Genomic DNA, 107331 nt, shown 5'->3' on the forward strand with positions numbered 1-107331 from the left:
GTGTGTGTGTGTGTGTGTGTGTGTGTGTGTGTGTGTGTGTGTGTGCACATATAACTGACCAAAGAGACTCTGTCTTGACTCCTATGCATAAAAGATACCAGTTTCCTGGGGTTTGAACTCAGGGCCTCACACTTGCTAGGCAGGTGCTGTTTCACGGGGCCATACCTCCAACCCTTTCTGTTCTAGTTTTTAGGATAGGGTCTCATGGATTTTTTTTTTTCCTGGAGACCAGGCTTAGACCACGATTCTACTATGCCTCTTGCATATAGCTTGGATTACAGATGTCGGGATTACAGATGTCTTGAATTACAGATCAGGCGTGTTGGGCTTACTGGTTGAACAATGATCCTCTAGATCTTCATCTCTGATCCAAGTAGTTGGGATTACAGGCGTGAGCCACCATACCCAACCCAAAATAAACCTCCACAAAGTTGATGCTAAGAAAGATTTGCCTTCAGTTTTTTTTCCTGGCTAAACAGCACTTATTCTTTCCCCCCACCCAGGGAGTTCTACTTTTATTATATTTTTATTGAAAGGGTGATGTACAGAGGAGTTACAGTTATATAAGCCAGGTAATGAGTACATTTCATTTTGAACAGTGTCACCCCCTCCCTCATTTTCTCCCTGTTTTCCCCTCCCGACCCCCTCTTCTTCCCACATTGTATAGCTCATTTCCAACATAGTGTCTAGTGAGTATCACTGCTGAATTGATTTGCCCCTTGTCCCACTGTTTCTGTCCTTCCCTCCCCAAATCAGATAAACTTACATACAAGACAAAGGGTACAGAAAATTAAAAGGTACAGAAGTTTAAAAAAATAATGACAAAAGAAAAAAAAGGGGAAAAAACTGCAAACAGTTCAATAAAAAAAACCCTCCTGTTTCCATTTCTTGGAATTCATTTCAGTAAGCATCATTTTATATGATCATATGCACATAGCGATTAAGCCTTTGCGATCCTCTCCTAAGAATATCCTGCTTTGTTCCCACTGTGTGAATGTTTAGACTGCTGTTTAATTAGTCGTAGCCAGGTGTCATTATTTGTCTGTTACTATCCATTGGGTTTAGAGGCACATTCTAATTATTACAAATGAGGGAGAGCATCCAGCCTATGGGTTTGGGTTACTTCGCTTAATTTTTTTCCCCCCAAGTCTTTCCATTTCCTTGGGAATGGGGTGATACCATTCCTTCTGATGGAGGCATAGAATTCCATTCTGTATATATACATTTTCTTGATCCATTCATCCACTGAGGGGCATCTGGGTTGATTCCATACTTTAGCTGTGATAAACAATGAAATTACTTATTCTGTTGAGGTTTTTATCAACTTTTTGTTGTTGTTGTTGCTGCTGAGTAGAGGAATAAAAACATGAAGCAGGAGTTCCACAGAGTGAAGTGAAAACCGGATTGTATCCAGTTTATTCCCGTAACAACTCAACAATCCTAAAGCAATTTAATCTCAAAGCCCATAAAATGCAAAACATGATAAAAAAAAAAAAACCAGAAACACAAATGTCTGATTACCTCTCAGTGTGGTATCTTGCCTGTGACCACAGGAGAATTTCAAGTCACATTACAACACAGCAGGATCAACAAAGCCCAGAGTCCTTGAAGAAGATTAGCACATCATCCACAATCAGAGCTCGGCAAACCATCTTTTCATTAATATTGTGAGATAGAAAAATAAGTACATTGAATCAGCCATGTAGCTCATGGCAGGTATCTACCTAGAGCCCAGATTCCATCCCCAATGCCACAGGAGAAAAAAAAAAAAAAAACACCACAAAACAACAACAACAAAAATCCCAACTCTGTTATCATAATTGGTGAGCTAAATTTTCAGCACAAAAGAAAAAAAGAAACCTGAAAGAAAATTAGTATCTATGCTGTCTAAAGCTCTACAAGGAAGTTCTAAAGAACTTTAAAAAGTTAGCTGGGTGCTGGTGGTTTATGTCTGTGATCCTAACTACTCAGAAAGCTGAGATCTAAAGGCTCATTGCTTTGTTTTTTCCTACCAGTCCTGGGGCTTGAACTCAGGGCCTAGGCACAATCCTTGAGCTTTTGTGCTCAACACTAGCAATCAACCACTTGAGCCACACAGCTCCAGAGATAAGAGTCTCATGGACTTTCTTGCCCGGGCTGGCTTTGAACAGGACTAGCAGGCAACCAGGCCTTCGACACAGGGCTGTTTCCAGGGGACAGTTAAACTGATCTCAACCACAGCAGTGTTGTAAGTCTTGTGGTCCAGCATTCGAACACTGACACCAAAGAAGACAAGCACACCAGGACCCCTTCTTTGCAACGGATTACAACGTCATCATGATGATGACTGTGGTTACGATTTGCTTACCATGAATACTAGAACTATCAGGATTCCCATACTCCAACACACCACTCCCAAAGAACCCATCTCAGTGTTAATTCTCAAACTGCCAGACCAAGCCCATGCCCCATCTGGTCCTGTTCAGCCAAGATGGCGCTTTGGGAGACATGCCAGACCTCTCTCAAGGAGGTCAGAAGGAGCTGTGCCTTTCAGCCATGAATGGCAGGAAGGTGACATTCAGGTTTCCTCCTGGGTGGCTGGGCACAACTGCCCACATCTGACAAAAGCAGGTGCAACCCTCCACAGGGGCCCCAGAGCTGGGGCCAGGCCTTGGGGGATGGGCTGCCACGGGGCTGCATCCACAGGGGCCTGGACAGGCCCTTCCTCGGGTCCCACGTCCTCCCTGTCCTCTCGCGATGCTATCAGAACCTGCAGCTCTAATGGGTAGGATTTGCCCTTAATGAGTCTGCCCAGAATCACATTGTCTTTTTGCATTGAAAACTTTATCCCTTCATAAAAGTTGCATGACTCAATTTAGTGAGGGGGCAACAATGTCAGCGCAGCCCTGTCTGGCAGCCTCTTGTGGCTAGCCTCTGAGCCCTGGGTCCAGGAATATAAACACTTGCTGTCAGGGTTTCACCTACCCACCCAGGGTGGCATGTAGTCCTGGGCCCTGGGTCCACCTGGGAAAAGACCTGGCTGCCCCTGACTCCTTGTGTCCTAGCTGTACACATCTGCCCTGGTTACCTGATTGTTTGAGGTCAATTCCATCTAACCCTCCCAGTCCAATAGAAGGGTACTCGTAGTAGCCATCTGGGAAGAGGCCCTTCCAGCCCTCCAATCCCCCCTCTCTCCTCTCCCCATGAGACAGATCCTCACAGCCCCACTTCTGGAATGCCTCAGAAGAGATTCAGAACCAGAAACTCTCTTCTAGGCCCTGAATCAGGAAAGTTGCTGTTTTCAGCTATGGCATTTGGAGTGTTTGTTACGCAGCGGTAACTGATAAAAACACACCAGGAGGGAGAAGCCCATACTTTGCCTTCTTCTGGGCTTTCCCACCCTCAGTGGGAACCCCCGAGCCAACATCATGTAGCAGTCATCACACCTTAGGGCTGATGGAAAGACGTTCACGTATGGCTCCTACAGGCTTCTTAACAGCCCCGGTGAAGCAAAGACTATTATCCCCATTTGACAGATGAAGAAACTGAGGTTCAGAGAGAGAAAATAGCCAAGGTTACATATTACCAAGAGTAGAACTAGGATTCACACTCAGATGATCTGCTTAGACCACAGCCTTACTGCCTTGCTGCTTACTGAGGGGGACCCAAGGTCTACTGTGACAACTGCTCTCCTTGCAGATGGGTTTACTAAGGCCACTGGGACCCAAGGTGGCGAGTGGACCCAAGGCTGACCCAAGAATACGACGAAAACTAAAACAGCTAGCACTCAGACTCAGCCACAGAAAACACAGACCTTTGTTCTTCCATCTACAGCACTTACAGGTAGTTCAGGAATGGACGTTTAGGCTCAGAAGGGCATCCTGCCCCCTCCCTCCCTTCCCAGGGGTTCCCTCCCCAAGCCTACCAGACAGCAGTCATCACCTGCCTGTTTTTATTTATTTTATTCATTTATTTTTACCAGTCCTGGGGTTTGAACTCAGGGCCTGGCCACTGTCCCTGAGCTTCTTTTGCTCCAGGTTAGCACTCTACCACTTGAGCCACAGCGCTGTCGCTTCCATCTTTTTCTGTGTATGTGGTATTCAGGAATGGAACCCAGGGCTTTGTACATGCTAGGCAAGCACTCTACCACGGAGTCACCTTCCCAGCCCCTTATTTATGTATTTATTTATTTATGCCAGCCCTGGGACTTGAACTCAGGGCCTGGGCACTATCCCTGGAGCCTCTTTGTGCTCATAGTGCTTTACCACTTGAGCCACAGTGCCACTTCCGGCTTTTCCTGAGTCGTTTATTAGAGAGAAGTCTCTCAGGCTTTCCTGCCTGGGCTGGCTTTGCTCAGTCCTCAGATCTCAGCCTCCTGAGCAGCTAGGATGACAGGCCTGAGCCACAGGCACTGCCTGGTGACTGCATGGATTTTAATGACACCTAATTCTATTTGAGCACATTTCTTTCCATGTCATAAGGACACAAACGAAGCTGACCACTCAGAAGGGGTCAGGTCCTGACCCCTTCTACACGATGGTGGCTAGGTAAAGACTTCCACCGAAGTCCCTGGAGCCCTGGATCTGCAGCCTAGCCCCGAGTGTCCCCTAACTCCTTGCAGCCTGTTCCCTCTTCCACCCCTGCCTTAGAAGGTGGCTGCCAGGAGCTTGCGTCTCTGCTCTTGGCCCCTAGGGGGCAGCAGAGGGACGCAAACCACAGCTTTGCAAACTTCCAGAAATGGGGAGAAGGAAGGGGCTTTGCCCTTCCTGAAGTCACCAAAGTCAGCCCCTCTTCCTCCTTCCCTCACGCCCCTTCTCAGGACACCGATCCTGAGGACTAAGAAAAGCCCCCACTGGTTGAGAGAGAACAAGAAGCAAAAGCCAGTGATCCCCCCAAAGACCATTTTGAACGGTGTGTGTGTGGGGAACCTGAACACTGTGGCTAATCTGCCAGAAATGGGCTCTAAAAGGTCAAGGGAACTCAGGATGGCTCTGGGCTCTGACCTTTGCCCTTGCTTCTCCCCAAGCCTCAGTTTCCCCAGCTGAGATTTTTAGAACGCTGGAGTTTGGCGGGGAAGAATCACACAGAGGTTCAGATCCAATTTGCTGGCCACCTGCGTCTGATGCTCAGGCAGGGTCAAATTGACGTCCATCCCAGACCCCGCCTCTCCTCCATCCCAGACCCCGCCTCCAACATCCACCAGGTCGCTGGCCGCTGCAGCTGGTTTTCTGAGCAGCTGTGCAGAGTGCGCATGTGTGGCTGAGCTCTGTTCTCTCTGAAGTCAGCTGGGTTTGGAGTCTGAGGTTCTTTCTCTTCCCTAAGAGCAGGCTTCAGTCCTTGGCTGTGGCCTGAGGCATGAGCCTCACGTTCCCCCCTCCCCAGCCCGGCCTGGCCGGCCCCCAGAGCCCTGAGCAGGGGTCACCGGCTCCCTGTGGCATGCAGGGCCATTGGAGTCAACTCAAAGCCCCTTGGCCTGTTTTCCAGGCTCTGCATTCCCAGCCGTGTCTCTTTATGTGACCCATCCTTCTGGCCGACAGGCTTGCTGCCGCCAGCCACATTTGCTCATCTGCCAGTAAACCCCTGAGGGTCAAGAGAGACAGAATGGGGGCAGAATGTGGAAAACTCAGTGCGTGGCCACATTCTCTGCCCTATGCCTATTTTATAGCCGGAAAAACTGAGGCGGAGAGGGGGAGATAAGGAAGAGAGATTCATCCAGGGGGGGTCGCCCCATGTAGCAGCGGCAGGTTGACACTTCCTGGGGAAGTGTGCTGGGGATTGAACGCAGGGCCTGGGTGCTATCCTTTGTTTCTGGCTTTTTTGTTTCTCTCAAGGCTGGGGCTCTACCATTTGAGCCACACCTCCACTTCTGACTATTTGGTGGTTCCTTGGAGATAAGAGTCTCATGGACTTTCCTGCCTAGGCTGGCTTTGAACTGAACTGCCATCCTCAGATCTCAGCCTCCTGAGTAGCTAGGGTTGCAGGCCTGAGCTCAGCTAGCACTGACATTTTCACTCTTAACCTTGGGATATCCTTTACTTCCCCCCAGTTCCAGCATTGCTCCTCACTCCCTCCTGCAGCGCCCCCCCTTCCCCCCATAGAACTCATCTTTAAAGATTCTGGGGCTGGGAAGGTGGCATCATGGTAGAGTGCTTGCCTAGCATGCATGAAGCCCTGGGTTCCATTCCTCAGTACCACAGACACAGACAAAGCCAGAAATGGTGCTGTGGCTCAAGTGGTAGAATGTCAGCCTTGAGCCAAAGGAGTTCAGGGACAGTGCCCAGGCCCTGAGTTCAAGCCCCAGGACAAGGCAAAAAAAAAATAAATAAATAAAAGATTCTGTTTCTTCCCTCTCTTCTCATATATTACCATCTTCCCAGGAGAACAGAAGTCCATGGAGATGCAGCCCTGGGCTGGATTCTCCATGACATTCTGGCACAGGCCAGGGGTCTACCTGGAGGAGGTGGAGCTTGGTGGCAGAGCGCCTGCCTGGCATGCACAAGGCCCTGGGCTCCACCCGGACCTGTAACAAGCAAAGGGGCAGGAAAGTTCCAGCTGTTCACTGTCTACCGAAGCTGCTTCTCCTCCCCAGAGCCTCAGCCCTCCCACCCGCCTCCCTCTGGGACAACAGCTCCTACTGCTCAGAGCTTCCCCCTACCGGCCCTCCCCAAGTCCCTGGAAACTGGGACTTATTCAAAGAAGGGAAATGGGCATGAGGTTTAGCTACCTTGGGAGCCGTTGCCTAAAAAGCCTCCTTGATAATTGGAAATTGCTAATCTCTTGCTATAATGAGGAGGGCCTAGGGGCTGGGAAAGCTCTGTTGAGACGCATCAGGAAACTGGAAGTGGCTTGGGAAGAGCAGAAAGCAGGGGGTGTGTTTGTAGGGCCGACTCTGAAGAGAAATGCAGAGTGCAATGCATTGGGGACCTGTCGCTGCGGAGCCCGCTCATATTTCCTGGAAAGCACCAAAGTCATTATTAATAGCAACAGTTTTCCTGGCAAACGTGTCCAATGTTAAAAAAGAAAAGTGCACTTCCCAACTATATTGCTCTAATAGATTTCATGAACTGAACACCTCTGTGGGAGCAGCACCCCAAAAAAGTCTCCCTCCAGCCACTCTTCTCAGGTGAGACCGCCTTGAGTTTAGCATCGACGATGGTGCATTTTTGTCTTTTGTGTTTGGTGGGACTGGGGTTTGAACTCAAGGGCTTCATGCCTGGCTAGGTAGCGCTCTACCATTTGAGCCACACCTGAGCCCATTTTGCCTTTGGGGTCTTTTCATTGATGTCTGACTGGCCTGGACCCTCAATCCAATCTCTGCCTACTAAGATTACAGGTGTGAGCCACCGATGCCTGGCTAGGCTCCTAGACTGCTTTTATCAAAAGCATTTTGGACCTTGGTACCCAGTTCTGAATTCGAATCCCCCCAGTAGTAGCCTGACAATTGTTCTTAATATCAGAAAGGCGCAGTGACACCGTGGCTGTTTGTGCCCCTGTAAACAGGGACATTAGTCCATGTTTGTAGGTAAAAATGCAGGCCCAGGGATTGGCGGGAATTTGATCTTGTAAGAGAAACCAAAATCAAGATGTTTATGTCCCATCTCATGATGGTTGAATGCCGGCTTCTCATGAAAATTTAACATTCTAGAGTCAAACTCCAGCCAGGCTACACAAACGTAAGGTTGAACCCAACATGACCGGCAGGCTAGCCTCAGGGCTGACGGAGATTGCGGGTAGGGGTGGGGGGGACACCTATGGGAGACTCAGGTGTGGAAACAGACATCATGGTTCAGAGTTGTTTGGGGAGAAGGCCTACATCTGTCAGACCAACGTGTGTGTGTTGTGTGTGTGTGTGTGTGTGTGTGTGTGTGTGTGTGTGTGTGTGTGTGTGCGCGCGTAGGAGCCAGGAGTTCTGGACCAGAGTGATCAGTTTGGACTTTGTCCTCCAGAAAGGCAATGGAAGTGCTTGCCAGGTGATTGGGCAGAGGTGAGCCGTGCAGGCCAGGGATCCTGGCAGGGAAAACTGGGGGCAGCGGGGTGGTTAAAAAGGCCTTTGACAGGCCTTGGCCAATAGCAGGGGGCTAGGAGGAGGGGCCTTGAGCCCTAATTTCCTGTTTCCTAAACCAATCCCATTTTGTTCGCACCCATTGCAAAGTCAAGGTCAATCCCATGCCCAAGGTCACTACAACTGGGATCACTCAGGATCAATACACCAGCCCCATGCAAAGGCGCTTGCTGGTGTGTTTGGATGCATTTCAAGGACCGAAAAAGGGGTGTGACGTGGCGCCCCCTGGTGGTGAAGTCTTCACCACTGCCTCCTCCTCAGCTCGGGGTCAGGCACAGAATCAGTCCGTTTGAATTTCCCCTGCACCCTGTAGATCTGCAGTCACCCTAGTAAACATCACCTCTGTCCTTGCAGGAGCTCCAGCCCCCCCCCAACGCCCCTGCACCCCTCGCTCCGTCCTTGGACAAATCAAGTCGTTGGTAGTGAGGGTACAGCTCGGTGGGAGAGCGCTTGCCTTAGTTGTTCAGGCTCGGGTTTCCATCCCCAGCACCACAAAGACCAATGGAACATAACCAAGGCCACCTCTGCTGCCCTAATCTAAGTCTCCTACTCAGATCGCTCTGCTTCTAGCCCTCTGCACACAGCGCCCCCGGAGTGCTCCCTTCCACTGGAAGGTAGACTTGGTTTCCTTCTGCCCAGACCCTCTGCTCGCTCCTGCTTTTTTCTGGAAGCACCAGCAGCATCCTTGCAGCGGCCTGGTGATCTGTTCTTCATCTCCCTGACCTCTTTAGCTCTGCCCCTTGCTCACATTGTGGCTTTGCTTTCCCACAGACGGCCACATAGACTCTGGCCTCAGGACCTTTGCACAGGCTGTCCCTCGGCCTGGATCTTCTCCTCAGATACAAGGACTCACGGTCCCTCCTAGAGCTCCTTCAAATCTTTGCTCCAGTGTCACCTTGCCGTTGTGTTAGGAGCTTCCTCCACCTTCTCCATCTTGTTCCCTTTCACACCCAGCCCCTGCATGATCTACTCCGCTCTTTTCTGTGTGTGCATGTGCAATTCCTGGGGCTTGAACTCAGGGCCTGAGTGCTGTCTTTCAGCATTTGTGCCCAAGGTAAGTACTCTACCACTTGAGCCACAGCTTCCCTTTTGGCTTTTTGGTGGTTGATTGGAGATAAGAGTTTCCTGGACTTTTCCTGCCTAGGCTGGATTCGAACCTCCATTCTCAGATCTCAGCATCCTGAGTAATGAGGAGTGAGCCACCAGCACCCAGCTCTGCCCTGTTCTGATGAAAGTCGTTGGTGTTTTCTCCTGGGAGCTGAACGCACAGTGGCAGGTCAGAGACGTTGTGAGTGCTTTTGATGTCAGACCCCTGGGCCCGGTGTGCTCCCTGAGATCTGTTTTGCTTGGTCCTGACTTTGAACCCTCCGATTCAGAACTCTGAGGCTTGAAGGGCTCTGGGTCCTGCAAGAAGAGGGACATGAAACTCACTGCCAAGGGACCCGTTGGCAATGTGTCCAGACACTGGAAGGATAAATATTGCGTGCTTGTTAAAAGCGCTGGTGGCTCTTTGGCCATGATAGATCTACTCTGTCAACCAGTATCCTCTGATGCTACCATCACCACACACATTCTCCTCGAGATAGTTGGACAGCGGGAGCCAGCAAAGGGCTCTAATAAGCAAGTGTAGGGACCCCTGGCCATTCTTCATGCCAGTTCCAGCCCATCCTACCTCGTGACAGCAGCTGACAACGTGAGCCTGGCCACCCCCACAGGGGGAAGGCAATTCGTTAACCTTGAATTCTGCCAAGCCTACTGCGCGGCGAGCTGGGGGTGGCTGGAGACTGTGCTCAGCTTGGGCAGAATTCAAATTAGCTCTTGCAATCAACGTGCAATTAATGGTTACACACACCCCGGGGCTGGGAGCTCAGAGAAGGAGGTGGGGGTGAGGGCGGGTGCCCGCAGGTGGGCAATCCTGGTTTGCACGAGGGGCCCCTGAAAAGGTTGGTTCTGAATGGCTTCAACGACCTGGTCCAGATGTTATCCCTAGTGGCTGGTGCTTATTGAGCACCTACTGTGCGCCAAATGCTTTGGACAGGCATGGTGACCAGCGCCAAGGTGATGTGGCTCTGAGAGAGAGAATGACTCCCTCCGACCCCTACAGCTAGTGAAGACACCCCCCATTTCCCTGATCTTCTAAGACACCCTGTGTGCGGGCTCTTTCCCCCCACTGGCAACCTTATAGATTCCAGGTGGGCCGGCTCTGTGGGGCGCCCCTGTGTCTGGTTTGAGATCTGGGGTGCTGCTGTCGGGGATCTCATGGGGGCCGGCCTGTGTGTGTGTGTGGGGGGGGGTCCAGGCCCTAGGGCTCAGGCTTGGGTGGGGTGCAGGAGTGTGTGTGTGTGTGTGTGTTCTGGGGGTGACCCAGAGTCTGGGCCCGCCTTCCAGCCTCTGTGACCCCGCATCTCTGTGGGGGTCTTCCACTCCTGGCCAGTGACCCCCCCCTCCCCAAGCCAAGGTCCTTCTCGGGTGTGTGTGGGGGTCCTGGGCAGCTGTCCCTGGGGCGGGGACCTGGGGGTGGGGTGGGGACAGTCCTGGGTGGGGGGGTCCGGCTCTATCCCTGGCTCTGGGATCCTGTGGGGCGGAGGGGGGGTGCGCTCCGGGTTCCTCCCCGGGGGTGGGGGGGCGTCGCTTCCCTCCGGACCCCCCCCTCCGCCCGCCCGCGCCGGCGCGGGGTTGGCGTCCTCTCCCCGTGCGGGCGGGCGCCGCGGTGTCGCGGGCCGCCGGCAGGTGTCTCCCCGCCGCGGGGCGCGCGTCTCCCCGCCGCGGCCGGGCGCACTCGCGCGCTCTCCTCTCCTCGCTCGCTCTCCTCGCTCTCTCGCTCGCTCGGGGTTCCGGGCGCGCGGGGTCCCCTCGGCCGCCCTGCGCCCCCTCGCCGGGGCCGGGGGAGGGGGCGTGGGCCCGCGCCGCGCGCGCCGATCGCCGGGGCGCCCCCTCCCGAGGAGCCCCGCGGGGCGCGGCGGGCGCCGGCCGCCAACTTCGCGCGCCGGGCTCCCCCCAGCCCCCCCGGGCGGCCGGCATGAGGACGAGCCGCCGCGGCCGGGCGCTCCTGGCCGTGGCCCTGAACCTGCTGGCGCTGCTCTTCGCCACCACCGCCTTCCTCACCACGCACTGGTGCCAGGGCGCGCGCCGGGTGCCCAAGCCCGGCTGCGGCCAGGGCGGCGGCGGCGGCGTCCGCTGCCCGGACCCGGGCGCCAACGCCACGGCCCACGGCGCCAACGGCACGGCCGCCTCCGCCGCCCCCGCCGACGCCGCGGGGCCCGGGCCCCCGGGGGCGCCGTACAGCTGGGAGACCGGCGACGACCGCTTCCTGCTGCGCCGCTTCCACGCCGGCATCTGGTTCTCGTGCGAGGAGGAGCCCGGCGGGCTGGGTGAGTGCGGGGCCGGGCGCGGGGAGCGGACGGGGGGCGGGCGGCGGCGGCCCCGCGCGCCCCGCAGCGATCGCCGATCCTGGATGAGATGGAGGTGGTGGTGACGGGGTGGGGGCGTCCCGGGATCCCCAGCCCACCCCGAGAACGCCGGCCGGGGGAGGGCTCGGGGACGGGAACGCACCCCCCCCCCCCGCCCCGCACCGGCGGCCCGCGCAAGTCCGCCCGCGCCGTCGCGCCTCCGGCCGGGGTGGCGGTGGGGACGGGGGGTGTGTGTCACTCGGCGCTCCATCCCGGCTCGGGACCCTCCCCCGTGATCACCCCTTAAACCAGGGGAGCCCTGGGCTCCTGGCAGCCTCCGGGGAGGGAACCCAGGCGGCGGGAACATGGGGCGTCTCCAAAGTGGGGCGGGGGTGGCCGCTCCCCAGGCCGGGCTCACCCCCTCCGCTGCCGGCTCCACGCGCGCCCAGGGGCCCCAAGGCCCAGGGGCGAGGTGCTGGCGTGGGGCTCGGGGTGCGGGGGATTGGGGGGCGCGGCCCTCGGACTGGCGGGGTCCCCAGTGCGTGGAGGGGCGCGCGCCCCTCTCCTCACCATTAGAACTCCGGTGCCCGTGGATACCCCACGCGCGCACTTGGAGGGAACCGAGTGGGGGGAGCGCGCCCCGCGGGGTCCTGGAGGGAGAGCCTGCGGCTACCTGCCACCAACCCCCTTCTTGGGGGGCTGAGGTCTCCTTACCTTGGGGTCTCAGCCCCGGCTCTCCAAGCTTCGTGGCTGGCACAGCCCGGTGTTTCCTGGGGTCCGACACCCCCACCCTGGCTGCATGGGGTCGAGCACCTAGTAGGTCCTCCATGAATAGTTATAGTACGAGAATGATAATATGCAAAGGAAATGGGGTCCTGGGGGGCGGGCTTGGGGCGGGGGGGGGTCTCGTGTGGCCACAGGTCCCCCCCACTCTGTGTCTCTCTGTCCCTTCTTTCCTGTGATGTTCTCCTAGCCATGGTGGCCGTTTGTGGAAGACACAGGGATCTGAGCAGGTCCCGCCCTGATCGTTTTTGGTTTTCTTAACCTCCCCCTCCATCAAATTCATTTCTGGGGTGAACCAATGCCTTGGGTCTAATCAAAAGAAAGGAAAAAGAAAGTTAGCCGCTGCCTTTTTGGCTATAACCCAGCCGGGCCTCTTCTCCCACAAGGAGGCCTCAGGACACCGTGTGGTGGGGTACAGCTGCACCCCAACACTTCAACGTGAGCTTTATGTGGCCCTGGAGACCCGCCTCCTTCCACCCGGGCCGGCCTGCGTCCTCAACGCCAGCCGGCCTCCCCCACACGAGAAAACACTTGAGACCATGGAGTGGAGCCCTGGCCCTGGCAGCCACAGCTGCCCCGGGTGTCCAGGCCCAGGCTCCCCTCTGAGGCTCCACCCAGTCCCCCACGCCTCCGGTCAGCTATAGCTTAGACAGTGCTCTGCGCAGGCACTGCATTCTAAACAAACTGTTGATGGATGCAGAGTTAAGAACCATGCAGACCGACATCAGTTTTCAGCTCTTTACAAGCACCAGATTCTGAACTTCTCACTTGAAAGCATCTTCTCTTTCCTGGGTGTGCCGGCACTGGGCGCTTGAACTCAGGACCTCTGATTGCCAGGCAGGTGCTCTACCACCTGAGCCACACCTCCAGCCCCTTCTGGCATTGGTTATTTCTGAGGTAGAACCTCCCTCGGTGCCCTCCCACTTGCCCTGTCTGTTGTCATGGGGTGGCAGGTGGATACCAGTGCCCCAGCCATTGTGCTGTGTCCCTGTAGGCTGAGATTACAGGCTGCAGCCACCATACCCAACCATGGATTGAGAGGGAGTCTCACAAACTTCTTTTATACCCAGGGCTGGCTTCAAACCCTATCCCTCACTCTGGACTTTCTAAGTAGCTAGGTGACTGTCCTCTACCATCTTGTTAGATTCAGGCCCTCAACCGGGCCCATGTGTGGAAAGCCCACTTTTCAGGTGAGGAAACTGAGGGTTTTTTGTGTTTTATTTTTTTGGGTGAGGAAGCCCGAAGTATCTTCTTGGGGGACAGAAAGGAATCAAAGAGATGTGGTGGGAAGCAGATCTAAGCCTCTGGGAACTGGAGAAAGCATTTTTGAGGGGAGGCGGTTGTTGAGCAGAGATGGTCACCCCAGGCCTGGGGTAGACCAAACATGGCTAGTGAATTTACTGGGGGGGCATGACACCCCCTTCCCTTCCCTATCTTTCGGTCACTGTTGGCTGGAGCTCGTCCTTCTGAGAAAAAGGAGGAAAAAAAAAAAAACAAAACCCAACCCGATTTTCCTCCTTGGAGCTCGGGGACGAGTTATCAGCCTGTCGCGGTTGCTGAGAAATTTTTTTGGGGGGGAGGTCTGAGGTGGCGTGGGCGTTTCACTCGGCTGACTGCACCACACCCCAGATCCCTGTCTCCACCACTGCACCCCGAAAAGGGTGTCAGAAAGTACCTGGCCTCAAACTTTCGTTGCCATGGCAACCGCACTTCTGGGTTCTGTGTCCATTTTATTCTTTTTTTTTTTTTTCTCCAAAAGAGGAGGGGGGAAAAAAATCAACAACAATAACAACAATATCCCAGCAACATGCAATCCTGCCCGCTGCATATGGGATGACAAGCCTGCTCCCTTTCTTTGTGATTTAAAGATACCCCCAATTTGTGGACCCCCCCCCACACCTCCCTCCACCATCCATGTGTATTTCTTCTCTCCTGTCTGAGTCCCACCAGGGTTGCAGGAACAAAAATCTCCTGACTCCTCTTTTCCTACGACAGAGGAAGCCTCGGCTTGTCCTGAGCAGCCCGGGCACAAAGAAACCTTTGTCACCAAATCCTCCCTGCAGAGTGGATTTCCCTGTGGGCTTAGAGGCGTGGCAGGGTCCTGGGGTGGTGGTTGGGGGGGGGCAAGGAGGTGGGCGTGGCCTCAGGAGGGGGCAGGCCATTGGCTAGCTGGAGGATGTGCCGGGCTTGGGAAACATTGAGGTGGGGGTCGGGGAGATCAGGGTCTTGGGGTGCTTGTGAGGCTGGCTGAGTGGGACTGGGGACAAGAAGGGGCAGGTGAGTCATGGATGGGTGCTGGTGGGGAAATCAGTGGCGAAGCCACAAGAGCAGCTTGGGATCTGAGGCCGGGTGGCTGTGGGCCGGGCATCATGGGGCTCCACCACCCTCTCAGAGGCTTTGGGGGAAGGGGTAGGGCTGGGGTGTGGGGCACAGGCGTGGAATGGGTGCACGGGTGTCCCGGGGCTGGGCTCTGCCCCTTCCTCACAGCTCGAAAGCCTTCTCCTCCTGCCAGCCAGCTGAGCAGCCTCAGGGAAGCCGGCCTCAGCCTCCCTGCCTCTGCTTCTGGCCTCCTCCGGCCCCCAGGTGGTTTTGAGGCATCCTCAGATCCCTGACCTGCCCCCCACTCCCCCCCCAGCCACCTGCTGCAGCTTTGCTGGCGAGGCTGGCACGTAGTAGGGACACCGCAAGGCTGGTGGCTTGGGTCATGGTGACCGTCAGTACTGTTGCTTTGAGTTGCTGCTTCTCCTCCTCCTCCTCCTCCTTCACATCCTCTCCTCCCCTCTTCTTTCTCCTTTTTTTTTTTTTGTGCCGGTGTTGGGGCTTGAACTGGGAACCTCCTGCTCTTCTTGATTGGCTTCTTTTGTTTGAGGCGGGTGCTCTACCACTTGAACCACAGCTCCATTGGCAGCTTCATGAGTTCATTGCAGAGAAGAGGCTCATGGCTGCTCTGGTCCCAGCTGGCTCTGAACTACGATCCTCCTGGTTCAGCTTCGTGGGTAGCTGGGATGACAGGTGTGGCGCCCAGCCGGGAAAGCAGCTCTTCAAACCACTCCTGGACTATGCGCAGAGCTCGGGCTGCAGCCGGTGTCCTGTCTTAGCCCAGTCAACCCAGACAGGCCTGCGGAGTCTCCATCTTCATTTTGGGATCTTATGTCCGGCTGGTTGGAAGAGACTCTTATGTAAAACAAGTCCCCGGCTCTTCCAAAATGCCCAACTTCCTGGGGCCCAGGGGAGACGCTTCAGATACTGGAAGGCAAGAGCTCAGGGTCCCCACATTCCTCCATCCAAAGATACAACCCCCCCCACCTCGTGTGCCAGATTTTTACCAGGCATCGGGGGCAGAGCAGGAAAGCAGACAGCACTGATTTATCCAGAGAGAGAAGATGGGGGACCAGATGCCTCCTGCCTGTGTTCCCTGAGCCCCAGCTACGGCCACAGCCCCCCGGGAGTGGGAAGAGCTGCCCCTGGACGGCGGGGGGGGCCAGCGGCCTCCAGACCCCAATCCCTCACCTGCACATCTGGGCACTGAGTGGTTCAGCTCCTAGAGTGAGGGCCTGTCATTTCCACCTGCAAAGACTTTTGTAGTAGGAAGTTTGGAGTGATTTGGTCCCTCCCTCCCTCCCTCCCTTCCTTCCTCCCTCCCTCCCTCCCTCCCTCCCTTCCTTCCTTCCTTCCTTCCTTTCTTCCTTCCTTCCTTCCTTCCTTCCTTCCTTCCTTCCTTCCTCCCTCCCTTCCTTCCTTCCTTTCTTCCTTCCTTTTGCCTTGTGTTTACTAGTAACTATTCTAGTACACACTAGTCCCTGCCTGAGGGAGTTTACCTCCCGTGGAGAGAGAATGAATGTGTGAAAACAGACCAACAGGTGATTTGCTCTACACCTCTGTGCTAGGAGAGGAAGTGGATCTGTGGAGGGTGGAGCTTGGGGTAGAACATTGGGAGATGTCTTGATGGCTGGCATTGGATTCAAGACCTAAATGACCAGAAAAGCAGGGCAGGGGGCACCACATCAAATTCTGGGGGGAAAAGGAGGATGCTTGGGTAAAGTCGAGGAAATGGGCCTTTGGTGCTTGAGCCATTCCCCCCATCTTTTTGCTTTTAGGTTATTTGTTAGTTTTGACTGGACCTGGCCTGACTTGAGGGTCTTCCAACCTCGGGTCTCTTGTGTAGCTGGTATTACTGGCTTATTTGTTGGCGTAGAGTCTTGTTAACTTTTTGTGCAAGCTGATCTTGAACCTCAATCCTCTTGATCCCTGTTTCCCAAGTAGCCGGGATTATAAGCATGAGCCACCACACCTGGTCATTGGTTTGGTGGCTCATGGTGGGACCTGCCTTGGGATTCCGGGCCCCAGGCTCTGACAGGTTCATTTCTCTCCCTGTTTTTCAGTCCAGCTGTTGGACAGCTGGGCTATTTACTGGCTCTCTATTCCTCCCTGCAATCTAAAGGTTCAGTGGTCTTTTCATTTATCAATTCTGTTTGATTACACTTTCTGCTATACTGTTGTTTTCTTTTGATCTTAATGTTTTCAAGTTAAAAGTTTTGCTTTCATACTAAAAAATAATGACTGTATGTAATACTATGAGTTTGCCTCTGAGCACTATTTTGGCCATGTCCTATGACTTATTTTTTTTTCTCTTTCTCCTTCTCTTTCTTTCTTTCTTTCTTTCTTTCTTTCTTTCTTTCTTTCTTTCTTTCTTTCTTTCTTTCTTTCTCTCTCTCTTTCTCTTTCTTTCTCTCTTTCTCTGTCTCTCTCTTTCTCTTTCTCTCCCTCTTCCTCCCTCCTTCCCTTTCTTTCTTTCTTTCTTTCTTTCTTTCTTTCTTTCTTTCTTTCTTTCTTTCTTTCTTTCTTTCTTTCTTTCTTTCTTTCTTTCTTTCTTTCTTTTGTGTGTGTGTGTTGCTACTGGGACTTGAACTCAGTCCCTTAGCTTTTTCACTTAAGGGTGGTGCTCTGCCACTTGAGCCACAGCTCCATTTCTGGCTTTTGGTGGTTAATTGAAGATAACTTTCCTGCCTGGGCTGGTTTGAACCATGATCCTCAGGTCTCAGCTTCCTGAGTAGCGAGGATTACAGGCATTGGCATCTGGCTTGTAATGATTTTCTAAAAGGTCTACAGTTACAGCTTTGTTTCTAAAAGTTTCCTTACTTTGATCTAACTGTAATTTAGCAGTCCACTTAAAAATTTCACGGGTTTTGTCTTAGTTACTTGTTATCATTCTTTTTTTTTTTTTTCTTTTGGGTCTGGTCGTGGGGCCTGAACTCTGGGCCTGGGCGCTGTCCCTCAGCTCTTCAGCTCAAGACTAGCGCTCTACCACTTGAGCCACAGCGCCACTTCTGGCTTTTTTTCCTGCTTATGTGGTGCTGAGGAATCGAACCCAGGGCCTCATGCATGCAAGGCAAGTGCTCTACCACTGAGCCACCTTCCCAGTCCATGTTATCATTCATTGATATCATACATTTTTAATCAACAGAATGTTAGAAAAGGTTACCAAAACAATTTCAACTGTACCAAAACATTTCTGATAAATGTTTTATTCAAAACAAACAGACACACAAACAGACGTAGCCGCGTGTGATGCTGCATGTCTATCATCCCCGCTCCTCAGGAGACAAGAGAGGACTAAAATTTATTGAGATCCTGTCTCAGAAACGAACAGTAGGGTGGCACATGCCTGTAGTTCCAGTTACTAGGGAAGTGTAGACTAAAGATTTTGGTCCACAGTCTGCCTAGGCAAAAGTGTCGGAAAGCAAAACTAAAAATAAAAGGTGTGAGGCTGTGGTTTAAGTGGAAGAGTGCTTGCCTGGCAAGCACAAGGCCCTGGGTTCTATCCTCAGGATTGAAAAAAGAGAAAGAAAAAAGACAACAAACCCAGGTATACCAACTGAGTTTAATTGAAAACAGCTTTACCCATTGTGTGTGTGTGTGTGTGTGTGTGTGTGTGTGTGTGTGTGTGTGTGTGTGTGTGTGTGTGTGTGTGTGTGTGTGTGTGTGTGTGTGCTGGGGCTCTTATCGTTTTCAGCGCAAGACTGTTGGCTACCATTTGAGTCACAGCTCCACTTCTGGCTTTTTGGTGATTAATTGGAGATAAGAATCTCATGGACTTTTCTGCCTGCGTTGGCCTTGAACTGCGATCCTCAGATCTCAGCCTCCCGAGTAGCGAGGATTGCAGGCGTGAGCCACTGGCGCCCAGCTCTGTAGTATTCTTTTTAAAACTTTATATTGTTATTTATTAATCTTCACTCTGTCGATCTTTCAAAAGCTACAGAAGGAAGGCAGCTTCCTCTTCAGCTGGATTCTTTCCACTTCTCTTTGTATTTGTGACACTTTTTGTTTTTATACAGTTGGAGTCTATGTTAGTCATCACAAAGACATTCATGACAGTTGTGTTTTCAGTGCGGAATTGCGGATTTTATCTTTTGTCAGGATAAAATGACTGTGTCCCCAAGTGAGCGCTTTTTGCTTTGAATTCTATTTTTTCTAGCTTAATGTGGCTGTCCCTGCATTCTTCTGTCTGTGTCCCCTTGCTCTCGCTTTACAAGCCTTTTTATTTTAACTTTTTCATGCCTTTTTGTTAGGCACAAATCTGGTATGAATAGTTGCATTAGTTTTCTTTCTTTTGGTTTACCCTAAGGGTCTTCACCAAATAACAATTGAATTTGTTCAATCTTTTCTTCCTTCCTCCATCCCTCCTTCCCTTCTCCTTTCCCTTCCTCCTTCCTTCCTTCCCTTCTTCCTTCCTTCTTCCTTCCTTCCTTCCTTTCTTCCTTCCTTCCCTTCTTCCCTTCTTCCCTTCCTTCCTTCCTTCCTTCCTTCCTTCCTTCCTTCCTTCCTTCCTTCCTTCCTTCCTTCCTTTTTTCCTCTCCTCCCCCCCCCCAATCTTTTACTGTATAGATTTGTCTTTTTTTTTTTTTTTTGGCCACTACTGGGGCTTGAATCCAGGGCCTGAGTCCTGTCCCTGAGTTTTGTCACACAAGGCCGGCCCTCTACCACTTGAATTAGTTTTCCTTCTGACTTTCTACTGATTAATAGGAGATCAGAGTTTCTTGTACTTTCCTGCCTGGGCTGGCTTTGAACCATGATTTTCAGAGGTCAGCCTCCCGAGTATCTAGGATGACAGGCGTGAGCCACTGACACTCAGCTATGAATTCTCTTCTAACACGTCTGTGTTCATGCATTGCTCTCTAATACTTGCGTCAGGAGGCAGGGCTGGACTGGAGGAGGTGGTCCCTTGTGTGTGTCGGGTCCCTGGACACAGCCCACCCCTGCGCTTCCTGGCTGCGGGAAGGTGGGCGGCCTGCTCTGCCAGCTCCTGCCGCCCTTGGCACCGTTCACCACATGCCCATTGTGCTGAAGCCAGACACAGACGGGCGCCTCTGAAACTGAGAGCCAAAACCACTCCCTCCTTTTCAGTGCTCATGGCTGGTCATGGTCACAGCAGAGCAGGGCTGGCTGACATGTCGTCCTCTCACTCCCCCTCCCCCGCCCCCAACACGCCACACTGCGGGCGGCTGACCCAGGACCCAGGATAGGAAGCATCCCGAACCGTCCAGCATGGGGATAAAAATGGGGATTACCAACCTGTCCAGCGTCCTCAGTATCTGGTCACCTCTCACTAGCGCCAGTTCTGGAGTCCAATTACCTCTCGCTAATGCCACCTGCTGGTCACCGATCGTCTTCCACTTGTGCCACCTGCTAGTGGCGCCTTCTGCTGGGGTCCATTCACTGCCCATCTGGCCAGAACCACTAGACTCACCAAGGACCTCTCACTAGCGCCACCTGCTGGGATCAAAGGGACTCACTAACACCACCTGCTAGGGTCCAGTGGCCTCTCACTAGCGCCACCTGCTGGACACCAATCACAGTCCACTAGTGCCACTGGCTAAGGTAGCTTCACTTCTCACTGGTCAACAATTCCCCCTTACTAGTGTCACCCACTAGGGTTCATTGCCTCTCAATAGCGCCACCTGCTGGGCATCAGTAGACTCACTAGTGTTACCCAATAGGATTCTACCACCTCTCATGAGGGTCATCTGCTGGGAACAAATGATCTTTCACAAGCACCACTGGCTAGGGTCTATTGACCTCTCACTAGCGCCACCTTCGGGGGACCAGGTGTCCATGCATGGGCCTGTGGGGACCCATCCTGTCTAAACACAGCAGGTGAGTAGGTTCCTGTCCTTGTGGAACCTCTGGTTGTGTGCGCTCACCTGTCTGCACCTGTGCATGCACGTGGATGTGTGCATATGTGCGTGTGTGTGAATGTGAGCAATGCATCGGACACAAGCAAGCTCGCATCCTGTCTGGAGTTGAGAAGCTCAGGCAGGTGTCCCAGTGGGGCTGGCAGGTAGGGTGGCATAGGGCCTTGGAGGAGGAGAGGCTGGAGAGCAGGGGTGAATGTGGAGGGGTGAGTGTGGCAGGGCGAGGTGAGCCTGGAGGCTTGTGTGCACCTGCCAGCCTTCTTCCCCGGGCCATGCCTCCCGCTGGCCACCAGGATGGTTTAAACCTTTCCCCCGCACCGTGTGGTGGGCAGGGCTGGCGGCTCCCCGGCATTTAGCATTGAGAAGAGAGGTTGAAGATTGGCCAAGCTTTTTTTCTTTTGTAAACAGTTTGGATAAACTCTTCTTGAATTTGTGAATCTCTCCCTTTACGCCTCAAAAAAGAGAATCCGCCGAATACATAAAAAAAAATGGCTTGGTACCTATGTCTAGCAGGAGAGAATGACTGGATTGTATTATTATTCATTGGTGGTGTTATTATTACTATTATTCTTTGTGCTGGTCCCGGGGCTTGAACTCAGCACCTTGCTCTCTTGCTCGGCTTTTCTTGCTCAAGGCTGGTGCTCTGCCGCTTGGGCCACAGCTCCACTTCCAGCTTTTTGGTGGTTCATTGGAGATCAGAGTCTCATGGATTTTGTTGCCTAGGCTGGCAAGGATTACAGCCGTGAGCCACCGGCGTCTGGTCTTTCAAGGCCCTGTAGCATATGTCTTCCTAGTGCCTAGTGATTTTCCACCTCTCGTCCATCCGGCCACCTATGGACACACGCCTTAGATGTGCCCAGAGACTGGAAATGGTGAATACAACCCGAATGAACACGCGCGTTTGGGCTTTTGTGGGGTGTGAATTTTCAGCTCCTTCGGGAGAGAAGCCAGGGCTCTGATTCCGGGGCCATGTGTGTTAGGAGGAGAGCGATCTTGGAAGGGGCTGATGGAGCATCTTTCCCAGGGATTGGGATGCCCGCCGCTGAGCATCCTCTTCTGCTGTTCCGTGATGCTGGGATTCCAGATTTCATGGTAAATTTGTCTCCTATTCCGCTTCCCTGCTTCAGCCAGGCTCCCCCGCCGCACCGCCTGCTTGGTAGGGTTGATTTCTGTTCTCTGACTTCCTATGTCTGGAGGTACTGTGGTTTGAATTCAGCCCTCTTACCACTATTTGAGCCACAAACCTCAGTCCTCTTTGCTTTTCATCTTTTTCAGCTAGTGCCTTCCATTTTTGTGCAGGCTGACCTCAGACCACGATCCTCCTTCCTCCAACTCCGATCTACTTGAGATTACAGGCATGCCCCACCACGCCTGGCCCCGAGCCATTTCATCGCTCATAATTGCAGTGTGCTTTCCGTCTCATTCTTTTTGCTTTCCAAAAATAGTTCAGAAGGCTCATGTTCCCACCATTGACAGCTTTGGAGCGTTCGAGGGACAGGACACCAAGCCTCGAATCCATTCTATTTCCCCTTGAGGAGGCCTTTCCCGGAGTTAGACCATCTCTACTTTCTCTCTACTCTGTTCTGAGCAAAAAGGGCTTTACCAAAGCCAGGAAGATTCCAGGCCCGGGTTCCAGCGCTAGCTTGGAGAAAACTTGATAAGTTCTCTGCTAGTCTGGGTGCTGCACTCTTTGGGAGGCTGGGTGGGAAGGATCTGGAGTTTGAGGCCAGCTTGGGCTACATCATGAGACGCTGTCTCAAAGAAAAAAGGTTAGACCTGTGTCCCCTCTTCAAAGGCCTCTTTTCTTTTGTCCAAGACCAGGACTTAAACTCTGTATCTGACACTTTCACTCACTGGCTGGTGCTCTACCTCCTGAACCATGCCTCCCACTCCATCAAGTTCAAGTGTCATGGAGACACTTCCTGTTCTCACAGGAAGTCCCCGCTATGCATCCTCAGCCAATCACATAGCATTTCCTGTAAGCCTCCAGCTCAGCCTCAGCCTCTTGGACAGTTGACAGCCGACCGTGAGCCAGCATCGATGCGAGGCTGGGCGATGAGAGGAACTCTATTTCTGCCTCCTTTGCTAGGGTTAGAGAAAGACCCCGCTAGGTTTTATTTTTATATATTTTATTACTATTGTTGTTGTTGTTGTTGTTTTATTGGTCGCAGGGCTTGAACTCGGGGCCTGAGCACTGTCCCTGAGCTGCTTTTGCTCAAGGTTAGTGTTCCGCCACTTTGAGCCACAGCACCAATTCCAGTTTCCTGGTGGCTCATTGGAGATGAGAATCTCTCGGACTTCCCTGCCGGGGCTGGCTTTGAACCACAATCCTCAGATCTCAGCCTCCTGAGTAGCTAGGATGACAGGCGTGAGCCACCAGCGCCTCAGGAGGACGGTGGCTCCATGCAAGGCGGTGTGGCTTTGTTCAGGTTTGGTTGTAACCATGGAGACAGACCCCGCCCCTCCTGGAAGCCGAGTCCCACTCCTGTGCGGATGTTCGTGCCATTTCTTTCCAGTGAGGGGCAAACGGGAGCGTAGGGGAGACCTGGGGGGGCATGGGAGAAGCCACACAGGATCCGAGTTCAAGTCCTGCCTCTGCCGGTATTTGAGTGTACTCCTAGATGGATCACTTTGCCCCAGGGAGCCTCAGTTTCCCCATCTGTGAGCTGAAGATGGATGTCTGACTGCCAGGGACCACGTGCCACTGGGGAGGGGGCTTGGGGGTCCCCGCGGATCCTGCGCTGCCAGAGGGAAGGGGATGTGGATCAGGGGTGTAGATGGCGTGCAGCATGGGAGAACTTGGGGTACAGAGTGATGGCGGGGGGCCCTGGAGGTGTCCGAATCCCACTGGGGAAAGGAGCAGGTGAAAAATGTAGCCGGGCGCCGGTGGTTCACGCCTGTCATCCTAGACACTCAGGAGGCTGAGATCTGAGGATCGTGGTTCAAAGCCAGCCTGGGCAGGAAAGACCCCAGGTTTGCTGGGGAAGGGGGTTTTCTGAGAGTTTTTAGGCAGCGTGGAGATATGACACACATGGAACCAGAGATCCGTGGTGGAAGCCGAGAGGCTGTGGTTAGAGGCAGAAATGGGAGGCTTGGCCTTGCAGGGAGAGGGAGGGGACTGGAAGGGTTTAGGGTAGAGCTTAAAGGTATCACCAGCAGGGGTCGGCTGACACATTGGGATGGGGTGACACTGAGGGAAAGCTAGTCTGGGGTGTAAACAGTTAAGATACTTCCATTACGGAGACCCGGGAAGGAACTGGCTTTTGTTTGATTATACTGGGAAGGGAGAGACTTCAGTGGGATGAGGCTGGGTTACGTCCGTCCGTCTGTCTGTCTGTCCCATTCATGGGACACCTCTGAGGCAGTGCCAAGTGCCCAGGCCCCGTCATCAGCCAGAGGACAGGCTGGTGTGCTTTCCAGCTTTCCAGAGCCACTGTGGGCTTCGGGGCTGCGTGGGGCTGCGTGGGCGTGGCGTGGCGCTGCGTGGGCGTGGCGTGTGGCGGTGTCCTTCACGTGTTTCCGTGGGTGTGCGTCCGGGTCTGACCGACAGCCATGTGAAGAAGGCAAGCCTGTCACCCATCAGCAGCCATTCCTGCTTCCCAGCGCCGGAGGTGCTTACTGGAGTGGAACGTTCTAGCAAAGACTTGGAGCTGCCTCTTCTTCTTCTGTGCCTCCTGGATACCCAGGAGACACGCAGCTGTCTTTGCAATCTGCCTGAGATGAATTCTGGCTACTCTCCCCCCTCCCCTCCCCTCCCTCCCCTCCTTCCCCTCCCCTCCCTTCCTCCCTCCCTCCCTCCCTCTCTCTCTCTCTCTCTCTCTCTCTCTCTCTCTCTCTCTCTCTCTCTCTCTCTTTGTCAGTCATGAGGCCTGAACCCTGGGTCTGGGCGCTGTCCCTCAGCTCTTCAGCTCAAGGCTAGCACTCTACCACTTGAGCCACAGCGCCACTTCTGGCTTTTTGTTTGTTTTTGCTTATGTGGTGCTGAGGAATCGAACCCAGGGCCTCATGCATGCAAGGCAAGCGCTCTACCACTGAGCCACCTTCCCAGCCCGCCCGCCTGCCCGCCTGCCCCCTCTCTCCCTCCCTCCCTCCCTCCCTCCCACCCTCCCTTCCTCCCACCCTCCCTCCCTCCCCTCCTCTCTCTGTCTCTGTCTCTGTCTCTGTCTCTCTCTCTCTCTTTCTCTCGGAAGCCCTTATTTGTCCCACGTGCCATGGGGCTTATAATTCTTGCCTGAAACTCCAGAAGTCTCAGGGCCCACCTGGTGCCCCTCTCCTTTGCGGGGGGTGGGGTGGGGAAGAGGATGGGGGGGTGGATATGGAAAGCGCACCTCCCCTTTGCATCACTGCCCGGGGCCCGGAGTGGAGTTTGCTTTCCATCAGAAACTGCTTTGTCCATCAGGAAGTGAACACCAGCATAACCAGTGTGTACACACACAGACACAGACAGACACACACACAGACACACAGTCGCAGACAGACACATAGACACACAGACACACAGACACAGACAGACACATAGACACAGACAGACACATAGACAGACAGACACACAGTCACAGACAGACACATAGATGCACAAACACATAGACACAGACAGACAGACACATAGACAAAGACAGAAACAGACACACAGACACACAGACACACAGTCACAGACACATAACATGCAGACACATAGCCACAGACAGACAGACACATAGACACAGACAGAAACATAGACACACAGACAGACACATAGACACACAGACATACAGACACACAGTCACAGACAGACACATAGACACAGACAGACAGACACATAGACACAGACAGATACATAGACACACAGACACACAGACACACATAGACACAGATAGACACACAGACACACAGACACACACACGCTCTGTCCTTGTGGTCCCCCGGGTAGTTGGTGTTCAGTACTAGAATAAAGCCCTTGACTCGCGCTGCGTGTCCTGTGCCCACACCTCCTCTCCCCTCCTCCGCGCATCCCTCCATCTCCCCCCCATCCCTCCTCCAGCCTCATCCACGAACCCATCCTCCTTCCATCTGTCCCTCCTGTGCCCCAGGCTTCCTTGCCCGCCATTGGGCCTGTGCGTTCACCGCCCCTCCACGGCCACCCAAGAACAGGCTCTGGTGGCGGCCTGGGCTGGGCTCGGCCGGGCTGGGCGGCTGCCCAGAGCGGAAGGACCACAGCTGTCCAGAGCCCGGGACAGGAGAGGAACCTGTCAGCGCCACCTCCAAGAGCCGCGGCCACCGCCCACTGCGCACCGAGGGCGGACCCAGTTTCCTCTGGTCACGAAGATGGCCACGGCTGCCATTAGTACAACTCTTTGTTCTTGGTTGGGGAAGAACTCAGAATCTCAAAGCCTCACCCCAGCCCTGTTGGCAGCAGCTTCTTCTTCTCCTCCTCCTCCTCCTCCTCCTCCTCCACCTCCTCCTTCACCTCCTCCACCTCTACCTCCTCCACCTCCACCTCCTCCACCTCCACTTCCTCCACCTCCACCTCCACCTCCTCCACCTCCACCTCCTCCACCTCCACCTCCTCCACCTCCACCTCCTCCTCCTCCTCCTCCTCCACCTCCTCCTCCACCTCCTCCACCTCCACCTCCTCCACCTCCACCTCCTCCACCTCCACCTCCTCCTCCTCCTCCTCCTCTTCCTCCTCCTTCACCTCCTCCTCCTCCACCTCCTCCTCCTCCTCCTCCTCCTCCTGCTCCTCTACCTCCTCCTCTTCCTCTTCCTCCTCCTTCCTTCCTCCCTGCTGCTTCTTCTTTCATTCTTTTTTTCCCTTTCTTCATGTATGTGTATGTGTGTGTGTGTGTGTGTGTGTGTGTGTGTGTGTGTGTGTGTGTGTGTGCGCGCATGCGCACGCGCTGGCACTGGGGCTTGACCACGGGGCCTGGGCACCGTCCCTGAGCCTTATTAGCACTCAAAGCTAGAGCCGCAGCTCCACAAGTGGTTATTTGGCAGTTGTTAGAGATGAGTGTCATGGACTTGCCTGTCTGGGCCTGCTTTCAACCCTGATCCTCAGCTCTCAGCCTCCTGAGCAGCTCGGATTACAGGTGTGGGCTGCCGGCTCTGGTAGGATCTTTTCCATGGGACTTGGGCCTGTGTGGCCGTGCCATTCTTTGGGTGCGGGCTATAGGCATCACCGTCTCTGTTTTTTAGATGTGTAGGGGCAGCACAGGGCGTGGGGAGCTGGAGGGAGGCCAGGCCTGGGTGTGTTTGGGGGGGCGCGTGGTCCCTCTTTCCACACTGAGCCATTGGCAGGCCGGCGTCACAGGTGCCACCAGCGGTGGCAGGCTCTGGTGACGCTGATGTGGCCCCGCCCATCAATACCCTTCTGGCCTCAGGGAGCCTCAGCACCAATCCTGCCAGCCAGCATGTTCCTGGAGGTGAAGCACAGCCGTTAAGCCCAGGCTCTCCAAATCCCCCTCAGGACAGCGGGGCTGGCTCTGTGCCTCGAGCTGGCTCCAGCGGCCCCAGCAGCTCATCCAGCTCCGACTGGGATTCTTCTCCTCCGTGGTAACGCAAGCCTCAGAGAAGGATTTAAAAAAAAAATCATCATCATCATCATCATCATCATCAAAAAGAAAGGGAACACATTTTCTTTCTCTAAAAAGTGAAAAAGTTTGGGCTTTGAAGCAACACTGCCTGGGTTTTAAATCGCCTGGTTACCCAGTGAGCTCCTAACTCTGATTAATATTTCTCTTATCATTTCCAGGGACAGCGCTTAAAAGCCACGCACAGAATAATGTGGTGGCAGGGCGCACGCTCGGCCATCCCAAATCCACCACTCCGTCCTGGCTGGGTCCCCGGTACCTTTGCTGCTTTGCATACTCGTTCCCTGATAGGTAGGGTGAAAACAATTGAAAAAAAAATAGCACAAGGACATGTTTAAGACATGTCTCATGTAGTTCTGGAGACGTCATGGGCAGGAATGTCACATGACTTCCATAGTGGGGAGAAATAAGGGCGACCTTCAACCCCCCTCTCACTCCCTTAAAAGACAGCATCCCCAAACTATGCCTGGGAAGAGACTTTCATTCCCACAGCTCCAGACAGGTAAAGAAATGGAGGCATCCCATAGCCACCACAGCCAGTAATGAGTACAAGGAGGATTTGAACCCAGGGGACTCTGATTCTCCAATGCTTCACGTACATTCTCCAATGCTTGCTGGGCCTGGCAAGATAAGGTAGATTATTCTGGAATGGACTGGCTTGTCCCCGCTCCTCGGGATGCAGATCCTTACTAGCTTAAGCCATGGAGAGAAAACTTGTGGGCTTTGATGTACTACAGAGTCAGGGTGGCGTTTGCTTCTCACAGACACAGGGAGCCGAACAGTCACGAAAATCTGACAATTGCTTCAAGTCTTTCTCTCTCTCTGTTCTGTGGACTGCAGTAGCCTCTAACCATATGTGGCTGTAAGATTAGGATGCAAGTTAACGGAGAATCAAATCAAGTTTAAATGAAACCCCAAATAAACCCCGAACGCGGAGCTCCTTGCCGACACCCGCCACATTTCACCCGCGGCGACCGTGGTTGCTGGGGCAGGGAGGCACAGAATGTTTCAGCCTCAGCTGCTCTTTGGCCCGGGCTGCTCCCTGTGGGGTTCAGTACTGCTCTTTGTGAGCCAGACCTCAAACCTTTCCTGCCAGAGAGCACTGAAGCCAAAAGGCTCAGGGAAGGCTCCCATTGGTCCAATTTGGATGTTGGGTGTATTCCTGAGCCAATCACCGTCATCTTCAAGGTACGGATCACTCTCTGATTGGCTGGCCCGAATCGCATACCTACCTCAGTGGTGAGGAGGATGGGGAAGGATGGTCTGAAGAACATGGACTAAGGTTCTGGACTTTGGTGGGGAGGGGAGAGGAGAGGGTGAGGGATGGCCAAGTGTGGTGGGTGGTGTTCCCGCACCGACTCAGCTGTCCCTGAGATCCTGTTGGGACGGCGTTTGGTGATCCCACACAGGTCCCCGAACCTGAGAACAGGAGGTGTTCATACAGAGCCTCACACTCATTCTCCCGTGCGCCATCCGTCATCTCTAGATTACTGAGCACGCTTAATAGGATGCAACTGCAGTACAAATAGTTGTCATACTATGCTGTTTGAGGGATAATGATGAGAAAACATTCTGTAAAAGTAATGGTTTTCTGTGGGGTTTTTTTTTTGGTCCCTACTCCCCTTCCCCCCTTGAATATTTTCAGTCCAAGTTTGGTTGAATTCATGATGTTGAACCCCAGGACAGGGCTGGCTGAGTTCACCCCCTCCTACCATGGCCCTGTGTCTCTGAAGGGCTGAACTCCCGACCCCTCGATGTTAGACTGCTCATGTCCACTGTGTTGACTCTTGAAGGGTGAGTGGATGTAGGGGCAGGTACCAGTGGCTCTTGCCTATCATCCCAGCTATTCCAGAGATTGAGATCTGAAGATCGAGGTTCAAGAACAGCCCTGGCAGGAGGGTGTGTGAGATTCTTATCTCCAATAAACTACCTAAAAGCCAGAAGTAGAGTTGTGGCTCAAGTGGTAGAGTGCCAGCCTTGAGAAAAACAACAAAAAAGTCAAGCAAGACCCGGAGGCTCTGAGTTCAAACCCCAATACCGGTACACTCACCAAAAACACAAATTAAAAAACGACGCCATACCTACAACACAGTCGGGTGTGGAGGATCCCTGCCTGCGGCCACCTGACACATCAGCTGCTGGCTGTCCCTTTTGTCTGACCCCAGAGGGAGAAGATAAATGGAGCCCGGTGCAGCCAGAACCAGCTAAGTCCAGCTCAGGACCCCACCCTCATGCCCTTGCACAAAGAGAAACAAGAAGTAGCCTGTGGTCTTGAGAGCCTCTGAGATTTTTTTTTCCCTTAGGACTCTTGGTTGTAGCAGCAAGAGCTGATTCATACGTTCCTCCATTTGCTTCCACCCCAGAAGCCATTCTGCCATGGCCATTCGATGAAGTGTGGGCAGCACCTCACCCCAGTGAAGCATAAACTCAGGCCCAAGCTGAGCCATCTTAACAGCCTGCTGTTCATTCTACCACAGACAAAGACTGAGCCCCTGTCATGTTGCTGGGACCCAGGATAGCGAGATCTGATGGGGCCCGGTCCCTGGCCATCTGGGGGCTCCTACCGGACAGGGAGAGAGTGGGAGTGTGGGTAATAAAGACTCCACAAGACCGTTCACTTGGGAGTCAAGTATGGCTCAATATTGACTGGCCTCTGGACGCAAAGCCATGCTTGTCTGATGAGATTCTATCACGGGTGTCCTAGGGCTGGCTGCGTGATCCTTGTGAGAGCCAGAGAGCATTGATATCTTCTTTGTGTGGCAGGAAATGCTGCTCTTGAGCTCATTATCCTCCACCCAGCACATGCTATGGCATTTCTCCACCTTGGTTGCCAGTCACCTCTTAACTCCTGTCGCAGTCCCAGGAGGGGGGTGGGCTGTCAGGATGACAGGAGCATCATCCCCCCAGCTGTCAGCCCTTTGTGTCCCCACAATTCAGACCCTGCCATTCCCAATTATACCAGGAGAGGCAGGGGGTGGAGGCCCTTCTCTCTGCTGGAGTCCAAGGCAGAAGCCCGGTGCACTCTCTTCAGTCATTGGTTGCCAGGTGCATCCTGAGAGCCAATAGTGTCTCTCTGTGCTGGGCTGGGGTCGGGGTTGGGGACAGGGGCTTGGGATAGGTGTGGTCAGTGCTGGGTGGGGCCATGGGACAGGGGACGGGGACAGGATGGTCAGGAGCCAGGTGGAGGATGGGCAGACAGAGCCGCGGGGCACTTTATGCATGAGCAGCCAGAATAAACGCTCACACACCTGAGCCTGGACTGGGAGTGGGCCTCGTGTCTGCCTTACATCAGATTCTGCCTGGAGATGTCACAGGCCCTGTTGAGTGTTTATCCATGGGGGAGGGAGGAGTTTGCATCCCAGCTGCCCCGTGGCTGGCCCGGGGGCCATCCAGCAGCTGCGACTGAGCACCTGCTAGGTACTGGGGACATTGAGGAACACCCCATCCCCTGGGCAGAGAGAAAGAGGGCCTGGAGCCCTGCACAACCTCACCTCAGTGTCTTGGTTTGTGCACAGCCTGAACCACTGTGTTCCACAGCCCAGGATCCTATCTAGTCAATATCCCAGGGATGCCTTACAATGGTGGTGCTCTACAGCAAGAGTGTCAGTTTATTCAAGGTCACTCAGCACGGGGCCCCCTCCATGGTGGCAAACTCTGCTCTCTCTTCCCTAAGCAGCAAGTGCCTCCTCCCACCCCCTCTGCCCTCTTCTCTCCTTCTCCTGGGTTGATTTTCTGGTAATTAGACCCTGGTGTTCTGGGCCCTGTTGTCATTCATTATTACATTTGCATCTGGAGGGATTCGCCTGGTTCTTGGCCCTCTGTGGCTCCGTGGCCAGTTGCTCGGGAGCCGCTGGGCCCTTGTGGCGTCCCTGCTTCCTGCACACTTCAGGGGCAAGTTCACCTGATTCACCATCAGAGTCGCTGGTGGCACCTTGTCAGTTCCATTCAGCTAATTTGCTCGCTGATGATTTCTGTGGAGGCACAGATTGACTTTGTCTCTCCACATGTCGGTCATTCCCGGAGCCAGGCTGATGTCACTTCACCTGGTCCTGAATCTGGGGGATAGGAGGTCATCCCAGTCCCAAGGTAATGGGGCTAGAAGGGGTCATATCTCGAGTCTTAGCCAGACTTTGAGGCTTAGGGGGCGAGAGACTTGGACCCAACCCTCTGTTCTTTGAGCCTCTCTGTCTCTTTACCTGGAGATGGATGATCCCGTAATGGTTCTCCTTCCTCCAGGTGGTAACAAACAACAATAAAGAAAGCATTAAAGACAAAGGCATAGGGCTGGGAAGGTGGCTCAGTGGTAGAGCACTTGCCTTGCATGCATGAGGCCCTGGGTTCGATTCCTCAGCACCATATAAGCAAAAAAGAAAAAAACTGGAAGTGGCGCTGTGGCTCAAGTGGTAGAGTGCTAGCCTTGAGCTGAAGAGCTGAGGGACAGCGCCCAGGCCCAGAGTTCAGGCCCCACGACCACATAGGAGACCACTATCATCTCCTAGTTGTGGTGGGGGATGGGTTACTCTGATTTCTGTAGCTATGATGAGGTACTGGAGCTGATTCACTTTAAAAAGAAGGAAGGTAGCCGGGTGCTGGTGGCTCACGCCTGTTATCCTAAGCGACTCAGGAGGCTGAGATCTGAAGAACAAGGTTCAAAGCCAACCTGGGCAGGAAAGTCTGTGAGACTCTTATGTCCAGTGAACCCCCAGAAAACCAGAGGTGGAGCTGTGACTCAAAGTGGTAGAGTGCTAGCCTTGAGAGAAAAAGCTCAGGGACAGCACCCAGGCCCTGAGTTCAAGCCCCACAGCTGACCAAAGAAAAGAGAAAGGTTTACTTTGCCCCACGGATTCAGTCCAGCATAGCCCTGGGCCTGAGGTAGCATGGAACATCATGGCAGGAGCACAAGGAAGAGGAGACCTGGTCACCTCATGGTGGCTAGGAAACAGCGATGAAGAGGACAGGAAGCCATCCCAGCATCTCCATCAAGTCCCGCCCCCAGTGACCTAACTTCCTCCCACCAGGCCACACCTCTCCAAAGGTTCCACTTCTTTCTTGTGGACTCATTCTTCAGCATATAGGTCTCTGAGAGCCATCCAGGATCCAAGGGCCTTGCTGCCGCCACGGTGGGCATCGTTCTGGTGATGTTGGTTAAAACTCATCGCTGTTCATGTCCACCAGCTCTGCGGTTTTAACTCCGCATGCATGCCCAGAGACACACCAGAGTGTGTTCAAAGCTGGGAAGGGAGGTACAAAAAGTTGGTCAGCAACAGCTGTGGTTCCGTAAACTGTGGAATATCCAGTGTTTAGGATATGCTCCTGTCAGTAAAAAGAATTAGGTAAACCAGGAGATGATAGGTACTGATGCTGGGATAGGAGGGGTGGAGTAGGAGTGTGTGTGTGTGTGTGTGTGTGTGTGTGTGTGTGTGTGTGTGTGTGTGTGTGTGTGCGTGTGCGTGTGTGTGTGTGTTTGGTGGTATCAGGGCTTGAACTTAGGGACTCAAACTTCCTTGACTTGCTTGCTTGGCTGGTGCTCTCCCACTCTTCATTGCTCTTCATTTTGCTCTTCATTGGACAGGGAATCTCTCAGGCTTTTCTACCTTGCACTGGCTTTGAACTGTGATCCTCCAGGTCTCAGCCTCCCGAGTAGCTAGGATGACAGGCGTGAGCCAGCGGACCCAGATACTGCGTAGATTTCTGTGAGGAGCTTCGTGTGTCGGTGACGGATTTATTCTGCGGGTAACAGCTGCCCTGGTCAATCCAGTACCTTGGCCTCTGCCAGCCAGGTGGCAGTGGGCATTCTTGTCTGTGTCTCATCTGGGGTGCAGCTTGTTGTGGGGTACAGGCCTTCGGCGGGGGAGGGGGTGATGCTCCGGTGAGGGATCCCCCCCCCCGCCCGGAGCACCAGATGGACTTCCAAAGTGGCTACCGAGTCCATCTTCCTGCCAGCATTGGCCGAGTGCTTCTCTTGTTCATATCTTCCTTGACATTTGCTCCTGGTTGTGCTCTGGGCTGAATCTCTGTGGGTCCCTGTGATTCAGACCTTTGACCTTCGGCGACACGCAGCTCATCTTCTATTCGACGGCAGTGTACAGATTTCTTTAAACGATCGTACCAGAGCAGCACTGGGACCAAGAGCACAATCACGGTTTCACCCCTGGCCTTTCTCTTCAGGTCCTATTGATTTTGGAGTTTCTAATAAGAGGGGGAGAGGGGAAAAAAAATCCACCTGATTTGATATTCCCAGTCATCGAAATTACACTTGATTCAATTTGCCCGCGGATAGGGAGACATTTTCTTGAAGGTCAAGCATTGAATTTTTCTCCCTGGCTTCTTTCTCAATGTCTATGCGTTCTGCATAAAGGTTTTGACTAATCAGCCCTAGAAAGCAGGGCTCATTCCAGGATTCTCTAGCTTGGCACTCCGCAAGAAGACGGGGTGGGGGGCTGGCCATTTGAGGGGTCAGATAAAGATGGGCTTTGTTTACAGGCCTTGGGTGGCTCACAGAACCTCCCAGCCTTGATTTCCCCTTTTGTCAGAATGTGATGCTATTTTGAGCTAGATGAAGGAGCCATTTGGGCGGATGGCCACTGGCAGGCTGGCTACACATGTCCTATAAAACCCCGTGATCCGTAAAACTGTCACCAGCAGGAACAGGAAAGAGGCTTATAAGAAAACTAGAATTGGGTTGTCAGGCGCTGGTGGCTCACGCCTGTCATCCTAGCCACTCAGGAGGCTGAGATCTGAAGATCATGGTTCAAAGCCAGCCCGGGCAGAAAAGTCCCTATGAGACTCTGATCTCCAATTAACCACTCAAAAACCAGAAGTGGTGATGTGGCTCAAATGGTAGAGCACTGGGCCCTGAGCCACAAAGAGGTTCAGGGACAGCACCCAGGCCTTGAGTTCAAGCCCCACAACCGGCAAAAAAGAAAAAAAAAGAGGGCCCCAAATCTCGAAAATCTGGCTGCTCAAATGCCAGCGAGGTCATCCGCGATGCTCATAAAAGCTGGACTCCAGCCAGCCTCCAGGGGAAGCTGTATCCAGCCCTGGAATCCTCTACACAGTGCGTCCCTATGAAAACAAAACAAAAAGCAGAACAGGTGAAGCCAGGAGCTGGCGGTTCACACTTGTATAACCCTAGCTATTCAGGAGGCTGAGGTCTGAGGATTGCAGTTGGAGGCCAACCCAGGCAGAAAAAAATCCCACAAGGCTCTATTTGCCATTAACCAGCAAAGAGCTGGGATGGAGGCGAAGCTGAAGTCCTAGAGCACCAGTCGAGCAAGCATGATTCCCCAAGTTCGAATCCTGGCAGGGCGTATCATTGCCATCACTGTGTCGTTCAGTATGGTTGAGCATATCGACCTTATTTTGTCTGCTTGTGGTTCTTATAAATAAAGTTTTATTAGAACACATTATTGCTCGTTGGTTTATGTATTGTCCCTGCTGACTGAAGTCTTGCTTTCCTGCTAGTTTTGCCAGGGGATTAACAGGCCTCACCCCCCCTGCCCCCCACCAAGCTTCCCTTCTTTCCAGAAGGTTCCTGGCAGCCATTCTAGAATGATGTAAATTGTTCATTCCTTGTGTTCCTGGCTGCCTCCTGCCCTGAGGCCTTAGAGCTTTGTCCCCGGTCCTGTATCGGTCAGGCTGCGGCTGTGCCGCTGGACAAAGAGTCCCCTGAGTCACAGTGATGTGGCTGGCCATTGCCAGGCGTGTTTGTCACGAGGTCGCCGAGGCTGGGTAAGTGTCAATGCAGTGCATTTAGCTCAGGGCTGAGGAGGCCCGGGGGGCAGGGCATGGTGGGGGCCCGGGACAGGGAGACACACGGAGCCGGGGCCAAGGAGGCAGCCAGCTCCCGTCTCTGAAGACAACTCACTCTTTCTGGCAGTCCTAGGGCCTGAACTCTGGGCCTGGGCGCTGTCCCTCAGCTCTTCAGCTCAAGGCTAGCGCTCTACCGCTTGAGCCACAGCACCACTTCCGGCTTTTTCTGCTTATGTGGTACTGAGGAATCGAACCCTGCTAGGCAAGCGCTCTACCACTGAGCCACGTTCCCAGACCAACAACCCACTCTCGAGAGGACTGGCTCACCCCAGGAGAGTGGCATTAATCCCTCCCAGGGACCTCGTTACCTCTGTGAGTCCCCTCCTCTTAGAGTGCTGCTATTTTCCCCCCTATCCACAGCGCACCCACAGCAATTCAGGGCCTTGTGTCTGCTAGGCAGGTGCTCTACCGCTTGAGCCATGCCCCAGTTTGTTTTTGCTTTTGGAAGTTTTCAGATAAGGAGGCCAGGCTCCAGGGCTCTGCACGGACTCCATCATAACTTCACAGCCTCAGCCCTGGCCTGGCCACTGTCACGTTGTTGGCAAGAGTTTTGCATCCTGCCTGGGGGGCTGGGTGTCCCCAGTAACACAGAGGAAGGGGGGGCTGGGCCACAAATATTCTACCTCAAACCTTGATACCTGGTACTGCGGGGGAATGGTCTACATGCTTGTGTTTCCCGGCTGCGTGAGCTTCCTGGTACTGTCACGAAATACCTGACTGAATGAACTTACGAAAAGGTTTGTGTCGGTTCACACTTGTGGAGACTCAAGACGGGGGAGGGCCTCAGGGTCTAGTTTTGGGGGGGCTGAACAAACATGGTTGCAGGGCAACGCGCTGGGCCCTGGAGACCCAGAGACACAGTGGTTCTACTCCAGAACATCACTGGGCTTCAGGGAGAGGAATTTCTCTTCCTGTCTCAGGACCTTTGCACAGGCTCTTTCTGTTCCTGATCTCCTCCATAGCTCTTCTCTCCTCACCTGCCTGTCTATTCCTACTTTATGTCTCTCTACCAATTCACCTTCTCAAAGGAACCCTCTCTAGCCGCTCCCCCCAGACTAGCTCAGATCACCCTTGTACTTCTTCAACCTCAAATTTTCTTTCAGGTCCCTCTCCTCCATACCAGGTATGAGTTTCCTGCTCAGCACCTAGCAGAAAGCTGAGCCTGGCCTGGTACCCACCAGGTGTTTAATCAGTCTTGCCACCGCTTCACAGATGAGGGCCTCTGAAGCTCAGAGAGGTCAAGCAGCTGGCCTTAGGCCACACAGCGCCCGTTTGACCAACCTCGATGTTCAGCCCGCTTTCTTCCCAGGGCTGCTGTGGTTTTCAGAGCTTCACGTCTCCAGAACACCGCGTGATGGGTATTAATAGGGTCTGTTTCAGGGGTGGTGGGAGGCAGAGGAAGGGTGTCTGACTCAGCCTGGAGGCGAGGGGGGTGGAGGATGTCTGCTTGCAGGAGGCGGTGACTTTGGAGATTCAGAAGCTGGGGGTGGCTAGGAGCGGCCATGGTGCCTGTATGTATGCATGACAGACGAGACCCCAGCTGGTATGGACCCCGGAGCCCCTGCAGGGCTCGGGAACTCGCTGAGTGAGATTCCCAAAGCCCGGAAATGGCCGCATCTAGAAGGTTCCGTTAAGGACACGGGCTGCAGCGGACGCTTGGCTGGCTGGTACCGTTGGCAGGGCTCCCTTTGTGTCTTTAAATGGACTCTGTGGCCAGCTGCGTGAGTTGGGGTGTACGTCCACGCGGGGAGTTGATGGACTTCAGTGAGCTCCAAACGTTTCCTCTTCTCCCAGCCAGATAGGGGCATCCGGGCTCCATGCTGCCCGAGGCTCAGGGTCCGAGATGCCACGTCCCCAGCCCAGGCCCAAAGCAGGAAGAGCCTGCAGGGATATTCTGGGCCAAAGAGCTGTCCCTTGAAGTTGAACTTGAAAAATAAAAAGAATCAAGAGATTCAACAGGCTGGGAAGGTGGCTCAGTGGTAGAGCGCTTGCCTTGCATGCCTGAGGCCCTGGGTTCGATTCCTCAGCACCACATAAGCAGAAAGAAAAAAGCCGGAGGTGGCGCTGTGGCTCGAGTGGTAGAGCACTAGCCTTGAGCAAAAGCAGCTCAGGGACAGCGCCCAGGCCCTGAGTTCAAGCTCCAGGACTGGCGAAGTGAATAAATAACTGAATAAAATGAGAAAAATGTTGAAAAAGAGATTCAGCCGGAGAGGCCGGGTGTCCAGGGGCGCACACCTGTCCTCCCAGATGCTCGGGAGGCTGAGAGCCGAGGATCCGGGTGTGAAACCCATCCGGACGGAGTTGGTAAGGCCCAGGCTCCATTCCTGGCATTGCGGCAAGAGAAATCTGACACCAGGCCCCTGCTCCCCTCCCAGACACCCCCTACCACCACCACCACCACCACCACCGCGACATGCTAGCCATTCACCGCTCCACCTCCACCGGGGCAGCCAGGGGCTGACAGGAGGGGAGGAAGCAGGTGATCGGTCTTCCCATGTTCCTCCTCTTGCTCTTCATTCTGTTCCCGCCTTTCCTCTCCCTTTCCTTGCCCTTTCTCCCCTCCTCTCCTTCCCTCCTCCCTTCCTCCCCCCTCTTCCTCTCCTCCTTCTCTTCCTTTCTCTCCCCCCTCCCTGATCCCCCTCCTCCCCCATTCATTCCCTCTCCTCCTCTTCTTCCTCCTCCTCCTATCCCCTTCCTCCTCCTGGCCCCCTTTCTCTCCTCCTGTTCCTGTCCACCCTTCCTTTTCCTCCTTTGCTTTCATCGCTGTGTCTGTCCCCCAATCTCCCCGCCCCCCTTCTGGAATGGCTCTGTGACTCAGTGGGACCCATCTGGAGATTCCAGGACAGCCCCCAGCTTACAACCTGCACCGAGTCCTTTTCCTTGTAAGGTCCTAGGCCTGGGTGTGTGGTGTGTGTGTATGTGTGTGTGTGGTGTGTGTGTGTATGTGTGTGTGTGGTGTGTGTGTATGTGTGTGTGTGGTGTGTGTATGTGTATGGTGTGTGTGGTGTGTGTGTATATATGTGTATGTGTGCGGTGTATGTGTGTGTGTATGTGTGTGTGTATGTGTGTGGTGTGTGTGGTGTGGTGTGTGTGGTGTGTGTGGTGTGTGTGTGGTGTGTGTGTGTGGTGTGTGTGTGGTGTGTGTGGTGTGTGTGTGGTGTGTGTGTGGTGTGTGTGTGGTGTGTGGTGTGTGTGTGGTATGTGTGTGGTATGTGTGTGTGTGTGGTATGTGTGTGTGTGTGTGTGGTGTGTGTGTGGTGTGTGTGTGGTGTGTATGTGTGTGTGTGTGGTGTGTGTGGTGTATGGTGTGTGTGTGTGTGGTGTATGTGTGTGTGTATGTGTGGTGTATGTGTGTGTGTGTGTGGTGTGTGTGTGGTGTGTGGTGTGTGTTTGGTGTGTGTGTGTGGTGTATGTGTGTGTGTGGTATGTGTGTGGTATGTGTGTGGTGTGTGTGTGTGGTGTGTGTGGTGTGTGTGGTGTGTGTGTGTGGTGTGTGTGTGGTGTGTGGTGTGTGTGTGGTATGTGTGTGGTATGTGTGTGTGTGTGTGGTATGTGTGTGTGTGTGTGTGTGGTGTGTGTGTGGTGTGTGTGTGTGTGTGTGTGGTGTGTGTGGTGTATGGTGTGTGTGTGTGTGTGGTGTATGTGTGTGTGTATGTGTGGTGTGTGTGTGTGTGGTGTATGTGTGTGTGTGTGTGTGGTGTGTGTGTGGTGTGTGGTGTGTGTTTGGTGTGTGTGTGTGGTGTATGTGTGTGTGTATGTGTGGTGTATGTGTGTGTGTGTGTGGTGTGTGTGGTGTGTGTGTGGTGTGTGGTGTGTGTTTGGTGTGTGTGTGTGTGTGGTATGTATGTGGTATGTGTGTGGTATGTGTGTGGTGTGTGTGTGTGGTGTGTGTGGTGTGTGTGTGGTGTGTGTGTGGTGTGTGGTGTGTGTGTGGTGTGTGTGTGTGTATCTTCCAGTCTTCCGCAGTGGGGCTGCTCTGGAGAGGTGTCTGGGTCTGTGGTGTGTGGCCTGGGGCACCTCAGGGGTCCCCTCACCGGGCAGACTCCCTGTGGACTTCCCTCTCTGCCTTTGGATGCTGTGCCAGCGTCCGTGCCAAGGGTGCGGGTCCCGCCGTGCCCCGAGGCCCTGGGGCGCCTCCCTCCGTGCGGCCCGCTGCCCCCCGCCCCCCGCCCCCCGTCCCCAGGTCTCCCCGTTGGGTTCCACGGCACGTCACAAGCTTCCTGTTGCTGCTGTGACGAGTGACCCCCACCCCGGTGGCTTAGAAGCCGGGGAAGATCAGATCTCAGGGTCTGCGGGGGACATGGTGGAATGTGGTTCCTGGGGAGGGACGCTGTGGTTTGCTTGCCGGCCTGGGCTCAGCTCCCGATTCCCCATCCTTCCCCCCGCCCCCCCCGTCCTTCCCCCCACCCCACCCGTCCTTCCCCCCGCCCCACCCATCCTTCCCCCCACCCCAGCATCCTCAAAGCAAGCAGGTCTCTGCAGGACCCAGGCCCAGCCCCCGGCCCTCTCTACCTGCACCTGAGTGCCTGGGGCCGGGTGGGGTGGGTCGGGCCCGCTGTCCCACCACACCTGTCATGGGCCCTCTAGAATGTTCCGCCAGTGTCATGGTGTTTTTTTAGGGTCTGTCCTCCCCTCCCCCCAGGCCCAGCCTTTTGCCCTTGATCTTTCCCCTCTAGTATCTGCTTTTGGGGTGACTGTGGCCTCAAACAGGAATCTCCCTGGGCTCTAGGACTCTGTGGCCTGGCCGGGCCCTGCTCCTCAGTGGGCTTGGGTGAGCGATTGAGATGCAGACAGGGATGGAGGTGGAAGGGCACCAAGGCTGCCCCTGGGGAGTTTGGGGGGCCTGGGGGGGTGGGGGCTGGGGGGAGGCCAGGGATGACAGGTGGGCAGCCCTGCTCAGCCCAGGCCTTTCTTCCCTGAGGGCTTCCCCAGCTGCACACAGCATGGCAGCCATGTTTGCCCAGGTTGCCATGCTTTTCCCGCCATGCTGATTGGCTACCAGGCCTGGCCATGTGACGTGTGCGCTGGGCCAATCCGTGTCTGCATCCTGGGACTGTGGAGGGTTTTGGAAGCCTGGCAGGACTGAGGCTGGGGAGGGGCTGGGGCTGAGGGGCTGTGCTCAGGGGCAGGGGCGGGGTACAGAGCATGCCTGGCTCCAGATGGTCCCCCCTCTCTACAGTTCTTACTGTACGATTTAGCAAGCGATTCCCTCGCCCGGAGTGCTCTCCCAGCCACCTCCCTCGCTCAGATCGTGTGAGTAGCTCCATCTTTTGCAAACACCCAGCCTCCACAGACAGATCTTCCAAATGCAAAAGCATCGAAAAGTTCCTCTGCTTGGATCCCCCCACCCCCACCGTGGCTTGCCCCCCGCCCCGCAGCTCACTCAGTACAGCACCTTTACACTGCCACCTCTCCACACCCCAAGGTCTGAGTAACCCCCCCCCCCCCAGCCTTCCGATCCCCCCACTCCAGTCACTCAGCCTACCTCCCACTCAGATGCTCGGCTGTTGCTCCAGCACGTTAAGCTCAACCCTGCCCCAGGACCTCGGGATGTGACATGAGTTCTTTTTTTTTGTTGTTGTTGTTTGTTTGTTTTTTTAATTTTTTATTATCTTTAAGTAGCTGTACAAAGAAGTTCCCATTCTACAAAACAGTATATGAATACAAAGTGTCTGATAACATTTTGACATGAGTTCTGTCTGGGATACTCTCTCCCCCTTGACCTCTCTGTGGCTGCAATGTTCTCCTAGCAGAGAAGAAAAGAGCCCTGATTTCATAGACGCTCCCTGGTTCTAGATCATCATTGGTTGTTTACTTATTTATTATCTGTGCTGTGATGAACTCCTCCTCCTCCCCCTCCTCCTCCCCCTCCTCCTCCCCCTCCTCCTCCCCCTCCCCCTCCCCCTCCTCCTCCTCCTCCTCCTCCTCCTCCTCCTCCTCCTCCTCTTCTTCTTCTTTCTTCTTCTTCTTCTTCTTCTTCTTCTTCTTCTTCTTCTTCTTCTTCTTCTTCTTCTTCTTCTTCTTCTTCTTCTTCTTTTCTTCTCCTCTCCTCCTCCTCCTTCTCTTCTTCCTCCTCCTCTTCTTCCTCCTCCTTCTCTTCCTCCTCCTCCTCCTCCTCCTTCTCCTCTTTCTCCCTTCCTTCTTCCTTCTTCTTCTTTCTCCCCTCCTCCTTCTTCTCCACGTTGGCAATCCTCTATTTGTACCTGACACTTAGTAGGTTCTTCATGATTACCTGGGGTTGGATTGCATCCAGAACTGAGGTACGGGTGTGTGTGTGTGTCTGTAGAGTCATCCGGGGCTCCTGCTCTGCTCACAGCTGCTGTGCACGTGTGCGGCTGTGAGGACAGACCTGAAGGTGGCTGAGTGACAGGTGGATCCCCGGGTGCCAGGCTGCGGGAGGTAGGCACGGGAAGTCTGTCAGGACCGCCTTTAGGCCCTTTAGGCCCTTGCTGGATTGATACCCACGCCGCCCACAACGGGTGCCTGTGGTTCAGATCCCCGGATGCGAGGCGGTGGCTGGGAGAGGGGCTTCTTGTCTTGCTGAAGTGGAAACAGAGACATTTCTGGTGAGCGGGAGCTGCCTTCCGCCCGCCCTCTCTGCGGTGCGTGTGAACATCCTGCGTGCGTATGCGCAGTGTGGTCTCACTCTACTTCTCTGACATGCTGGGGCTGACAGCAGACAGCTTCTGTCACCAGGCTGCACGCCGGTGGCTGACAACCTTGGGGTGTCTCGTGCGCACACACGCGCTCGCATGCTCACACGCGGGCAGGCTGATGTCACGGGGGGTGAGGAGGAAAAACACCTGCCCTGGGGAAGAAAATCCCGGGCTGGCGTTCATCATACCTCCTCCTTCTTGGAAAAGCCATGCTGAAATGGACTTAGCTGTATGCTGACGGGGTGTGTGTGTGTGTGTGTGTGTGTGTGTGTGTGTGTGTAGCAAGGGTGACACAAAGGAAACCCAGAGTCCCAAGCTCTTCTCTGGTTAGAAGAGAAAGCACCGGGCTGTGAGGAATCAAGAGTTCTGAAAACTCCATCTTCCTTGCTAACCCGCTGGTGGCCCACTGAGGATGGGGAAACAGAAAGCCCCAGATGAGCCTGAAACACCAGCCCTGGAGAACGGAGAATTCACCAGCAATGGCACTACCTCTGCTGAGATGGGGAGGGGTGGGAGATGGAGTGGGGGGGAGGGGGAGGGCATGCTGCTTCTTCATGGATGATGGGCAGGACCACTGGAGGGGAGACAGCGAGGGTATTTTTTATCTTGCATGACAAAGCAACAGGGCAGAAGGGACCCATCGTGGGGGGGGGGGGAAGGCTACAGGGAGGAGGGAAGCATGAAGGCTGGTAGAAGCAATATTTCTTTCCCGACAGTAAACAACTGTGAAATAAACCCCAGAAATGACACTCCAAGAGCGGCCATGGGAAGCTTTGGGAGCTGCTGATCTTGAAAGTTATTGGTTTTTGTTCAAGCTTCATCTGATGACTTGCTTAAAAAAAAAAAAAAAAGAAAAAGAACAAGTAGATTTAGTTTCTCCTCTTGCAATAGTTCTGGAGAGGAGAATTAGCAACCCGACATCTGCCTTCTGTCATCCTTGGGATGTTTATGAATATACCGACGGGCTGACATGGCGAGACTTGAGGTTAACTCCCAGTGGACTTGTGCAGGGGTCATGACTTGTCCCAGCACAGGATCCCAGCTGTCACACAGCCAGATCCCGCACTTTGCTCTGTGAGGAGCCTGGTTTGCATAGAGACAAGGCGTGTGCACATAAATGTGTGTGGCACACCCACACACACCCTCAGGCAAAGCCTCTGTTTCTCAGGATCCCCATTTCTTCAAACTGTAAAATGAGGGAGATTGTAATTACTGCCTTGATCTCAGTAGTCAGGAGCTCTTCTGTGCAGATCTCCCCGGCCCCCTGCCCCATGCCTTTCCCGCCTCCTTTGCAGCTAGGTTGGTCATGTGACCGGGCTGGCCAATGGGGTGAGTGTAGAAGGGCTGGCTGGCCTTCACTTCCTGTTGGAGGTGGGTAAGTGCACAGCGGTCTCCACTTTGCAGGGTGGATGAGGGTCCATCCGGGACCCCGTGAGGCCTGCAGTGTTTCCTACCACAGCGTCTCACCACCCAGTGGTCTGTACCTGATCGTCTTGGGGAAGAGATTAAAGGAGAGAGCCGAGCACGTCAGAGCCCAGCCAAGGGCCTGGCACCCAGGGGAGGTTTGGTGAGCACAGGATGGGAGGCGTGCTGGTCTGCTCAGCAGGTATGTCCGGAGCTCCCATCTTAGGCCAGGAAGGAGTAGGAATTGGATGAGGAAGAACATTTCAGGTCCTGAGGCTTTGGTGGTGGTGGTGGGCAAAGTTGGGCAAGAGGGGTGTGTTTTAATTTTTTATTCTGTCGGTTGTGAGGCTTGAGCTCTGGGCCTGGGCACTGTCCCTGAGCTCTTCGGCTCAAGGCGAGTTAATTTTTTTAAAGATGGGATTGCCCTATGGGTTTTGAGATGAGATAATCTGGGGTTCTCATAATTATGTAATCAACTCAACCTAATCATGTGAGTCTGAAGAGTAGTCTTCCATGAATATGCAGCGAGAAAGAGAGACAGACAGACAGTCAGAGATAGACATATACTGATTCATATATAGGCAGATAATGTATATATACATAATATTTTTAATTGTTATTATAAAAGTACTATACAGTGGGGTTGCAGTTACATAAATCAGGTAAAGAGTACATTTCGTTGTGGACAATGTCACCCCTTCCCTTGCTCTCTCCCAGATTTTCCTCTCCCGTCCCTACCCACAAGTTGTACCGTTCATTTTCAACGTAGTGTCCAGTGGGGACCACTGCTGCATTTGTTCACCCTTGGTCCCTCCATTTCTGTGCCCCCCAAAAGGCAGATAAAGACAGATAAATCACACACACACACACACACACACACACACAGAGATTGAGAGAAGCGAAACAGGACCTTTACACCTGCCAAGCCTGCCCTAAGCCACGGTGAGCATGGTGTCTTATTACAGCAGCAGGGAGAAGCCCGTGCAGTGTGCACAGGTGGGCATCAGGGGGCGTCGCTTGGACTTTCTCTGGAACTTGGGGGGGCGATGGTGGCATTCCGTGTGAGGGTTGTGAGTGGGGGGAGAGACCACCTGGTTGGTGTTTAACGGGCGAGTCCTCCACCGACCGAGTTTCCGTCTCCTCCTGGGTGAGGGGCGGCGTCTGGGGCTGCTGGGGTGCTGTCGACCTCGCACTGCTGGGTCCACGGGCCAGAGGAACCCCTGGAGCCTGCATCGCTGCAAATGTGGGACCCAGCGACCCTGGATGGGAATGCAGGCCTCTTGGGACAAGTGAAGGCTGCTGGACTGAATTCGGGCCTGGGGTCTACCGGGGCCCCTGTGGCAGAGTGTGAGCAGATTTGTGTGTGTGTGTGTGTGTGTGTGTGTGTGTGTGTGTGGTGTTGGTATTAGGGCTTGAACTCAGAATATTGTCCTTAGGCTCTAGCACTCTACTACTTTAAGCCACAGCTCCACTTTTGGCTTTCTGGTAGTTCCTTGGCGATAAAGAGTCTCCGGGACTTTCCTGGCCCAGGCTGGCTTTGAACCTGGATGCTCAGATCTCAGCCTCCCGAGTCGCTGGGCTGCTAGGGGTGAGCTGTCCTTCCTGGCTGTTGCATTCTCTAATTGAGACGGGGTCAGCCCCTCTGAGTTGACCGTGTGGGCCCTGAGCTCCCGGTTCTCCATGTTTACATGACTGTCCCCGTGTCCCCGTGTCCCCCTGTGGTGGCACTCTCTGATCTCCTCCCACGGGATGTGTTGCTGTAGCCGGCTTTGTTCAAGGACAGCACCCAGGGACTGCACCTTCGAGTGCTCTGGTGTCCGAGATCTGCTGCTTTTGAACTTGAACTTGCTGCTCACCTTCCCGCAGCCTCACTGGGCTCCGCCAGGCCCCGAGCCTCTCCCTCTGTTGAGGAGGAGTTGGGAGACCCCTGCTTGCCTGGGCTGTCTGCTGCCCCCCCCAGCAAGTCTTGGGGATACTGTCGGAAGATTAACAAATAACATCACTCCCAGTGAGAACGTTGGCCGCGCACCACAGGGCGGCTGGCCAGAGGATTAACTCTCTTTCCCTCCTGTGTTTGGGCTATTTGTTACTCTAAAAATATCCATGGCGGCTGGGGACATTCGCACAGGCTGCGCCCTGAACAAACCAACAATGTCATTCCTACAGACCAGGAGGAGAAGGGTCTTGCAGGGGGTGGGTGAGGCGTGGCGTGGCAAGGCGTGGCGTGGCGAGGCGTGGCGTGGCGTGGCCTGCTGTGTGGCCATGAGCTCTTGGCCCAGAGCGAGACAGCCACGTGGGATTCTTCTATCTCTGTGTGTCTCAGGCTTGGTCCATCCTATAGAACTTCTAGAAACTCAGTTCCTCTGCAGGGACTGTCTTGTTCTGTATTGGCTCGTATTTTCCACCCATAAACGGATAGAAAAGGGAAGCCTTAGATCACAATTAGAAACGGAAAACGAATATGCTGTGCCTGAAATTGAAATTACACACACACACACACACACACACACACACACACACACACACACACACACACACACACACACGTGCATGCGTGCATGTGTAAGCACCAGATGAAAACAATCCTAATCAGACGTTGGCTAGACAAGCGGCCTTTCTTCTTGTATTATTTTTCCTCCTTGCACCCCACTCTATACCCTCACACCCCCACCCCTGTGCCTGCCCCCTTCCCTTCCCTTCTTTTTTTTGTCAGTTGTGGGGCTTGAACCTGGGGCTCAGGTGCTGTCCCTAGGCTCTTGTACTCAAAGCTGGTGCTCTACCCCTTTGAGCCACGGCCCCATTTCTGGTTTTCTGGTGGTTCATTGGAGGTAAGAGTCTCACAGAGTTTGCTGCCTGGGCTGGCTTTGAACCACGATCCTCAGATTGCAGCCTCCTGAGGAGCTAGGATGGAAGGTGTGAGCCGCTGGTGGCCAGCCTTCTCTTTTTTTAAAGCAGGCAATCAGTATTTGAGAGACATCAAGATCAAACGAGCATAAAATTGGAATTTCCTCCTAGGAGAATCTGAGGTTGGGAGGGAATTTGGGGGGACAATCACTCGGTGTGATTTAACACCTCAGGGTCCTCAGGAACCCTAGGAAACGGTAGGGCAGGTAGCCCTGCCCACCAGCAGCCTGAATATCTTGTTGACATTTCCATGTGGAATTATAAGTCGTTTCCTCCTCCTCCTCCTCCTCCTCCTCCTCCTCCTCCTCCTCCTCCTCCTCCTCCTCCTCCTCCTCCTCCTCCTCCTCCTCCTCCTCCTCCTCTTCCTCCTCCTCCTCCTCTTCCTCTTCCTCCTTTTTCTCCTCCTCCTCCTCCTCCTCCTCCTCCTCCTCTTCCTCCTCCTCCTCTTCCTCCTCCTCCTCCTCTTCCTCTTCCTTTTTCTCCTCCTCCTCCTCCTCCTCCTCCTCCTCCTCCTCTTCCTCCTCCTCTTCCTCCTCCTCCTCTTCCTTCGTCTCCTTCCTCCCTCCCTCCCTCCTCCCCTGCTCAAACTCCACTCCTTAGGCTTCTGCTTATCTTTCTTGCTCACAGCTAGCACTCTACTACTTGAGCCATGCCTGGCTTTTTGCTGGTTGAGTCAAAAGTCCAAGAGATAACAGTTTCACAGACTTTTTTTTGCTGGGTTTGGAGGAATTAGTAACTGAGTTGCTAGGTTGACAAAAGTGAGCCAGTGGCACCAAGCCCACGCTTTGCTCAAATCCTTTTATGGCTGGCAGGTCCTGATGTCCCCACAGAAGGGTCTGGGAATATGGGGGAGGAGGCTCTTTGGTTTTCGCAGACTCTGTGCTGCTACTGCCTTTGGGACCCTGGCATTGAACGCAATGCACCAGATCCTTCTGACAAGTTCCATCTCTCCCAACTTGATGAGAGGCAGGGCTCTGGAGTGTGGGGTGCCGGGATCCACCACATCCTATTTGAGGTCCTCACCTTTCCTGGGCCTCCAAGTCTTCATCTCTAAGATGAGAATCCACGCTGTCATTTCCACAGTGCCGGACACACAGGAGTGTCACAACCATGTAGCTGTTACAGGCTCGTGGATGGGGAACCTGCCTTCGTCCCCCTTTGAGTCTTCCAGACTAGGGCTGTGGGTGTCCACTTTCGGTTGATATCACATCTCAGAACAACCACCCCCTCTCAGCTAAGCCAGGGATGGTGGTGCCTGCCTAGCATCCCAGCTGTAACCCGAGGCACTGGTAGGAGGACCACAGTTTGAGGCTGAGTGCAGGCCAGTATATATAAGATCCTATCTGAAAAAGAACTGAAGGCCAAAGGAGTGACTGGTGGTGTGGCTCAAGCGGTAGAGCGCCCGCCTGGCTCCTGGAGTTCCTCTCTCTTCTTAACGTCTTCAAATCACGTATTTGGGGGGAGGGGGTGAGGTTGGGACGGGCCAGGGAGGATTTATGAGAATCAAAGGCAGAGACAAATAGAATTACAGGATCAAGGCACAAGATTGCCTTGGCTTTACCCAACATATGGGTCATATTCAAAACCAAAACAAAAGCACGCTGTCCTTTATTCATCAAGAGTCCCTGAAAAGATGCTGATCGTGATGATGGCGAAGGCCCATATCGGGTACTCAGCCCTTCACACACAAATCCTTCCCCGGGTCCCCCCACTCCAGCTTGCCTCTGCATGTATAAGCCAGTGTCTGCTGCTGTAACAAACAGTCCCGATGACAGCACTCATAGTGCGTCCGTGGCAGGTGGCTATTCTCTCCCACAGAGAGGTTTGGGGACCAGTGATTTGGGGTCAGCGTGGCTCGGCCGTTGCCCAGGGCCTTGGAGCTTTGCACCCAGAAAGAAGATAAAAGAGAAGGCAGGGGCCCTTCCTCTCCCTAAGAGCCCTCCCCAGGAAGTGCCACATGCCACTCACACGAGCAAGAGCTAATCACGCGACTCCTCCTGGACCCAGGGCATCCTGGGAGATGTGACTCTGGCTCAGGCAAGCCACTTTCTAGCACTCAGTCACCCCGATTCCCGTCTGAGCCACAGCGCTCGTAAATGGCACCGCTGGGACTCGAACTCAGGATCGTGTGAATTCAAAGCTCTTTCCGTGTAACTCCTGCGGACGGTCATCTCAGGCTTTTGGCCCTCTTCCGCTTTGAAATCCTGTTGAACAAATCTATCACTTCGATTTACCCACGGGTGTATCAATCCGTGGGGTCGGTGGAGGTGGCACCGGTCACTCTGCCGGGCAGGATCTTCACGTCATCAGTTCTTCATCCACTTGTAGAAGCCATCATCCCCAGAAAGCTGACCCGCACGCCGAGCCTGCTGCCAGAAACCAAGGCCTTGGACCATCTGTAGGAGATAAATAAATCAAAATATCATCAGCAGATAAGTGCGGGCCATCTGCCGCTCTGTCAGTTGAACTGGCAGAGGCCTCTGGAGAATTCCGGAGACCAGCTTGCCAAGACTCCGCCAGCCCGGGCTGCGAGCAGATCTTCACGGGAGATGGGCTGGCAGGGGAGAAGGTTCGCACGCCTTCTCTGGCTGGGCTGGAGGAGGGCAGAGCAGAGAGACAAGGCAAGGCCTTGACTCTTCTTTGTGACTTTTTATCTTGGCAGTACTGGGGTTTGAACTCAGAACCGCATGCTTGCTAGGCAGGTGCTCTGCTCCTTGGGCCACACCACCGGACCATTTGGCTTCTGTAATTTTTCATCTATTTGCCTGGCATTGGCCTCAAACGGGGAACCTCCAATTTTATGCCTCCCACGTAGCTGGATGACAGGTATGCACCATCCCTCCGGGCCTAGTCTATTTGAAATGAGGTTCTTGTTACCTTCCCCCTCTCCCACCCCACACTGTCTTCAAATAAGACATCTTCTGGACTGCTACTTCCTCATGGGCTGGGATTACAGATGTGAACTACTGTGTCTGCCAGAGGGTGCTTTTGTTGCTGTCTTCAGCATGCTAACTCTGCTAAGTGCCGAACAGAGGAGTGATCCGAATAAAGATCCGTGCCCACCATTTTGGTCTGAACCCTGCCTCTGCCACTTAGCTGTGTGGGTGACTGGATGGTCTCGGGCCTCTGTTTCTCGATCTGTAGGATGGGAGTGCAGCCGTGAAGGTTGGCAAATTCAGCCCTGGGTAAGTTGTGAAGTACTTAGAGAGGCTGGGCCGGGGGCAGGCGCTGAGCCAACGTCAGCCAAGGTTGTCAGACTCTGCCTGGCTTTTGAAAACCCCCTCTGTCCTCCGTCTCCTGCCTCCCTCCCTCCCCAGCCTCCTTCCCCAGCCTCGGCGTCACCATCTGCCGCGGCGTGGAACTAAGTCACGCTCCTCAGACCCCGGATATGGGGCTCAGCCAATGATGCTGTGGCACCCCGTGTCCCTTCCTCTCACCGTCCGGGCTCTACTGCCAACAAAGCCCCGAGCACCTCGGTGTCTGCGCCAGGAGCAGCGTGGCCAACACACAGCGTCCCCCACGTCTCGGGCCAGCTCCCGGCCTCTGCCACGGGTCACCTTCCTCCATGGTGCCTGCACTGTGCCAGGTCCCCTCTACCCACTCAGGCTGAGGCGACAGAATCACGTCTCGGTCTTGGAAGAAGGGTTGTGTGCATCTCTCATCTGGGGTGTGGGTGAGGATCCCGGGTTGGGGAAGGGGGGGCATTCTCAGAACTCTTTCCCATTTCAATCACCGGCGGGGCCGTGGTTTGCCGTGGTCAAACACACAACACCGAAGGTTCCAGAAATAAACCACTTGACACCGAAGTTTTAAATTGTGAGCCGTGCTGAGTGGCCTCATGAAATACGGTCGCCTGTGTTTCTCACCCAAGATGAGATCGGTCCCTCATTCCTGCCGTCCCGGCTCAGTGCCTGGGGGGCGGGGCAGGGGTGGAGCTATCTCTCAGATACAAGACAGAAAGGCTGTATTCATACACTTGTATTACTGTGCTTGGCTTTCATTGCTGTATGTTTGCATTTTTGTGCCAGTACTGAGGCTTGAACTCACGGCCTTGAGCTCCTGCTTGGCTTTTTCACTCAAGGCTGGTGCTCTGCCCCATTGAGCCACAGCTCCGCTTCTGGCTTTCGTGGTGGTGGTTCACTGGAGAGAGGCGTCTCATGGACTTTCTCTCCTGGGCTGCCTTCGATCTGTGATCCTCAACTCTCAGCCTCCTGAGTTGCTGGGATTACAGGTGTGAGCTGGGATTACAGGGGGCTGGTGTGTGTGTATGGGGCGGGGAGCGTGCTGCTGGTCTGTGCTGTGACTCTGTAGCTAAGGCTCCAGCCCCACATAATTACCTATAACCACAGCCCATGGCGAAGATGTTCCAGCACCTATTAGAGGATTCCCCCAATAATCAGGGGCAGCCTCCTGCCCCTGCCCTGGCCCTACAGGCCGGTGTGATATGGCCCTGGTGGCTGCCCATCCTTGTCCCGTCTACACGTCTATAAAGACCCACCCGTCAGCCCCTGGGATGCCGCCATCTGCTTCTTGTCAGGCCCTGGCCGGCCCAGATGGCATCCGCGTCGGCTCAGATCCATCCACACAGACGCCAGCCCCGGGGCCGCGCGCGCCCTGCAGGCCAGGAAGCCGCTCTCCTTGTAGTCCGTGACCTTGTGGCCTTGAGTGGAGGCCGGGCCCACGGTGGGGGTGGGGGGTGCTGAGGAGCTTCTGGAGGGGGGAGGGCACACACTCTCCTCTCTCCCAGCATGCATTTCTCCAATCTCCACTGCTCCAGATCCCAGGGCACTGGCCGGACAGTAAGAACGCCAGCCTCCACCCAACCAGGACTGCTTCCAGCCTGAGGGGCTTATGAAGTTTCCAGAATGTCTGGGAGAACGCAGCATTTCTCCTTCGTTCTTCTCTCTATGGGGAATGTGGGAACCCTACCTGGGAATAAGATTCTTCTTTCCTTTGCTCCTTCTTTCCTTCCCTCCCTCCCTCCCTCTCTCCCTCCTTCCCTCCCTCCCATTTCCCTCCTTCCTTCCTTCCTTCCTTCCTTCCTTCCTTCCTTCCTTTCTCTCTCTCTCTCTCTCTCTCTCTCTCTCTCTCTCTCTCTCTCTCTCTCTCTCTCTCTTTTCTTCCTTCCTCTCTTTCTTCTGCACTGGTACCATTCTACCGCTTGAGCCACAGCTCTACTTCTGGCATTTGGGTGGTTAATCTTGGACTTTGCTACACAGGCTGGCTTTGAACCCTCAGATCTCAGCCTCCCGAGTAGCTAGGATTACAGGCGGGAGCCACCGGTTCCCAGATAGTAAGAGTGATTTCTTTCTTCAGTACTAAGATTTGAACTCAGGGCTCGACGGCTGCTAAGCCAGGTACCTGAGCCATGCTTCTGGCTGGTCCGGAGGGCGATTCCACTGTACACCCGAGATGGACTCGGTTTGACCTTTTGGGACTCGCAAGGGAACAGGAGGTAGCCCAGAGCCCTCCCAGGGAGGGTGGTCCCCAGAGAGGCCCTGAACCCTGAGGGGAGGTTTAGAGGCCTCCAGGGGAAGGCCCTGCAGGGTAAAGGGGGACAGTACGACTCCCATGGATGACCAAACAGCTCTTTCCCCATGGGAAGGTGAGACGTGGGGCTCAGCAAGACTTTTCTTCCCAGCCAGGCACCAATTACTCACTCCTGTCAGCCTGGCTACTCAGGAGGAGATCTGAAGATCAAGGTTGAAAGCCAGCTGTGGGAGGAAGTCTGAGACTCTTCTCTCAATTAACCCCAGTAAAAAAAAAAAAAAAAAAAAAAAAAACAATTTAAAAAGCCAAGAAGTGGAGGCGTGGCTCCCATTGATCGAGTGCCAGAGTCTTGAGCAAAGACGTGTTCAGGACCAGTGTCCCGGCCCTGAGTTCAGGCCCCAGGACCGACTGGCACCAAAAGAACAGAAAGAAAAGAAAAGAAAAGGAAAGGGAAGGAAAGGGAAGGAAAGGAAAGGAAAGAAAAGAAAAGAAAAGAAAAGAAAAGAAAAGAAAAGAAAAGAATCTTGTTCCCAGCTGGGAACCAAGACCCAAACACTTTATACTGGTATTTAGATCCAATACATTCGCTAAGTGTCTGTGTGCAGGGCCTGAATTTCCTGGGTGGAGGATCCCTAACTGGGGTGAGCTCCAGGACCCCTCCCCTCCATTCACCCAGGTGCCCGGCTTTCATTGTATATCCCGAATAAACCTCCGTAATTAAATCTATCAACTCACTGAGAGTGGGTGTGGGGGGGGGCAGGGAGGCTTCTTGTAAAGGAGCCAGTGGGCAGCATCCTGGGGGGCGGGGAAGGAGAGTTAGGGGAGCGACGGGCGTCTCATCTCCCACATGCACAGCTGTGGTTTCCCTGGTGCCCCCCACCCCGGGGCTGGCCTTGGGGTCCTGCTGCAGGGGTCCTGGCAGGGGCGGGGGGGGTGTCTGCAGGGAACAGGCCAAAGGTGCATGCGTGCTTGCAGTCTGTCGGTCGCTCCTTCTGAAACTCCCTCTTTTTCTATTCCAAGGCGAGACCTGCCGCAGCTTCATCGACCTGGCCCCGGCGTCCGAGAAAGGTGAGTGCGACCTTCACCCATCTGGCGTGGTGTCGGGGCTGTGGGCCAGCAGCCAGGTGCTGGGTTGGTGTCTCTCCAGGGTACAGCGAGGCGGGGAGTGTCCCCTGATGTGGGGACAGCCCCAGAACCTCACCTTCTCCTAATGTCCAGGCTACCCCATGCCTGGGCCCTGGGAGGGTTCTGTGCCCCTGGCCAGGGGCGGGGGGGGGGGCGGGGACCATGGCCAGCTGTCCAGTCTGAGTGGCTGCCGTCGTCCATGGGGGTCTCCCTGCTGGGCTCGGTTCATCCCTGGGCCTGGGCCGATCCTAGGCAGCCACTTGGGGGATCTGACAACTTGAGTGGTGGCAATGGCAATTTAGGATCACGCTGGGCTGCAAAGAATAAATAGCAACCGCGGTTAATGTGTCTATTGTCTTCATTGCAGTCTGAACGCAGGTAATTCAGGGTGGCTCCCTAGCACAGATTCCTGCTGCTCCATGGTGTATTCCCCGCGTACTCCCCTCCCCAATCCCCGTGATCTTCATCTTCACAGTCTAAGGCAGTCGCTGGAGTGCCAGCCATTGCGTCTGTGTCCCAGGCAGCTGGGTAGAGGATGAGCTTAGCAGGAAGGGCAACGGTTGTAGGTCCTTCCTCAGATCTCACCATGTGGCCTCCCTTAGCCGTAAGAGAGGGGGACAGGCAGAAGCCAGAGGCGCATGCGTGCTTGCACATTCTCTCTCTCTCTCTCTCTCTCTCTCTCTCTCTGGTGGTATTAGAGTTTGAACTAAGTCCATCACCCCTGCTAGGCTAGCCCTCTATCGCATGAACTACCTCCCTGGCCCTTTTTTTTGCTTCAGTTATTATTAGTTTTTTTCCAGATCTTATCAGTCCATCCTTAGACTGTGCTCCTCCAGCTCTCTGCTTCCCAAGTAGCTGGGATTACAGGCGGGTGCCACCATGCCCACTGAATCGATGCCTTTCTCCTTCCTCCCTTGGCCGGTCACGGAGGGTGTAGAAGGAGAGCGGACAGCGTGGTTTGGCTCGGCCTCCGTGTTCAGGGCCATTGTGGACTTCCCGGAGCTTCTGTGTCTCTCCTGACCTCAGGTCCTGTCCCTGGCTGCCCGAGGGACGCTTCCTCCCGGAGACCCCAGGCCCTGGACCCTCAGCTGCGTGGGTGGAGGCCCAGGTCTTCCCCTCCCCCACGTGGCCTGCTGTCTCCGTGGCACAGGCCACACGCCGGGCTCACGCCTTGCCTGTGGGAATCCGTGGCACCAGAGTTGGGGTGCCGGTGGCCCCCCCGAGGGAGGGGAGCCGAGAGGGACCAGCGGCCGCCCCGGTTCCTGCTGCCGACCGGGCCCTGATCAGCGATGAAATATGAAACCCAATTTATGCACTTTTTCTGTCTGTGTGTTACAGTTCATTAAAAAGGGAAGGCGCGCTCGTTCCCACACTGAATTCTAAATTCTCGTTCTGAAAGGAAAAAACCTGGTGACAGCAAAGCCTCGGCTTCAAGCCCTCCCAGGGCTTCCAGGCCTGCAGGAGGCCGCGGCGTGCATTCCTAGCTGGCCGCCATCTCGCTCTTGTCCGACTCTCCTACTTACTCCTGTAGTCCCCGATGTGAGCCCCAGGCCCCGGCCTTCCTCCTGACCGACACGTGCTGCCCCTTGGAGTCTTGGCCATCCTCAAATACAGGGAGGGGATGAACGATCTCAGTGCTGGGCGTTTGCTGAGTGACTGAAGGATGGGAGGGAGGGGTAAGTTCAGAGGCATTGGGCGTTTTACCCCAGGTCACACAGCAAAGTGAGGGCAAAGCTGGTTCAAGCTCCCCCAGCTGCAGTTCACTCACCCCTTCCGCACCCCCCTGTCTCCCAGTCACCCCAGGCCTCAGTGACCCTGGGGTACCGATTCTGTGTCCCCCCCCAATCCCCGCCCCCCCACCTTTTCTCAGACGTTCTGAGCTCTTCTAATTATATGCTCTTATTAAGCTCCTAAGCCCAGCGGAAGATGGCTCCCAGAGATCACGACGTCTAATAATTGCTTTAGTGGCTCTAATTCCAATTATTCAAGATTATCTTTCCAGGTAATTAGCCATCCTCACTCTCTCGACAAACGTCATCTAACCCCCGCTTTGGCGCGCAAGAGCAGGGGTGCAGCTCCTGCGTGGCGAGCAGGCGTGGCCGAGCGTACACAGGGGAGATTTGTACATCCTCCGTGGCTCCGTGGGGCTGCCACGTTTCTCGGTGACAAACAGCGGTGCCACGGGTGGGGATGTGACTTGTGGGGGGGTTGGGCAGGGTCCACTCTGAGAAATGGTGTGAGGGGGTCAGGAATACAGAGGCAGGGTTCAAAGCAGACAATAAGCCGGGCCCTGGAGGCTCACGCCTGTAATCCTAGCTACTCAGGAGGCTGAGATCTGAGGATCACGGTTCAAAGCCAGCCCGGGCAGGAGAGACCGTGAGACTCCTATCTCCAATAAACCCCCAGAGAACTGAAATTGAGCCACAGTTCCAGTTCTGGCTTTTTTTTTTTTTTTTTTTTTTTTTTTTTTTTTGCTGGTTAATTGGAGTCTCATGGGCTCTCCTGCCCAGGCTAGCTTCGAACTTCAATCTTTAGATCTCAGCTTTCTGAGTAGCTAGGATGACAGGTGTGACCCCTGGTCCCTGGTGACCCTGCCCATTTGTACCTCTTTGAATAGGGTATGAATTCCCATCTCTCCCGGGACAACGCTTACCACGGTGAGATTTATCAATGGAGCCAATCTGGCGGGTGAGGGATAGCATCTCATGGTGGTTTTCAATTATCTTCTCCCGGTTAGCAATGAGAGAGCGCTTCCTTCCGCGTTCCTGCGATTCGGAGGCCGGCTTGCACAGAACGCTTGTTTGTATCTTTTGGCTGTTTCCATTAGATTATCTGTCGTTTAGTTTCTCTTATTGATTTATAGGAGGTTTGTAATTTCCTCTCATCCTTGGTCAGCCTCTGTGGCTTGCTGAATTCTCCCACGCTGTGTCTGTCTCCGAATCCGTCAACAGGAGTTCTTCACTTTTAATTGTAGCAAGCTAACGCTCCTGTACAAGTTAGCATCTTGGCGGGCTGGGAGCACAGAGCCCAGCGTCCTTCTACCCTGTCTCCTGCTCACGCATCACGCGCCCCACACTGCAAATCAGTGGCCCTGCTTCCCACCTCCCGAGGCCCTCTCCCCCCTGCACCCCCCTCCAACCCCGCCCAGTGTCTGTGAACTTGATGGTGGAAGGGCCCTCACCACACTGGAGCCATCCGTACGTGGCCCTTTGTGTCTTCAAAGCTGCAGCACATGTCAGAATAGAATTCCCCTCCGAAGGCCGAAGAATGTTCCATGGTGCATGCACACCATGGTTTGTTTGTCTGTTCATCCATCCATCATCCGCCCATCTGTCAGTCCACCCATCGTCCATCCATCTGTCCATCCAGTCATCCATTTATCAATCTATCCATTTATCCATCAGCCATCCATCTGTCCACCCATCCATCAGATCCATCCACCATCCAACATCCACTATCCATCCATCTGTCCATCAACCTATCTACCCCTCCACCATCCATCCATTTATCCATTATCTCTCCATCCTGATGTCATCCACCATCCATCCATCCATCCTCCATCTACTCATTCATCCTTCATCCACCATCCATCCATTCATCCACCTACCCATTCACCATGCATCCATGATCTATTCTGATGCGCTGACCATGGTGCTGAACCAAGCCCTAGATTAGGGCAGGCGGGTGCGGGGGAACTTAGGGGGAGGCATGGAGACTGAAGCTAGGTAAGAGGCACACAGGCATCTTGTGTGTTAATATCAGCTCACCCTGCAGTGCAGCAGGAAGGTCGGATGTGGGCTTTGAACCCGCATCTGCATGCGGCTCTGGGTACAGGCCTACGTGTGTACCATGTAGATGGAGGGGTTGTAGAATTTCAGCCTGACCAGGGACGTGGGCTTTTTTACTCTCCATCTGCTAGAGTATAAACATTTCTAGCTCTTCTCAGCCTGGGTCTGGACAGAAACCACCTGCTCCCTTCTGACCCCCTCCCTTCTCTGTCATTCCTCCTGATTAAACATCGCCCCATCTCTGCGTGTTGCTTGTAGCCCGAGCCGCCTCTGTCCATACCGGGCTGTCTCTGTCTGGACAGGCCTGCTGTGCCTGGCTGTTTTCTCTCTCACCAGCGGGAGCACTGGCAATCTTCTGGGATTTAATTACAGCTCCCCCTGGGGCCTTTCAGTGGATCACGCGGCCCCCGCGGGCGGCTGGCTGCGAGGGTGATGGGCGCGTGCGGGGATGAACGGCAGCATCCCCGCGTGGCGCGGCGTGAGTGGCCGAGGCCCATGCTCCCGCAGGCTGCTCTGCTTTTTTTTTCTGCTTCTCAGCAAAGAAACAAAAAAAATAAAACTCACTTCCCTTTCGCAATATCAGAGAAGATCCTAGAAGAAAGAGGAGTCAGGCAGGAGGGCAGTGGGGATGGACACCAGCCTGGCACAGCGGCTCCTGGGAGGGAACAGCGGAGCTTTTTTCTTCCTTGAAAATAATGACTTGGTAATTCCACTCACTTTAATTAAGTCAGCCGGGCATGGTGACAGCTCAGGTGCAGGCGGGATGGTTGTTTCAGGCAGCTGTGCTAAAGTCCAAGGGAAGACACACACACACACACACACACACACACACACACACACACACACACACACACACACACACACACACACACACACACACGCCAAAAAAACAAAACAACTACACAGTGAGGGTCAGCACCTAGAAAACAAATCTGGATGTCTCTTCTGCTGCCACAGCAGACTTTGCTAACTTGCCATACAGGGCTACATGAGAATGGTCTAGAACTGGCAGCGAGTTGTGGCTATTCCCTGTGGCTGAGAGGAAGACCGGAGAGGCTTTGGGTTGTCATCTTAAATCTCAGTGGCTGTATGAACCATAGACGATGTCTACAGAACGCCAGGTCTGAAGTGTGTCTCAAATACAAGTCTGTGAGCAGGAGCATCATGAAGAAGAAATCAGGAGGCTGAGATCTGAGGATGATAGTTCGAGGCCATGCCACGTAGGAAAATCCGTGAGACTCTTTATCTCCAATGAACCACTTAAAAAAAAATAATAAAGTTGCTGAGTGCCCCTGGCTCACGCCTGTCATCCTAGCTACTCAGGAGGCTGAGATCTGAGGGTCACGGTTCAAAGCCAGCCAGGGAAGGAAATCCATGACACTCTTAACTCCAATTAACCACCAGATAACCAGCAGTGGCGCTGTGGCTCAAAGTGGTAGAGCGCTAGCCTTGAACTGAAGAGCTCAGGGAAGGTGCCTAGGCCCAGAGTTCAAGCCCCATGATGGACCAAAAAAATAGAGGTGGAGGTATGGCTCAAGCAGTAGAGCACCAGTCTTGAGAGAAAAAAAAAAGCTAGGAGACAGTATCCAGGTCACGAGTTCAAGCCTCAGGATAGCACAAATAAAAACAAAAGACAAAAAAGAGTGAGAAGTTTGTAAACATCTCACCTCTTCTGCTCCTTCTATGGTGAACCAGGCATCAGGGTCTCTCCTGTGTGGCCCAGAATGCAGTGCGGGGGAGGGGAAGGGAGGGGCGGGGGCCTTCCCCTCCCTCCCAGTGCACTCTCTCCTCTCCACGTCTGTCTGAGTGGGGCGGGCGCAGGGTCCAGGCCTGGCCAGTCACAGGGCCTCATCTCCCTCACGGGGGGGGGGGGGGTGTCAGGCATTGGCTGTGGGCGGTCCAGTTGCTCTGTGACACTTCCTGCCCTTTCTGCTGGGTGGTCTGTCACCGCAAGGCTGGAGAAGATGTCACCTGCTGGCCTGTGTCCCAGACACAGGCCTCCAGGAAATCACGCAAAGGCTCTGACATAGGATTGAGCTGGGGCTGTGTTGAGCCACAGGTTGAGCACAGAAGGTGAGGGGGTAGGAGACAGAGGAGGAGAGGAAGGTGGGGTGTGAGGGATGGGCAGGCTTGAAGGCCTCAGCGGGGAGTTTGGACTTTATTCTAGCAGTAGTGAGGGAGCGCTGTCCCCAGCCCCTCTCCCTCCCCCCCCCAACCTAGAACCGGTGCTCCCAACTCATTCCTGCATGTGACATCAAATGACATACCAACAGGGGTGAGGGAGAGTCTGAGGACAGCACCTCTGACAACTTGTTCCAACCCACCCTGGTCCCTGCTCTGGCGGGTGATGGAATTAGAATCATTCGAAAGAAAACACGGATTGACGCTTCATCCTTTTTCTATTCAATTGGTAGTGCCTGTCAGGATGTCTCTTGGGCTTTGTGTGTGTGTGTGTGTGGGGGGCACGGAAGGAGTGCTGTGATCGATTCACAATGTCTGCCCTGGGTAAAGGAATGGAGCCAGGGAAGCATTCATCTCCAAGCTGCTTGATCCCTGAGGCATCTCCTACAGTGCCAGGTGGTACTTTAAGTCTGATGGCTGAACTGCTTGGAGTGCTGAGCCAAGAATAAAAATGTCCAGCCGGTTAGAGTAGCCAGCAGGGCTTTCTGCTTTACAAAGGCTTTTCGTTGTTGTTTTCTTTCTTTCTTCGAACCTTCTCCTACCATGTGAACTTCATTTCTTCTGATGACCACACACCAGTTTTCGCTGAGTGTTGCTCAGGCCAGGCCTCTGCCAATCCAAGCATCCCAGTCCTCTTTCATTATGTGATTGGCTGACAGGGATCCCCAGGTAATGAGATGCAAAGGAAAAGGGGGAGGAGGAAGTGGCCAGGCCTGGTGGGCAGGACTCATGGCAGCCATGTTTGTGATTCTAATGCTTGGGAAGCCAAGGCAGGCCTGCCTGAAAACTTAAACCAAGCCAGGCACCAGGGGTTCATGCCTGTAATCCTAGCTACTCAGGAGGCTGAGATCTGAGGATTACAGTTCAAAGCCAGCCTGGGCAGGAAAAGCTATGAAACTTTTTTTTTTTCTTCTTTTCAAATTCTTTTTTGTTTGTTTGTTTTTTGAGTCTGGTCGTGGGGCCTGAACTCTGAACTCTTCAGCCCAAGGCTAGCGCTCTACCACTTGAGCCACAGCGCCACTTCCGGCTTTTTTTCTTTTTGCTTATGTAGTGCTGAGGAATCGAACCCAGGGCCTCAGGCATGCAAGGCAAGCGCTCTACCACTGAGCCACCTTCCCAACCCTCTTTTCAAATTCTTTATTGTGATTAAGTGATTACATAATTTCCCAAATGTCACAGTATTGTGGGATAGTGATGAGCTTAGTTAAAGTCACAAACACATTCTAACTTTCCCTTGAAATTCTTCTCTCCAATAAACCACCAGAAAACCGGAAGTGGTGCTGTGGCTCAAGTGGTAGAGCGCTTGGCCTTGAGCTGAAGAGCTGAGGGACAGCGCCCAGGCCCAGAGTTCAAGCCCCATGACCGACAAAAAACCAAAAACCAAAACCTAAAACCAGAACCAAATACACACAAAATAGGGACTGTGCCCAGTGGATCTGAATACGGCAGGAAGTTGGATTTGCTCTAAACCAAGGGTCTCTTGCTCTCTGAGGGCCCTCTTAGCTTTCAGCCATGTTCTTACCACAGTGTAGCGCCTGAGACTCAAACCCCAAGAGTAAAGGGAAGGCCTGAATCCTGGATCCAGCTGCGCCTGAATCTTCTTCCTCCACACTCTCAGCTGGACGGATTATCTGGCTGCTGCAGCTTGTTTGGGTTGTGTTTTCTGTCCCCTAAGGAAGACCTGATGTCAACTTTGTATCTAATTTGGCAGGCAAAGGGAAGATGGCTTAATTTGTATGTCTTTAAAGTTCCAGCTCAGGTTCTTTCTAGAATGTGTCCAGACTTTCCTGCCAGGGCGGGCTTGGAACCGCGAGGCTCAGATCTCAGCCTCCTGAGTAGCTGGGATTGCAGGGGCGACCGCGGGTGCCCTATCCCAGCTCACTCTTCCTGTGGGGTCCTGTGGGGGCTTCCCTGCGCTCGTACAGTCCCTGTAATTACAAAAGGACATCGGACAAACTCTCCCCTCCCTCCCCGCAAGTCACCGCATTCCCTCGGCCACGCAGCCCCCCTCCCTCCCTGGTTGCCGGGACTTTTCCAAACCGATGTGCAGGGTGCACAGGTGCAAAAGACGCGCCCAGGGCCGGTGCAGGGCCGTGCGCATGCTCAGAGGGCGGGTGCGGGGCTGTGCGCATGCGCAGAAGGCGGATGCAGGGCCGTGCACATGCGCAGAAGGCGGATACAGGGCCGTGCGCATGCGCAGATGGTCAGTGCAGGGCCATGCGCATGCGCAGAGGGCGGGTGCCGGGCCGTGGGCATGCGCAGGGCATGTACTCATGCACGGAGTGTGCTTGCACACATGATTACTGTGCACATGTATAGGGGATGTGCGCATGCGCAGTGTGTGTGTGTGTGCACATGCGCAGGGTGTGCGCTCATGCGCAGAGCTTGCACACATCCTAGCAGGGGAGGGGAGGCGCACCTGTTCCTCCCCGCCTTCTGTCAGTGCCCGTCTCCCCCATCCCCGGGCCCTGATCAACCCCTGCTTGGAGGTGGCTCCATCGCGTCTGCAGTTCCCAGAGCAGTTTGCTCCTCCTTCCATCGTCCGTAGGTGCAGGACTCTCAGTCACCCTGACAGGTGACTGCAATCGGGGGGAGGTGGAGGGGAGGACGCATCTGCCACTTGCCTGGCCTCTCCCAGACTCTTGATGGTTTCATTTAGCTTGGATGTAGCCAGGACCCAACCTCAAGAACAGCTGGTGGGGTACAGGTCCGACCTGCTGTCCTCCTGGACCTGTCTGCCCTCTTTCCTCTCCCCGCTTCCATAGTATTATTGAGTGACTGCAGCACGATCTCGGGCAATGTAACCTGTGTGCTGGGCCCATTTGGGCTTAGGGGCAGAACACTGACCTAGTGAGCAGGAGGCCCTAGGGGTTCCCTACACACACACACACACACACACACCTGCCAAAAGAAACACAACATCCTTCTAGAAAAACCCCTCTGGAGACCAGAGGAGGAAACTGAGGCTCAGAGTGCATCTCATTGCTCCATTCCTCACGATCATCAAGCTTCAAAGCCACAGAGTATTCTACTCAATGATGTATAGCAAATTCCTCCAACCATGCCTCCACTGCCCAGCCCAGCCATATCATCTCCGGGTGTTTTTTCGCTGGCATAAATAATGCAGCCCTGAGAGTCTTTATATCATTAGAAATTCCTTGACAAATTCATTTTGGACGACTGTATAATATTTCATATTGTCAACACAGACGTGTGTGTACAAGGACACTAATTGCATCGTTACAGATGATGGCAAAAAATGGGATGTAATTAAGTGACACATAAAAATGTTCCTGAGATGATGCTTTGCGAAACCAATAGGATGCAAAACTGCCTGATCAGCCTGCTCCCGCTCGAGGGGGGCGGGGGGGGGGGAGAGCTCACCCTCATGTAACACAGGAAGGAAATTGCCCTAGTGTTTTATCTGTGTGTATTGCTGGGGAAATTGTTTTGCCTAAGTTTGTGGATTTTTAAACATTGTTCACAATGAATACAGTTATTTCCTTTTTTGGGGGGAGGTGGGGACTGAGGGGTTTTTGAACTCAGAACCTTGTGACTTGAGTTTTTGCCCAAAGCCAACCTCAGATTACGATCCTCCTACCTACAGCCTCCTGTAGCTAGAATCACAGGTACATACCACCGTGCTTAACATATTGGTTGAGGTGAGACCTGCATAGCTTTTTCTTTTCTTTTTTTTTGTCTAGGTTTCTCTCAAACTGTGATCTTCCCAATCTCTGCTTCCCAAATAGCTGGAATTGCAGGCAGGAATCACCATACCCAACCTAATAATTTTGGCTTTTGTGTATGGGGTACTGGGGTTCGAACTAAGGACCTGGGAACTGTTCATTAGCTTTTCACTCAAGGCTAGTGCTCTACCGCTTGAGTCACAGCTCCACTTCTGGCCTTTTGTTTTTTTGTGTTTAATTGGAGATAAGAGTCTTATGGACTTTCCTGCCTGGTCTGGTTTTGAATCATGATCCTCGGGTCTCAACCTCCTGAATGGCTAGAATTCCAGGTATGAACTAGTGGTGCCCTGAAATGTTCACTTTTGAAGTTGTTATTAAGTATACTATCTTACCCACCAAAGCTTTGTGCAATTGGAAAACGTAATAGATCTATAGCAGGAACAGGGGCTGGAGGCGTGGCTCAACTGGTAGAGCACCAGCCAGCGAGCAGTGTTAAGTGCCAAGTTTGAATCCTGGTCTCAGAACAAGAAAGAAAACAAGAAAGCAAGAAAGCAAGCAAGGAAGGAAGAGAATGAGAAGTAGGAATGGCAAGTGCAAAGGGCCAGTGGAGTGTCTGCTGAGCAAGCTCACAACACTGTGTTCAAACACCAGTACCCTGAAAAGGAATTTCTAGAGGCTTGGCAGAGTGATCAATTCCAGCTCTTGGAGGCTGAGGTGGGAAGACCTGAAGTTCAAGGCTAGCCTGGGCTACAGATTAAGACGCTCCCAGAAACCAAAAAGGAAAAGGAGAAATTAGCTGCTTCTTGACCGAACATGTTGTTTTTCTTTTCCTTGTCACAATTGTCTAAACAACACGGTACAGCTGTGTGTGTGTGTGTGTGTGTGTGTGTGTGTGTGTGTGTGTGTGTGTGTGTGTGTGGCACCTTCATTGTGTGACACAGCTGCACACAGGGAGAGGATGGGGCTGGATCCTGTGCGGATGCCCCAGTGTTTGCTCTGAGGGCCCTGGGCCACCACACACAGGGACAACAGCGCTCTCCTATTAGCACAGGTTTCTCCTGAAGGGAGCCATCCATCCTGCTTGGGTAACAATGTATTTGTCCTTGTCCCATGATGAATGGGACTCAGGAGACCTGAAACTATATCACTTAGCTGTCCTGTGCTCCTGGGAAAGTTCCTGTGCCTGCCTGCCTTCCTCCCTCTGTGGAGCTGCACAAATTGGGCAGAGGCCGCGATGGGGGTGGGCAAGGCGCATGCACAGAGGGAAGAAGCGCAAAGACACCTGGGGTGTGGTAGAGATTGTGGGAGGTGCCTCACTTGATCACCTGGGGGTGGGGCTTGGGGATCCTGGAGGGGTGAGGAAGGAGCCTGCCAGGACCAGGGCATAGTGTGAGGGCGGGACACACACACAGTGCCACATCTGCCCTGTGAACCCAAGACAGGCCAGACACAGATCCCTTCCCCCTTCCCCTTGCCCCTCCTTCTCCCCACTCCCCTCCTCCCAGCCCTCCCCCTGATTGAATTGGCTTTGGCCCCTGCTCATAGGTTAATTGCTCCGCGCACACGGCAGAAGCTTCTGGAACTGACAGGGCAGCTCCCGGGTTAAGGCAGGCCCCGGAGCTGCTCTCTTAGCTACATGATAACAGGGAGGCCATGGATGAGTGAAGGGCCTGGCCGGGGAGCCTACTGGCTGCAGGAAGGAACAGAACTCAGTGCAGCACCATCCCCAGGCCCAGGGACTCCTGGCCCAGGTGATGCCAGGCCCCAGGGGCCGGGCCGCCTTGCGTATCTCAATTCCTTAAAGAAGACCCAGAAAGATGCCAAGCTATCAACCCATCCAGGGTCTGGGCCTGCCCGCAGCAGCTCTGCTCTTGTCTTCCCTGGCACTTCTGCCAGGTTCAAATGATAGCCCTTTCTCAGGGGGTCTCCTCAGCTGGGAACTGGGTGGTCAGACTCCACAGACTCCAGGAGGACTGGGCGGGAGGCCAGGCCAAGTCCCAGAAGGGGCTCTTGGTTGGTGCTTAGCAGGAATCACGTGATCGCCCCTGAACCAATCACCACAGGTTCTGCTGGTCCAGCCCTGGGACACAGCCCGGCCTGGCCGCTGTGTGGGGTAGGTGGCCCCTGCCCCCTGCCAGGCTCAGAGTGTGGGTGGGGAGTGGGATCCTTAGGAGGATGCCCAGTTCTGTTCTCTTCTCCAAAGGCGGGTACTGCTGGGTTGACCCAGGGCACAGATGGGGTGGGTGGAGGGTGGGGTGGGGACCCACCAGGTTCTCTGGGTTCCTCTGGAGAAGGACAAGCCATAGTAGGAATTAGGAGGTTTGGACCATCCGGTCACCAGATGAGGAGACCCACGGGGACAAAGCTGTCATGTGTGTGTGAGCAAGCTGCTGAGCGGATAAGATGGGGGGGGGTGGAGAGGGAGGCTGTAGGGGAGGGGCACCCCCTGGATGGGTAGCCGGACAGGTGGATGGATGGAGATGCTGGGATTTCTGTCTATTTTGTGTTGAGAGCTGAGGTTTGTCTGAATGGAGCCAAGAGGCAGCAGAGACAGGATAAGAGGAAAGAAAACTCCAGGGAGAATGGCCAGGCACACAGGCCCCGTCTCCTCCCCACCCCCACCCCCCAGAGTCTGAGCCATTACCCACAGTTCTGTGCATGGCATCCTGAAGACCACTGAGAGAGGGGTGGCTAGGACTGGGCCCATCTCTGCCCCCCTTCCCCCCCACACATCCCCCTCAGAGAGAAACAGATGTTTCTTCCAGGGAAATTCACTTTTCCTTTCCCATTTTCTGCCAGAAGAGCCCGAATATGGGGGGGGGGGCAAAAAAGAAATTCTAGCTTATTACTAGTGAGGTTCAATCTATTTTTCCGTATGATATATTTTTTTAAACTAGGTTAGTTCCTTTTATGAACTGTCTGGAAATCTAACCTTTCATACCTCCTTTACAAAAAAAAAAAAAAAAAAAAAAAACTTTCTTCTTTTTCTTCTTCTTTTTTTAAAAAAGCATTTGGAAGCTTCCAAAGGCCCCAGTCCAGTTTGCTTATTCCTTTGGATTGTGTGATCTTTAAAAATACCAAAGGAAATGCCATTTATATTGGCAAAAAGCTTCGTGGGTCTGTCCCAGAGGGGATGGCCAACCCCTGAAGTTGGTGAGTCTGGGTATTTTTAGACTCCCCTGGATGAAAGCAGGCTTCCTTTGGTCCAAGTGGAGCAGAGGGGAGCGGTGGTGAGATGAAAGATGCTGTCTGGTTCACAGAGACTCAGACGGCAAGGTGAAGCCCTGGCGGAGTCCTGTCTGCCTTCTCTCACCTGCCACCGTAAGCATCCTCAGCCAGAAGAGACTTGTTTATGAACAGGGCATAGTGGTACAGTCCTGTAACCCTTGGGGGGCAGAGGCAGGAGTATCAGGGTTCAAGGCCAGCCTGAGCCACATAGTGAAACTTTTTTTCCCATAAAACCAATCAACAAGGGCTGGGAAGGTGGCTCAGTGGTAGAGTGCTAGCCTTGCACGCTTGAGGCCCTGGGTTCGATTCCTCATAAGCAGAAAAGGCTGCAAGTGGCGCTGTGGCTCAAGTGGTAGAGCGCTAGCCTTGAGCTGAAGAGCTGAGGGACAGCGCCCAGACCCAGAGTTCAGGCCCCTTAACTGACAAAAAAAACAAACAACAACAGAGCTGGTCCTGGTAGTTCCCACCTGTCATCCTAGCTGCTCAGAAGGCTGAGATCTGAGGATCCTGGTTTGAAACCAGCCCCCCAAGCCCAGAAAGTCCGTAAGACTCTTAGATAAAAGCTGGAAGTGGCCCAAGTGGTAGAGCGCTGGCCTTGGGCAACAATGCTTAGGGACAGCATCCAGGTCCTGAGTTCAAGCCCTCCAGTACTAGCACCCACACACAACAATAAATGAATAAATAATACCACCACAAATGATGGGAGAGGAAGAAAGACAGAATGGGGGGGAAGGGAGGGAGGGAGGGAGCAATCGAGCACTCACAATGGGGTGGGGGGAGGAGAAAAGAGAGGGAATGAGGCAAGCACCTGTCCGCGGTTTATTCTGCAGATTCTGCTCTCTCTGTCCTGGACCTGGGGAAGGGACACAGAAAGTCGAGGATTCTCTAAGTTCCCACCCTGAGCCCCCCCCTGCCCACCTCCAGCCCCCCTCCCCTTGTGTGGAGCATGGCTCCTTTTCAAAGCCCATTTCTGGATCCTGAAGAAAAATTTATATATATATATATATATATATATATATATATATATATATATATATATATATATATATATATATCTTGCGGTGGTCTGCCGCTGAAGGCCAAGGTCACCATGACACATCTTGGCTTCTCCTGACAGTCTGGGATTACAGCAGGGCCATTTCTAAAGGTCACGTCTGCCTGAAATGTTTCTGAATTGACAGGGACGGGGGACAGGAAGCCTCGGGGCCTGGGGGGAAGCAAAGGGGCAAGGAGAACTTTCCAGAATCCGTTCCAGTGATAAATGAGTTTGTACAGTTTGTGAACCCTGGCCGCTCCGCGCTGCTCCTACTTATCTGCATGATTCGCCAGTATTTGCTGAGGCCCTACTGTGTGTGCGTGCATGTGTGCGTGCACCATCTCATTTAAACACAGTGGTATTCAGACACATCAGGTGCTACTTGAGGTTAAGACCTGCCTGACCCCACATCCAGGCCCAAAGTGGGGGCTACCCTGAAGACACATGGTTTTAGCCACAGGGACTTACCCAATCCTTCCAGAGACAAGGATTGGGAGACACACAGATAACACAAGTGTCATTAGAGCTGTGGTTCCTTTTGGTCCTTTCTGGAATCTTCTAGAAGCTCCTGCTCATGTTCCTCCTCCTCCTCCTCCTCCTCCTCCTCCTCCTCCTCCTCCTCCTCCTCCTCCTCCTCCTCCTCCTCCTCTTCCTCCTCCTCTTCCTCCTCCTCCTCCGCCTCCTCTTTTGGCAATTCCCAGGGGATGGAAGCCCCTACCTTGGGCTTGTTAGATGAGCACCTGCTACCTCCTGCCTTGTGTGTCCCCTTCCAGATGCCCCAGGCGAGAGCCCAGTTCCTCGCCATGTCCCCAAAGTAAAGGGGACAAGTGGTCCAGGGCTCAAGGCCTTGGAACAGCACTCCCAACCCCACTCCGAGCCTCCCGGGTCCCATCAGCCATGCTGATGGTCCAAAAGAATGTTCCCATCTCAAGGGCTTAGCTACATCCAGATAGTCCCTTCTGCTGTGCCGGTGATCCTTGCCCCCTCCCCCCCCCAGCAGGAGGGCTCTCTTTGGTGTCTGCCAGGAGCCCCCCTCCCCAGCTCTTGGGGAAAGCTGGCTGAGTGAGTTTGCTGCCTATTTCAACCTTTCACGTGGAGATCAGGGTCTATTTTATGACTCAGAGTTGTAAAATGCTGCTTTTATGATAAGCTGGGCGCTGTGCTGCATGTCTATCATCCTGGCATTCAGGATACTGAGACAGGAGGATCACGGGTCCCAAGCCAATCTGAGCTATGTAGTGGGACTCTGTCTCAACAAATGAAATGCTGTATTCCTGTAGAGAATTAAGAGACAGATAACCTCCATCACGTGTGTGTGTGTGTGTGTGTGTGTGTGTGTGTGTGTGTGTGTGTGTGTGTGTGTGTGTGTGTTTGGTCTCCAGGCAGGATCTCTGGGGGGCTGGCAGGGTGAGGTGGGCGGGTCTTTTACTGGAGCCCTGAGCTGGGGACAAGTTCCCTATTTTTAAACGTTGCTAATGAATTCAGATATTTTTAAAAATATTGTGTGGGCCAAAGAAGACTTTTTCTGAGGCCAGATTCAGCCTGCCAGCAATTTTGTCTGAGATGCTGCTCACTTTCCTGAGAGGGAAACTGAGGTCCATCACAGCGAAGGGACCTGGACTCGGGGTCCTGGGACCCAAAGCCTCCTGTCCGCAGGGGAGGCCTCTGGCCTCTTCCTCCCAGCCCGGGCCTCCCTGTCTCTGAGCTGCCATGTTGACATTTCGGAAGGCGCAGCTGTCACCAAGCAAGCGCCTGGCCATCCCAGCAGCCCGTGGGGCATCATTTACATGAATTTACATGATTTCGCATGCTCCACCTCCGCTGGTGGCCTGTCTTGCTGGTGGCCACCACCATGTCATCATGGATCCAATTCATGCATGAAACGGATTTTTTTTTTCTTTTGAGGGAAAAAAGTTGTCTTCTCCTGAACTGTCAGTCAGTCTACCTCCAGATAGCTACTCAGGAGGCTGAGATCTGAGTTCAAACCCCAGGACGGGCACACACATCACACAGCGCTGGGGCACTGTGGCCACGAGTTGTTCACTGCGGTGGCCACGCACAGGGTCAGCAACCACCCTGCCCAAATCACGAGACACCAACTGTTCAGTGACCCCATGAGATTGTACGGACACAAGAGTGGGCCTTGAACTCAGGGCTTGGGCATTGTCCCCGAGCTCTTTTTTTTCAAGGCAAGCATTCTACCACTTTGAGCCACAGCACCACTTCTGGTTTTCTGGTGGTTCATTGGAGGTAAGAGTCTCATGGACTTTCCTGCCAGGGCTGGCTTTGAACTTGGATCCTCAGATCGCAGCCTCCGGGGTAGCTAGGATGACAGGTGTGAGCCACCAGAGCCAGGTGAATTCATTCTTTTATTTATTTATTTTGTGTGTGTGCCAATATCAGGACTTGAACTCGGGGCCTCACACTTGAGTTTGACTTTTCCACTCATGGCTGGCGCTCTAACCACTTGAGCCACGCCTCCCACCCGGCGTATCACGCTTCATGACAGCTAAGGTGTGGTACTGGTTGATGCATTTACTATTACATCGTACTTCACAGTCTGCTTTTCCCCTTCATTTATTTTTTTTTAATTTTTTTATTGTAAAGATTCTATACAGAGGGTTACAGTTACATGAGTGAGGTAATGAGTACACTTCCTCTTGAACATTGTTACCCCCTCCATTGTTTTCCCCCTACCATCCCCTCCCTCCCTCCCTTCCCCAAGCTTCTTTTTTTTTTTTTTTTGATTGTGATTAAGTGATTACTTAATTTCCGGTAATTCACAGTATTGTGGAATAATGATGCTTATTTAAAGTCACAAGTTCATTCTAACTTTCCTGGAGCAAATTGTCTATCACAGTCTGTAATATATAACGGTGCTCACATATTATATACCATATATGTGATCAGCAGCATGGGGATATTTGGTAGTGGTTCAACCAGATGAGTGGGAGTTCTTTGTTTCTTAAGTCCTGTTAGTTTTGTCATATCACCTCCCTTCATTTATTTTTATTCACGTGTTGGTTGTACCAGGTGGGTAATTCTAACCACTGAAGTGTTAGGTTATTCTGTGGAGAGTGTTTCGTGGTTGGTTTTTTTTTTTTTTTTTTTGCTAGGGCCTCCTCCAGTGTAGCTGAGATCACAGACGTGAGCCACCAGACCTGGTTTGGGTGTTGAAATGCTGGCTCAATAACTTCTTTGCCCTAGCTAGCCTTGAACCCATCACCCAGATCCATCCAGTTCTCCACAGAGAGATTGAAATGACAGGTGTTAACCACCATATGTGGCTAATTATTAGTCTTGCTATTTGTATTTTAAAAAAAGAGAGAGGTTTACTATGAAAGGCTGTGTCTGTGGCATCTACCCTGCCACGTGGTCAATGTTTGCTGTGGTTTTGCTCCATGAGGGGTTTGCATAGGGTCTTGTGGTTTTGCTCTTAGCCTGGATTGTGATTCTCCTTCTATAACCCTTCCCAGGTAGCTGGGATTACAGAAGTGAGCCACCATGCTTGGGCTTTTTTTTTTTTTTTTTTTTTGTCAGTCGTGGGGCTTGAACTCTGGGCCTGGGCACTGTCCCTGAGCTCTTCAGCTCAAGACCAGCGCTCTACCACTTGAGCCACAGTGCCACGTCTGGTTTTCTAGTGGTTTATTGGAGAGAAGAGTCTCACAACCTTTCCTGTCCGGGCTGGCTTTGAACCATGATCCTCAGATCTCAGCCTCCTGAGTAGCTAAGATTACAGGCGTGAGCCACCAGCACCCGGCTCCGATGCTTGGTTGATATAGGCTGAATTGTGGTCTCACTCACTTTGTTTTTGGTCCAGGCTGGCTTTGATGATCTTCTCAACCTCCATTTCCCAAGTAGCTGGGATTACAGGCTGAGCACCTGCTGCCGCCTTTCTGTCTTGGCTTGGCTCTGATGATGGCTAATGGTTACAATCACTCACAGTAATGTCTCACCATCTTGCTTGGCTTGCCTGAGCTCATTATGTATGCATCATTGATACTGCGGACCTGTGATGGCCTGAGGTCACCAAGGGGAGGAGAGAAAAGGCCCCTCCTCCAGGCCACACCCAGGACCTCCCCCACCCAACCCAGGAGCCCGCCCTGCGCTCTCATCAGGGCCAAGAAGTCAGGAAATCCTCTCTCCCAACCCATCAATTCTGCCAGTGCAGGGTCAGAGTTGGCTTCGAGAAGTTTTATTTTTTTTGAGAGAGAGACAGAGAGACAGAGAGACAAAGACTGAGAGACAGAGATAGAGCCAGAGAGAGAAAAGCAGCCCCCCTGGGGCTGGGAAGGTGGCTCAGTGGTAGAGCGCTTGCCTTGCATGCCTGAGGCCCTGGGTTCCATTCTTCAGCACCACATAAGCAAAAAGAAAAAAGCCGGAAGTGGCGCTGTGGCTCAAGTGGTAGAGCGCTAGCCTTGAGCTGAAGAGCTGAGGGACAGCGCCCAGGCCCAGAGTTCAGGCCCCAGGACCAGACCCCCCCCCCAAAAAAAGAAAAGCAGTCCCCCCTAAGGGGGATTAGCTGTCACCCTAAGAGCCTCGGGCCTGATGAGAAATCATCTCATTTCTCCCTGGCCCCGGAGGTCGGCCATTCTTCTCTGCAAATCCAGTCATTAGTGGCACAATCACTTGGTGATTGTGGGGCCTGTCCGCCCGCCCCTCCCCTCCCCCCTGCATTGTCCGGGCAGGAGTGTGGGGATGCCAGCTTCCTCCCCGCAACCTCCCTTCAGCTGGGCACAGGGCAGCATTCCCAACGGCTCCATCATCTTCTCTGTGTATGTGCATTTCTCTTCTCGTATGTGCATCATCTTCTCGTATATGTGCATTTAAGCAGACACCATAGACGGTGGACCTCATCTCTGAGCATGTGCAAGCATCATGGTAGGACCCACAGAAACACAGACCTGGCCCCATCCGGGAGCTCCTGGGTCAGGGGGTCTGGGGCCAGGGGATGGGTGGCTGAGAGACAACTTCCTAGTGTCTCTGGCCTTGCTGGTTGGCCACCAGCTTCGGCCCTACAGGAGTTGTTGCTATAAGAAGGCCACAGAGGAGTCCACACCACAGAAATACCTTGTAGCCAGGCATGGCGGCTCATACTTACAATCCCAGCTATTTGGGAGATGGAGATTGGGGAAGGTCACAGTTCAAGGCCAGGTTGGGCAAAAAAAAAAAAAAAGTGAGACTCCATCTCAACCCAGAAGCTGGGGCTTGGTGGTACCCTTCTGTAATCTCAGCTTACGTGGTGGGAGAGAGCTGTGTAGGAGAATTACCATTCAGGCTGGCCAAGGCCACAACATGAGACCCTACATGACAGATAAAGAAAAGCCCAAAGGGCTTGGGTGTGTGTGTGGCTCAAGTATGCTCGCCCTCATTCTTGTTAGTGCCAGTTCTTTCCTGGGCTTGGATGAACTGGAGCCTTTGGAGCAAAGCTGAGGGTAGGGGCCAGGGGTTGGGGGGGGGTGATGCTCAGCAAGAATCCCAGAACTAACTTCATCACACAGCTGGGTGCCTGGAGCCCAGTACTCCATTGCTAACTTAACCCCCAGCACCCAGGCCCTGCACCCAGCACCTAGCACCCCTGACAGAGCAGAGCTGTGCCAGCCAGGCTGGCAGGTGGAGCAGGGGAGGGCCTGGCTCAGAATGGCGTGGGCAGGGAGGAGCCTGGAGGTGGGGGCCGAGGTCGGGGAGCAGTTGAGTCAGAGCTCAGAGACAGGGCCCCCCAAATGCTGCAGAGGCCACCAGAGGAGCCTGGGCAGCTGGCGTGGGGGGGCAGCTCCTCCTGGCACAGTTCACCTCCCTGCTGCCGGGTGGGCTCAGGGCCAGCAGAAGCTTTGGGGACCGTGTGTGCATGTGTGGTGCCAGGGAGGTGTTTTCACGACACGCAGGCTGCCAAGCGCGCACGGAATCCACGGGTTTGCCCAGGAGATGCGATTATTTTTAGCGAGGGAGACGTTTTCCCAAACCCTACAAGCCCCTGGGGTAGCAGGGATGAGGGTGTGTGCTTCAGTTACTGGGGTTCTCTCCACTGGGTAAATCACCTGGCCCGAAGACCCCCGGGCTGGGCCTGGGTGGAAGGAATCACTGCTTACAGGCAGGGGTAGGGACGGGAAAAGCAGATGAGAACTCTCGGTGATTGGTCAGTGATGGGAATTCTTCCGCAAATCGATTTAGGTAAACATGAAGAACTCATTGGGTCCTGGTGCTGGTGGTGCGGGCCTTTTATCCTAGCCACTCCGGAGATCTGAGATCTGAGGATCATGGTTCCTAGGCTGAGCACCACCAGTGGTGCACGCCTGTCATCCTAGCTACTCAGGAGGCTGAGCTCTGAGGATCACAGTTCAAAGCCAGCCTATGAAGGAAAGTGTGTGAGACTCATCTCCAGTAAACCACCAGGAAACCAGAAGTAGCGCTGTGGCTCAAGTGGTAGAGCACCTGCCTTGAGCTGAAGAGCTGAGGGACAGCGCCCAGGCCCAGAGTTCAAGCCCCACGACTGACCAAAAAGGAAAAAAAAAAAAAAAAAAAAAAGGCCAACCTAGACAAGAAAGTCCATGAGACTTATTTATCACCGATGAACCACCAAAAAGCTTAGAATTGGAGCTGTGGTTTAAATGGCAGAGAACTAACCTTGAGCAGGAAAGCTCAGACACAACACATGGGCCCTGAGTTCAAGCCCCAGGACTGGCACACACACACACACACACACACACACACACACACACACACACACACACACACACGGGGCTGTGGTCAATCTCAGGGTCCTGGCTGGGCATCAGCATGGCGGGGTGACAGGTGGGGAGGGGGTCCCCCAGGCAGACCCGCAGGTGGCCCTGACAGGCCTGCCCCCCCCCGTGGGGCCTCTCTGCTCTGCCCCGCAGGCGTGCTGTGGCTGTCTGTGGTGTCAGAGGTTCTGTACATCCTGCTGCTGGTGGTGGGCTTCAGCCTTATGTGTCTCGAGCTCTTCCACTCCAGCAACGTCATCGACGGGCTGAAGCTCAACGCCTTCGCTGCTGTCTTCACGGTGCTCTCAGGTAAGGAAGGGCCCTGGGGCCGCCAGGGGTGACCCCAAGCCAGGCCCTGGCCCCTGTGGCTTCCCTGGCATGCCAGGCCCTGGGCGGGGCTCTGGCGGTGCGCCTTCGGGCACAGGGACATGGGGGAGATGGAGGGGATGGGGAACTCGGGGTGTGTGTGTGGGGGGTGGTCTCTGGAGATCGGGGCCGCACAGCTTGGTGGTAGATTGGGACACCAGAGGAGGTGGTTATACAGGAGGTAGAGGGGGCCAGTGGAGGCTTTCATGGAGCTGTAAAAGTGGGGGTGGGGGCTCACGCCTGTCATCCCAGCTACTCAGGAGGCTGCAATCTGAGGTTCACGGTTCAAAGCCAGCCCGGGCAGGAAAGTTGATGAAACTCATCTCCCAATGGACCACCAAAAAGCCGGAAGTGGAGCTGAGGCTCAAGTGGTAGAGTGTTAAGAAGCTCAGGGACAGGACCAGGCCCTAAGATCAAGCCACAGTACTACTACTACTACTACTACTGAATAATCTGAGAGTCTGTGAACTTGGATCCCATGACCCTGGGTGGGGAACAATGGCAACTTCACTTCTAACTTGTGAACATCTTTCGAATTTCCCTGTACCCCCCACATGCCGCCAGTCCACGTTTCCCTGTGACTACTTTCCTCTTGCTCACATGAGTTGTATTGGATGCATCTGAGAGCGTTCCCGGGATGACTGGGGGACTCCCTGACCCAGCACCCCCTTGGCTGGCCTTTCAGCAGGAAGGGCCTGGGAGCCTTGAGTGAGCGTACCCCTACACCTCCTCTTCTCTTCTCCTTTGCTTTCCCTCCATCCAGTGTCCAAGACTCCCCCCCCCCCAGTCTCCAAGCCCCCTCCCACCCGTGCTCCTGCCCACCCACTTATTCCTGGTCCAGAAACGAAAGCAAAAAACATCTGGCAGCCCGAGGCAGCTGGAGCGGATTCCTGCAGCTGTTTGGGGAGGGGAGGGGCAGATCCATCGCCTTCCTCCCGGAGCTAAGGAGCTAATCAAAGTTTGCCCAGCGTTCTTCCCCGCCTGGGGGTGTGTGTATGGGGGGGTGGAGTCGCTCTGCGAGAGTAAATAAGATGATCTCCCTAATTCCAGGCAGATAAATGACACAGGGCTGGGTGAGGTTAATTGACTGAACCCCAACCCCAGGTCACACAGCGGGACAGTTGTAGAGGGGACCCCTAAGCTGATTGCAAAGCACTTTGTACAAGACCGCTTTGTGTAGGACCACACACCATGTGTGGGGCAGGAGGAAGGAGGGAGGGAGGGAAGAGGGGTACAAAGCAGCCAGGGACACTTCAGAAAAGAAGCAGCCAGAGGTGGAGAGCCAGGCGGTGGTGTTTCTGTGGGGAAAAGGAGAAGGGGGAGCGATGAGGCCCATGTGGGGCTTGCTGGAGCTCCTGGAGAGCTTGAGGGCTGGTGTTGGCACCCGGGGGTTCAGGGGGAGCCATCTTCCATTCAGGAAGGGGTGGGTCAGGGGGGCTGGATACAGGCCAACACTGGGTCCCCATGGAGGTAGATCAGGCCCAGCCATCTGCTGGGCCAACTCAGCCCAAGGTCACACCGTCTTCCAGGGGAGAGGAGAAGGCAGAGCGGGAGCCTTTACCCAAACTGGCAATTAGGCTTCGTTGGTAATTCTGGAAATGTTCGAACGGCTAGCTTTGATTGGTGTGGACAAAGGGTCTCCTGTAGGACAGCTTAAATCTGTCTTCTTGCTGAGCCTTGACCTTGGGCTCTGTCTTTGGCCTTCTTTGTCCAGTGTTAACAGGGATCCTGTGGTTTAGTTTCATTGGAAGCCAAGCACTGGCGGCTCATGCCTGTAATTCCAGCTACTCACGAGGCTGAGATCTAAGGATCACAGTTTGAAGCCAGCCTGGGCAGGAAAGTCCATGAGACTCTTATCTCCAATAAACCACCAAAAATGGGAAGTGGAACTGTGGTTCAAATGGTTGAGTGATGACCTTGAGCACAAAAGCTCAGGCCCTGAGTTCAAGCCCCAGGACTGGTGCACGCGCGCGCGTATACACACACACACACACACACACACACACACACACACACACACACACACAATTAATGGAACCCTCTACTCTGGTATCTGATCAAACCACCTCCCATGGCATTGTCGCTCGGGCTGCTCCCAAGGAGGGTGCTGACAGAAGCCCCCTGGGGTCCCCTGGGGTCCCCTGGCATCCTCTCTGGAACATTCCATCCTCTGCTCACCCTGCTCCTTGCTAGAAGGGTCCATTGGTCCTTAGAGGGAGGTTCCTTGGCTCTCGATATTGTTAGTCACCCTACACCCTAGCTGGACAATATGGCGCCCCGTTGAGTGGGGGCTGTTCACCCCGCTTCCCAGGCTGGGCCAAGGGAACCTGGGGGAGGGGGAGAGGACGGCAGGGGTTTGCATGGAAGACCAAATTCGGAGGGCATGTGTTGGAAAAGGCAGGGAGAGGGGCTGAACCCCACAGGAAGCCAGTGTCTGCAGGCCCCAGTGGGCCTGAGGGAGAGACCGTCACACCATAGCAACCAGTGTCCCCAAGAAGGAGACGCCAGCCACAAGTTTTTTGGGGGCCCCATCTGCCCCCAGTTTCTACTCCATTCCTCGGGGTTGATTACGTACTCACAGGAAAGCTCACTCACTTCATATCAAAGACAGAAATCAGGCCCAGGGCCCCAGCCAGGAAGCTCCCCAAGTTTGGGCATCTTGTTCCTAGGGTCCTGGGGCATACAGGTGCTGTTCTTGCCCTTCCATTTATAGCTGGGGAAACTGAGGCCCAGAGCTAGTATAAGTAGGGACTCTGGCTTAAGAGTTTCCTGTGCTTTAGCGTTGGACAGACTCTTGGGGGCTGCGCCCAGCACACACCGCTGGGTCCTTGTGGTCCCTTCGCGTTCCCAGCATGCTTTGCTGCGAGGGAGAGCGGTGGTCTCCTTGCCGGGGCTGAGGGTCTCCGGTGCAGCGCCCACATACTTTGTGCCAGTGATTCACATGGCCAGAGCTGCCCGGATGCTGGGCAGCCCACAGCTGGGGGACCAGGACAAACCTGGGGACACCCCCCCCATCCTCAGTCCACTGTCACCACGGAGAAATGCAAACCGTATTCAAGAAACCCTCAAAACTGGCTTCCGATGCAAAATAAATAAATAAGTAAATCTCCTTGGCTTTTAATTTTTTTTAAATATAACTCTATTAAGATGCTATTTGCATATCGCAATCTTTTCCTATTTTAAAAGTCTGGAATTTGGTGGTTTTAATAGACATCTAATTTTAAAGCATTCCCATTACCTAAAATAAACCTCACCCTCACGAGAAGCGACTCCCTATTCTCAACCAACCAGAGAAGCCTCAAGCAAACACTAATCTACTTAAATTAAAAAAAAATTTTGTTTGGTCAGTTACGGGACTTGAACTCAGGGCCTCTTGCTCAAGGCTGATGCTCCACCATTTTGAACCACAGCTTCACTTCTGGTTTTTGAATGGTTAATTGGAGATAAGGGTCTCACAGGGGATTTCTGGCCCAGGCTGGTTTCCGATCATGATCCTCAGATCTCAGCTTCTAGAGAAGCTGCGATTACAGGTGTACGTTCTCAGTGCCTGGCTTAATCCTGTCTGGAAAACAAAACAGCACCCCGGACCCTCACTCCCTCTCTTGTTCAAGCTGAAGAAATTCCTCTGGGAGAGTTTTGCCAAGGGAATATGCTTTTCTCCTTCCTGTGACACCTCTGGGAACCCAGTAAATAGAGAAGAAAAGGCAACCTGACAGAGGAAACACATAAATTTTAGCAGCCCTGCCCCTTGGTGCGGTGATCCCTTTGCCCCGTCCCCTATGTGGCTGAAATTGGTATTTATCCAGTATTTGTCTCCATGAGATAACCAAGTTCTAGCTCCTGTGGAAGTTTAGAAATCTATAAAAGCCCTTTTCCATTGAGCCTAGGATTTGTGAGCGAGTCTGTCAGTTGGTGTTTAGCAAAGGCCTCATTTGTGGGATAAAAGCTGACCTCATTGCCACGCCCACAGAACATGACCTGGGACGTTCATCCTTTCCAGCCACCTGATTGCCCTCAGCTCTGTCACTCAGGGCTCTCTGGGAGGTTTGATCTTCCTGTCCACCACCTGTCTGACCATTCTCCCTTCATGCTGGGGTTCCAAATATCACTTCCCTCACTTCCCTCCTGCTCACCTCCATCCCCCTTCCCCTTCCTCTTCCCTTAACTGCACTTACAAATTTACAAGCAGCACTGGAAAAAAAAAAAATTAGTAGGTGCTCAATAAATATTGGCTGAGTGGCTACAGGAACTTAAGAGGGCCAGGCATCACTTAACGCTGGGCTGCGTGTGACAGCTGCGTGGCCTCAGACTCACTCAGTGGCCTTGAATTCACCTGGACCACAAAGGTACTCTTTCCACCTAGCCAATCAGGAGAGACCATAAATTGCAGCTAGAAAGCAACAAGGCAGGGAGGAGGGAGTCACGGAGGGGGTGGATGCGGTCTAAGTACATTACATACATGCACAACCTAGCACAATGAAACCCCTTTGCACAATGCACACAGCTAATAAAAGGAGAGAGGCTGGGGGTGGGGGGGTAATGACCTGCAATCGGGCAGCCATGGCACTGAACAGGAGCTGCTTACAGCAAGCTGACTTTAGAAGCAGGGACACCATCTAAACGAGGCGAATAGGGTAGTGACACATAACGTAGCAACGATGGTCCCTGGCTTCATCATTACTTAATCCTCTCCACTTGTCTGTGACCCACAGCGCCCCCTCGGATCACGCACACCAGCTTCACCAGAAACACACGAGGAACAGGTTCTGCTGGGACATGACTTGGTTTCAATATGTTGGTGATGGGAGTTTTGCAGCTCTGTTTTAAAAAAAAAAAAAAATCTAGTGAGATCAATGAGTCAGGTGCCATCGGCTCACACCTGTCCTCCTGGCTACTCAGGAGGCTGAGATCTGAGGATCGACCTCTGAAGCCAGTTAAAGGTCCACGGGACTCTTATCTCCAATGAACCAGCCAAAAGCCAGAAGTGGAGTGGAACAGCACCAGTTTTGATTGGGAAAACAAAAACAACTAAGGAAACAGCACCCAGGCCCAGAGTTCAAGTCCCAGAACTGGCTGGAAAAGCACAAAGGTGGAGATTGCTTGTATTATGTGGTCAGCACTGATCAGGGCTAAGGGTTAATCTCTTTGCTCTTTGCAATGTCTGGTCTGACTTCCCCAGCTGAGCCTTCGCAGGGGCTGAAATGCAAATGCCGTCCTCAGCCTGCAAGGAAGCCAGAGGCAGAGTGTTTGAACGGAAATACTGCAGTAGCAGTGGCCAAGCCTCCGGTGACCAGCATCGGCTAGACAGGGCAGCTCCAGCTGGCCGGGCAAGAGGGAGACTATCTGAATCTATGTGCCAGTATCGCTTACTTTGCTGGAGAAGGTGACATCTAAGATCAAGGCATTGACAGATTTGGCATTTGCTGAGGGCCTCGTGGTTCATAGATGGCAGTTTCTATCTGCACTAGGACTTGAACTCAGGGCCTGCCTACGTGCTCTCCCTTAACTTTTTCACTCAAAGCTGGCTCACTCGAGCGACAGTTCCACTTCCCAGCTTTTTGGTAGCTGATTGGAGATGAATCCCCAGGACTTTCCTGGCTTGACTTCAAACGTTGATCGCAATCTCCTGAGAAAGCTGGGATTACAGGAATGAGCCACTGACGCCTGTTCCCTTTCTAAGCTAGATCTTTAAGGGGTGGAAGGGCAAGAAGCCCTTCCATGAGGCCCCTGCCCACGTGACCTCGCCATGCCCCGAAGTCTCTTACTATGTCCCAATACCATTTGCTCTGGGAATCAGATGGATCTGGTGTGCCGAGGGGGTTTGAGCATTCAGACTGCAGTCATTGCCAAGGGGAAATGGAGACCCGGTGTTGCCAGGGTTTCTGATTTTTTTGGCAAGAGGAGCCAAAAATCCCATATTTTACTGGAAATCCTCCAGGTCTTTAAATGTTGGCTCCCAAGAAAAAAGGAAAAAAAAAAAATCTATCCGTGTTTACGGCTCTTGCCAACATCTGCAGGTTGAATTCAGCCCCTGGGCTGCCAGTTTTCGATCGTGGCTGTATAGACATCTCTTTCGGCGTTTGTAATAATTGATTTTACTTCAGTGTATGCCATTCTCCTCATTAGCCCTGGGGAGGGGGCGGGGCCAGGGCTGAATTCCCAGTGGCTGCCCCCCACACCCCATCCCTGCAAGTAGAGGTGGCCTTGTGTTTGTGAAATGAATGAGGGGGTGTTAGGAGTTCACCAGCGCTGCCCCACCCTGGAGAGGGGAGGGTCTTCCCTTCTAGAAGAAAAGAAGCCTTTCGGAGACAGGCTACAGGCCAGGCTGCGTCCTGTGGTTGGCCCCCGGAGGTTGGTCATTCATGATTTACATTCCAGCACATGCTTTGCGCACTCCTGGAAGCCAGGGCTGGGAAACACGCAGGCCACTGGGCCTGCCATACAAATGAGGCTGGCCTCAGGCGCAGGGCCAGCTAGAAATTGGCCTTTAGGGAGATCAGAGAAGAAGTAAGAATTTTAATAAGTCTAATAGAAGTTGGAAGTAGAGTCCAATCGGATCTCACTGTAGGGACTGCTGGTTGGTGTCTGACAGTTCTGACTCAGAATGGCGAAGGATTCTGGGAGCTGAGGAGCCTGGTTTGGAGGGGGGAGGGGGGGTGTATGCCAGGGGGCTGGGCGGGACCTGGAGATCCAAGGGAAGTATGGACTGTGAGGGGGCGTGGCCACGAAGCATCATCTGGAGGGGGCGTGGCCACAAAGCATGGCTGGACCCAGGTATCCAACAGTCCCCAAGCCTTGTGCCAGGAACCATATTCACCTCAGGGTCTCTGGAACCCAGGGGGACCCAGTGGGACCTTCTGTGAGTGTTGTCAGGTGAATGAATGACAGTCCTGAGAGCTGTAACCTGTGCACCATGGTCTGGGCCCTTCCTGGTGGCCAGAACACAGCTTGCAGGGAAGGTCCTGGCTATAGAGAAAGCAAGGCTGGCTGTTGAGCTTTTTGGAGGCTCAGCGCTTCCCTGGGAGGCCTCGCCAGGGCTGCAGTGGCCTTTCTCTGCCCATGTCCAAACCTTTCAATGTCAAAACCTTCTCATGCCTGGTTTGAGTGGTCTCGTGGTCCAAGGAGCTGAGACTTCGTTAGCTCAGAGCGGGATTTTTTTCTCTAAAGGTCACTGTGTAATTTCAACGCTCAAGACTTTTCTTAGTGCGGCTAGGTAGAGAGGACGGAAAGCTGCCCTGGAGAAGATTAAGTTCAATGGATGGCCTTGGCTTTCAAGGATGTTGCTGACATCCTCGGGAAGTGGCTGTCTTAGGAGACAGACCGTGAAGGGCTGGGTTGAAGGGCTGGGTGGCACGGTCCTTGTGTCATAAAGCCCATCTCAGATTTATGTGATCACCCCTTTCCCTGTTCTTCTCCTCCCTCCCTGCCCCTCCTTATCCTTCCCTATACTGAGGCTTGAACTCAGAGCCTGGGTGCTGACCCTTAACGTTTTTGCTCAGGGCTGATGCTCTATCACTTGAACCACAGCTCTGCTTCCAACTTTTTTGGTGGTTATTTGGAGATAAGAGTCTCATGGACTTACTTGCCCAGCCTGACTTTGAATTTAAATCCTCAGATCTCAGGCTCTGGAGTAGTAGGATTACAGGGGTGAGCCACTGGGCCCCCGCCCATCTAGACAGAGATGGTGTGTGCATGCACGCATGCGTGCGTGTGTGCCTGTGTGTGTATGTGTGTGCATTCCTGGGGCTTAAACTCCATGCTGTTCCTGAGCTTTTTAGCTCTAGGCTAGTGCTCTAGGGCTTGAGCCCCCGTGTTTTCACTTTTGGCTTTTTGGTGGTTAATTAGAAATGAGAATCTCAAGGACTGGACTGCCTGGTCTGACTTCCAATTGCAAGCCTCAGATCTCAGCCATCTGAGTAGCTAGGATTACAGGCATGAGCTGCAGGCTTGACCTACAGGCTTTGAGAATTTTAGCACACACACACACACACACACACACACACACACACACACACACACACACACACACACACACACACACACACACACACACACACACACACACACCACTCAGAAACTGGAAAAGAATCACAAAGGATTTACCTGAGTGACTGAATACTCTAAAAAAAAAAAAAAATACAAGTAAGCTGTGTACCGGTGGCTCATGCCTGCAATCCTAACTACTCAGGAGGCTGAGATCTGAGGATCGAGGTTCAACACCAGCCCCGGCAGGAAAGTCCATGAGACTCTTATCTCCACTAAACCACTCAGAAAACTGGAAGTGGCTCAAGTGGTAGAGCGCTTGCCTTGAGCTGAAGAGCTAAGGGACAGCATTCAGGCCCAGAGTTCAAGCCCCATGACTGACAAAAAAAAATTACAAGTAATGATTAGATCAGTAAGTATATGTAGAACTATATAACCACCCCCCATCCCTAAATAAACACCTGGAGAAGAATACGTGTTTCTTTCAAGCATATGCATATGGAACGGAAGCCAGCTGTCTGTCGGGTGTGTATTTGTGTGCACACATGCACGTGTGTACACTCATACACGGGTGTGCAGGGGTAGGAGCTGGGAGAGAAGATCTTCAGCAGGCTGGGGCTTGGGGCTGGAGGAGCTGAGTCTCAGGCAGGGTATGAATATGGCCTGGGCTGGGCCATGAGTGTGGCCCCCTCAGCACCAGCCCCAGCCCCACCAGCCGTAGGAGCCTTTCCTGGTGATGACTCCCAATGCAAGGTGCTGTTCAGAGCCAGGCTCTCCTGGCTGTCTCTGGAGAAGGGACTGTTTCAAGCTTCCATTTCTCACTGGTTATTAGCTGGAGGCCATGCTCACTTCTGCATTTGGGTCCTTGCCTTGTGGCCTCCAGAATGGCCATGCTAGGATCAGACAACCTGCTTGGAGGAGAAGGGGTCATGGTTTATAGAACACAGTTGTGCCCTTCCTGTCCCTTCTGACATATCCTACTGACCTACAGTCCAGGGGCATTGAGAACAATTGTGCCAGCCTGGGAATCTGGCTGCTCTAGCAGGTGTGGTAGACAGAGCCTGCAATTAGAAAGCTGCCTGGGATGTGACCCATTTATTATGGTTGGCACACCTCTCAGACAGCTGAGATCCCTATGCACTGGTGGATGGATGGGCAGATGAATGGGTGGATGGATGGGAGGATGGATGGGCAGATGAATGGGTGGATGGATGGGAGGATGGATGGGCGGATGAATGGGTGGATGGATGGGAGGATGGATGGGCGGATGAATGGGCAGATGGATGGGAGGATGCATAGTAGATAGATGGTGGGTGGACAGTGGATGGATCGATGGATTGATGAGTGGATGAGTAGATAGATAATGGATGAATGCATGGATGATAGATGGGTGTTGAGTGGATGGGTGGATGGGTGGCAGTTGAAATCTTGAGCGGGTGAGTAGATGGATGGGTGGCAAATGAATAGATGGCTTGATGGGTGGATGAGTAGTTAGATGGTGGATGGATGGATAGATGGATGGATGACAGGTGGATGAATGGGTGGAAGCTGGTTGAACAGGTGGATGGTGGATGAGTGGGTGGGTAGATGGATGATAGGTGGATGGTGGGTGGACAAACAGGCCTCAAAGACATGCAGACTCGACTCCTAGCCTCACCTACCGGTCCCTTGCTCCCACGGGTACCTGGGAAGGGTGTCGTGTTCTGGTCCTGTGGATGTAGGTCCTTCCTCAGTCAGTGCCCTGCCCTCCCCTTGTGCTAGGATGGTTTGTGCTAGCGCCACCTGCCGGTCTAGGTCCCCTCAGCTGTAGGGTACACTGGCCGGGCCTCCTGACCCAGCCCGGCTTTTAACAAGGCCCATGCCCAGCTGGCACGTGAGCAGCAGGCCCGGGTGCTGGCAACAGGGCTGTCCGGGAGCCCCGAGGTGGCCTGCCATCAAGACTCTGCCGGTGGCTTATGTGAGTTTCTGGAGTCCAAACTGAGAAGGAGGTGGGAAGAGATGGCGGAGTCGGGAAGAGATGGCAGAGTCTGCCTTCGGGCTCTTGGAGGGTGTTCTGCGCATGTCTGTAGAGCTCAACCCGTCCTCCGTGAGGGTTCCTCTTTTCCCCTCCCTGCTTCTCCCTGTCCCCCCCCACCTCCAGCTGCCGGTGCTGCGGAGGGAGAAGGGAGGCTAGGCTTGCTAGATCAGATATTCTCTCAACCTTTTTGTTTTCCCCTCCAGCACCTGGGGCAGAGGCTTTTGAAATCCTCAAAGCCACTATTTGCCTCTTACGTTTTCCATGCCTCCTGCAGCTGCGCCCCGAGACTTATGGATGTTGGCTATCTGGTTACCCAGTTAGGAAGGTACTGGGGTCACCGAGAAGGCTGGGGGTAGGGGGATGGGGGTGGGATTGAACTCCTCGACTTCCTTACCCAGCTCTCGGCTTGGGCTGGTCCTAGACTCCCCCCTCCCCGTTCCGCTGTGTGGATCTTGAGCTCTTCCGTTGCTCGGGGCTGGGGCGGATAGGTGGCCTGGGGTGGACGAGGCTGGGGACACTGAGAAGCGCCATTACTGGCAATCACGAGGCCTACATGCCACCTCTGCTTTGGGCCCCGGGCCTATTTAGAAGGCAGGATGCAGATGAGAGCAACACAAATGATTCAAGTGGTCTGAAAAGAGACCTTTGGAGAAAGGGCAGAGGGATCGGAACATCCCGCTGGGGAGACCAGGTGGAGGGGGCGCACCCCCCCTCTGCTGGTTATTGCTTTGCTCCCCAAACACTCCTTGTAAGCAGTTGCCTGCCCGCCCGCACCCCCTCCCTCCTCCTCTGCCTCAGAGGGCAGAGAGAGAAATTAGCTTAAATTGGCACTGGAAAGATTGAGGTTATGTGTAAGGAGGAACTTTGGAAAAAGTCTAAAATATGCTAGCAGGAGAGGTTGGCTGCGGGTTCTCTTGAGAGGCTGACTAAAAATAGCTCGTTCTTTAAAAATAGGTCTGGCGGTTTTAAAATACAGCACGGTCGGCTCACTAGCTGGGGAAGGGATGGGTATGGACAGGCCTGGCCCTGTACCCTACTGTACCCTCTCCCAAGGGCTGCAAGCAACAGTGGGCTTTGATTTCGACCTGGACCAACATCTGGAGCTTTTTCAGTAAGAGATTCATTCTCCCACCTGCCCTGGGTCACGATCTAGTGTCCTGAAGAAGATTCCCAAGGTGTTCTTTCTGGAAGAGGTAGTTTGGGGGTGTCCCTCAATTTTCCCCAGTGGCTCCAGCTGCTCCCCTAGCCCAGATCCTCCTCATTCTCCACGTACTAGGGTTTCCCCGGCCTTCCCCTCCACCCCCGGGGTTGATTGTCTCAGTGGGTTCCGGCCCACGCCCACCCCAGACTCCCCAGCCATCCACCACCTGCTTCTTGGTTCCCCTGGCCCAGCCACCTCTTCTTTGGCTAGAGGTAGACAGCGGACACCCCACCCCGACTCCCCAACTTATTCTCCAGTGCATTGTCCAGAGCTTGCCTAGCGTGTATGATGTCTTGGGCTATGTCCCGGCCCCCCAAACATAGAAAGCATGGCGTATGATGGTGTTATTCCTGCCCCGTTGCCCTCAGAATCAAGCCCAAACTCCAGAGATGGCGCAGAACTTTCCAGGGAGCGTCCCTGTCTACCTCCACTGGTGTCTCTCCCATCCCACGAACCCCACCCCGGAGCCTGGTCCATCTACGCTTTGCCTCTGCACGGAGCGAGCCCCTGTCTGCCATGCCTTTGTTCCCCTGTTCCCCCCTTCCCGTCCCTGCATCGCTCACCTTCCAGTAGCTATCTTCTGCCCTCCTTTTGCCCTGCCTTTGCCCTGTGAGTTGCCCTGGCTTAGGGGCAAGCCCAGTTGGAGGCCCCCAGGAAGACTGGCCACCTGGAGGAAATCACTCACAGCCACGGTGGGCCTTGTGTCTTAGCCACATGAAGAATGACTACCGGTTCCCACTTCCCTCCACCTGGCTGAGCAGCGAGGGGGGCGGAGCCAAGGGGCTGAGCCTGGCAGGTGACCCAAGCCCGTGTGCTCTCGCAGTGAGCATGCCTGACACCTGGAAGGTGGCTCAGTGGTAGAGTGCTTGCCTTGCATGCTCGAGACCCTGGGTTCAATTCCCCAGCACCACATAAGCAAAAAGAAAAAAGCCAGAAGTGGCGCTGTGGCTCAAGTGGTAGAGTGCTAGCCTTGAGCTGAAGAGCTGAGGGACAGCGCCCAGGCCCTGAGTTCAGGCCCCACGACCGACAAAAAAAATAAAGAAGAAAGTCAAGCAAGAAGAAGAGGCCCTGAGTTCAAATCCCAGACACAGCTTGGCTCTCGCTCATACTCCCTCCTTCCTTGCCTCCCTGGCTCTATCCAAAGCCAGCTGCTGGTTCTGGAACCTTCTGCTCCTCCTTCCCTTCTTTCAGCATCTGCAATCTACAATCCCCCAGCAGCTGCTCTGCGCCTGATCATCTCGGCCAGGCAGGAAACTCACTGTCCATCTCCCGCCTCGACCCTCCTCCAGGCTCTGCCCTCGCTCACCATCACCCTTTTCTCTGCTCCTAGTGTTTCTAGAACCTTCTCTGCCATGTCTGTCCTCATCTTACTGTAGCTAAGCATCCATTCCCACTGCGCAGCTGAGATGGAGCCCATCAAGGTCACGGTGACCTCTGTATTCTACAGCTACTTCCTTGTCACCCTCTTGGATTTAATGGTGACTCTTTTTTTTGGGGGGGGGATGGGTCAGTTGTGGGGCTTGAACTCAGGGCCTGGGCGCTGTCCCTGAGCTCTTTTTGCTCAAGGCTAGCGCCCTACCTCTTTGACCCACGGCACCCCTTCCGGTTTTGGAGATAAGAGGTTCGTGGACTTTGCTGCCTGGGCTGGCTTTGAACCTTGGATCCTCAGGTCTCAGCCTCCTGAGTAGCTGGGATTTAGGTGTGAGTCACCAGTGCCCGGCCAGCCTTCCAGCCGCTCCCTGCACATCCCCCACCCCAAAAGAGGTTTAGCCCCCTACTTTCCCTGTCCCCCAGTCTCTCCTCTAGGCAGGCAGGGCCAGCGATCTCCCCACGGACTCACATCCGGCCTGGACCACTCCCGTGCCTCAGTTCATCCTCTAACAGCTGCCCGCTGGATACAGACACATCACGAACCCCCAGAGCTAATAAGTCCCTAAAGGATTCGGTCCCCCTCCTCCCCCCACCCCTGGGCTTCCTCGTCCCAGCCTCGGGCACCGTCAGCGGCCCTCTGTCCTCAGATGCTGCCACCAAATGCCTAAGAGCCGGTAATTTATAAAGAATAGAGGTTGATTTGACTTTGGAGACGGAGAAACGCGGCGCCCAGCATCTGCTCAGCGGCTGGGGCAGATGAGAGGCCCCGGGGCTGGGTTGGAGCTTGGGGGAAGCAGGAGAACCAAGCCCCTCCTCCCAGCTCAGGCCCCGCGGCCTCTTCAAAAGCTACTGGTGCCATTCCTCATCTAACCCACGCACCTCCCCAAGGACTGTCTCCAGATGGGAATTGGGGCCACCCCACAGGACTCAGCCTTCAGAGCTGGTCCTCAGACCCACCCCCAGCTCCACAGCTGGACCCTTGCTCTGTCCTCTCAGCCTGAATCTCTTCCCTCCTCCCCAGGACCACGCAACTCCACACACACACAAAAAGGGGTTCATGCCTGTGGTCCTAGCTACTCCCCAGAAGGCTGAGATGGCAGGAACACACTTCAAAGTCAGCAGAGAAGTCCTTGCAACTCCATCTCCAAAGTAACCAGTTAAAAAAAAACACCAGGGCTGGAGGCGTGGCTCAAGCAGTAGAACATCGGCCAGCCGAACAAGCAAGCTGAGCCCAGGTGCTGACGCCCGGAGTTCAAACTCTGGTAATGCAAACATAAAAGGAAATAAAACTCAAATCAGGAGCTGGGGGTGTGGCTCAATGGTGAGTGCTTGCTTAGCAGGCCGCAAACCCTGGGCCCAACCCCAGCACCTCAAATAACAATAACAACATAGAAATGAACCCACATTATAAATCAACCCACCAGCCCCTTGCATTACACTTCTAAAACATGTAACCCAGGGTCCAACAGCTCCTGCATTGGTTATTGTGGGGGTGGGGGGAAGGGGTGGGCATGCTATTCCTGGGGCTTGAACTCAGGTCACAGGTACTGATCCTGAACTTGTTCGCTCAAGGCTGGTGCTCTACCCCTTAAGCTACAGCCCTTCTTCTGGCTTTCTTGTTGCTGGTTAAATGGAGATAAGAGTCTTGCTCAGGTTGGCTTTAAACCTCGATTGTCAGATCTCAGCCTCCTGAGTAGCTAGGATTACAGGTGTGAGCTACTGCTGTCCAGCTTTGCATTAGTTCTTTTCTTTTTCTTTTTTTTTTTCTTTTTTGTCAGTTGTGGGGCTTGAACTCTGGGCCTGGGCGCTGTCCCTCAGTTCTTCAGCTCAAGGTGAGCATTCTACCACTTGAGCCACAGCGCCACTTCTGGCTTTTTTTCTTTTTGCTTATGTGGTGCTGAGGAATCGAACTCAGGGCCTTAAGCATGCAAGGCAGCGCTCTACCACTGAGCCACCTTCCCAGCCCAGGAGCTTCCCTGGTTTTAAAGTCTGTGTTGGCCTCAGACTACAATCCTCCATTCCCACCTTCCAAGTAGCTTGAAAGATTACAGGCTTAAGGCACCGTGCCCGGCTGAGTTTTTTTTTTCTTTTCATCTGTTGGTAGTGCTGTGGGTTGAACTCCGGGCCTCCTACTTGCTAGGCAGGTACTCTACTGCTTGAGCCACGCCTCCAGCCCCAGGGTCCAATTTTCGAAACCGAATGTTTAAAATGCAATCACAAAGGCGCACTGAGGTATCTGAGTGAAGTGTAATTTTCATTTATTGAGTTTTCTTCAAACATAGTCTTTCCTACTTGGGGGATAAATGGAATTCAATCTAGAAATCAATGCTTTTCTAAACTAAGACTTTGGGAAATTAATTATTCTGCTAGCAGGCTTCATGTAGCTTCTGGGTGTAGCTGAGAGTTTAGTGTTATGTGTCCCGCTTTTATTTCCCCACACTGTTCCAGGGTGGGGCTCAATACACCTCCCTCTCCCCTGCCCTCATTTTGTAAATAAGGAAACTGAGGCACCAAAAGGGCCTGGTGAGGGAGAACTTACAAAACAAGTTGCGCAAGGCACCTGTGGCTCATGCCTATAATCCTTGCTGCTCCTGGGGAGCTGAGATCTGAGGATCACGGTTCAAAGCCAGCTCAAGCCGGAAAGTCGGTGAGACTCTTACCTCCAGGAAATCAGCAAAAAGCAAGACGTGGAGCTGGAGGCTCAGTGGTAGAGCACCATCCTTGAGCGGAAAGAATCAAGCGAGAGTGTGAGGTCCTGAGTTCAAGCTCCAGTATGGGCAGAAAGAAAGGAAGGAAGGGAGGGAGGGAGGGAGGAAGGGAAGGAAGAAGACTGTAATCGCTGAAGTACAAAGCCAGGCCTAAATTTCAGACAAGGGACTGGCAGGGCCGGGGGGGGGGGGGGGGCGCTGCCCAGGAGGGGGGGCGTGGCTTCTCCCTGGGGAGCCATTTTGAGGGACAGCACATGGGCAGGGATGGAGGCGACTAGTGTCCACTGTAAAGTCTAACGATTGAGACAGGGTGGCAGCTGGTCTGGGTGGCTCGCGCTTGTTAGCGCAGCAGATATTGGTAGGGAGGCAGAGATTGGTAGGATTGAAAGTGGAGACCAGCTGGGGTAAAATGTTAGTGAGACCCCCTTCCCCCCACCCCAGTCCCTGGCCCCGGCCATCTCAACAAAACCAACTGTCCTGGAGGTAATTTTACAGAATATTTTTCATGTACTCGCACTGTGTGTGTGTATGTGTGTGTGCACGCGTGTGCACGTGTGTATACACATGCGTGCCAGTCCTTGGGCTTGAACTCAGGGCCTGGATGTTGTCCCTGAGCTTTTTCACTCAAGGCTGGCACTCTGCCACTTGAGCCACAGCTCCATTTCCAGCTTTCTGGTAGATTCATTGGAGATAAGAAAGTCTCACCGACTTCCCCACTCCAGACTGGCCTCGAACCACCATCCTCTAGATCTTAGCCTCCTGAGTAGCTGGGATGGCAGGCGTGAGCTGCCAGCCCCTGCAGGGGCAGGGGACGTGGGGGGGGGGTCGGGGCTCTGTTATGAGTGCTGGGCCCTGGTGGCAGTCAGGTCATCCATGGCTGTCCTGCTGGCCTCCCTCCCCTGGGGTCCCCCTGGGTGGGGATGAGGCCTCTCCCGTCTCCTGACGCCCGCTCTGCTCCCCGCCCCGCAGGCCTGCTGGGAATGGTGGCCCACATGATGTACACCCAGGTGTTCCAGGTCACCGTGAGCCTCGGCCCCGAGGACTGGAGACCCCACTCCTGGGACTACGGGTGGTCCTTCTGGTGAGTGACCTGTGACCCGCAGGGCAGAAGCGCCCCAAGGCATGCTGGGACACCCGTGTCCAACCCAGGTGTGGGCCATTTGCTTATCCTCTATGGGGTAAGCCCCGCTCCCACCCCACCCCAGGCCAAGGGTGGCAGCCTGGGCCTCCAGCCGCCCCTGACCACCTGTTTTCAGGTGGCTGCATGTGTTTAGATGCACAAATATTGCATGCCATGTATGATTGACATGTGTCAATCATACACGTGTTCCCGGTGCACACAGCCCCGCCCACCATTTGTGTTATTTCTGGGCTGCTGTCACAACACAGTGGCAAGTGTCCTGGAGACCCCTGGTCTCCACAGGTCACCCTCCATTCCCGCCTCTGCCCTGAAGGCCAGCTCTGGAAGGTGGAGGTGGAAGCTGGTGAAGCCTAGAAGGTTCTGGAAGGTTCTGGAAGCAGGATACAGGATCTCAACCTGGGAGGCTGGATGTAGGATGGCAGTACCTCGGGGTGCAGTGTGCCCAGGGAAGACGCCAGGATTCCCTTCGGCTTGGGAAAACTCCACATCCATGAGCCATGAGGCTCGTGGGCTCCACAGTGGGCGCTGGGGCCACTAGGCCTGAGCTCCTTTCTCCCGGGCCTCCGTGTCTGAGCCTCCCTCCCTCCTGCTGGTGAGGAAACACCCCGACAGAGGCCACATGCAGCCCAGTACAGAGCGCCCAGGACTTCTCCCTGTCCATTCATTCGCCCAGTGCTCACTGCAGCTAGACAGTGCGGGGAACTTCCCGACCTCGCTCTCAGCCAGGATCCCCTCTGAAGCTAGGAATCAGACAAAAGCTCTCGAACAGAGAATACTGCTGGGCAAGCTCACGCAACCATGGCCTCAGGCCCCGCTGGATCCCGGAGATCTGCAGAACAGATCTGAAACTCAGCCACTCTTGTCTCTTTCCAGTCTCTGTTCTCTTTGTGGTGGCTCTGTCGCAGCGCGGCTTAGATGTGTCTCTTACAAAGAAAAGCAGTACAACCGGCCAGCAAAAATCCTGGGTGGGGCTTTGATTGGTTTCAGTCACGTGATACCCCGGGAGCCAATGAGGTCCCGGCAGCAGAGGTATGGACTGTCCGGCCTACGAGTCTGACTTGAGTTATGTGGTCCAGAGGCCCGCCCCCCCTCCAAGTTGAATACAGAGAGAAGAAGATCCCTCCCCAATCCCCCCCCCCCATGGATGCCAGTGGAGGTGGAGGGGTGTCTGTTACCACACAAAAGAGTGCTTGAAGACCACGATCACAAAGGTCCGTGACACAGGCTGCCTGCGTCTGCGTCCTGGCCCCCTGGCTGGCCACCATTTGCCCATCGGGTCATTGGACATGTTGATGGGGCCTGGCCTCCAGGATGTGCATTCTGTGGCCTGATGGTGTTGTCCCACAAGGGGGGGGGTTAAGCCACCCTTGCCTGGAAAGATGGCGTCAGGGGTGGCCTTTTGGCCTCTGTGACAAAGAAGAGGCAGGAAGGATGGATTGGGGCTCACGATTTCGGTCTACGGTCTGCCAGCTCCTTTGCTTTCGGGGCCCTGGCGAGGCAGCGTCATCATGGCGGAAGGCCTGGTAGAGGAGAGCTGCTCACCTCCTGGCAGCCAGGAAGCAGAGAGTGGGGGGAGGGGACCCAGGGAAACCATCTGGAGCACACCGCAGGCGCCGCCCCAAAGTGAATCTGTGAAGGGATTAACCCACAGATTAGGCCAGAGGCCTCAGGACCCAATTTCCTCGCAATGGATGGATCTCTCAGCCTTCTACGCTTCCCTCCCACTTGGCTTCGCCCCTGGGATTTCCTTAAAGAGACTTTGACCCATGAACAGCAGTCCCGATGCTCTAAGTAGAACAACCCCAGGGAAAGCATCTCTGGCTCCAGCTTCTCTGGCCATCTTCCCTGCCACCCCCAGGGCCTTCCTTCCTTCCTTCCCAAGACTTTGACCTCGGGAGGTTGTTCATCCTGAGCCCCCGATGGTGTCCCAGGAAGGGAGCTCACGTTCCAAGCTGAGCAGGTGTGAAGGTCTTGCCCTCACTGATCTCTGACTATGCCACAGATAATAGTAGGCTCCAGGTCGACTCTTCCTGGTAGTCTGGAGACCTCACACAAGCCACCTGTGGTGTCAGAGGTGGGATTCGAACCCAGGTGGTGCAGCCCGGCCTGCTGCTGTCCAACACAAACACCAGCTTTTTTTTACCTCGCCTCTGCTGATGGGGGTTTTAATCCATGCGTGGATCTGTGTGATCTCAGAGAGGTTTGGTCACTTGCCCTGGGCCACACAGCACAAAGCGACAGCACTCGGGTTCATCTCTGTCCGCTGTCTCCACTTGGAGGCTGCTGAGGTCCCCTGAGGACCTTCCCTCTTCTGGAAGCCGAGGTCTCCTGCCCTGTCCCCAGCAGCCGCCAGCTCCATCACTTGGAAAAGGCCGGGTTGTGATGGCTGCCTCTTTCTCCCTGTCACCCAGACTCACAAGATGGATCGGGTCCATTTCCCATCTCTCACATTTGGGGCATCGCCAGGGCTGGGCCTTGTCATCTTTCTTGTTTAATAGATGTGAGGCCATCTGTCACAATGGTCACCCCAGAGCCCCTCTAGCCCACCCAGGCGTGGAGCAGAGGCCCACGCTGCGGGGAGAGAGCCGGCCTGTCTCCAGGCCCCGTAGGAAGACTGGGCTGGGGGGAGAGGGGAGGGGGTCAGGGGACTCTGGGTGTTTTAAGGGGGGGCTTTGGGGGCTCTGGGGGAGCTTGAGAGGCTTTTGGTGACCAGAGCTCGCAGCGTAGAGGCCTCTGTGTCGTTTGGCTGCATTCTACCCAATGATGGCCGGGCCTTTGAGAAACCACAGCCCCAGTAGCGTGGCTCCGTGGGGCTCTTCAGTGACGACACCCAAGACCGGTGTCTGCCCTCCAGCTCCCCCAGACCCCGCCACCCCCCTGTGCCTCTCAGATTCCCACATCTCCGCCCTGGTAACAGCCCCAGATTCGGGATTCCATCCAGGACCTTCGGCCATTTTGCACTTTCTCAGGATGGAGAAAGATAGAAAATGGGCCCCCCGGACTCTGACACACACACACACACACACACGTGCACAATAACCCCATCCTGAGCAGACTGGGGACAGGGGCTATCATGGGAGCTGGAGGCTGTGAGAATTACAAGGGCTGGGCATGGTAGTGCATGCCTGTAATCCCAACCCTTGGGAGGAAGAGGCAGGAGGAGGCAAGTCTGAGGCCAGTCTGGGTGACACAGTGAGGACCTGCCTGCACAAAAGCACCAGAAGACGAGAGCTAGGTCTGGGAGTCTGACTCAGTTTCCACGGCCCAGAGAAGAGCAAGTTGGGTCAAGTGCTAGGAGCTTCTCTGTCTCTGTGCCTGGTCCCCTTAGAGACAAGGAATATGACGCCTCGCTGCCACCCTCCCCTGCTCTTCCGATTGAGATGCCTGCCCTCTCCGCAGGCGTTTGGGTAGCTGAGCCCCGGCCTTCCGAATGGAGAGATGTGCTGGGCTCACTGGCCCGCAGAAAGCTTGCTCCTCCTCCTGTCCCCTGAGCCATGGGCCAGCGCCAGGCCTGTGGGTCCGTGGGCCCCGAAGGTGGCCCAGGATGGGTATTTGCTCCCTTGCTCCGTCCCGAACCTGCAGTGGCTGCAGCAGTCTCCCTCCGAGATGTTATAAGCGACCTCCCGCAGCGCCAGGCCGGAGTCCCTCTCGAAGTGCTGTCCCAGTGTCCGCAGCTCTGTCTCCACGCCCTCCCCTCCCCTCCTCTGCAGCTCCCCGGGGACAGGGGACCATGACAGCTGCCCCACTCCTGAGAACCAGGCCAGTCACACACATGCCTCACGCAGCACCAGCTTGGAAACGTGAGCTGCAGACACCCCAGAAGCTGCTCCAGCCTCTGAGTTCCCAGACTGCACCGCCCTGTGTGGACTCCTGGGGACCTGGCGGTGGGAGAGGAGGCGGGGAACAGGACTGTGCTTCATAGCTGATATTAATCAATGAATTAATTAATACATACCTATCCTGAGGCTTAACCTCAGGCCCGGGCACTGTCGCTGAGCAATACTGCTATTGTTGTTTGCTTAAGACGGGTGCTCTACCAAGCGAGCCATAGCTCCACTTCTGCTTCGCGGTGGTTAATTGGGGAGATCAGAGTCTCGCAGATGTCAGGGCCCAGTGGTATGGAGAGCACCCGTCTGGTGCCAGTGGAGGCCTCTGGGGAGGAGTCATGGCGCATTCTGCCTCTCTCAGCCAGGACTGCGTTGACAGAGGGCCAGTGTGGAGAGCAATGTCTCACACCCCTGCCCAGAGCTCATGGCCAGGGGAGGGGGGAGGGGGGGGAGGGGGGAGGGGGGCGGGGGGGCAGTGTACGTGGCAGACCTGGGCGTCCACCCCTGGCTGGGAGGAACCAGCGGCCAGCCCCTCCCCTTTTCTCATCAGAATGGAAGGCCGCTGACTCCCCAAGGTTTAAACGAGGTCCATAATCTCATTTAAAAAAAAAAAATACCCCGACTATCACAGTTGCAAGCGAAATCACTTACCGTTCGAAATAATAAGGGCTAGGAAGCATCCATATAGAAAATCAATCCCTTCCACACCACAGCCAGGGGGCTCGGCCCCAGCGCGGAAGGCTCGTTCGGTATTTGAAAACCAGTCACTGTCCACCCACCATATCCACACACTGAGGGGAAATCAGACGCTCCAGTGATGGAGGGAAAAGTGCACAATTAGACGTCTAGGCGTGGCGGGAAAGGCTTAGGGAATTTGAGCTCCCTGCTCCAACTCCGTGAGGAGTTGGTAGGAGTCCCTATTGGCTGCCACCGCATGGACAGACGGGGTGTTTGGTCTCCAGTGCTGAGATGTTCTCCATAGTACAATAAAGCACGTGCGCGCGCGCGTGCACACACACAGAAATAAAATCAGATAGATGATGAGATTGTCCATGTAGAAAAATCCACAGAGCCGGATTACCTGTAGCTCACACCTGTAGCTCACACCTGTCCCACTAGCTAGTCAAGGAGGCTGAGATCTGAGGCGCGCACTTCGAAGCCGGTCCTGGCAGAAAAGTCTGGGAGACTCTTAGGTGCACCGAGCCACCAAAAAGGCTGGAAGTGGAGCTGTGGTTCAAGGGGTAGAGCCCCAGCTGGAGCAAAGAAAGAAAAGCTCGGGGACACCACTCGGGCCCTAAGTGTAACCTCAGGACCTGCACCAAGAAAAACAAAAGAGAGACCTAAAAAACATGACTGGAGGTTGGATGAGCTACCCCATTCCTGGTACACCGTCCTGCCCAGAGTGATCGGCTTGGACGTCATTTCTAGAATGGAAGTGTGGCCCACAGACAGGCAAAGCAGCTTTACCTCCCAGGGGTAGAACTCGCCATGCAAGTCAGGCAAGGGACAGGGGGCTGATCTCCGTGGCCAGATGTCCAACCTATGTAATGGCGCAGGGCCACTGTATCCTTGAACATCAGGGTGACACCTAGAGTTGGCCTTTGTCCTGCTCCATCATCAACCGCACCTGTGACTCTCCAGCGTCCCCCCCCCCCCCACTTCCTGCGGCCTCTTGTCTCCCTGGCTTTGCATGCTCTGTTCCCTTCTCCTGGGGGCGGAGCCTAGGCATGGCTGGCAGGGGAGGGGGCGTGGTCTGGAATCTCCCCACCCTGGCCAGTCCTCACTGGGGCCTCCGTGTCCTGCTCTCCTCTCTCTCTCTCTCTCTCCAGCCTGGCCTGGGGTTCCTTCACCTGCTGCATGGCGGCCTCTGTCACCACGCTCAACTCCTACACCAAGACCGTCATTGAGTTCCGGCACAAGCGCAAGGTCTTTGAGCAAGGCTACAGGGAAGAGCCCACCTTCATGGATCCCGAGGCCATCAAGTACTTCCAGGAGAGGTCAGTGCGGGCCGGGCTGGCCCTGCCCACCCCCGGGAGGGTGGAGCTGGAGGCGTGGCCATTCCCAAATGAGTGATCCCTCAGTGGTAGAGCGCTTGCCTAGCATGCAGGAGGCCCTGGGTTCCATTCCTCAGTACCACATACACAGAAAAAGCCAGAAGTGGTGCTGTGGCTCAAGTGGTAGAGTAAAAGAAGCTCAGGAACAATGCCCAGGCCCTGAGTTCAAGCCCCAGGACTGGCAAAAAAAACAAAAACAACAACCAAAGGAGCGATCCAACACAGGCTATCGGGGAGCCCATGCGGCCCTTCCTTCCTTTTTCAGTCTTTCCTGAGACCACCTCCCAAGGAAACCACCGGTCCTCAAGTCCTCCCTCCCTCCTTCCCTCCCTCCCTCCCTCCCTCCCTCCCTCCCTCTTTCCTTCCCTCCCTCCCTCCCTCTCTGCCTCTCCTTTACTTCCTCTCTCCCTCCTTTCTTCGTTCCTCCCTCCCCTCCATTCTTCCTTTCTTCCTTCCTCCTTCCCTCCCTCCCTCATTCCCTCCCTCCCTCCCTGTCTCTCCCTTACTTCCTCCCTCCCCTCCATTCTTTCTTCCTTCCTCCTTCCCTCCCTTTCTCTCTCTCTCTCCACCCCCTCTCCCTCCCTCCCTCCGTCCATTCTATTTTAGTTTATTATATTTCTTCTCGGCAAAGCAGTACTGCGGATGGAACTCAGCACTCTGATGAGCATGTGTTCTACCATACCCATGCCCCTAACACCTGCCATTTCTAAGGCAGGCTGGAGGCTGGAGGCTGGAGGCTGGAGGGAGGCTGTGCAGTCAGCCTTGCTGGCTTATGCCCTACATTTGGCACAAACTACTATTCCCTCCCCACCCCTCCCCTCCCCTCACACAGGGACACCCTGCCTGGCCTCCCCCAGCCTCCGGCTCTGCACTAGGGGGACGGATGGGAAGGCAGAGAACAGGCCTGGAGAGAAAGGCGGGAAGTCAGGGAGGGTGGAGAACGTGAGAGACGCCATGCCCAGTCCTGGACAGAGCTGGGGACCGGGTTAGAAGTGAGATCGGAGGAAAGAGAGGTCTCAGGCTGCAGCAAAGCAGACAATGAGGAAGAAAGAGACGGGGGAAGGTTCCAGATGTATGCCCGTGCCAGCTGATGCTCCCCAGCGTCCCCTGGAGGTGAGGCTGGACGGCCCGGGGTGGGGGTGGGGGCCTCTGGGATTCCCATAAGTGACAAACAAATGCCAGCAGATAGGATGCTCCATTGCCCAGCCCAGATGCCTGCCCTGTGTTCAAGCCCCAGAGCCAGAACTATTTACCCCCCCAAAAAAAACACCCCAAATATTAAGCAGCTACGAAAAGCCTATCACCCTCAAAACAGAAAGTAGGGTTATGTGTAAGGAAGGCTCTAGATCTGATTCCTTACCTTTTGTCCTACTGAATAACCCACATGGACGGTTATACCTACATTCTCCTCACTATTTCCCTGTGCAGATCAGTGTGTAATCTGGGAAAGCAAGTGAACTTTTGTGATGCACGCCTGGTTTGTGATGCACAGAGTTGGTGAACCACACAATTATTGGCTGGCCACTGGGGGTCTTCTTTTCTGTGAGAACAGTAGGCTTTCCTCTCTAGTCTGCCCCAGTTTTCCCAAGCATTACATAAAAAAATACGAAGGTAAAAGATCCTCCCGCCAAGAGGTGTAAGTGTCCTTTATAAAATGTTTCCCCTCAAAGCGAGGCTCCAATCTCTGTCAGCTCAGCCTCATTCTCAAACATGTACTTGAAGTGTGTGTGTGTGTGTGTGTGTGTGTGTGTGTGTGTGTGTGTGTGTGTGTGTGTGTGTGTGTGTGTGTGTGCCAGTCCTGGGGCATGAACTTGGGTCTGGGTGCTATTCCCTGAGCTTCTTTGGCTCAAGGCTTGTGCTCTACCACTTTGAACCACAACTGTTTTCTGGTGATTAATTGGAGGTAAGAGTCTCATGGACTTTCTTGCTTGGGCTGGTTTTGAATTGTGATCCTCAGATCTCAGCCTCCTGAGTAGCTAGGATGACAGCTGTGAGCCATGGGTACCTGGTTGGATTTTTGTTTTTATTGGTTTATATTAGTTACATAGTGGGGATTTCATTGTTATATTTCTACATGTTTACATTGTATTCCAACCCATCCCACCTTTATATCTTTCCTTTTTTTTTTTTGATCGTGGGGCTTGAACTCGGGGCCTGGCCTCTGTCCCGGAGCATTTTTGCTGAAGGCTAGCACTCTACCACTTTGAGACACAGCACCATTTCTGGTTCTCTGGTCATTAGAGATCAGAGTCTCATGGATTTTTCTGCCCAGGCTGGTTTTGAACCACAATCCTCAGACCTCAGCCTCCTGAGTAGCTAGGATGGCAGGCATGAGCCACCAGTGCCTGATTTCCTCCTTCCTTCCTTCCTTCCTTCCTTCCTTCCTTCCCTCCCTCCCCCCTTTCATTCATCTCTTCCTCTCTTCCCAGGATGGAGAAGGGCGATGGGAGCGAGGAGGAGGACTTCCGCTTAGATTGTCGCCACCAGGGCTATTCAACTCGTAAGTACCCAGCTGCCAATCCTCGGGGTCCCTCCCCCTGCACCTCTGCTCACCAGCGATCCCCAGGGTCCCCACCCCACCTCTGTTTGGGGAAACTGAGGCTGGGGTCTCAGCATAGTGACTGGAACCCCAAGCGCAGCTGTCATATCAGGCGGGATGTAGAGACAGAGGGAGAGCAGGGAGCTGTAAAGACCTGTGGGGAGTCACAGCCTGGGGGTCTGCCTCAGAGACAGACAGACAGACAGACAGACAGACAGACAGACAGACAGACAGAGAGTAGCCTGAGTGGAGGGAATTCATCAAGTCAAGGGTGCCCCAGACCCTGAATTCAAGCACACACACACACACACACACACATACACACACACACACACAAGAATAAATGGGGTTAAGAAGCAAAGCTATGCCCATGGACGGGCGGCAAACTGCTGGTGGCGTGGTGGCGTGAGCCAAGCCTTCCTGTGCGGTGTGAGCTCCGCGTTCTGAGCATGCTCAGTTTTTCCTCCTGGTGTCCCGGGGGCCACATGCCCCAGATCCCTACGTGCCGCGCCTCCGCCCCCCGTGTGCCCATTGCCTGTGCCTGTGTGACCGGAGAACAGGGCGACCCTGGCCAGTCCCACTCCACCCAATGGCCGGAGTCATCAAAGCGGCTGCCTGGCACCCGTGGCTCACGCCTGTCATCCCGAGCTACTCAGAGGGTTGAGATCTGAGGATCCGTGGCTCACACTCAGCCCGGGTGGGCAAGCCCGCGAGACTCTATCTCCAGTTAATTAACTCCCTCCTCCAAAAAGAGCCAGAAGGGGACATGGAGAGAGGCCCGTGATCAGAACAAGCCTGGATGGGGGCCGGGGCAGGGGGGAGGGGAGGAGGCAAGGGCAGGGGAAGGCATCACGGCAGCTCAGGATCCGGCCTCTTGCAGCCCGCGGGTTCCCAGCCCAGACCATATTTTAGAGCTTCGGGGGCTGAGTTTTACAATGTGTCTGCTGGGAGCAGCTGTTCAGGCCCGGCTTGCTGGCAGGAGGCAGAGAGCCTTGAGAAGAGGGGCTGGCTATTCATGCAAGGAGGGAAACTGAGGCTCTGAAGGCCATCAACTTTGCTGCGATCTCCTATTCCCTGGATGATGGTCCACTCTAGGCCTTGACTCTTCTCCCTCCCCCCACCCCCCACAGCTGGAGCCCACAAGCCCATCCTTCCCTGGGGCCACCTGCTCTTCTCCCTGCCCCGATGCTGGCCTGCTACATCTCTCCGTGCGTGGCTCATTTTGTCCCATTCATGGGAACTGTCACCGATCTACACCAGTCTAATTGCCCAACATGGCTTCATCCTTCCTTCCTCCCTCCCTCCCTGCCTCCCTCTCTTTCCTTCCTTCCTTCCTTCCTTCCTTTCTTTCTTCCTTCCTTCCTTCCTTCCTTCCTTCCTTCCTTCCTTCCTTCCTTCTTCCCTCCCTGTGCCTTCCTTAGTACAGTCATGAGCCATCATATCCCACTTATTTACTGAGATGAAGTCTCGCTAACTGGCCTTGAACCACAACCCTCCTAATTTCCACCTCCCGCAGGGCTGGGATTACAAGCGTGAGCCACCCACCTTGCTCAACTCACACATTCTCTTCTTTCCAATTTTGTCCCTGTCGGAGACTCTCTTCTGTATTTCTGTGTGGTTCCTATTTGTCTGCCTGGCTCCGTTTCCTCAGTGCCTGACTCTTGCCGGCCGGGCCTGGCCAGGCACAGAGGCGGCTTCTGGGAGTTTCTGGGAGCTTCCGTCTAGACGGGTCTCAACCACTGCGGCCTTGGGTGCAGCAGAGGAAATTTCACGGCTGAGCCCACAGCAACTTGGCATTTTTATTAGATGGGAATCAGATCCAATCGGGGGGCGCCTCAAGTCTCTTCCTTTATGAACACGGAAGCAGAGTGTATTTGTGGAATAAATATCAGTGGGGAGGGCAGGGAGCCCACGGTGGGGCGGCATCTGGGACCCAGGCATGGGGTGGGTGGGGGGGCGGGTGTTGGTGTGGAGACCACACAGAACTGGGCAGTGGGGCAGCCGATGGCCACCTGCCATCACGGCACCTGCTGAAATGCGGTTTCCCCGCCCGGTCCATCGGCCTCCCATTCGCCCTCCACGTGGGTTGGGGCTGGGGATGGTGTCCGGTCACCCTCTGCAAAGACAGGAACTCCTGAGGTGCGGGTGAAGCTGGCTGCTTTTACACTGAGCACCAGCACCTGGCACTGAGCACCCAGCACCCAGCACCGAGCACCCAGCACCCAGCACCGATGCAACCTCAGGCCCCGCCCCCAGCCCAGCGCACTCCGCTTTCCAGTCGTCCTTGTGGCTCATCTTCCCCACACAGCCTGCTGGGCTTCTCACACCTCTTAAAAGGTTCACAGGCTGGCCAAGAGTCTGCTTCATCCACCAGTCCCGTCTGCCTGAGCCACGCGGCGCATGCGCCGTGGGGCAGCCGCCAGCATCTCCCAGTCCAGCCCAGTGAAGGCAGCCCGGCCCCGGCAGGTGACCCCATTGCTGCCCGGAGGCTGCAGCCCCACACCCCACCTCCACCCAGGCTTCTCAGGGGATTTGACTTGCACAAGGTTCTCCAAAGGGCTTGAACTCAGGGCCTTACGCTTGCTACACAGGCGCTCTACCACGTGAGCCACAGCCCAGCCCTCGCTTGCCTTGTCGTTCTTTCCTTCTTATTGGCTTTGCCAGGGGTGGAAATGATTTCCTGCGGGCCCGGGCTGCCTGCAGGCAAGACACTGCTTGGTTTGCCAAAGATCCAAAAGATACATTTCTTTTTTAACTTTTTGCCGTCATTTTGGAGCCAGAGGTTTTATTTTGAAATGTGCATCCTCAGCTTCTCTGAATATTTTGGGAGATCTGAACCCAACATACACACTCACGCGCACGCGCGCACGCGCACACACACACACACACACACACACACACACACACTTGGCTGGAGGTTGGGGATGGCCTCCCTCTCTTCTTCCTGCACACACAGGCAGTTCGCTTGGACCCAGAGCCTCTTTTGAGCTGGGATCTGGAGTCCTCTGCATCCGGCTCTTCATCCGGTTGTCGCCAGCTTATTCCCAAAGCAAAGGCACGGGCCGGAGGCTCTGCTGAGCTGCTGGCAGGCCCCGAGCCCCCCTTGGAGACCAGAGGAGAAGAGAGTCCCAGGCTCAGTGAGGGAGTCTGGAGCCAAGGGACAGGAAGCTCAATTTTAACTCAAGCAAGGGCAAGGGAGCTGGGCTTTTCTTTCCCTGAAAAATGAAACAAAAATAAACAACACACACACACACACACACACACACACACACACACACACACACACACACCATGTGCGTGGGGAGCCGTGGCTCACGCCTATATTCCTAGCTATTCGGGAGGCTGAATAGCTCTGAGGTTTGTGGGTCCAAGCCAGCTGGAAAGTCTTATCTCCAATGGTCCACCAAAAAGCCAGAAGTGGAGCTGTGGCTCAAGTGGTAGAGTGCCAGCCTTGAAAGAAAAATCTAAGGACCAGCACCCAGGTCCTGAGTTCAAGCCCTAGTACTGCTGTCCATGCCCAAAATAAAGCATATTCACTTTCCAGGTTCCCATATAGGAACCAGGTTCAGCCAGCCATCTCTCAATAATCATAGAGAAAACAAGCAAAGCTTTCCACAGCATCAAATATTTGCTTCTCTATTTGGAAAAAAAAAATCAAGACAACAAACAAACCCAAACACCTTTCTCTTGGCAGAAACATTTCTAAATGACAACTGTTTTAGTCTCTGAGGCCAGAAACAGCCATTCCCCCCCCCCCCCCCCCCCCCCCGCCCAGGCCAGATAATTCCAGAACATTTGCAAAGTGCTCTTTTTTTTTTTTTTTTTTTTTAAGGGTAAACCTGGCACCACTGACTCAAGCCTGTAATCCTAGCTACTTAGGAGATCTGAGAATCCTGGTTCAGAGCCAGCCCATAAAGCTTTTTCTTTTGCCTGTCCTGGCACTTGAACTCAGGACCTGGGCACTGTCCCTGAGCCTCTTTATGCTCAAGGCTAGCACTCTACCACTTGAGCCACAACAACACTTCTGGCTTTTTATTGGAGATAAGAGTCTCACCGATTTTTCTGCCTGGGCAGGCTTCAAAACCACGATCCTCAGATCTCAGCCTCCTGAGTAGCTAGCATGACAGGTGTGAGCCACCAGTGCCCAGCTCCATGAGATTCTCATTTCCAATTAACCACCAAAAAACTGGAAGTGATGTGGTGGCTCAAAGTGGTAGAGAGCTAGCCTGGAGCAACACACACACACACACACACACACACACACACACACACACACACACACACACACACACACACACACACACACAGAGCCATCTCCATCCTCCCTGCCTCTCCAGTCATTGTTTCTGAGCTTGACTTCGCCAGGGATCTGTGGCTCAGCGGTTTCTCTGCAGGTGTACGTGCGGTCAGGGCAGACAGACGCAGAGGTGGACGGTTGGGAGGGCGGCTGGTGGGTGAACAGGAGGGTGTGGCTGGGGCAGGGGGAGGCTGGACAGGTACGCCGGTGGGCAGGCGTGGGGAGGGGAGGAGATCGGCAGCCGTGGCCAGGTGGCATGGATGGCAGCGATCTGTGGAGTGTGCAAGGCAGGAGGTAGGTGGTTGGAGGGGGTGGAGGGGACTTTCAGCCCTGGCCCTTGTCTCTTGCAGGACACCAGGCACACATGGCTGGCTCCTGGCCCCGGAGCTCCGCCCAGGAGGCGCCCGAGCTGAGCCGCCAGTGCTGGGTGCTGGGGCACTGGGTGTGAGGAGCCTGCCAGGCCCACCGGCCCGCCGCCGTGGCTGCTACCGCCCTTCCCGCCACGCCGGTCATCCGGGGCTCTGGGCACCTTGACCACGTCCTGTGGACTCAGCCCATCTTCGAGGAGATGCCAGGCTCGGCCTGCTGCCACCTGCCACTGCCTGGGTCCCCAAGGCCCTGAGCTGGACAAGGGGACACGCAGGCTCAGAGAGGCCCCGGGGGCCGCAGCCTGAAATCCTGCCGTCACCGGCAGACACCTGTGGGGGTACAGCCTGAATGCTAAGAAGAGACATGGACGCTGGCCGCCAAAGGCTGGGCACCCACCACTGGCCAGGGGGCTGATGGGGGACCCAGGGGGCAGGACCCTGTGGGGACAGGGGTGGGGTTCCTGAAGGAGGGGCAGCAGCTGGCACTGCGGGAAGGGGATCACACACAGCAGGCACACAGTAGAGACTCAATAAATGCTTGTTGAACCTGTTTTCTTGCTGTGTCCAGCCCCATTGCTCTCCAGGACACAGGTGACGGCCCAGAGTTGATGTTCAAGGGTGGACAGAGAGAGGGAGCACAGGCGAGTCAGAATGAGATGGACACAGGCAGACAGGTCTGACCGATCCCAGAGGATGGGCGAGAGGCAGGCCCAGCCTGGGTTCTGAGTGGACAGAGGAGAGAGCCACATTTCTCCCGTTAGTCACCCTGTGCTAAGGGCCACCTGTCCATGCCAGGCCTAGACGCCCTGAGCAAGTGTAAGATGACGCCACATAGGAAAACAGGGAGCGAGGAACCTGTGAGGAGTGTGGGCTGCTGTTGGCAAAGCCATGGAACCAGGACTCCAGTCTCCAAGACCAGCCTCCAGGATGCCCCTACCCTTCCTAGAAGTTCTAGGGACTCAGCCAGAGCACATGCTGCTCCTTTACCCATCCATCCAAGTATCCTCTATCGTCCATCCTCCATCTATCCACCCACCCATCCATCCATCCATCCATCCATCCATCCATCCATCCATCCATCCACCCACCCATCCATCCACCCATCCATCCACCCACCCATCCATCCATATACCCACCTACCCATCCATCTATTCATCTACCCATCCATCCATTCATCTATCTACCTATCTACCCACCCATCCACCATCCATCAATCCATCCATTATCCACCCATCCATCCATCCATCCACTCACCCACCCATCCATCCATCCATCCATCTACCCATCCATTCATCCACCCACCTATCCACCCACCCATCTACCATCCATGTACCACCCATCCATTCATCCATCCATCCACCCACCAATCCATCCATCCACCCACTCATCCATCCATCTACCCCCATCCATCCATCCACCCACCCATCCACCCACCCATCCATCCACCCACCCATCCACCCACCATCCATCCATATACCCACCCATCCATCCATCCATCCATCCATCCACCCACCCATCCATCCACCCATCCATCCACCCACCATCCATCCATATACCCACCCATCCATCCACCCATCCATCCATCCACCCATCCATCCACCCACCCATCCATCCACTACCCATCCATATACCAACCCATCCATCCACCCATCCATCCACCCACCCATCCACCCACCATCCATCCATATACCCACCCATCCATCCACCCATCCATCCACCCACCATCCATCCATATACCCACCCATCCATCCACCCATCCATCCACCCATCCATCCACCCACCCATCCACCCACTATCCATCCATATACCCACCCATCCACCATCCATCAATCCATCCATTATCCACTCATCCATCCATCCACTCACCCACCCATCCATCCATCCATCCTTCTACCCATCCATTCATCCACCCACCTATCCACCCACCCATCTACCATCCATGCACCACCCATCCATTCATCCATCCATCCACCCACCCATCCACCAATCCATCCTCCACCCACTCATCCATCCATCCATCTACCCCATCCATCCATCCATCCATCCATCCATCTATTCCTCTATCTTCCCATCCACCTACCTACCCATTCATCCATCTATCCACCCATCCACCTCAATCATTCCATCATCCCCCCATGCATCCACCCACCCATCCATCCATCTACCGATCCATTCATCCATCCATCCACCCACCCATCCACCAATCCATCCATCCACCCATCCATCCATCCATCCACCTATCCATCCAGCCACCCACCCATTCATCCATCTGTCTACCCATCCACCCATCCATCCACCTACCCATCCCCTCATTCATCCATCCATCCATCTACTCATCCATTTACTCACCCATATGCCACCCATCCATCTATAATCCATTCACCACTCATCCATCCATCTATCCATCATCTATCCATCTAGTGTTTCCATTGGTGTTATCCACCACATCCTTTGTGCCTGTCTAAGGCCAGCTCTTCAGACAGATATGGAAACTTCGAGAGTAGATGGGCAGAGCAGATGACAAGAGCAATGCTCACCGCACAGTGTGCTGTGGTGCTCAGCTCCAGGGCTGGCCAGGGTTCAGATGCCACCTTCTCTGCTTGGAACTGAAGCATGTACTTCTGCTTCCTCTTCTTAACCCTGCTTCTGAAAGGCTGAGGGGGGTGGTGGAGGGGAGGGGCGTAAATCACAGAAAACCAGGGCGCCAGGAGGTGGTCTGCAGGCAGATCCCGGCAGTAGCCGGGCCTGAGCAGGGTGTGGCGATGAGAGGCTCCTTCTGGTAAGGATCAAGCCATTCCAGGTGCTGGGATCCGGGTTACAGTGTGGGAAGACAGGATATTCTAGAACTTGAAACCCCTGGTCCTTGTCAGGAAGTGAGAGGAGAGGGGTGTGGCTTAAGATTGGTAGCCCTGGGGGGTGGCATCAGGGGCAGACTCAGGAGCCGGGAGGGAGGGACAAGGGGTGGGGCTTGGGAGGGGGATAGGAAGATGAGGCTTTCAGGGACACCTGGAGGAGGCGTGTACGGTTCACTCCATGCATGCACTCATTATTTCAGAGAGCAATGTGGCTGCTCATCTTGCATTAGTTCAGTAGGCGCCGAGGATCTCCTGTGGGGGGCTGGTGATGGGGCTGGGAGGAGTCCTGGGGTCCAGGTTCAAAGGCCTTTGGCCTCCTTCCAGAAGGCTCCACCGTGTCCCCAGGCTGAGTAGGAATGGGTCGCACAGTGTCCTGCTGGGCCCCCCATCATCACCCCCAGGGTCCGTGCAAAGGTCACGCGTGGGCACATTTTTAAGAGTCATGTTTATGCAAATGTGCATTAGAAGACAACGGTGTAATAGGCACACGCGTGTGTGAACCAGGCGCTGTTGCACTTCAGTAAAAAGAAAGCAAATTGGCTTTAAAGAACTGCACTGGAGCCAGGTGCCGGTGGCTCACACCTGTCATCCTAGCTACTCAGGAGGCTGAGATCTGAGGATCATGGTTCAAAGCCAGCCCGGGCAGGAAAGACTGTAAGACACTTATCTCCAATAAACCACCAGAAAACCGGAAGTGGTGCTGTGGCTCAAGTGGTAGAGCACTAGCCTTGAGCTGAAGAGTCTAGGGACAGCACCCAGGCCCAGAGTTCAAGCCCCATGAAAGAAAGAAAGAAAGAAAGAAAAAGAAAGAAAGAAAGAAAGAAAGAAAGAAAGAAAGAAAGAAAGAAAGAAAGAAAGAAAGAAAGAAAGAAAGAGAGGGAAGGAGGGAGGGAGGGAGGGAGGGAGAAAGAAAGGAAGGAAGGAAGGGAGAAAGAGAGAAAAAGAAAGAAAGAAAGAAAGAAAGAAAGAAAGAAAGAGAAAGAAAGAAAGAAAGGAAGGAAGGAAGAAAGAGAAAGAAAGAAAGAAAGAAAGAAAGAAAGAAAGAAAGAAAGAAAGAGAAAGAAAAAGACAGGCAGGCAGCAAGAAGGCTGCTGGTTAGATCAAAAGGAGCACATTCTGGAGCAGCCGTCTGTCTGCCCCGGGGCGGGGGGGGGCAGCCTGGGGACCCTTCCTCTGTCCTACCATGGATCCCTGTGTCCAGCAGACCCGTCCTGCGGCGGGAGGCCTGGTGGGTGTCCGTGGGGGGGCCTCTTGATCCTGAGGCCCTCCTGGGGCCTGATCCACGGCCTTGTGCCTCAGAGAAGCCCAGCTCCCCGCCGCGGGCTGGCCACCCCACGGAAACACCGCAGCTGACCTTGTCCAAGGACACCCACAGCGGCCGACGTGGCAGGTGCAGGAGCCGGCACCCGTCTGGTCCCTGGGCTGTGTCAGCGCATGGGTGCATTGCCAGGCCTGGACATATACTCATGTCCTGCCCTGTGGTACTTGGCTGGCACAGTGACACACCCACCCTGGGTGCACCGGCAGCACGGGGCCACAGTCCTCGCCCCGGCCTCTTAAGAAACATGGTTGATGTCCCCCCTGGCTGGTGGCTGTCAGGA

General features: G+C 54.2%; 1 protein-coding gene across 3 annotated transcripts; it reads left to right on the plus strand.

Annotated features, from left to right (window-relative positions):
* The first annotated feature begins 10977 nt into the window (after positions 1-10977).
* Gsg1l (GSG1 like) lies at positions 10978-103290 on the plus strand. 3 transcript variants are annotated; one of them, XM_070004284.1, is made up of 8 exons: positions 47747-48316; positions 48410-48573; positions 52258-52305; positions 73160-73312; positions 89619-89730; positions 95447-95614; positions 98101-98171; positions 102858-103290. In XM_070004284.1, the coding sequence occupies exons 2-8, from the start codon at positions 48435-48437 to the stop codon at positions 102953-102955; spliced, it is 789 nt and encodes a 262-aa protein (XP_069860385.1). In that variant the 5' UTR covers positions 47747-48316; positions 48410-48434; the 3' UTR covers positions 102956-103290. The 3 variants fall into 3 exon arrangements, with proteins under 3 accessions (XP_069860383.1, XP_069860384.1, XP_069860385.1); XM_070004282.1 differs by lacking the exons at positions 47747-48316; positions 48410-48573 and adding an exon at positions 10978-11412; XM_070004283.1 differs by lacking the exons at positions 47747-48316; positions 48410-48573; positions 73160-73312 and adding an exon at positions 10978-11412.
* The last annotated feature ends 4041 nt before the right edge of the window (positions 103291-107331 follow it).

Source organism: Dipodomys merriami, unplaced genomic scaffold (assembly GCF_024711535.1).
Source record: "Dipodomys merriami isolate MVZ:Mamm:240054 unplaced genomic scaffold, mDipMer1.0.p SCAF_62, whole genome shotgun sequence".
In the NCBI taxonomy this organism is placed as follows: domain Eukaryota; kingdom Metazoa; phylum Chordata; class Mammalia; order Rodentia; family Heteromyidae; genus Dipodomys; species Dipodomys merriami.

Excerpts from the sequence above, each read along its gene's own strand:
- Gsg1l (XM_070004282.1), top strand. The coding sequence starts at position 11,061 with ATGAGGACGAGCCGCCGCGGCCGGGCGCTCCTGGCCGTGGCCCTGAAC. Across the intron at positions 95,615-98,100 it reads ATCAAGTACTTCCAGGAGAG|GATGGAGAAGGGCGATGGGA; the intron begins GTCAGTGCGGGC and ends CTCTCTTCCCAG. Across the intron at positions 98,172-102,857 it reads CCACCAGGGCTATTCAACTC|GACACCAGGCACACATGGCT; the intron begins GTAAGTACCCAG and ends TGTCTCTTGCAG.